At 43.1% G+C, this 121,896-nt stretch overlaps 4 protein-coding genes across 13 annotated transcripts in view; all 4 read right to left on the bottom strand.

Moving 5' to 3' along the window:
- Nucleotides 1-359: 359 nt before the first annotated feature.
- On the bottom strand, nucleotides 360-20,086 carry cfap57 (cilia and flagella associated protein 57). 3 transcript variants are annotated; one of them, XM_015976830.3, is made up of 21 exons: nucleotides 18,039-20,077; nucleotides 15,919-16,232; nucleotides 15,601-15,842; nucleotides 15,231-15,405; nucleotides 15,006-15,155; nucleotides 12,413-12,552; nucleotides 12,166-12,331; nucleotides 11,969-12,082; nucleotides 11,701-11,910; nucleotides 9,031-9,204; nucleotides 8,800-8,961; nucleotides 5,372-5,527; nucleotides 4,991-5,084; nucleotides 4,036-4,226; nucleotides 3,771-3,944; nucleotides 3,518-3,676; nucleotides 2,937-3,080; nucleotides 2,646-2,762; nucleotides 2,395-2,529; nucleotides 2,171-2,314; nucleotides 360-1,917 (listed from the first exon to the last, which is right to left on the bottom strand). In XM_015976830.3, the coding sequence occupies exons 1-21, from the start codon at nucleotides 18,193-18,195 to the stop codon at nucleotides 1,771-1,773; spliced, it is 3,465 nt and encodes a 1,154-aa protein (XP_015832316.3). In that variant the 5' UTR covers nucleotides 18,196-20,077; the 3' UTR covers nucleotides 360-1,770. The 3 variants fall into 3 exon arrangements, with proteins under 3 accessions (XP_015832316.3, XP_054590740.2, XP_054590741.2); XM_054734765.2 differs by lacking the exon at nucleotides 2,646-2,762 and having other exon boundaries at nucleotides 18,039-20,086; XM_054734766.2 differs by lacking the exon at nucleotides 18,039-20,077 and having other exon boundaries at nucleotides 15,601-15,837; nucleotides 15,919-16,068.
- A 509-nt stretch (nucleotides 20,087-20,595) lies between these two features.
- acad9 (acyl-CoA dehydrogenase family, member 9) lies at nucleotides 20,596-60,176 on the bottom strand. The gene is made up of 18 exons (XM_015976828.3): nucleotides 59,665-60,176; nucleotides 55,536-55,629; nucleotides 55,353-55,454; nucleotides 53,222-53,328; nucleotides 52,267-52,367; nucleotides 40,442-40,520; nucleotides 40,194-40,365; nucleotides 32,229-32,302; nucleotides 32,081-32,156; nucleotides 29,295-29,365; nucleotides 29,093-29,212; nucleotides 28,882-29,010; nucleotides 27,535-27,614; nucleotides 23,394-23,520; nucleotides 23,233-23,310; nucleotides 21,332-21,460; nucleotides 21,170-21,242; nucleotides 20,596-21,011 (listed from the first exon to the last, which is right to left on the bottom strand). Exons 1-18 carry the CDS (start codon nucleotides 59,833-59,835, stop codon nucleotides 20,911-20,913), a joined length of 1,884 nt encoding a protein of 627 aa, XP_015832314.1. The 5' UTR covers nucleotides 59,836-60,176; the 3' UTR covers nucleotides 20,596-20,910.
- A 14,931-nt stretch (nucleotides 60,177-75,107) lies between these two features.
- Nucleotides 75,108-121,896, bottom strand: part of ptpdc1a (protein tyrosine phosphatase domain containing 1a) — a 101,287-nt gene continuing 54,498 nt past the window's right edge. For 3 of the 6 annotated variants that reach the window (XM_070549140.1, XM_070549141.1, XM_070549139.1), the window contains exons 6-10: nucleotides 121,118-121,255; nucleotides 119,974-121,043; nucleotides 102,474-102,659; nucleotides 102,013-102,123; nucleotides 101,197-101,940 (exon numbers count right to left, since the gene is read on the bottom strand). In XM_070549140.1, coding sequence (XP_070405241.1) covers nucleotides 101,824-101,940; nucleotides 102,013-102,123; nucleotides 102,474-102,659; nucleotides 119,974-121,043; nucleotides 121,118-121,255 — 1,622 coding nt within the window. In that variant the 3' untranslated portion in view covers nucleotides 101,197-101,823. Of the gene's footprint in view, nucleotides 75,240-101,196; nucleotides 101,941-102,012; nucleotides 102,124-102,473; nucleotides 102,660-115,498; nucleotides 117,549-119,973; nucleotides 121,044-121,117; nucleotides 121,256-121,896 lie in introns of those variants that run through there. The other 3 variants (XM_070549142.1, XM_070549143.1, XM_054738161.2) reach the window with 3 other exon arrangements.
- On the bottom strand, nucleotides 107,264-112,564 carry LOC129161124 (uncharacterized). Of its 3 annotated transcripts, XM_070549145.1 has the most exons (7): nucleotides 110,522-112,564; nucleotides 109,527-109,655; nucleotides 109,321-109,389; nucleotides 108,969-109,043; nucleotides 108,279-108,383; nucleotides 107,930-108,126; nucleotides 107,264-107,688 (listed from the first exon to the last, which is right to left on the bottom strand). In XM_070549145.1, the coding sequence occupies exons 1-5, from the start codon at nucleotides 110,932-110,934 to the stop codon at nucleotides 108,371-108,373; spliced, it is 699 nt and encodes a 232-aa protein (XP_070405246.1). In that variant the 5' UTR covers nucleotides 110,935-112,564; the 3' UTR covers nucleotides 107,264-107,688; nucleotides 107,930-108,126; nucleotides 108,279-108,370. The 3 variants fall into 3 exon arrangements, with proteins under 3 accessions (XP_070405246.1, XP_070405245.1, XP_070405247.1); XM_070549144.1 differs by having other exon boundaries at nucleotides 107,264-108,126; XM_070549146.1 differs by lacking the exon at nucleotides 108,969-109,043 and having other exon boundaries at nucleotides 107,264-108,126.

The following is a 121,896-nucleotide window of genomic DNA, read 5'->3' as shown; positions in this document are numbered from 1 at the left end:
AAAAAAACGGCCACTATGACATTTATACCCCATTGTCTTTTTTGTAACTATTCAGAAAAGCTTGCACAGTCAAAAAAGTAACTAAGTAACTTTTACTCTGACTACATTTGAAATAAGCTACTTTTTACTTTTACTTGAGTACATTCTGAGGCAGGTAATTTTACTTGTAATTGAGTAAAATTTCATGAAAGTAATTATACTTGTACTTAAGTACAACATTTTAGTACTCTTTCCACCTCTGGCCTTATCTTCAGAGAGTCACTAAAAGCTGTCCTGAGCTCCAGAACCTTCTTCAAATGAAGCCATTTTCATGCTAAGGCCCATGATTTCAAGTGTGAGGCAAAGATTTGACTTTGACATAGAATAATAATAATAATAATACATTTTATTTCAACAGCGCCTTTCTGAACACTCAAGGACACTTTACAGAGATAAAATACACAACAATAAAAGATAAAACAGCATAAAACAAACAGACAGATTGGAGCAACGAGAGTAATTATTGGAATGCTAGACGGAACAGGTGAGTTTTGAGACAGAATCACCTTTTTGGACAACTTGGATGGCAACACGAGCAGCTTTGACTCATTGTGTGTGTGTGTGTGTGTGTGTGTTCGTTCGTTCGTTCGTTATCAGGAGGGAACTGGTTTGATGCTGGGGGAGGAGGTAGAGCAGTGTAATGCCTTTCTCTCAATGATTGCTGTTATCATAAAGCATATGTCCAAAGCAGGTGAGAGGGCCAAGTACTGCTCTTGTATTGAAAATATGTAACCGTTACGGAAACATTACTCATTCCTTTCTTTTTTGGGGACGGACAGACATGCTGACTCATGACCATGCGTTGGAATCAAAGTTGGACAACCTGGCCACCTCTCTGACCAACCCATATCAGAAGGTAGTAGGGATTTATTTTTCGACGGCTACACCTCTGTATTCTAAACATTTTGAGCTGTAGTTTAAACATGTTTTATTATGTATTATTTTAAATTGGCAACGTAGGTCACAAAACACTTCTAAGCCAGCTTCAGAACCTGGAGTCCATGAAAGTGGAGTTGTCAGTGACTGACTCAACTGGATGACTGGGTCAGTGATGTAAAGGAGTGGGCAGAAGGTGAGCTTATATGTTCTGAAAAGAGTTTGAAATAGCACAAAACCTTCAGGTTAACTGCATTCATCTTCTTTTTTCTAAGCAGTAGCATCCAGCCCAGCTGATGCTGACGGCTTGGCAGGCAGAATGGAAGTTCTGGTTGCGAGTATAAAGCGTCGATCCCAGCGCGGAGGGATCCTGACCAAGCGTCGATATGGGGCGAGTTGGGAGTGAGAATATGTTGCCCGCTCAGGAAAGTGGGCACACCTTGGACATAGTGCTGTTGTTTGACTTACCCATCTTTGACCTAACCATCGAAGATGCTATTTTATCTGATCATTTGCATGTTTTATCTCATTTTGAAGCACTGTGGCCACCTGTAAAGACACACTCCTGCAATCCGGCGACGGGTTATTAACCCATCTACAGCAACAGAGTTCTCAGATGTGTCCTCTGCCAGTCCTCTGTGCCTCTCAGCACAGACAATCTCATCCTCCAGTTTGATACCACGTGCAAGACTTCTTTGGACATAGTTGCACCTGGAGTGTTGTTAACATACATGAATGCTGCAGCATGAATGTCTGCAGTCCATGCTTCGGTCCCCACAACTGCTACTCCCAATAAAATGTGTCAACAAAACAGCAGTTCCTGCAAGCTCAGGACGCCTCTGCAGACAGGTGAGGTCAGCGGACTTCTTGGTGCTTGACCTCCTCTCTGGGTGTGTCCTGGTCTGGACGTGTCCTGGACCTCTTCATGTGGACCAGCTGGGTCCTGACCACATGCAGCTCCTTCCTCAGCGCATTGATTTCAGTGATGAGCATCTCGTTTTCCTGCAGGTTAGGATGAACACCAGCAGGTCACTGTTTAACACAGCTCCATACCTTCTGCTGGTCCCTGGACCAGATTACAATCAAAGCTTACTGCCTGTGTACTTTCTTCTTCTCTAAGTGTTTGTACGGCTGCTTTATTGAATTTCATCACTGTGGGATTAATAGTCTACTCTAACCATCTCTGATGTTCATTTGAACTAAAAAAAATGACACTTGGCGTTTTAAAGACCTCAGTAATCTATGTTTATCTCACCTTTGTCATCTGGGCAGAGACTTTCTCTCGCTCCTTTGCAGATTTTTCCAGTTTCTGCTTCAGACTGGAAATGGTTTTCTCCTGGAGGTCCTGGTGGTGGAGAAACACCTCTGGAACATGTTGCGCAGCACCGCTCTTCTCCACCTTAGAAAAACCCTACAATGTCAGGTCACCTCGGCCTGTACAGACCCTAGCGGTCATGTTGCGTGAGCAGAGTCACTCACGTGGTCCAGCTGTGGGCCGTAGTGGGAGTACATCTTCAGGATGCTGTCTCTCAGTTGTTTTGGGTCCTGGATAAAGCCGACACAGCCATGGAGGTCTGACTTGAGTCGTTCTAGAAAAGTCTCCAAATTTTTCCCCTGGTCACAGAAAGGTGAAAAAGGATAGTTTAAGGGTTTCTCTGATCTCCACGGGCACAAAGCTGTTTTACAGAAGCTGAAGATGAAAGTTGTTAGATGACTGGACCATGCTGGACCTTCTGCATTTCCCTGCGCATTTCCTTATCCTTGGTCTTCAGTTTAAGCCTCAGGTCAGAGACGCTGAGCTTCAGCTGAGAGTTACTCTTGTCCTTCTGCAGCAGGATGTCCTCCAGCTTTAAACACACACGTGTATTACATCAAAAGCTTCTACGGGACGTTAAATCTTTCTGCATCCTTGTGGCATGAGAAGAGTCTAAAATATTGTGACCACATCATGCAGCCAGTAAGCTGGTGATGAAGCAGCATGGGCGGTTAGGTGAAGGTCTATGTTGAATGTTTTTACACACCTGTTGGATCTTCTCTCTTGTCTTATTGATCTCATCCTGTTGAGACTCCATCTGCTTCTGGAAGTCGTTCACCTGAAATTCCAGGAGGAACTTGAGCGTTTCCAGTTCCTGGTTCTTCTTCACGAGGCTGGAGATGGTGTTATCCTGCAGGAACACGAGCGGGAGGGTAATGAGTTCACAGATCCTGGTCGACTCGGGGTTTATTGCTCTTATGGAATTTGAGATAATGTTTTTAGGCCTAACCCTTGAATGGGGAGCAGAGTCTAGCTACGAGGCCTACCAGATCTGTCACCAGGTCCCAGAAACCCAGGGTTACACCGCTCCAGACCAGGGATTGGTCTACCTTTGGCCTTTTGATCATTCAGTGAGGAAATAGTTTTATTATTTCCAAGAACCAATTCTCCCAGTTACACATTCCAACTGGTGCCTTTTTTACAGCCAACCTGACCTGACCCAGTGCTAAAGCCCTGAGGCAGTCATGACCCCTGACCTTTTCTCATGAGGGGTTTCTAAGGACTTAGGCTGGTTGTGTTTCAGGAACGTTCAGGCTCAGCATACTGGAAACAGCAACCGTACCACACCTTGTCAAGGCCCGCCTTCTCGTGCCCAGAGAGCTGCCTCTTCTGTTCGGTGATGTCCCCCTCCAGGGAGCGGATCAGCCCCAGCAGCCTCTGCTGCTCCTGCTTCAGCTTGGTTACATCATCACACCAGCCATCCGCCTGTCGCTGTGCACCGTGCAGCTGTGACATCACAAACGTGATCACTAAACAGCATCACCACCCTGACGTGACCCAGAAGGAACTAGTCTATACTAGGTAACCCTGCCTTAATCACCTTCTGTGCCATGACTGCAGCTCTTTTCTTCAAGTCCTCGTTGGTCTCCTTCTCCGAGTGGAGTTGCTGCTCAAACTGGGCTTGGATGAGACGTATCTTCTCCTTCTCGTCCTCCTTTGCCTGCTTCAGGATCTTTTCAAACTCATGGACTTTCTGCTCCGCCTCCTTCTGATGCTGTTTCATTTAAGAGCATGACACAATCAAACGGGGCTCTCAGGTGCCGGAGCTTCACCATCTCCTCTTCTTCATGTTCTCTGTGACTGACCTGAACCAGAAGCTGCGTCTTCTCCTGCAGCTTGACCTTGTACACCTGAGTGAGATCCTCCAGAGCCAGGGTGTGGCTCTCCTCTGCAGATGTCAGCTGTTTCTTATATTCGTCCTGCATCTGTTCATGCTTCTGCAGAAGATCCTGGTACTTCTGGTGGTTCACCATCAGCTTTGAAGTGTAAGATTGCTCTGTGCATGATGGAAAACAGATCTGGAATTGCTTACATTTATTTTATTTATTTATTAACTTATATTTTAGGAGGATAAAACCACTTGAGATGAAACATCACGTTTACGAGTGGGTCCCCCTACCGTAGACAAAAGATATTACAAGACAGAGGCTATATAGAACGAAACAAAGTCAATCAAAAAACAAGCAACAAATGGTAATTGAGAAAATTAATGAATAGATAATTAAAGAAAAACGGGACAAAAAGAGATAAAAAAAACAATTAGTATTATTATTATTATTATAAATCATAAATCCTGCTTTGGTACAGCAAAAAGAATGTCAGAAAGCAGCTTCAAAACAATTACAGATCGGTTTCACACACTCAGAGAGAGAGTTTTTAAAGAGGCGAGGGGAGGAAACGGATCTTATACGAGCAGGTAACTTATTCCAGTCCCGAGGAGTTGGCTGAAGCCTTCAGCAGCTACAGCTGGGTTGTAGGTGGTTTCATCATTAAACCTCTAAGTAGTTGTTTTAGTAGTTGCCTTTCCTCGTAAATCATTCATTTTCTTCCAGAACTGTTTTGGATTGTTAAAGTCGTTGACCAAACTGTTCCTAAAGAAGTTGGTTTTAGCATTTTGTGTTTGTGTGGTGCAGAAACGACGTAATTTTCTTTACTCCTTCCAGTGAGTTGGATGTTTTCCATGCTTTATCACGTTGCTTATAGCGTGAGTGAAGAAGCAGTGTTTGTGTTATGTGGACACTGATACTGTCCTCTTCTTACCTAAATCCTGAAGTTGTTTTGAATGTTTCACTGCAGCTTCGACAGAGTCCTTCTGATGCTCACATTCTTGCTCCTCTATCTTTGTTTTCATGATCTGCAGCAGAAAGTTTAAGTTAGATGGCTCTTCAGAAGACATTAGGATTTTTATTTTGAGCATCACAGACATGTAACAGTCTAGGAGGGATTTGCATAAGAGCTGAATTTTACTGAGTGGCTGGACTCAGGACATGAAGGGTAACGGAGGACTTCAGAAGCTTCCAGCCCATAGACCAGAGGGCTCTGGTCCTAGCTCTCTCCCTCTGAGTGGGAGGGTTTGAACCCAGTGGATGTGTGCGATCACTTTAAACCTTTAACTGGTTGCTGTAGCTTCATCAGACGCACCTTTTTAGCTGCTTTCAGAGATTCTACTTCTAGGGTAAACTTCTCCATCAGCTCTCTGAACTTCTCCGTGTGACTCATGTCCTTCAGCCGGAGCTGGTACTCATTCTCCATCTGCAGCTCCTCCAAATGCATCTTGAGCTCCAGCATGTGTTGGGCCTGAAACACACACAGTGAGCTGCCTCATTAGGCAACGCCGGTGTTTGGATGAACCACTGAGACAAATCAGATTCAGCTGCAGAAAAACACACTAGACTGGACCCAATGTCCCCAGCTGTTTGTCCAATCAGACAGACTTGCCCTACATTTGGACCAGATGAGAAAAGAATCTGAACATAGGTGTTTTATCCTGGGCCAAACTAGTTCAGCAAGGCTAATTCAATTCAGTTTTATTTATAAAGCATCAAATCGCGACAAGAGTCGTCTCAAGGCACTTCACATAATAAACATTCCAATTCAGGTCAGTTCATTAGGCCAATCAGAAAAAGTTTCCTCTATAAGGAACCCAGCGGGTTGCATCGAGACTAGTGTCAGAATCTTTACAGCAATCCTCATACCAAGCAAGCATGCAGCGACAGTGGAGAGGAAAACTCCCTTTTAACAGGAAGAAACCTCCAGAGAATCCTGGCTCAGTATAAGCAGCCATCCTCCACGACTCACTGGGGATTGTTTCATAATCTGTGACCAATGACTGGGCGGTGTGCCTTGATCCCAACTGAAGCTTGTGAAAAGCCTGTTCATGGACAGTACCGCTAATAAGTAAGTAATGGGGCTTCCACACTATAGCGTCAGTCCTACTCTGCCTGGACTTGGCATGGAGTGTTCCCATTTGGGTAGCCAGGGATTTTCCCACACGCAACTGCTTGTTTTTCCAGCCCTCTTCCCAAGGTGACCTGCCTGGAGCCAACTTGTTGTAACACACCCACTGCAGACTGACTGGCCGGCTCAAATTCACACCTACCATCAGGAGGAGCCTCTGATTGGTGGATAGGGATGGGTACCGAATTCGGTACTTTTTAAGGTACCGACCGAATTCCATAGTACCGACCGAGCACCGATTCACGTAATTTGAAACGGTGCTTCGTTTCGGTACCCGTCCTTCATAACGAGAACTTGCCTAGACAGCTGCGCAAGAGCGTTATGTCATCGGTCGCTGTGAGCCAGTTGTAAACAGAGCAGCATGGTAGAAAGAACCAAAGCTAAAGCTTGGGTCCACTTCACTAAATGTGATGGGTAACTGGATGATGATGAAACCAGCGACAACGATCTAAGTGAGACATCCTCATCTTAATCTGCTCCAGTAGGTAAATAAAATGTTTAAGATGACGTTAGCTTGATATGTTAGCTTCTGTTTCGCTATTGGTGCGTTCGCTTTCTCCTCGGAACTCCGAATTTTCGACTGGAAGAACATGAACGCGCTCTAAAGTTTGGCTTCACTTTACTAAATGCGACGGGTGATTGGGTGAAGACGAAACCAGCGACAACGATCTAAGTGTGAGGCATCATCGTTTTAATCTGCTCCAGCAGCTAAATAAACTGTTTAAGATAGCTTGATATGTTAGCTTCCATTGCTACCATTGTTATCAGCTAATGGTGCGTTCACTTTCTCCTTGGAAATTCTAACTTCCCAGTATGAAAAATCAATTGAAAAAGGACGGCAAAAGGAATGAAGATACACAGTAAATTTAGTTCACAGTAAAGATGTTTGCTTCAGTTTAATTATCAGCTTATAAAACTACAAGAACGATGTTAAAATACAAACAGTTGTATGTTATTTATCGTGATATTTATCAAATATGGTTATATATTGAGAAAAATATATATTTAATTATAAAAGAGAATTAAAATATTAAACATTAAAAAGTATCAAAAATTGGTACCGTTAAGTACCGGTATCGATTCCCAGGTACCGGGAATTAGTACCGGATCGATTCAAATGTCAAAGGTACCCATCCCTATTGGTGGATAGAATCAGCCCACGGGGGCTTCCCGCATTCACGATTCACTATTATGCCGTCTGTCTGAAGAGTGCGCACGCACACACTCAGGCACAGTAGCCTCTTTTATAAGACACCATGCCGGCAAATCGGCATAATGTTACCGCAATGGTTTGTCTATAAACACGCCATGCCGGCATGGCGTTGCGCGAATTTTGCGGCATTCGTTCCGCCTCGCTTGGCAGTAATATTGCAGTAATGATCTGTCGTATGCGTCCTGGCGCAACAGAGGCAGATGTCATGATGACGTGGGGAGTTATTGCTGAGCTCCGGCTGGCAAATTTGTTGAAAATGAAAGTAAACACGGGCAATGAGGTTTGCTTTTTGAACATAATCATCTGAGATGGCAGACTGGAGCGCCGCAGCGCTCCACGAGCCTCTCTGTTAGAGCTGAAGCTCAGACCACCAGAGACTGCACAGGGACTGATGGGGACAGACACCTTTAGGAGCTGCTTGTTAAAAAAACTTAATGATCACGGCTTCAATCACAATAAAAAGCAAGTTATGTCCAAGATAAACGGAAGTCTGCGGCAGCGCAGAGACCGCCCCCATACCCCCTTTATGCCGCCATCGCCTAATCTTTTATAAAATTGCCACGATTGCGCCACATTACCGCCACGGTCTGATCTACCACCTTTATCCTCCCCAGGGAGCCGCGACGAATCCTGTTCTGCTACCGCTATGGTCCTGTAAAAATAGCTACACACACACACACACACACACACACAAAGGACATCTCCCTCCCTCTGCTGTGAGCTCACACACACAGGGAGTAATTTATCTTCCTCTGCTGTTAAGTACACACAGACACCAGCCTGTGGGGCTTGAGCTGTGAGGACAGCATTGCTGAGGAGTGTGTGTGAACAAACCCTACTGGTGGGGGACCCCACGCTATCCAGCCTGGACCGGGCCAATGTGGACGCGGCATAAACGTGTTGCAGAGAAATCATCTGCTATCTGTGGTTGGCACTAAATGCACTGTGATTTATTATTGTGATTGTTCAGTAGAACGATGTTGATTTTATATTTCCTCATCAGGTTTACGCAGTGATAGCTTGCTCCTGTTGTATTGTTGTTTGTTTGTTATTCTCCTTCTGCAGGTCTAGAAGCAGACTCTTGTTCATCATTGATTGTTTATTTTTGTGACACCCCCCCCGGCCACCCGTCCTTCCAACCATCACCAGCAGGGAGGAGGGTGAAGTGTTTTGCCCAAGGACACCACTGGCAGCAATGGAGCCTGAATTCAAACCATGTCATGTGTCTCTCCAAAGTCTCAGCTTAGACAGACAGACAGACACACACACACACACACACACACGCATGCACGCACACACACACACACACACACACACACACACACCTCCTGCTGCCCTGATGCACGCTCAGGCACACGTGGGAACATAAACACACACACAGGACTTGAGTGAAACGAACTTTCTCCTCCAGGTCTGCCTTCGTCACCAGGATCTCCTCAGTGTGGACAACCTGCCGGTTGCTCTTCAGTCCGCGACCGTCCTTGTCAACGATCTTAGAAATCAGCAGACAGCCATCTTCAGACACAGTCAGCAAGAACTGGTCATCATATGTAATCGCCATCTGAGGAAACATGATGTTTAAAGCATGTTTTGTTTCAGCACAGAATACTAAAGTAGGGTTTGGCGCCACCTTGTTCACAGGGCCGCCATGGGGCTGCTGTATGACCCACTCGCTCTGGATGGGGAGTGGGTACTTAATGGCTCTGATGGTTCCACTGGAAGTTCCAGTGAAGATGACACGGCCAGAGTGAGACACGGCAAGAGCAGTGAGACTTCCTTCATCAGCAGGAACCTCCCTGAGGACCTGTGAAACCAACACTTTTTAAAAACTCAGGATTTTTGTTTTTGTTTGTTTCCCTTTTTTTCATTCAAATTAAAACCTTTAGGGAAGAAAGAAGTGCTTTGTAACATTTTTAACAGCTGGGCAATGATAATAGACATGAGAACTGGTAAACAGATAAATAGCCAATGGTAACAGGAGTTTCTCCATGTTGGACCAATCACGTGGCTGGAATAGAGCCACACAGACGGCACAGTAGCAGTCAGATAATTAGAGTACATTTTATTTGGAGTACCTTTCTAAAAACTCCCTGTACAGAAAGGGGAAATAAAACATTCAAAACGAACACAACTAAACAATGTAGTTGCAGTAAATGACTATAGTCAAGCTAAAACACAAAGCAGAGTTATGGTGAAGGGTAGTGGTGTTCCTGAGTTCAGCTTCAAAGGGAGGGGGCTGATCTGCTGGATACTCAACCTCCCATGGTGACAAGACGAGCAGGCGGACTGTGCAGGTTGAAGGAAACTGAGGACCTGAGCATCCAGAAGGGTGTAGATACTTGTAAGAGCTGTGAGAGATATGAGGGGGTCCTCACAATAAGGTTGTGAATGGCCTTACATGTGAGGAATACGATTTTGTAGTCAACCCTGAATGTTACTGCTAGCCAGTGAAGCTGCTGGATAATGGAGGTGACATGAGAAGGGGAGGGTGTTTTCGTGATGACACGAGGAGCAGAGTTTTGGATCAGTTTACGTTTATTCAGACTTCTGTGGCTGACCAAAAAAGGAGTGAGTTACAATGATCTAGGTGAGTAGTGTTTACTAAAATTGCAGACGAGTGATTAGACAGAGATGGATGTAGGTGGTGGTTAGCTGACCGAGTAACAGAAATGATATGAGAATATTAGGACAAGGTGCTGTCCAGAGTTACACCAAGGCTCTTAATCTGACCTAGGCATGTGACAGTAGCGTTTTCTATTGATACTGAGAACTTTCTGGCCTTCCCTACTGCTGACTGTGCGCACTTCGGTTTTGTCAGAGTTCAGCTTCAGGAAGCTGGAAGAGAACCAGGACCTAATCTGTAAGGAAGGGGTGCCCAATCCTGGTCCCGCAGGGCCGGGATCCAGCAGGTGTTGTGGTTTCTCTGCTCCAGCAGACTTGATTCAGAGGTTGAGTCACCTGTTCAGCAGCTCATCAAGCTCTGTAGAAGCCTGTTAATCACCTGCTGAAATCAGGTGTGTTGAAACAGGGTTACGACTGAAACCTGCTGGATACCCCTGCTGTATGGCATTCAGTGAGTGAGGATGGTGGAAGCATTGTAGATGGTGCAGTTAAAATATATAACTGAGTATCATCAGCATAACGGTGAAAATTGACGTTGAATATCTAAAAATTGGACCCAAAGGAAGCTGATAAATTATGAGTAGCATGGGGATGAGGACAGAACCTTGAGGAACTCCAGATACTACGAGCAGGAGTGAAAGTGAATGTGTTCAGCTGAATAACTTGAGTTCTGTTTGTCAGATATGACTTGAACCAGTTAAAGAGCAAGTCACCCCCTACAAGACACTTACTCCACTCCCACTTCATGTTTGAAAAATGCAACAAATGCTGTTGCCTGGCAGACTGAGAGGGCGGAGCCGCTAACAAATACACACAGGCTCGCAACGGCATTGTGACATCATAATGTACTAGTTTACATCATAGCATACCTCTTAGCCAATAGCGGTGGCAGATTTAAATTCAAATACAGTGCAGAGTTTTACCTGGCGACGGCGCAACACTGCCAGTTTTAGGCAGAATATTTAAATTTTAACTAAGATGCACTGAAGTGCCAAATTATTGACGACACGTGTCTGCAGCACGATTAGACACTCGTTTATTTAGTTTATCAGCAAAAAAAAGTTGAGTTGGGGGTGACTTGCTCTTTAAATGAAATGTGAGAGATACCTATAGCCGATAAAGTATTCAGAAGTGTGGAATGACAGATGGTGTCACTGAGGTCAAGGAAAACGAGGACAGAGTTTAAACCAGAGTCAGCTGCCATTAGAGGATCAGTGGTGATCTGTTTCAGTGATGCGGAGACGGCGGAAATCGGACTGGAACGGTTAGTATAAAATATCTGCAGAAAAATGCTGATGGAGTTGTGAACCTAATGTTTGAGCAGCTGTAGCAGGCAACATCATTGCAAAAAGGAGGAAATATCGAGTGCATTGTCACAATGAAGGACAGTGACTTGTTGCTCTTACTCCCTGGCCAGATTACAGTGTAAAAAACTCCAACAACCAAGCTATTCTCAGTTTTAGTTTAAAATAATGAGTGGCAGCTAGCTGATGTGACTCAACATGAAGAAAACAGCAGATGTTTAGTCATAAAGCTGATCTAGACCTGAATCAACTGGGAATAAAATGTCTCTCCACACATGGATGGAAGAGGAGAGTTGCACACAAACATGCAGCTGGATCTCAGGGATGGTGTTTCTATGACTGTCCGTGATGTGGACAGCTCTTTGGCTTCTCACCTGGCAGCTCTGTATCTCCCTCACAATGTCTGACCCCACAGCTAGGATGGTCTTGTAGTCCCAGGAGAAGGCAACATCTGTGTAGCTGCAGGACTTGACCACACTCTCGGACTCTCGCTTTCCAGTGTGTGTGTTCCACTCATAAACTGCACCGTCCATCCCACACGACACCAGGCGGCTGTCATCCAGGCTCCAGCCGACGCTCCGCACCTGCAGGCAGAAGGGCATCCAATCAGGATATTGGGGGAGGGGGTCATGCCCTACTCACCTTTCCATTGTGGGCCTTCAAAGTGAGAGTATTCTCAAAAGTGGTGAAAGTGTAGACATAAATGACGTTTCCATTAACAGCCGCAAACATGTGACCTCCATGGCTGAAAGCGCACTAAGCATGGAGGGAAAGAGGGACGTCAGTGCTGGCTGCAGAGAACGACAGATTCCAGTTTACTGTGAAGTACATGAACACACCTCTCTACAGCTACGCAGCGTAAACTCTTTTAAAGTACGGATGTCATCCAGAACCAGATTCATCAGCCTGAGTTTGTCTGAGAAGCCCACAAGGACGAAGAGGCCAGTGGGATGCAGCGCTACGCTGTACGCCTCCTCCTGGAACTCCCTGTACAGCTCCAACTCCCTGGAGAACACAAGACAAAGGTTGTGTTAGCGTCTAAAGGAAGTTCATGCTTCATGTGAATGAAAAACGTGTGATTTTCACTTTGTCTCGTAGTTCCAGATACGGACAGATCGGTCCAAAGAGCAAGTGGCTACGAGGGGCTTGAGGATGCAGGTGGACAGACCCGTGATAGCGCTGGAGTGGAAGGGCTGGGACAAGGACTCGAAACATTGATGTCTTTCCTGATGGACAGAGGTAACATTCATATCAGCTAAAGGATTTTTATTTATTTGGTCATTTTTGAAAGTAGGAAAAAGATATTAATAATAATAATCATCGAACTCATATAGCTCTTTATTAGGACACTCAAAGACGCTTGCGTGAACTCTCACATTCACACACTGCCAGTGATGGTGGGCTGCTATGTAGCCACAGCCGCCCTGGGGCAGTCTGACGGATGCGAGGCTGCCATTTGGAGCCGTCGGCCCCTCTGACCACCACCAACACAGGCAAGTTGGGGGAAGTGTCTTGCCCAAGGACACAACAGCAGAATGCCTCTGGTGGGAGCTGGGGTCATGAGACAACCTGCTCTACCTCCTGAGCTACTGCTGCCCTGCAGCAACTGTACAAAACATGCTAAAAGAAACCAAAAGGTGTAGTATGAAACCTAGCTTTTGTGTGCCTACCTTTTACACAATCAGATTTCCACTAATAAACAATAACAATACTAATAATAATAACAATAGGATAGACTATCGATCCCACAGTGGGGAAATTCACTCATAGTACACAACAAAAATAAAAATTGTACAGCAACAAATGAAACTACCAGCGCACTTTACAAATAAATAGTATTAACGTGAAAAGATATTTCCCATTCTTGTAATCTGACATCATCCTATGGATGTACATTTTTTAAGAGTGGTGGTACATACTCTTGTTTCGATATTCATGTTGTTCCACAGTGCTACTCCTACTGAAAACCTCCTTACAGCGGTTCACCGGAACAATCTTACCATGTACTTTTAAAAGTACTGTGGCAAGGTGGAGAAACGAGGGCCCGGGCGGGATTCGATGCCCAGACTCCCGGGTGAGAGTCATACGCACTAACCTGTCAGCCAAACACATCCCCTTGTCCAAGTAGCCAGGGCGCATGATCATTCGGGACACGGTGACAGGACGCTCACACTGCCACAGTGCTAATGCTGTCTGTTAATGGACCAGGTCAGTAAATTTGAGTATATTTAATTTTCTGAACATAAATACATGCCTGGTGCATGGTAAAGTGAATCGGTTATTATTAATGGGCCAGCAGGGCCCTTATTTAATGTGGCTCGAACTGCAGCATGCACTGCTCAACATCTACAAAGGCATCCATGCAGAGGAACAGCTACAACGTTCTGGGATGTTCATCTCAGGCCCTGTCCACACGTAGCCGGGATCTGCCAAAACGTAGATATTTTTCTACGTTTTGGCCTGTCGTCCACACGAAAACGGAGTTTTTTCACACGAAAACGGAGCTTTTTAAAAACTCCGGCCAAAGTGAAGATCTGCGTTTTCTCCGTTTTGGGTGTCTGCGTGTGGACAGACAAAACCGGAGTTTTAAGGTCCGCAACGTCACTTTCTGCGACAAAAAATGCTGACATCACGTGTGCGACCTGTGTTTACACTAGCTGACAGCATGGATGCCCTCAGAGCTGCGCTCTGTCACTACCCGATCCATCAATTGTCCAAGCGCTTTTTGCTTGTTTGTTTTTGCAAGCGGAATTACTGCTCCTTGCGGAAGACCACAGACGAAGGACGAGGTTAAGAACGGGGGAAGTACTGCCGCCTACAGGTCTGGCATGTCCTTAACAACGTATTTATCCGGGTACGTGTGGACAGAGTTTTTGTTTTTAAAACGCGGTGGTGTGGATGCAAGTTTTTGGAGGGGCGGATATTCGTTTTTTAAAAACCCGGCTACGTGTGGACTAGGCCTCAGTCTCCAGACCTGAACATTATTGAAAATCTGTGGTGAGTTAAAGAGAGCTGTCGGTGCTCAGAAGCATCAGACCTTAAGGGACTCACTGGGGATGGAGAAGACAGAGTAGACACACACACACACATGCACACGCACACACACACACACACACCAAGCAATGTGTCTATAGTTTTATTGTGATTTCTTAGTAAATATTATATTTGGTGAGAGATAAACTTTATTGTATTCATCCTAATGGCTCTATAATTAAACGGGTAAACTAGTAGTAGCACATTCAATGTCAAGGAAAGCAAAAAGTTATTATCAGGAGAGGGAGAATGTTTAAGTGGTTAGCAGCAGTGTGCTAGACGACAGCCTCCTCCATGAGGCCACCACAGCTCAGCAGAACATCGTTGTAGCTTCTTCTGGGGAGAAAAACACTTGGAGAAAAAATGAAGGTAACAGCTGAAATAGCAGGAAATAATACAGTTAAAGAGCAGATTGTAGAAGAAAGTAGTCGAGTGTGGAAAGTGGTCAGTGTGTCCTCCAGCAGTCTAAGCCTATAGCAGCATAACTACAGAGATAACTGGATAACCTAAGATTTCTGTTCCTTTTCTTGCTCCACATATTTAAAGAGAAAAACTGAAATATCATTTTGATGTTTTCTGATTTCCAACACAGCCAGTCAAGAGTTGGACTCACTGGTCGGTGGTAGTGCAGGTAAACGTGACTCACCAGCAGCCTGCTGATGTCGGTGGATGAAAGGCTGGCGCTGTACAGCTGTCCCCGGTCGGTGCTGACAGCTAGAGTCTCCTCTGCTGGACTCATGCAGACGGTGTGGATCTCTGCTGGGTTTAGGTCATTACTGCGTGGATCTGAAGGAATCTGACACCAACAGATAGATGAAAATATAAAGCTCACAGTCTAACTTATTTTGTCAAAGTCAGCTTGGATATTTACCCGTATTTCCCTGTATTTCCTATAAACGTTGTCCTCTGTCCTCTCAAACAAACAGACAGTTCCAGGACCTGTAGAGCACACAAAGCCCTTGGAGTAGGACAGGATGGCCGTGATACCAGAAGCCGCCAAACCTCCATTCACATCAATTTCTTTGATCCATTTCATCTCCACTTGCCTGTTCCATAAGATAACAGCTTTATTCAACTTCAAGCGATTAGGAGGTGATCCGCTCTGGGAAATGTATCCCAGCTCAGCCAATTGTACCGTGTGATGTGAAAAAACAGTCCAGAAACACAGGACTGGTGTTCTTTTTACTTGCACACAATCTGATGTTCCTATTTATTAACAAATATCACGTCTAATATCTGACCTGTCAGAGTGAGACGACATCCTGAGCTCTCTTCTCATATCTCCAGACTCAAACACGAGCAGCCTGCCCGTGTCAGTTCCAGCAAACACCTTCTCCGACACCCAGGCATGGCACAGGATGTTGATGGACTCCACCTTTGCAATGCTGCTCTGTTTCAGAGCTCCCTCGTAGTAGCGGAAGACCTTGAACACTCCGGATCCACTTACGCACAGCTGCATGTTGTTGTGAGGGTTGAAACTAATCTGACGGGACATTAAATATATTTCAGTTTGCATATATTTATAAACTAGAGCCTGGGCTGCACAGACGGGTGCTCACCTGTGTGATGGGATCATTAAAGGAAGTTGACTTTACTGTTGCTAGAACTTTGTTCTTCTCCCAAAACCAGAGGACAAGTGTCCACTCCGGCCCCCCAGACTGACCTATCAGGTACTTGGAGTCAGGTGAGAAAGCCACGCATAGGAACTCTGAAACAAGCATGTCTCCTGCAGTCAGAGGTTTCCTCCTCCTGCCTCGTTCATGCTGCAGGTCAAACACAGTGATGGTGGCCTTCTCAGCCCGCTCCGACACAGCCAGGTAGCAACGATTGGGGCTGATGGCCAGAGCACGAATGCCCTGGCTTTTGTCTGAACCTGTGAGGATGAAAGACACAACGTAATCCGGAAACAGCAGCTAACACAACGAGCTGAGGAGGCTTAAGAGTGTGTTATTACAAAGAGTGTGTTATTACAACAGCAGCCTGGTTGGGTGCTAACCATAGAGTACCGTGTGTGTGTGCGTGTGTGCCTGCTCTGTCTTCTCGATCCCCAGTGAGTCGTGGAGGATGGCTGCTTATACTGAGCCAGGATTCTCTGGAGGTTTCTTCCTGTTAAAAGGGAGTTTTCCTCTCCACTGTTGCTACATGCTTGCTTAGTATGAGGATTGCTGTAAAGTCACTGACACTAGTCAGTGACTTGATGCAATTTGCTGGGTTCCTTATATACAGTGGCGGAGCTTGATATGTGCAACATGTGCGGCCGAACAGGGCGGCAGTCTGCAAGGGGCGGCATTTAATTTCCTTTTTTTTTTTTTCCTAAAAAAAATTTTTTTAGCATCAACCAATACATAAACAAAACATAGAAATCGCAAGTTCTTAATAATAATAGTGATGATGATAATAATATTTCTGTAATAAAAGCACAACAAAGTGTAACCCATATCAACTACTCCCTGTCACATGACCCACGTCAGCTGATGTGAGGTCCCTCTCCTGATTGGTTCCTTCCAAGTTGCGGCAACCATGAACGCTGCTCCTGCCGTAAGCTTGTTGCTTGTAGAACGGTGTTGGAAAACAAAGCGTTTTTTCCCCCTCAATTCATTTATACTCTCATTTTACCTCAGCGGTAAGTGTTCTTAACATCTACCAATAACACCCTTTTACTTGTCAGTGACCAGTCGATCGTTTTCGCTATAAAAAAATGACCTTGTTCGGCGGAGTTCCCACCGCGAGCAGAACTCCGGTTCGAAAACGCTGTTTTTGAAACACTTTTATTTACTTAAGCACTTTAATGGGCTTAACTTGAAACCAAGAGCAATCGAATGATTATTGTTATGTGTTGCCTTGAATTCGGCTATGCTGTCTGTCAGACAGTTGTTTTCCTTTATTGTTGTTTTTGTATTTGTTTGTAGCAAACGCTACTGGAATGCATAGATTGAGCTACATAGCCAAGATGATTAATAATTGACCTGTTGTACATACGTGATATGTTTACCGGTAAACTGAATCGAACTTGATGTGCTAATGAACGTTTCTCTGGCCTACAGGTCAGGTTTTTTCCCCATGTTGAACTGATCTTCTTTATATTGAAGTGGCAAGCTGGTAGGACCATTCTTTCTTCTTGGAATCGGGAAATTAGCTATTATTTACCCCATGAAAAACGGAGCGGCAGCGGGCCGCTGGAGGTGCCCTGCTAGTATGATCCCGTTTAAACTGTAAACTGCCATAAAATAAAAACTATAATAGCTAGAGCGGTCTTTTTTTAGCTGAAAGTTGAGACTCTCGCCTTTCAGCACGTCTGTACTGTACAAGTCGATGATGCCGACATGTTGCGTTAAGTGTGTCTATTTCAGTAGAACTTTGACAAGTGGTGAGAAGGTGGCCAGGAGCTGGATGTTGTATTCAGTTAGCAAACGTTGTTATATATACACTCCACACAATCTGAAACAAAGTTGTAGGTGTACTGTTTTTTCGTGTGTGTGTGTGTGTGGGGGGGGGTCACAGGAGGATCTCGCACAGGGCGCCATTTAGGCCAGCTCCGCCTCTGCTGATATAGGAAACTTTATTTCTGATTGGCTTACTGAACTGACCTGAATTGGAATGTTTATTATGTGAAGTGCCTTGAAACGACTCTTGTCGTGATTTGGCGCTTTATAAATAAACTTGAATTGAATTGAATTACCGTAAATGAAGCGCTGGCGTCGGACAGCCGTGTTGTGGCACACGCAGCAGTTTCCGCTCGGGTACGCCACCGTCTGCTCGTCAACAAAACACAAGTTGTTGGTCACGCGGGTTCGGACACCGAAAATAAAGTGTGGCTGAGACCTAACGGAGGCCATGTCGCTGGTTCAGCTCCCACACCCACGACCGCTGTCCGAACGGAGGCGAGGAGCACCAACACACCGATAGAATCCCGTTGCTAGGCAACGTCAGAAACCCTACGAGCATAAAAAGTGGCCTCTAATTTCCTGTTTTGCTTACACTCCACTTCTTTCTATCGTCATTTTGAAATTCTCTAATCAACCCGTCCTACGTTTTCGGGAAGTCGTAAAAGTGGAAAATATTGAAATATGTATGTGGAAAAGGTTATAATACGCGAGATTTCAATGGTTGCTAAGCAACTCGTCAGCAAAACTTCAAAGCTGCGTGTTGTATTCATGTCTGTGGCCTTGTGAATAACACATCTGCTCTACATACATTTACTTTTTGGACAAAACAGTGCCGACTTTTAATGAATTTTATAAACTTTGTAATTTCAGTAGCTCCTACACTGCAAACTCTAGTGATGCAAAAGCTGCTGACCAGCACGCAAGCACTGAGTGACTTTATTAACCCGGCTGTAAGGGTCAGTTTAGAACATGCTGGCTAAAGAAAATTATTTTAATATGTGTTTTATGTTGCAAAACTATGTTTAAAAGTTGCATACTCTCCCTTTAAAAGCATTCTAACACATGAACATGAAAGAGTGCAACAAAATTTGAATAACCAAAATAAACTCAATAAAATATTTGTAGACTTAACCATTTACAGCGTAGAAAATCTAAGATAATTACACAGTAAAATTTGTAGAGCCTGCTCGAAAAGATATATTTGCTTTCCAAAGTCCACTCTTCTTTTAATTTGTCAATATTGTTAAAATGTGTCCAATCTGGTGGCGTTTCTTGATTTCGCTCATGTCCTCCCCTTTCTGTAGCCTGTTTTTCTCCCCCCTTTCACACCCTCCTCCTCCCACTGCTCTAAGCGTTTACGCCAGTGCCTGTGTCCCCCCCCCTGCATGCTGCTGTAACGTTGGGAAAGGCCAAAAAGTTTACTTGTCCACCGTAATGTCAGAGGTTAACAAAGTGCCCAGCAGCTTCCTCTGCTAGGAACGTTGTGCCCTTCCCTGTACCAAAACAATTCCATGCTTAACCATCCCTATCGGCCCCACCTGGAAACTAAGTCTAAAGAATCTCTCATGTTTACAAGAAGCTGCAACTCCAAGGATGCAGAAACTTTTCCTCTTTTGAATAAAATTGTTCTTTTTGGTCTCATAAAATGATTTTCTACAGGTTTACAACCATATTCTGTGTTATTTACAATGAATGTTCCATCTAAATTGATTTAATTAACTGGTTTACATCACATAAGTGTTTATTTGATGACTTATTTCAGATTTTAAATACACTAAATGAGTCTACTTGAGAATTTAAAAAGGTATTTATTATCAGTGTTCAACAGATTTACTTCATGGTAAATGTTTTCATTATTTTCATCAGAGTTCATTCATTGTCTCATTTAATGTCACTTTGAATCACCATTTACAATCATTTACCTTTCATCATCATTAATATAGTAATAAGCAGACTTATCAACTATATTTATGTCTCTGCATCAAATTATTATAAAGTGTTCTTTCACTGGCATTATCAAGGTACCCAGTTTCGTCATCAATCGAATATTAAAGGCTCAATAATATTGATAATCCATATTTATATGGAAGTTACATTTTATCGAATACCTGTATACTCTATTACAATATACTAACAGTACCAACTCGTTACACTGCAAACACACAGAGGAGAAAAGGGCTCATCGAGGAGTTACTGGAGTCAATTATGAATGGCTGAAAGGAGAGAGAGAGAGAGAGAGAGAGAGAGAGAGAGAGAGAGAGAGAGAGAGAGAGAGAGAGAGAGAGAGAGAGAGAGAGAGAGAGAGAGAGAGAGAGAGAGAGAGAGAGAGAGAGAGAGAGAGAGAGAGAGAGAGAGAGAGAGAGAGAGAGAGAGAGAGAGAGAGAGAGAGAGAGAGAGAGAGAGAGAGAGAGAGAGAGAGAGAGAGAGAGAGAGAGAGAGAGAGAGAGAGAGAGAGAGAGAGAGAGAGAGAGAGAGAGAGAGAGAGAGAGAGAGAGAGAGAGAGAGAGAGAGAGAGAGAGAGAGAGAGAGAGAGAGAGAGAGAGAGAGAGAGAGAGAGAGAGAGAGAGAGAGAGAGAGAGAGAGAGAGAGAGAGAGAGAGAGAGAGAGAGAGAGAGAGAGAGAGAGAGAGAGAGAGAGAGAGAGAGAGAGAGAGAGAGAGAGAGAGAGAGAGAGAGAGAGAAAATGAAAAAATAAAAACTGATTTGGCTCCTCCGAAATGGAGCCTTCAAAGAGCACGCTCTAAGAGCTGTTTTGTTTGTGAACGACACATCATCACTTCCATCCAGAGAAGCTCTGGTTCTGAGTGGACTTAGCAGTAACAGCAGCATGTATTCAGCCAGCAAACACTCATTTGGTGTGTTAAAGTAAAGAATTTATTCTGATGAGGTCAAATTTCAGACAAACCTGAGGAAATAAAAGACTTGTTCTTTGGGTGTGAGTGTCTGACCGACGAAGAAAGCATGGTTTTCACTTTAAAAACCGCAGAAACATATTTACATGTCTAGATCTATGCATGTGGTCTGAAACTCCCAGCATCTGGATGAAAGAGCACTTAGTAAAGTTTTATCAGAAACATGTTATTACTCCGTCTGTGACTGACAACCATGAATCATTAAGCCTAAATAAGTTAAACGCGACTAAAGACAGGCTGTTTTCATGCAGAGCTCAGAAAGTTCTTTCCAGAGGGTGAGAGCAGGTGTAGGCCCTGTTCGCTAAGACGGCTGTAGCAATCTTCTTGATGTTGGCATCGTTGTTTTCAGGAGAGTCTGGAACAAATCGGCACAAGAACAATAAACAAGCCAGAGTTAGATGTTAAACTGTCATCCATCTGGATTGGACTGAGTGTGAGATTTCCTCTGAATCATGAAACCTAAACCCTGTAGTGGGTGGAGCTGGTCTCAATCCGCACGCAGGTTTCACTTACGCTTCTGCAGCTGAACCATAAGGAAGTTGTTCTTGAAGAAGGTGTCATTGCAGAACGTATTGGTAAGCAGAACCTGGAAGAGCCAGCAACAGCTGAGTGAGGAATACTATGATGTGTGTGTGTGTGTGTGTGTGTGTGTGTGTGTGTGTGTGTAAAACACACCTCCTGGTCATGGTTCCTCAGCCCGATACAGATGGAGCGACTGGCTCTAGACAGGACGGCCGTCATGGCGTACAGGTTGATCACTACGTCTGCCACTTTCTTTAGGGCCAGCTGCTCATCCACTATGGTCTGACATCATTAGGAGGGAAACTAGCATTACTCATTTGACTGAAGCAATGCCTCATCTCTGCTGAACAGGAATCCCCTCAAAGCAAGTCTGATTTAGTCATGCAGGACTTCAGTGTGTGACAGAGAAAACAAAGAAAACTGAATCAAAGAAAAAAAACTTGTTTATTTTAAAACCATGATAGTTGGACAGACTAGCTGCTCGTAAACGTAGACGCCTGAGCGTGAGATCAGAGGTTGCTACTGCAGGGACCAGCATCACTTATCTAGGTTTAGTATTTCTGTGATAATTCTACAGGATCAAAGGGAAAGTCTGACTTGCGTTCAAACTGAATAAACAATATGAGATGCCCAAGTTATTCTGAGATGACACGAGCACTGGAGCAGCTGTTAGCAGATACCATTTCACTTTATCAAGCACATTTACAAACATCATGGGAGCTGACCAAAGTGCTTTACATATGTTACAGGAAAAGGAGTGATAAAAAAGACAACCATCTATGGCAGAAAGTGGGCGTGTTGAAGGCGGGATGTGACTAAAAAGCAGCTGAAAACATTTCTAGATAGTTTCTGATTAATGAAGCGGAGATTGCGTGCAGCTGTGCGTACTCCATGTTTGATAGATCACAAACCTACTTGGCGTAAGTACTTTTTTTTTTGCTGAGCAAACTACGCAATGTTTGATAAATGAGACCCCTGGAGCCAATGCTCATGCGCCAGTATCGGGGTAAACATGACTCCGCTGGTTTGTATTGATCAAGAACCTTGCTGCAGCATTTTGGACCATCTGCAGTCTGTTCACGGCCAAGGCAGGAACACCAACAAGTAAATAATTTGCATAATCTAATTGAAAAGTGATGAAGGCAAGAATTGCAGACTCTAGAAGCCACTGTTTCTACAAAGATTTCTGACCTGTTAGACATTGCAATTGGAAAAAACTTGCCCTCACCACTACATATATCTGTGGCACCGTCGTAAATTCAGCATCCAGTCTGACACCAAGACTGGTAACACTGCTGGAGGTCAAAAGCTGGACAATTCTGAGCCAATAGATTTCTTGGGTCACAAAGAATTGCTTGTTTTTGCCTCATTTAGTTTCAAAGTTAGCAGATAGTCACCCCTTCACTACAGCAAGACAACCAGTTAACCGCTGAAAGGTGTCCACTCCATCAATTGCCACATAGATCTGGCAGTTGTCTGCACAGATATGGTAGCCAATGTTAAAATACTCTAAGATCTTCCCCAACAGTAATAAATATGGTGAACAAGAGTGGCCCCAGGATAAAGCCCTATGACACCCCAAAAATCAGGAGAAGACAGGGTGATGCACAGGCACCCAGTGGCACACTAAATACTCTGCCAATCAAGAGTGAAACCAGTTCAATGCAGTTCCTGACAGACAAACCCAAGAATGAAGGCAGTCTAACTGTACCCGATGGTCCACGGCATCAAAAGCTGCTGAAAGATCCGTCAACAGCAACACATAGGACCCTGAATCAGACACCACCAAAATGTCATTCTGCACACTAATCAAGGCTGCCTCACTGCTATAGTTTGGTCTAAAAGCTGAATGGCACACGTCAATCAGTGAGTTAGTTTCCATGTGAGCCATAACTTGCAAGTGGACGATTATCTCAAGAACCTTTGAACGGAATGGGAGCTTTGCAATTGGGCAGAGATTAACAAAGTCTGCTTGGTTACCGCACACTGTCATTGTGACATCAGATGGATGAGAAATCAGATGAGAGGAACCTCTGAGCAGAACCAAAGCTTACCTTTCCATATCTGTGCAGCAGCATTTCCACGGTTGATCCAAAGAAGCTGACATTCTCCTCCAGTTTCTTCGCGCTTTCCTTTGAACATAAAGAGGAAGTTTTCAAAAATAACTGATTCCAAATAAATTCTTGCAGAAAAAAAGATTATGTAAGGTTCCTACTTCCAAGCTAGGATGGACCACCCAGTCATTCCCTGTCAGACCGAGGTCTACGGAGCCACCTAGTGAAGTCCTTATACTCTTGCCAACCATGCCTATAGCCAAGAAGATGTTTCCTTTCTTCAATTCTCTGGAGGTAGAGCAAAAGACACATCTTCATGAACTCTACCACAAAAGGTGGTTTTCAAGGAACGCTACTCAGCCTAAAACTGTAAAGCGTGGTTTGAATCAGCTTGTCTTAGTGTAGTTTTGTTCCCATGCCAGCTCCATGACAGAAAGTGGGTGCACCCCTCATAGGTGTGGGGGGAGTGGGGATGTGCGGCAGTCCCGATGGAGGTGGGTGTGCAATTCTTACTCCTGAGAAAATAACATGAGGTGACCAGAAAACAGTGTAAGGTAACCTGTATGTTCCACAGAAATATAACTCAACTGAACAATGGTGGTGTTGCTGGACATTTTGGTCAGTTTTATGGCTGCAAAGCAAAAAACTCCAAAGCAACCAGTGACTCCGCCCCCTAGCCAATCAGTGGCTAGAATCACGTTGCCAGCCTGGCTCAGCCTTGTACCTCAATGGAGCAGGGACTAAAAATAGCGGAGAAAGTAGAACACAAAATCACTTAAAGGTGTAGTTCACTGAAATACCTATTTTATGATCATCTCTGATTATAATCAGTCACTCTGAGTTTTTCATCCAGGCTGAACATGTAAATAGTCTCCTACACCTGTCTCCTGTATTAGCTTTGGACAGAACATAGACGGAGAAACTCTAGGATTAGAAAAGATGGCAGTCTGTCAGTTACCACTTCATACCAGAAGATAGTGGAGATGTGTAACCTCAATTCAATTCAATTCAATTCAAAAATACTTTATTAATCCCAGAGGGAAATGGATTAACTTCAGGCTGAGCAACACTTATGGGTGTGTTTATATTTAAAGTTCATGAGTTTTTAGTGTTTGAAAACTGCCTCCCATTGAGAGGTTCCTGGTCGGGGAGAGGACGAGAGGGGGAGACGAGTGCAGCACGAAGAAGCCGAATAGATGGATAAAACTTACAATTCCTGTCAGGTCTGGTCTTTGTCAACTGATCTCTTTCTTTGGTCATGACTGACTGATTATGAAGCAGAACACTGACTCTCTGATGAAGAAATTCACTCAATCCAGCCAGAAAGATTCATGCTGCAGCAGTGCGCAGCAACAGACAGCTGGTGCACACTAGCATCTGCTCCCCTCCTTTCCGCCAGCCCCAGCCTGGCCGCGTTTGTTCCACACTGCTATAGGAGTATAGACGTGATTAAGCACGTGGGTGGTCTGTGATGTCATGAGCGCAACTTTGAGCACGTGGGTGGGGCAAAAGAGCTCACAGAAGTCCGCGATTCCAGGGTGTCTCCATTATTAAACAAAAGTGGCCTGAGCAGTCTTGACTTTGGAGATTCTCTAACTCAGGGTGATAAAACCTCACATGCAGGCTTAAGGGAGCCAAATTTAAGACTTTTTAAGACCTTTTTTAAGGCCAATTTGACCAAATTTAAGCTATTTTTTAAAATGAAATTTAAACTATAATTTCCAGCTATTGCGAATGTGGGATTAGCCATCCAGTTACCATAAAAGTTGCACGTCCCCATGGTGCAATCTCCCACTAGCTTAACCAGCTAATGTGCTCATCTAAAAAAGCCCCCTTTCACAACTAACTGAATGTGTACGGTTTTGCTTACGCCAATATCATACACAAAAAATGCTGAACACTAACTAGAAATTCATGAAAATTGAAATAAAATAATCTTATTTATTGGGTCTTTGGTAATTTTAGACCTTTGGAAATTGTATTTAAGGATTATTTGTCATTTTTAAGGATTTTTAAGGCCTTAAATTTGGAAAAGCTAATTTAAGACTTTTTAAGGACCCGCGGATACCCTGCTAACTCTTAAGATTATAAATTCTGCTTTGCTGTTGTCTAGCAGTACTGTGTGTGTGTGTGTGTGTGTGTGTGTGTGTGTGTGTGTGTGTGTGTGTGTGCATGCGTGCATGTGCGCTCCTCACAGCAGTGAGAGACAGAGAAAAACAGCTTCAGTCAGAGGGTCGCTAGCTCCATGCATCCAGAATGATAATGAATCGCACATGCAGGAAGCCCCGGCAGACTGATCCTATTTACCAATCCGAGGCTCCCGTATTGCTACGCATGATTTTGAGCCAGACAATCAGTCAGCAGCATGCGTGCTGGACCAGTTTAGCTCCAGGCAGACTGCCTCAGGAAGAGGGCTGAAAAGACATCCGGTTGCGTGCGGGAAAATCCAAGGCTATCTAAATGAGAACACTTCCAAACTGGTCCAGGCGGAGGTGAGGTGATCCTCTCTTTCCAGTCAGTTCACGAGTCTCCAGAAGAACAAAAACATGAATGCAAGTCAACGGGGCTAAAAGAGCTATTTTTAAATCTGCTTTCCCTTAAGCCCTGAATCGCACATATGTTGTACTTAAATTTAAATGAAAAGTAATGTGTATTTCAACCACGCCAGTCACGTACTTTGAGATTTATCGGCTTGTAAAAATTCATAATTAGCATGTCTACAAATCAATCGTTGGTACGTCGCATATATGAAGTCACCACAAAATCTCCTCTCCCCTAGCGTAGCTGCCACATGACCAGATTTATGATGGTTATTTCTCCCCGAAAGCAGGGTTTGAATTTCGCTGAACTTACAACCATAATGGACATTCATGTCAACCAGGTAGTTAAGACCTGTTATTACCACCTGAGGCGTCTCTCTAAAGTTAAGCCCATTTTAAAAAGGCGTCATCTTCATTCAGTTGTCCATGCATTTATTGCTTCCCGTCTCGACTACTCTAACTCAGTGCTGTACGGTATCTCCTCCTCCACTCTCGCTCGACTTCAGCTTGTGCAGAACGCAGCAGCTCGTTTCTTGACTGGCACCAGGCAGCGGGAACACATCACTCCGGTTTTAGCAAATCTCCATTGGCTCCCCATCCATCTCCGGATAGAGTTTAAGATCCTGGTTTTTGTGTTTAAATCCCTAAATAACTTAGCACCTGGCTACTTGTCTGAGCTCATTCACCCATATGTCCCTACAAGATCTCTCCGCTCAGCTGACCAACACCTCCTACATGTCCCTAGCTCTCGCTGTAAGTCCCGCGGGGAGCGCGCCTTTTCAGTTTGTGCACCGAAGCTCTGGAACCACTTGCCCCTCCCGATCAGACTCTCTTCCTCTCTTTCCCTTTTTAAGTCTCGTTTAAAAACTCACTTTTATTCTCTGGCTTTTAATTCTGTCTAACTTATTCCCTTTCTACCTTTCCTTTTAGGGTTGGATTACTTGATTTTAATGGATTTAGTTTTTATTTTTGATTGTTTTTATTGTGTGTTTTGTTCAGCACTTTGGTCGGCTCTCATGCCGTGTTTAAATGTGCTATATAAATAAAATTGGTATGGTATGGTATAATGACCTTCTTTGTGTCTGGTTCGATGACGTCATATTGGTGATGCGCATTTGTAGTCCTGGTTGCATTTTCACAGAAAACCTAAAATAATGTTTCCCCTTGTTCGAAAATAAGCAATAATTTTTAATTCTTCTGGTGACCCATGTTCCGGAAGTAGACAGGCGTGACTTAGGCTCCCTATAAGACTCCAAATCATGCCGTCTGAAGCTTACCTCTGAGGTGGCTTACTTCTAGTTCCTGAAACAGGCACATCTGAGCTTATTTCCCCCCAAAGTACAACTTATAAGGCATTCATTCCTACTAGAGACCACTGCACGTGTATTTAAACATGAGTACAGTTGACCTTGAAAGAGTAAGTCATCCCCAAATGAACTTTTCTTTGCTGATAAACTGTATAAATAAGTCAATGTCTAATAGAGCTGTAGACACTTGTAGTCATTATTTTTGTGTTTTAGTTAATCTTAAGAATTTAGATTTTCTGCCTAAAACCGTCAAGAGTGACTTGTTACTCCAGAGTTTTTCAGCTGGCATCTGACAAAACTACCACTACATATCCCTGTGACTGTAATGTGCCAACCCGCTACAACGAGTTCTCCCACTAGAAAAGTTGTAAAAGAAAACCACCCAAACTGTGCAGAATAGAGCCGAGCCAAGTCAAGCCACAATGAGTAGTGGAAAAGGCCTTATAGACACATACTTTACTTTCCTAGTGAGGACATTCCCAGCATGCTGCATTCCAGTCAGAGCAATGTACATCCTCAGGATCTCATTGGTTCCCTGGACACAAACAATACATTCAGAACAATTTTTTCTCTCAAGGATGGGCTCAACAAAACTTTTATCAGCACATTTGGTAGGATAGTTTTAGGGGTAATTTCATTCAAAGGTTGTGCTTCACTGAGAAAAACTATCACAGACTAACTTTTGAAGTTATAGTCCTGCTAAAGGGTACAGTGTTTTCCTTCTATTGGCTTTACCCTGGCGCTGTGTAACAGATATAATGGGTTTGTGTCACTTTAAGACTTTGTTGGTTGCAAAGGAATGATGTCATAATCCAGCAACAACCTTTTATCCTGGGTGTTTCTCAATGCCTTGCCTTGATATCTTGGCCCCGCCCCAGTTGCCTAGGAGATACGTCATCGGGAGCCGCCAACACGTGTTCCAATTTTCATGTTCTACTGAGGGGTGTGTTCTCCGTTTGTTAGCCGTTTAGCTAGCTGAGCGAGGATACACGGGAGGTGTCTTCTTGTAGCCTAGCCTTGGTCAAAAATCACCCATAACACACCGCAGTATTTTCAAAAGGACGGCGGATCAGAAGCCGGCAGCGACTTTGGGGGCAAATTTCAAGTTTAAAAGTAACGGTTGGATCTAAAATGACGACTTTAGTCGTCATTGGCAGTGAGTGAGTTAATTGTTGGCGTGGACTTTATGACTCTCAATTCATTGACAACACATGTACCCTCCAGAACTGTTATCATGGGCGACAATCCCTCATGTTCCTTCTTTACAATGTAAGTTTGCGTCTTATGTGCATTGCAGCCCCCCCCCACCCCCCACCCCCGTTTCTCACAACTCTGGACCTCGCTCGAGGTTACTGGCAGGTGCCCATTGCCAGTGATGCTAAATCAAAAACAATTCCCCATGCCGCTGCCTTTTTTGTGAAGATCTCTATGTTCTTTTGTAGAAGTTTTCTAATGCTCTGGGATATGATGCTGCAAGTATGAACTTTTCCTTCTCGTTTGCTCGACAATGTACTGGGAAGCATCCTGTCTGCTCATTGGTCAATCAATGAAACCTTCACTGATTGGTCCTTGTCCGAGCGACAGCAACGAAAAGTTGTCATTTTTCTTCATTCTGGGATCACGTCGCTGGCTCGCCTATGCACGACACATGCACAAGTGCAAAAGAAAATCTGAGTGGTGGCTGCAACTCAGTTTCCATATAATTTCTGTTGAAAACATTTAAGTTTCACCAGTACATTAGAAAAAAATGTCTTTTAGCTGCTAGAACATTCCAATGTGGATCTCACTAGTTTATCCAGTACCTCAAAGATGGGCAGGATGCGACAGTCCCTGAGGTAGCGCTCAAATGGATAGTTCTTGGTATAACCCAGCCCTCCCAGAACCTGCAGAGCTTCACTGCAGCAGACCCAGCCTCCCTCGGAGCTGAACACCTGCAGAGGACAGACAAGACACTGTAAGAACAGTTGTCTCACACTAGTTTCATATGAAGATAAAATATCAAAGCAATCTAACCTTCACCATGGCAGCCTCGAGGGAACACTCTGGTACTCCTGGTCTGTCCATCATCCCAGCTGTCAGGTATGCCATGCTTTCCATCACAAAGGCATTAATGGCCATCAGTGCAAACTTCTCCTACAGGATCAAAACAAACTCTTCACACATTTCTAACACAACCATTCACTGAACACATTCCACTCAGAGGTAACTCCCCTACCTGGATCAAACCAAACTCACTCAGACTTCTATTAAACTGTTTCCTGGTTGCAGCGTATTCTGAAGTCAGCTCTGTGGAAAAACAGTTGTTACTAGCCTGCAGCCATGATCATTCACTAAGTTATCAAAGTCAACATTCAGCAAGTCCTACCAATCTTGAGAGATTAAAGATCAACATCACTCAAATTTTAACACATTTGCAGAGGTCTCTAGTAGGAATGAATGCCTTACAAGTCCTACTCTGAAGAAAAGACTCAGGTGCCCTGTTTGAGGTAGGGGTGGGTGATATGGGAAAAAAATCATATCACAATTTTGTTTTAGAAAAATCATTATCACGATTTTATCACGATGCATTTTCTGAAAATTCAGATGTTTAAAACATACCTCTTCACAGAAAACAGGATAAAAGATTTGATAATCCTAAAAAACATTAAAATTCCAACATCTACTCATCCATCCATCTAAACACAGTTGAGAGCAAGAGATATATGTCTCAAATTCCCCACAGGCACTTTTATTTAATTACATATTTTTAATTAATGTAAAATAACTTAAATTGTAACTAGAGGTGGCTCATATCCTATCATCCACAATATTACCAGTAATTATGTCTTGTCCAGAGAACAAATCTATCATGTTAAGTTTAATGGGCTCGACACACGGGAGGCGACATCGCCTCTCCTCCATTCATTTTCAATGAGACATGCGTGACAAAGCGATAATCGCGGGTCTCCCTCCTACCAAGCGAAACGCAAAAAACGTGCGTGTGAAATTTTGCGCTCGTGCACGTGTCGTGCACAGGCGACCCAGCGACGCGATCCCAGAAAGTTGAAACATTTTCAACTTTTCATCGCTGTCGCTCGGACGAGGACCAATCAACGGGGGTTTCATTCACTGACCAATGAGCGGACAGGATGCTCCGTACATCTCCGAGCAAACAGGGAGGAGAAGTTGCTTATTATTATGTTTTATATAGTAAAATCACAAGTAAGATTTCACATAACTCTAGCAGCACCTTGTGAAACATCATATCTACCATTTTATTAACTCTGAACCGCTTAAATAACCTTAATTCCCTCCAACCTGACACAGCCAAACAAAACAACGGAAGTTTCGATTTCGCCATGGAACAGAACGCGTAGACGGCTTTGCCGCTGGCCGCAGATCGCCTCCCATGTGTCCGGTAATAAAAGCGACGGCGACAAATTTCCCTGATCGCGGTTGTTTGTCGCCTCCCGTGTGTCGAGCCCATAACTCATGACGCATCCTTATCTCATGTCTCTAAGTGGTCATTACATGTTTTCTCATGAGTCTGTTCCATCAGGAAACCTCTGGGTCAATGTTTTGATCTAAACTTTGCATTAACTGTGTGACTTTTATAATTCGTGGAGGTTCGTGTGTGTTTTAACAAGCCTTATCACTGTGGCTGCCGACTGGAGCTTTGTTTATGCCAAACCCCTCCGCCGCGCAATCAGGAAACTGCCACGGAGAGCCGTGAGGCACAAATAGCGGGAGTGTAATCCTGTCCTAACTAGCTGTGGTCAGGATTACAGTCCCGCTATTTGTGCCTCACGGCTCCTTATAACACAAACGAATGTCCCCAAATAATGAGAGCCACTAAGGTAAATGCAAAGTTTAGAGCAAAACATCGACCCAGAGGTTTCCTGAGACTTGTGAGAATACATGTAATGACCACTAAAGACGGAGCAAGTTAATGCTAGTGCCTTGCCGCTATAATCGAGTACGGTGTGCTTCTTCAAAGATTCATTATTGTTTGTCTGCATCTTAATGCATCGATTTAGATTATTTTCTTCAGCTCTACCATGCACCCCAGCTAAACAAACCAACACGCTGCCTTAAACTTGCTCGGATTGGTTCATCGGTGTGTCTGTCCTGCCGACAGAAGCAGACTAGCCAATAGCGTGACTCTGGAAAATGAGTGCCTGCCGACGCATCAAGAAATAACGCCACAGGTGATAGAACGCAAATAATAAGATCTCTGCAATTTGGTAGATCGATATTACTTTATTATCCGTAATGATATATATATATATATATATATATATATATATATATATATCTTATTTCCTGTAGCCAAAGCTAACAGCAACATGACTCTACCACTGAATCTGTTTGCTCTGCAAAGTTTATGTTTTTCTCCACAACAAACACAAGCCTCGAGGAGTTCTGTTATTTGGTGGAGTTGCTAATGCTAATTGTTAGCTTTGACTAGCTGAGACGTTCTCTGCAGTTTCCTGGACACTAAACCAACAACAGCCTTCCTTGTTGGGAGTCAAGATGGGTGAGTCCATGATTGTTACAAGACAGTGTGACGTAGATCTATCAGGCTTTTCTAATCCTAGAGTCTATTTTCTCAGAAGCCAATGCAGAAATTGCAGGGAAACTCAGAGTGACCGATTATAATCAGGTATAATCATTAAAGAATAGTTTTCAGTGAAGTTGACCTTTAATAGAAAACAACTGGACTCTGATCATTTTGATCCTGTTAGGACCTGGGATATGGTCAGGATGATCCGCACCAACCACACAAACAGGAATTTGAATAGAAGGGCCAGAAAATCATGTGACCATGATGACCACTACTGTCCCATCAGCAGGTTTGTTTAGGACTACTATGTATATGCCTGCTAATCCCAACCCAAGTTTCAGAACTGAAGAAGCTTCTTGAATGAGAGACTAAATCAGAAAGTCTAGTGGTTTTTTATTAAAACTGTCAAGATGACCAGGTCCTGGACGACTGTGAATCTACACTATCATTGTTCCTACCTATCAGTTTTTTGATCATTCCAGCACACGAGCTGCCCATACTGAACCTCCCTGAGTTCAAGATGTTCATGGCAATCTGTTACAACAGAAATAAACTTTAGTTACATTGTAGAGAGGCTCAGGAAAAGCAGCTGCTTCTGATGTTTACCTTAAATCCACCTCCGATTTCTCCGATTACATTTTCCACTGGTACTGGAACATTGTCAAACGACACCTCACAAGCTACAAAACACAAATGTTAATAAAATGTAACAATTACTTTCACTTTTTTTTCCCAGAGACACAACTTCGCCCCCTTGCCTGTTGGGGGATGGTGGTTTGAGTGGCGCCTGTGTACAGCAGCCTGGCCTCTGTCAGTGTGACCCGGGGTAGCTGTGGCTACAATGTAGCTTATCATCATGTGTGTGAATTGGTGACTGACAGTTGTGTAAAGTGCTGTGGAGTTATCTGACTCAGAAAGGTGCTATACAAGTGCCAAGGGGCCTTATAAAACTTTTCATAGAAACTACTTAAGCTCAGAAAACACTGAGGATTTCACCTGCGCAAGCCAGATGGCTGTAATGGGGATGGTGGTGGGCTGAGCCTGGGAATGAAAGTTTTGTTGAATGTGCATTTAATGCACACTATACCAACTGACATAACTAGTTGTTTTATCCACAAACTTGAATATTCAACTAAAGCTTAATTCATGCTTCTTGGCGGTCTGATGCTCACCTGCAGAAGCTGGCTCTTGGTACATAATGTCACCTCTCTGGAGGAGAAAGAGTCTGAGTGTGTGTGCGACATTGAGAGGTTTCAACTAGATATAGTCAGATTCACCTTGACGCATTGCTCTGGCTCCAGGACCCGTTTCCTAGACTAGGGCTGGAAACTCAATTTACTCTGAAATGGAGTTGCAGCTGCAGGCAATATCCCGTGGACATTGGGGGAAGTTCCACTGGATTGGCAGACTGGGTTGGTGGTCCCCTTGATTAAAAAAGGGGACCACAGGATGTGTTCCAACTACAGAAGTATCACACTCCTGAGCCTCTCTGGTAAAGTCTATTCATGGGTTCTGGAGAGGAAGGCTCAACAAATTATCGAACTTCGGATTCAGGAGGTGCAATGTAATTTTTGTCCTGGCCGTGGAATACTGGACCAGCTCTATACTCTTAGGGGGGTCCTGGAGGGTGCGTGGGAGTTTGCCCAACCAATCTACATGTGTTTTGTAGATTTGGAGAAGGTGTTTGACTGCTTCCCTCGGGAGGCCCTTTCCAGGGGTACTTCGGGAGCATGGGGTACCAGGCCCTCTGATATGGGTTTTTAGGTCCCTATATGACCGGTGTCAGAGCTTGGTTCGCATCGCCAGGAGTAAGGTGGGGTCTTTTACAGTGAGAGTTTGACATTGCCAAAGCAGTCCTTTGTCACAGATTCTGTTTATAAATTTTATGAACAGGGTTTCTAGGCGCAGCCAAGGTGTTGAGGGGATCCATTTTGATGGCCTAAGGATTTAGTCTTTGCTTTTTGCAGATGATGTGACAGTGGAGGATGATTTGTAGGTGACAGCAGTGATGTACAGGTTGCCAAAAGAGGAATCGGGTATGCTTCTCCTCCCGCTGATGACAGGCGAGGCACAGGCAGCGGCAATGAGACTCCTGAAACTACCGATGGGGAGTTGGACATGCTGGAGCTGGTGGTTCTGGAACAGTTCCAGGATGGATTACTGATGGGAACATGAGAATGGGTCCGGTGCCTTTGGCCAGACAAACTCCAGACGGCCATCAACTTGGCAGAGGATCTTCTGGTGGCGCAACCACAGTGTGTCCAGACAGAGCAGTTGGCCCACACCAGGATCATGGCTCGAGACCAGTCCTGACACCCAGAGGATGCAACCAAATCCCGGAACCAGGTCTCTGGCACCAGCGTCGTCTGGCCCAGGATCAGAGGCAGTCCCTAACCCAAGTCCCGCTGACAGAGCCAAGAAGTGACGCACTGACCCTTTGCTGGAACTGCGGTCAGCCGGGACACCTGCAATGAGACTGTCCAAGAATGGAGGTCGACAGAGGATCCAGAATGGTGCAGCCGGTCCGAACCGGACTCAAGGACCCCTTACTGGTGCTGGTAATGTTGGGGGGAGTCCAGGGGAGGATTACGGTTTACAGGGGCCCATAGGCTATACTTGTTAGGTACCAAAAATGCTTGGTTGAAGCGAAATATTCTTTCCTATATTTTTATCTGCAGATATTTATTTTAATTAGGGCTGTCAAACAGCTAAAAATGTTAATCTAATTAATCATAGGGTATTTGTGAATTAACCATAATTTACCAATATTTTCTGGCATTTTCATCCATTTCACCTCAGCAGCCAGGATCCGGGTTTAAGTTATCATCCGCCATCAGCCTCACCTGGCTAGGACCTTCTGCCGGGCTCCCATCAGAAACTACTTGAAGCAGGTCTGCATCTGCCCCCAAGTGGACAATATCAGCTTCTCTGACTGCTTGTTCCCTCCTTTGAGCTAGCATCATGAACCTCTGCCGCTCCAGCTAGCATAGCTCTGTTGCCTTCTTCGTGAACGTGTTGCTTTTCTATAACCTGCTGTTGGGTCCAGTAGCAGGTTTAAAATAACCTGACAATTTTGGGATTTTCTGCAGAAGATTGTTGTGCTTTTGTTCTTTGATTCTCTCCATTTTTCTTTTCTGACTGCCGCTCTTATATTTTCTTTCTGATATTTTTTTTTCATTTTCCCTCGTTAAGTGCACGTGTCACGTGACACGTTACTTAACTCAAGACCGCCACAATGTTTACCCAATCAGGGTCGCTTATGATTTTGTCGGCCAATACAGTTGAAGAATATTGTTGCATGTAAATTTAAATATATTTTTAGCTGGCCAATGGGGGCCCCAGAACACACGTGTGGCCCTAGGCTTAAGCCATATCAAGCCTGTGCATTAATCCGTGCCTGATGGAGTCACACACTAGGTGTTAGCGAACCCTCTGTGAGGGGTTGTTTTAATTAACTATATCCCTAGTGATGTGGACTAATACCCCACTGTTCCACTTGAATTAGCCTTTAAGGGAAAAAATACATAGTATACAGGCTGCAGTTAGCCAAGGTCTGTCGCAACCCCTGATCATGGGCACTCATTTGTCGGGGTTCAATATTTTAGTGGGGCTGTGTGAGGGGGTGCGGTCAAGACAGGAAGTCACTGGTAGCATATGCCTGATGTTCAGTGGTGATGCAAAGTCATGCGACTCTGCCCAAGCGGGGAGCAACTAGGACCTCCACCGGAGGCCCCGGCTTTTCCAATATTCTACCTCACGGAGGATTTTCCACTTTAGAGAGGGGACAAAACACAGATTTGGTGAAATATCTTGATATCTGTCAAATTTTCCATGCCTTTGCTTCAGCACACCTGATTTACATTGGCTCCTCAGGAGGACATCAAGTGCTGCAGATACTGGTTAATCACTCAATCATTTAAGTCAGGCATGTGGCAGCCGAGACACACTGGTGTTTGAAAGGGCAACATGGAAAACATGCAGGACAGTGGTCCCTGTGGACCAGGGTTGGGAAACACTGCTGTAAGGCACTTAAACTTTTGTATACATGGACTTTACTATAAGATTAACTGTAAGGCATTTAAAATTGTTTTTACATTGACTCTGACTTTTAGACATTTAAAAGCAGTTGATAATCACTTTATTTTAATAATTTCAGGGCAAACTAAAATTAAATGGTTATACATATTGCAGGCTAACTTGTGCAGTATCGCCATATTGTGATATTGTATCCTGACGTACCCTGAGGTTCCCTGCCCTTCTCGTAATGATACTCTATGCTCAGCCTTTGACCAAGTGGCTAAAATTGATGGTCATCTGGTATGCACTGACATGGTTCTCCCCTACCTCTATTTAGCTTTGGTCAGGGATAGGCTATACCGGATGAGTTGTGACACTCAGACTCAAACAGAAACCACCCAATTGCTGGTACCTAAGAGCCGTAGGGAACTATTGTTCCAGACGGCTCACAGTAACCCCATGGCGGGACATATGGGGCGTGGAAAACTCTCCGGCGTGTTGCAAACTGATTCTAATGGCCGGGCATTCGGGAAGATGTGTGCAGTTGGTGCGCGGCCTGCCCGGAATGTCGGTTGGTAAATTCACCGGCCATCTCAAGAGCGCCGCTACATGGTAAATGGCCTGTATTTGATATAGCGCCTTCTAGAGTCCTGGAACTCCTCAAGGCGCTTTACAACACAATCAGTCATTCACCCATTCACACACAAATTCACACACTGGTGGGGATGAGCTACAATGTAGCCACAGCTGCCCTGGGGACCACTGACAGAGGCGAGGCTGCCGAGCACTGGCGCCACCGGTCCCTCCGACCACCACCAGCAGGCAACGTGGGTTAAGTGTCTTGCCCAAGGACAAAACGACAGGGACAGACTGAGCGGGGCTCGAACCTGCAACCTTCCGATTACGGGGCGAGCACTTAACTCCTGTGCCACCGTCGCCCCTTCCTTTGGCGGGGAAGCCATTTGAACACCTTGGTATGGATCTGATCGGTCTGCTGCTCCAGAGTGCACGCAAGTTCCGGTTTGCTTTAATCCTGGTGGATTACACAACTACGTCAATTCTCACTGGGAGACAAGGTATTGATGTTACTACCCACATCCAGCTCCAAACTCCTTGCCAAGTGGCTTGGACCCTTTGTGGTCACACGGCGAGTGGGGGAGGTGGATTATGAGGTGACGCGGTCCGACAGGGATGCAGCAACACAGACCTACCCCCTCAACCTCCTGAAAGCCTGGAGGGAGGCCACACCCATCTCTTTGGTGAGTGCCATTCCGGAGAGACAGGAGTTGGGGCCAGAGGTAGCCAACTGTACCAATCTCAACCGAGCCCATTGCACTAACCATCAATCCTCTCCTCAAAGTGCGGATGTGGCATTACTGCAGCAGCAGTTTGCCGAGGTTTTCTCCCGTCTGTCGGGCCATATGGATCTTGTTGTACACTACTTAGTCACCTCTAAGTCACCTCCCCACCTATTCCACCTTCCTCAGGATCCACTGATTTCCCTCTTTCCTATTCACGCTCTCTATTTCTTAACATTTTTTAAATCACAATTGCCTATTTTTGCTCATTTTAAATATATTTTTAAACATTTTCTAAATGCTTTTTTATATTTTTACATTTTTTGTTTTTGTGAAGCGCCTCATGATTTTTATCTTGAGAGGCGCTATAGAAATGATATTTTCTACTTCTTCTTCTCTAGGGTTGGGCATCGTTTGATTTTGAACGATTCCTATTCCGATTCCAATTCCTCGTTTTGATTCCGGTTCCTATAGAGTCCCGATTCCGATTCTTTCAAGACATGACATGTTTTACATGAGCCAGCTAACCACAGGTCCTACTTGATGAAATAATCTTAACTTCAACATGAATTTTAATTCTATGAACAATAACATCACCTTCATTCAGACAAAAACACGTTTTGGACAAGAAAGAAAAAGACTTGCAGCACGACCAGTGTGTTTGTTTCTGACCACAACCAAAGTCTGGAAAAAGCCTCTGGGATGAGAGGCTAATGGATAAATGTCTCCAACATATCCAGAAACGTGCAGCTGTTTTCAGCTAAAACTCTCAGGATGATCATGTCCAGGATGACTGAGAACTACACCTCCATGCTGCTGCAGCATTCAGTCAGAACAGGAAGTGAAACTTAAACGTAGCTGCTGTTCATAACAATCTAACAGATTTTAAACATTAAAACTCTCAACAGAAATAGTTCAGAAAGGAAATAAAAAATGTTATTTATTATAATTATTTATAGTGGCAGAAGCTGGTGTGGTCCACCACAGAGAAAGCTGCTCTAGCATGATGACTTTAATTATTCTACATGTTATTGTTCAGCCTTCTGATGCTCACGCGGCTGTGTCTGACTGCTGACGCTCCGTGTGTGTTTTTATTTCTGCAGTGAGACAAACTCACCTCACACCGTCCAGAATTTGTTCTTTAAAGCTTCTATTAAATCCACCGCGTTGACGTATTTTAACAAGTTTCCTCTACATTGCAGGAGTTAAAGTTTACATTACGGAGTAAAAGTTCGGCAGACACGTTTGTTTATATTTGGACCCTGCACACGGGTGGGGGGAGGGGGGACTCGGTGCTGCACACAGACAGCTGGTGTGAACAGCTCTGAAAAGTGCTGATCACAATTTGCAGATCACGTTTATTTTTCACGGAGATCAGCCGCTGATTCCTCTTCCGTCGGCATTCTAGGAATCGAAACTAGGAATCGAAAAAAAAAACTTCGAACGATTCAAGGGAAAAACTAACAGTTGGAACCGGTTCCAATCGATGCTCGATGCCAAACCCTAGACACCTCCTTGGGTTTCGGTTAAAGTCTGGCCTTGCCGCCTGTCCGAGCAAAAACGGCAGGTATTCGAACAAGAACTGAAAGCCATGCTGGAAATGGCGGTGATTGAAAAGTCCCACAGTGCTTGCTGCAGTCCCACTGTGCTGGTGACCAAAAAGAACGGGGGCACCCGGTTGTGTGTTGACTACTGCCAGGTGAACCAGGTGTCACAATTATACGTGTAACCCATGCCTCAGATGGAGGAAATCTTCAACTGAATGGGCTCTGCCCAGTTCTTCACAACACTGAATCTGACAAAGGGGTATTGGCAGATACCGTTGGCACCAGAAGCTAAGGAAAAGACTGCATTCTTCATCCCGTTCGGCCTTTACCAATTATGCATGATGCCTTTTGGGTTGTTTGGGGCCCCAGCCACCTTCCAGCACCTCATGTTGCATATGCTGCCGCCTACCAGGATGACATAATCATCCATAGCAACACCTGGGTGGAGCATGTGCAGCGGGTTGCTGCCATGCTGGGGACGCTGTGGCGGGCTGGGTTGACCGCCAACCCAAAAAAAGTGCGCAGTCGAACGGTGGGAGGTGCGATACCTGGAGTTGCTGTTGGGGGGCAAGTGCAGTCACAGGTGGTCAAGGCGACAGCTGTTGCAGCCTGCCTTCCTCGCCAGAACAAAAGGGGCATCTGGCAGATCCTGGGACTGGCGCGTTTTGTCCGCCGGTTTATCTCGGACTTGGCAGCCGTGACTAGCGCCGTAACTGACCTGACCCAAAAGGGTGCCCCAGACCCAGGTATCTGGACCACTGCATATCAGAAGTCCTTTCACCGGGTCAAAAGGGGCCCTCTGAAGAGCCTGTATTATTCTCACCTGTCTTCTCTCTCCCCTTTACCATGCAGACCGACAACCTTGGACAGAGGGCTGGGTGCTGTGCTGTCTCTGTAGGTTGTTTCAGCAGGTGCGGGGAACTGACAGCAGGTGCAGGTGTTCAGTCGTTGTTGTACATCAATAGAAAGCTGACTTAAGAATCAAGGTACAGGAAGATCGAGAAGGTGTGCCTAGCTATCCAATGGGTGGTCAACGCCCTCCGGTTCTACCTACTGGGGAGGAACTTCCTCTGTTCAGATCATGCCCCACTATAGTGGCTCCATCAAATGAAGGACACCAACACCTGGATTACCCTTTGGAACCTTGCGCTTCAGTCCTTCAATTTCAGAAAGATCCACAGGCTGGGGGCCCAGATGGTAATGGTGGATTTCCTTGCTCCATGCAGTTGCAGTTGGTCAGGCCAGTGGAGGCCCCAGGCCTGAGAATGGCAGTGGGGGTGTGTGGCGGAGCGTGGAAGAGGGCAAAGCTGCGAAGGAGGAGAAGGCACTGAGAGCAGAAGCAGCTGCGGCACATCAGCAATTAGCCCTGCTTTCTAATACACAGGACTTGGAGGTGTTATGGACAAAATCAGTGACAAATGGCAGCCTTGGTGGTGTCAAACCAGGAATGAGCCCGACTTACCACCGGCAATCCAGTACAAGCCCTGACACCAGTCATACTGGGACCTAAAAGCCCGGTCCCCCGTGCCCTTTCTCTCTGAGGTCTCCCAACAGGGATTCACAAAGAACATGGTTGAACTTGCTGACTTCACTTGTTTAAAATGTCTGAGTAAAATGACTTGACTGCACTGAATCTTTTTTAATTAATGAAACCATAACGTTTCATCATGTTGGATAAAACCACACCCCTGCATGCATGAAATCCTTACTGTAGGAACCCCTGATGCCCAGTTTGTCTTCTGGTTTTCCGCTCGTGACGCCACCAAAGGCCCTCTCAACAACAAAAGCAGAAATCTTATCTTTCTTCACGCCATCTACTTCCACTTCAGTTCTGGCAAACACAGTCATAATATCAGCCATTCCCCCGTTTGAGATCCAAATCTGACAAGATAAGCAAAAATTAAACGATTGAATTACAAATTTTAGAGGTAGAGTAGTATATTTGTGAGTGACTTACCTTAGAACCATTGATTAGGTAATGTTTTCCATCTTCAGACAATGTTGCACGGGTCTGAATAGATGCAGCATCACTTCCACTGAAAGGAATTTATTACATTAAAGGGGACAAACCTTTTTGAAACAAGTTTTAACAATTCAATGGTATCATATAAAGCAATCTCACCTGCTTTGTTACGGACATTTTTTGACAGGTTGGCACTATAATTTCAGTGCTCCATCGATTTAAAGACCTGGGCCCTCATTTATCAACCGTGATTATGAACAGATCTGTGCATATTTCGTGCTCAGGAATGATTTTACGCATTGTGTAGTATTTACCAATTTGTACTTGTGCCTGAAAATGTTCCAAATATAAGAACAGCTCTGACCATGCATAGGAACAGCATCTAGTGTTAAAATGGGGGAGCAATTCTGAAGGTCTCAGTAATCTATGTGTGTTCCTCATCCAGTACCCAGTATGCAATTATGTCAGTGGAAAAATGACGTATTCACATAATTGGTGCTAAAACTAATAAAAGACATGCGACTGACGGGAATCTGATTTTATATCATGACAGTCCATCCATCCATCCATTGTCTTTGTCTTATCTGGAGTCGAGTCACGGGGGTAACAGCCTAAGTCAGGGGAGTCAAACTCAAATTCACATTGGGCCGAAATGAAAATCTGGGACGAGGTCGCGGACCAAACTTAATATTTTTTTTAAAAGTGACGGCAAATTTGCACATTTTCTTTATCAACATATATGCAATTTTGAACCTTTTAATTCGGAAACAAACTTCTTTTTGCATTAATACTGAATGTGGAATAACCAAATTACACACGAACAAGTCAATTTCAATTTTTAATCAAACACATCAGTGGTATTCATTACTTGTGGCATATTGAGTATTTTTAAAATCTATTCAGGATTTATGTTTTCTTGTTGTTTACTTTTTATTCTCCTTTTTTCCCCTGTAATAAGTGTCATCGCTGTTGTGACATCTAGCTTTCCCCACTGAGGAACAATAAAGGGATTTTCTATACTATTCATCTATCTGCAGCCTTTCCACTTGCTGTTTTACTGAAGGTTAAATCTTTTCTCACGGGCGAACAACAGGGCCGCATTATCATTGCAGGGGCCCCTGGGCACAATGCGCTTAGCCCCCCCCCCCCCCCCCCCCCCCCCCCGCCTAGCCTCCCCCAAGATTACTGCCACCCAGAAGCACTTTTAGACATTTCAGAATCAGAATCAGAAAGAATTTTATTGTCAGCGCTCCAGCGATCCAGAGCATAGGAACTTGACTCCACAGTACAGCCTGACCAAGATTACACACACACATATAGACAGGACAGATACAGGCAGACCGCGAGAGCAGCCATAGTCTCCTGTCTCCCTCCTCCTCATTGCTCACTTCAGTAGATGAAGAGGGGATTACATGAGGAGAGTTCGGGGAGGGAGAAAAAGGCATTAACAGAGCTACACCGGCAGGGTGTAGCTCTACTATGCCAAAAAACACCCAATATATAAGCACGAACGTCACAGTTCACAACATGAGACCCGGTAGGTAGGGGGGAGGGGCTGGGACCCTGGTTTCCTCAGCGGGAGCAGCCTGTGTGGCGCTCGGCCAACTGAATCCACAGGTGGGAGGGAGGTCACGGGAAAGCACAGAGTACAGTGAGTGCCTCCAACTTGATGACCTCAGTGCGGAGACCACAATCTGAAGGTGGGGGGGGGGTTCCACAGCATTTGTCTGCATTCCTTCCATCGTGGGGGTTTTTGCACACAACTCCAAGGCTGCTTATGGCGTCAGATTGGATAACAAGACTTTGTTTGGGTCAGGCAGAGATAATTTTCCTCTGTGCCTTAAAGTCTGTATTGATCATTCAAATCCTCCAGTGAAGCCAATTCGGTGATTAAACATCTCCACACCGTCCGGTGACCCTCTCCAAGATGACATCCAATTTGCGCACTAACACCGGTAACGCAGCTAAGACATTGTCCAGCTTGCGATTCAACTCGAGTAACGTCCCAGTCTGTGAGGTCTCCGCCCGGACGGTGCCGTCCATGGATGCGGGTCGCCCTCCAATCGCTCCCGTCATCCCAACTTTACGGAAAACCAGATATCCTCCCACTCAAATCAGAAGAAATCCAGTGATCATCAGGCCAAATATCCACACATCTTCGACGTCCTCAATGGACAGCTGAGAGAGACAGATGACATTCCACTTCTCCCAGGAATCGAGCATAAATCCCGTTGCATGTGTCCCGTGAGGACAAGCGCGAGCCCCCTCCTCCGTTCTCATCGTAGAAAAAATCTTATCAATCGCGTTGAATGACCAATTAATTAAATCCATTTCTGAAAAATAGTGATTTCATAACATTGTCAATGTTAAAACTCACTTACTTAAGTTTATGCAAGGGTTAAATATCTGCATGTTTTTGTTTGTCTTCTGTCTCCTTCCTCCTCTTGTCTCCTGTCTCCCTCCTCCTCTTGTCTCGTTTCCATCCTCCTCTTTTCTTGTCTCCTTCCTCCTCTTGTCTCCTGTCTCCCTCCTCCTCTTGTCTCCTTCCTCATCTTGTCTCCTGTCTCCTTCCTCTTGTCTCCTGTCTCCTTCCTCCTCTGGTCTTTTGTCTCCTTCCTCCTCTTGTCTCCTGTTTCCTTCGTCCTCTTATTTTCTGTCTCCTTCATCCTCTTGACTCCTGTCTCCTTCCTCCTCTTGACTCCTGTCTCCTTCTTCCTCTTGATTCTTGGCTCCTTCCTCCTCTTTTTGTTTCCTGTTGTTGGTCTCCTCTCTTGCCTTCAAATAAACTGCTTTCTGGCCTTTGTATTAGTAAATTCATTTACAATGTCATCAAAGTCCAGATTCCTGACAAGCTGAGACTCAATAGCCATCAGTGACAGTGCACTGAGGCGCTGTTGAGTTTGTGTTGTTCTCAGTTCATTTTTTATTCTTGCCATTTGTGAAAATCGTTCCCCTTCACAATTTGTAACTAGTAGCAGGCACGTTGCAAGCTTTTCAAGTGTGGGGGATGTTGTCTGTGCCTAAAATAATTATTTGGAAGGAGAGGAAGGAGACAGGAGACAAGAGGAGGAAGGAGACAGGAGACAAGAGGAGGAAAGAAACAGGAGACAAGGAGAGGAAGGAGACAGAAAACAAGAGGAGGAAGGAAACAGGAGACAAGAGGAGGAAGGAGACAGAAGACAAGAGGAGGAAGGAAACAGGAGACAAGAGGACCTGCTAGATCCTCTCAGTTCCACCCTTGGCTAAATGATACCCTCCGGTTTCTACGCACCAATCTTAGAGCTGCGGAACGGAAATGGTGCAAAACAAAAGATCCTGGTGGTCAACTGAAATTTCATGAATTACTGTCCTCATTCTCGGCCAGCATCATTGATGCAAAGAAAACTTTCTACACTGACAAAATTCTCAGCTCTACTGACTCTCAGAAACTATTTTCGACATTCAAAACTCTGCTCAACCCTCCGTCTCCACCTACTACCAACAATCAGCTGACACCTTTGCCTCATTCTTCACTGACAAAGTGGCAGCTATAAGCAAACAGTTTACTCAACTGGCCACTCCTGAACATTCATTACCACAAACTCCTAGCCCAACCATCTCAGGCCCTACTGCTTCACTTTCCTCTTTTCCCCCTCTCACTGAGAACTGTGTGTCCAAGCTTCTCACGTGCAGCCGCCCTACTACATGCCCACTTGACCCCATTCCGACTAAGCTGCTCCAAGCTATTGCTCCTACAGTAGCCACAGCAGTCACACATGAGATCAATGCTTCACTGACATTCGGTACATTTCCCACCTCTCTCAAGCATGCTCAGGTTAAACTGCTGCTAAAAAAACATCTCTTCCTCCAAATCATGTGGAGAACTACTAACTTATCTCTCTCCTCCCTTTTCTGTACAAAATCATTGAAAGGGTGGCTTTCAGGCAGATCACAGAATACCTCTCACAAAACAATCTGCTTGACCCTAACCAATCTGGGTTCAAAAAGGGCCACTCCACTGAAACTGCTCTGTTAGCAGTGACGGAATCCTTAAAAGAAGCTAGAGCGACTGCCAAATCCTCAGTGCTTATCCTGCTCGACTTATCGGCTGCATTTGACACTGTCATCCATGGCTCCCTTTTGTCCACACTCTCTAGCATGGGCATAACAGAGAAAGTGCACGCCTGGTTTGAATCGTAACTCACAGGACGATCATTCAGTGTATCTTGGCTTGGACAATCCTCTACCATGCACCATCTTGCCACAGGAGTCCCCCAGGGCTCTGCACTAGGAACTCTTCTCTTTGCCATATACATCACCTCACTGGGTGAGATCATTCGATCACATGGCTTCCCCTATCACTGCTATGCAGACGACACCCGGCTCTATCTCTCATTTCCACCGGACGACCAAACTGTCTCTGCACGAATATCAAACCGTCTCTCTGACATATCAAAATGGATGAAATCTCACCATCTCCAACTTAACCTCTCTAAAACTGAACTAGTTGTCATCCCAGCAAAACCATCCATACAGCACAATATCTCAATCCAAAATGACTTCCTATCTCTGGCTCCTTCAAAGGCAGTTCGAAATCTGGGTGTTGTGATTGATGAACACCTGACCTTTAAAGATCATGTTGCTTCTGTTGCTCGTTCATGCTGCTTTGCACTGTATAACATATGAAAGATCAGACCATACCTAACACAACATGCCACCCAGCTCCTGGTGCAATCTACTGTCATCTCCCTCCTCGATTACTGCAATGCCCTTCTAACTGGTCTTCCAGGCTGTACTGTGAGACCTCTTCAAATGGTCCAGAACACAGCGGTGCGTCTGGTCTTCAATCAGCCAAAAAGAGCACACGACACCCCTATGTTCATTGAGCTCCACTGGCTACCGCTAGCTGCAAGCATCAAATTCAAATTGCTAACACTAGCATACAAAGTCCGAGATGGTACGGCTCCCACCTGGATCCTTACGTCATGGCCCGGCCGCTCTGGTCATCACAGGATTGTCGGCTAGCAGTGCCTACACCACGCTCAGGACAATCCAGACTCTTCTCGTGCATCGTTCCACACATGTGGAATGATCTACCAAGCACTACCAGAACAGGGGCTTCCTTTTCAATTTTCAAGAAACTCCTGAAGACCCTACTCTTCAGAGAGCGTCTTCTAAACTAGCACCCTCCCTGCACCCATCCCCTCTCTCTACTGTCCACTCCTTGTTCCCTACTCTCCATGACTGATGTCAAGTTGTTGTTAGCCTCAAGGGCAACATGCCAATTATCACTTGTAAGTTGCTTTGGACAAAAGCGTCTGCTAAATACATAAACATAAACATATGTTATTCATCTTGTTAGTTTAATTTCCATAATAGCTGAGCAGGTGCGAACTTTAGACGCGTCACACATGTCTCCGTTTTAAACATGTTTAAACTGTTCAGAATACAAATCCAGGCTCTGTCTCATTAGATTGGTGTAACTAAAGTTTGTACTGAATGAAATTTTTACATTAGACCATGTTGAAAAGAAAAGGATCAGATTAAATTGTTTCCCCCTCATTTACAGTCAGTACAGCGCAGTGCGCATGGCTCTGGGGTTAATCAAGTTTAATTGTTTCTCTTTGCAACAATCTTCACAAGAAGGCAAAACAGTTAAATGGCAGGTTACAGATATTTCCATTTGACTGTTTATTTTGACGGATAAACTCAAGGATGCTGGTTCTTTTGAAAGAATTACCCCGACGCACACTGATGCGCACACAGATGAGGTGACATTTTAATCTTTACACACACCGCGGAGGTAACTAAATCAATCAAGAAATGATTCCCATCAGAACATCAGAGCTTTATACTGGACACTGTGTTCAGGGCGGCTCGGAGCGCACACGATGGACAGTGAGCTGAAGATCTAGAGGGGAGCGCAGAGCAGAACCACGGCGCATGCTGTAAGATTTCCTCCCACTGAAACGGTCTCTCTGAGGGATGTCACTTGGGAAAAATGTTCTCTGATTATGAAACTTTGGCTGAATAGCGCTTGTTCCCGTCTCTAATATGGAGACGCATCCAGTCTGAGGCAGAATAGCCTCTTCAGCTCAGAAAGCACCTGTAGAGAAATTTTATCACGCACAAAGTTTATGTGGAGCAGAAGCGGTCGGGCCACGGCAGGTGAAATGTTCCTAGCCTACATGAAGTGAAATTGTTTAATTGTAACATTAATATGTTACTGGACACGCTGGTCTGGTTGGTTAGACCAGTGTTTGAAGTGGAAAACACACACACACACACACACACACACACACACACACAAATGCTCACACACCAATTAAAATAATGCTGATAGCGTGGACTAGAAGCCAGATGATGGTTTACGTATTTAAATGATGATCAGGCTGCTGTAAAATGTAATCTCCATCCACATCCAGACAGAATCATCCTCTAATCTGTCTCTATTTTCTCTGCCCTTGTCTGGGCTGAAGTAGCTGATGGTGCGGTACCCTTATGAAAGAGTCCTACGGTGAGAGGTACATATAAGAAGTGCAGGAAGAGTTAGAAAAATCTGCAGGGCCACAAACACATTAGGGAAGATGGACTGTAGACTATTTTTTAGACCGAAAACTATCCTGGTTCTATTTATATTACATTATTCATGTGGACTCTCCGGGCATTATTCTGAGCTGAGAGGCGCAGAGCTCTGATGGTTGATGCGCTCCAGACAGATGCATCCTGAGAATGGCCACAGTAACATTCTCAAAGTGTCGCCACGTCAAAAACAAATTTAACATGCGATCGTTTATGTCGGCTCATTTCCTTTGATGTTTTCCGTCTTTAATTTGTGCCTGATGCATTTCGCTGCTGCGGAGCGGATAACCTGTTTCGTCCTCTGGTGATTTCACCTCACCGGTGCGGCCGGCGCCCGGTGCACACTACACTGTTTTTGCGGTTGGTAGATATTTTAGAACTGCAGTTCAAAGGTAACTCATAAGGTGAATATGTATGAACCCAGGTAGCAGTTTTTCTTTAGGATTGAGAGGAAATGCCGGAAGATAATAAACAGACAGGACAGAAAAATAGTCAAATGAAAACAAGTTAGTTTTTGTACCTGGTGGTTGCAACAAACAGACACCATTGAAGGTAATCAGAAGTGAGGAACAGAAAATGAAATAATTATTTTAATGTTTAGAGTAGCAGGAACTCCGAGAGGCTGCAGGCGCATCAATGAGTTTGTGACCGCGGCACAGGGGGAGGGGGAGGGCTGAAGCAGGAACAGTAAAGATGCAAAAACTACCATTGTTAAAAGAGATGCGTGTTAACATAAAAAATGTGGGTGCAATTTTTATTACTTCTCAACATTTTTCTCCAACTTTAAGACTGCTGCACAAAAAAAAAAAGAAGACTGCTGCTTGCGTGTGCCCCCTAGCTTTGCTCCTGTCATCATCCTAGATAGCTTTGCTCCTGTTTCTTTGCCTGAGTTAACCAAACTAGTTAACTCTATGAAGACCTCTGCATGCCCCCTCCACATCTTACCCTCATCTTTGTTTAAACGTGCTTTTCAGTCCATCGGTCCCAGCGTGCTCTCTATAATTAATGCTTCTCTGGTTTCTGGTGAGGTCCCTGCTTACTTTAAGAATGCTGTAATCCACCCGCTTCTTAAAAACCCGAGTCTCGACCCCTCTCTCCATAGCAGCTTCAGACCCATCTCTAAACTTCCGTTCATCTCCAAGATCTTGGAAAAGGTTGTGGCTAAACAACTCACAGCTGCTCTTGATGAACATAACATCTATGAAAGCTTCCAGTCAGGTTTTCGTAGAGCTCATTCTACTGAAACAGCTCTTCTTAGGGTCTCTAATGACCTTCTGACTCACAGTGATGCAGGGGACTGTTCTGTTCTGGTCCTGCTGGACCTGACTGCAGCCTTTGACACTGTTGACCATCACCTGCTCCTGGAGAGGCTGAGAGACTGGGTAGGCCTATCAGGATCTGCTCTGGAGTGGTTCTCCTCTTATCTCTCTGTGCGCTCCTTTTCTGTGGCCGTCTCCAAGTTTAGGTCCTCCACCTCCCTTACCCATGGTGTCCCACAAGGTTCTGTGCTGGGGCCTCTGCTCTTCCTCCTCTATCTGCTTCCTCTTTAGCACATCCTGAACTCCTTCAAAGGAATCTCCTACCATCTTTATGCAGATGACATCCAACTGTACATCTCCTTTAAGCCCCATGAGATGTCTAAGCTGCAGCTGTTACACACCTGCTTAGACTCTATCAAAACCTGGATGGCTGGGAGCTTTCTTCAGCTGAATGAAGATAAGACTGGGATCCTCATCTGTGCCCCAGACAAGCTTGTTCCCAAAGTCAGAGACTCTCTTGGTCAGCTTGCTTCTCACACCAAACCTTCTGTCAGGAATATTGGCGTGACCTTTGACCCAGCTCTCACCCTGGATTCTCAGGTCAGTTCTCTTGTTCGCTCTTCCTTCTTCCATCTCAGGAACATTGCTAAGCTGAATCTCATTCTGTCTCGTTCTGAACTTGAGACAGTTCTCCACACCTTCATCTCCTCACGCTTAGACTACTGTAACTCTCACGTGTCTGAGTAGAACTTAACCGTCTACAGGTGGTTCTGAATGTCTGTGCTCGGCTTCTGACCAAGTCCTCCAAACACACCCACATCACCCCGCTTCTCCTCCAGCTTCATTGGCTGCCAGTCAACTTCAGGGTTCATTTCAAGATCCTGGTTCTGGTCTATAGGGCCTTACATGGACAAGCACCATCTTATATTGGTGATCTTCTTAGTCCCTACACCCCCAGCAGGTCCCTGAGGTCCAGTGATCAAAGCCTACTGGTTGTGCAGCACCAGGCTAAAGACCAAAGGTGACAGATCATTTGCTGCTGTGGCCCCCAGACTCTGGAACTCTCTCTCCCTGAGCCTGAGATCAGTGGACTCGGTGGTCTCCTTTAAAAAGCAGCTGAAGACTCACTTGTTCAAGCTGACTTTTGTATGACCTTCTTCACCTCTCTCTCTTTATTCTGCTCTCCCCACCTATTCCACCTTCCTCAGGATCCACTGAGTTCCCACTTTCCAATTGACTCTCTTTCTTAACATATTTTCTTTTAAATCCCAATCGTCCATTTTTGCTCATTCTAAATATATTTTTAAACATTTTCTAAATACTTTTTTATATTTTTTGTTTTTGTGAAGCGCCTCGTGATTTTTATCTTGAGAGGCGCTATAGAAATTATATTTTCTTCATCTTCTTCTTGCGGCTGTGGGCCCCTGGGCCTGTGCCCAGTTTGCCCATATTATAATCCGGCCTTGGCAAACAACAAAATAAAAATATAATTTTGTCTTAAATGAAAATGTAATATCTCACCTGTTAACTTTCATGTTTTGGAGCAGAATAAGAGCATAAAACCAAAATACTTGCTCAGTTTGCTCCTCTGATTTACTGTGATGCTCACCTGTTCCAGCCAGATACCTGCATCATGGGGTTGATCTGAGCTGAGGAGGAGACTCCTGTTGTTTTGTTCATCTTCATCATAATAATGACAACATTAGATGACAACAGGTGCTCACATAGGTTTGTGCTGCTGAACATGTCTGAGCAGCTTGACCACGTTGTTGTGTGTCGGGGAGGAAAAATAAAAACTACAGCAGCCACAGAGCCATGCTGGTTTGAGCGTGTCGCTGCTCGCTGGAGTTATATCAGCTCTGTCTGGAAGTTAGTTGGAAAACTTTCTCTTTCAGCCGTGAACACATTCCTGAGCGGTTAAAATCTCTGTTTCTGGGCTTCAACGTCGGCAAATAGCTGAGTGAACTCGGCACTGAGTGAGAGGAGTGTTTAGTTTGTCCGAGACAGCGGAGCTGCAGACACCGGCAGCAGATGCTGGAAAAAACACAATGGAGGGGGCGCTTCGGCTCCACGCTAACGCCGCAATGCATCATGGGAGTTGTAGTCTGCGGTAAAATCGGCCAGTGGGTCAGTTTTAATATATTTTTGATATTTATCTTGCGGGCCGCATCAGGCCTTGTGTCTGACACATGTGGCCTAAGTTGAGAGGCCCAGACTTCCCTCTCCCCAGCTACTTGGGCCAGCTCTTCCGGGGGAATCCCAAGGCATTCCCTGGCCAGGTGAGAGGCATAGTCCCTTCAACATGTCATGGGTCTCCTTTTAGGTCTCCTCCCAGTTGGACGTGCCCGGAAAACCTCACCAGGCAAGCGTCCTGGAGGCATCCTGACCAGATGCTCAAGCCACCTCAACTGGTTCCTCTTGAAGAATAATCCGTGTTATTTGAGGATTTAACATAGCGTGCACACTGGAGGGAACGTGTTCTCTGTGAGCGCACCGATCTCAAAGAAAATCCTTCTGCTATGCTGTGATTTAGGACCCTAACCAAATACTTAGTCTGTATGTAAATGACTGAGAACGGAAACAATGGACAGAGGAACATGCATACGAGAGGCCACCACATGTTTCATAAATCAATCTTTTGACTTTTTGTACACACATTCTAAATTTCAGTCAAAGGAGGGAATATAGGACAGTTTCTATGAACGTTTAGATAAATGAGGGCCTAGGTTCCAACATTCATATTTCTGTTTTATTTACAAACACTGAAAGAAACTTCTCCAACATTATAGTTGCTGTTTGAATGTTTGCCTGCCATAAACTTTGTTTAATTCCATTTATTTCAATTCAGTTCATTTGTAAAGCACCAAATCAGAAGAGTCGTCTCAAAGCACTTTACAAAGTAAACATTTCAACTGAACCTACTTATCAGTGCATTGAGTTAGGATATTCAGTTTTAAAGAGACAATCAGCAGTTTTTACCTTTAGTCTCTGGAAATATCCATCAAAACATATTTGAAAATGAATAAAATCCAGTTGTTGAAAAATATTGGTGGCTTCTTCCCATATAACCATCAAAATCAGGTCTAAAGTACATAAGGTGCGGGTCTAGCCTCTATAGGGGACGCCATGTTTCCTTCTGGCCAACTTAGGGTCCTGCGCCTGTAGATGTCACACCAGATCACTGGCTGAACATACAACTTTTGGAAGTAACGTTACCTCGTTCAAAAACATTTATGCAGTAAGAAACAAATTTAATAACAAAATTGCTAAACTCTTTCCAAAACATACATAAAAGAACAGATTTGAAAAAGAGACGCAATATATTTTGGCTGAGCAATATTGTCGTAGTATGATGACGATCGGCAGGCGCAACCCCCCCCCCCCCCAACTACGAACTGCATTTCATTCTCTTATGGAATTACCAGAAGAACCATCAAAGTCTGAACACACCAAGGTTGCATTCTTTCTGCTCCACAGGTAACATTTACTGTAATGTTTTTTAAACTAGTGACTGTCAGGAAGAAGTGGGGGTTAAACTACCCTGAAATGTATGTATGTACTGCCCTCTAGAGGCTGGAAACTACAGATTGCAACTTTAAATGTGTAGTTTCGTAATATATTTAAAAAGTGTCATCAACAGAGTAATAATTAAAATCGTGTGTTTCTTCATGTTCATCTGTTTATCTAGGTCACACAGTTGAATCGGACCTAACACTGACACCAACTGTGACTGGTTTTGTAAAAACACTGAGCCTGAAAAGAAATCCAACATTTCTATATTTTCTATATTTGTATATTACTAATTGTGTCTTTTGAATGTTTTACAAGTAAATTCTACGTTTTTTTGTCCAACTGTTCAATTTTATCCAGGTTTACTGCATCGTGGACATCAAGCCCCTGTACTGGAACAGTTTGTTTTGTGTAAAAATATGAAAAGTTCAGTCAGAGGTTCGGGCATCCATAACGCTGCAGGTAAGATATTCAGTATGGGGCTTTTACCTTCCAGATTCTGTGAGACAGAAAGCTGCGATGTGCTCTCCTGAGGCAAGTTTGGGCAGGTACTTCTTCTTCTGAGCTTCATTCCCAGCCAACAGAATCCCCTGAAAAAATCCACATAGCTTTTTATCGCTTGTTCTTGAAAAGCTATGCTTTCAACATGCAGAGAGACTTTGATATATATTTTAATGCTCATTTTAGTAATTTGACAACAAAATTATTTCTCCATTTTTGTTCAGTTATCTTCTAATACTTGAAAGATTTGTCTAAAATAAACCTCTTGTTTATCCACATCAGTTGTAGAATGTTTACATGTACAGTAATCCCTCGCTACTTCGCGGTTCGTTTATCGCGGATTCACGACTTTGCGGATTTTTTCTTTGGAGCCTTATTCAAGGGAAATTCGCCGATTCGCGGTATTTTTCATCGATTCACGGCATTTTTCTATGCGGAATATCAAGAAATTCCTGTTTTTTTCATCAATTTCATCATAAAATGCACTTTTTGTAATAAAACTATAAAAAACCAAGTAAAAATACAGTACTGTGTAAAGGGAGGGTTTTAAAAGTCTGAATACTGAATACGTACCCGTTAAATAAATACTGTAAATATGGTGTCCCTACTTCGCGGATTTTCACCTATCGCGGCCAGGTCTGGAACGCATCTACCGCGATAAACGAGAGATCACTGTACAGCTTTTGAGAACAAATCAAAAATAAACTTCTGATATCTTCAAATCTCACCTTAAAAGCACAAGAGACAATTAAAGATGGAGCAAAATAGGGATTTGTTTTCTGTAATGATATATGTCGATAGATATGAAAATAATCTTTGCATAGGAATGATTACATCATCAAGCTCTACACAAAACTATGACAGTTGTGTCCCCTGAGTTTTTATCTGGACAGTGTTGGACCGTGTCTTGAATGCTTGGATAGTCCTGCTTTAGGACTCCTACCTTCAGTCCAATGGCTTGATGGGCCGCCAGAGTTACAGCTATAGAGCCATCTAGAGCTATGATCTCATTCAGCCGTGCATACATGGTGTTGGACAATCCCAGACCCCCTTAGATTAAAAAACAAGAGTGAGACAAAAACACAACAAACATTTAATTCTCAGAATTTTAATGGCTGGTTTTTTTTATTCAGAACTCTGGAGCTTCCTCTGTGGGTAATACAGGGTAGGCCATTTATATGGATACACCTTTATAAAATGGGAATGGTTGGTGATATTAACATCCTGTTTGTGGCACATTAGTATATGTGAGGGGGCAATCTTTTCTAGATGGGTGTTGACCATGGTGGCCATTTTGAAGTCGGCCATCTTGGATCCAACTTTTGTTTTTTTCAATAGGAAGAGGGTCACGTGACACATCAAACTTTTTGGGAATTTCACAAGAAAAAGAATGGTGTGCTTGGTTTGAACGTAACTTTATTCTTTCATGACTTATTTACAAGTTTCTCTTTGTTCACAGCCGAAGAGGTTAACACGTGAGAAGCAGATTGAAATTGTGTTCGACATCTGGTGAACGCAGTAACTGGGTCATTGCAGCAGATTTCAATGCAAGACACCCTACGAGACCACCCATCTCCCATTCTACAGTTAGCAAACTGCTTATTAAGTTTCGTGAAACTGGTTCAGTGTTGTCTAATGAGCTTTGAAAGAAAAGCGTCTGGACTTCTTTGAGTTGCTTGAAGACGTTTCACCTCTCATCTGAGAGGCTTCTTCAGTTCTAAGGTCAAATGGTGGAGAGTCCCGGATTTAAACCCAGTGGGAGTTTCCCCCCGAAGAGGGGTTCAGTGTTGGATTTGCCAAAATGTGGATGCATTAAAACTGTCACTAATGAAGAAACATCAGTGGTTGTCCTAGCTTCATTCAGCAAGATCTCACAGTGTAGCACTCACCGCATGTCACTGGAGAGTGGCATTAGTCGAACATCCCTTCGGTGGATATTAGCTACTCACAAATGGCACCCTTACAAACTTCAGCCACTGCAACATCTCAATGAGGATGACCCAGATCGGTACACAGAATTTGCAGAATGAGCCATAACAAAAATTGGAACAGGACCCTCAGTTTACGCAGAAGATTTTGTTCAGCGATGAGGCAAACTTTTATGCGAATGCAGAAATGAAGCAAACAGACTGCTGTCACATCAGGGGAATGACTGAGCTGGTTACAAAATGGTTTTCTCACTTATCTAACCCAGAGGAATAGGACAACTGACAAAATTTTACTTAGGGGTGGAATATCCCTTTAACATCAGAAATAGCAGGGAATATTGCAATTGGAGAGTAGTGGTAGAAGAAAGTTATAAAGGATGGAAAGTAGTCGGTGTATCCTCCAGCAGTCTAAGCCTACAGCAGCATAACTACAGATATAACTTTGGATAACCTAGCCTTTTAGATGGAGCCATGTGAGAGGTAGGACAAGGGAAAGCCATCTTTACCGAACGTATTCCCCGCTGTACACTCCACCTCCCTCTACTCCCCTACTCATCCAAATCAAGGCTAACAGAATTTAACTTGGGCAGCAGTAGCTCAGGAGGTAGAGCGGGTTGCCTCATGATCGGAGGGTCATGGGATCAATTCCAGCTCCTGCCAGGGGTATTCTGCTGTTGTGTCCTTGGGCAAGACACTTCACCCAACTTGCCTATGTTGTTGGTGGTCAGAGGGGCCGACGGCACCAAATGGCAGCCTCCCCTCTTTCAGACCGTCCCAGGGCGGCTGTGGCTACAAAGTAGCTTACCATCACTAGCAGTGTGTGAATGTGAGAGTGCATGAAAGTATCTCTGAGTGCCCTAAAAAACGCTATAGAAGTTTGATGTATTATTATTATTTTTGTTATTATTAACCATGACCCTTACCAAATAAAAATGCTTTAAGCCTAGTCTTACAAGTAGATGTGTCTGCCTCATGGAATAAAGCTGGAAGCTGGTTTCATTAGAAAGGAGCCTGATAACTAAAAGATCTGTCTCCCATCCTATTTTGATCAAATATCTTCCAACAGCCAATCAGCTGGTTATCACTGGATCAGGAACCATTGCTAAGACTCACTGGTCTAAGATCTGTTTTATCATCTAATCTCACCATATTCCTCAGGAATCATGATTCCAAACAGCCCAAGATCCTTTAGGCCTCGAAGAGTCTCTGCAGGGATTTTAGCTTCATGGTCAATTGTTGCTGAATCAACTAGAACAAGAAAACAATATTTTATGAATTTTTAACGGTGAGGTTACAGATTCCAAAAAAACGTACTAACATCTCTCTCACCTTCCTCACTGAAAAACTTCTCCACTGGTGCTACAAACTGCTTGAGCTCCTCCAGCTCTTCATTTCCAATTTCTGGATAAGGGAAGACTTCAGCCTGGAGGACAAGCAGAATAATGTTTATGTCAAGTGGCATTGTTTCAAGATTTAGAACATTTGGATCTAAAAAAGAAGTCTGTTGTACGTATTTATTTGATAGGAACAAGTACAGTATGTATGTGTGGACAGGCTTTTAATAGACATTTACATCAGAGTATTGTGAACAACATTTACATCAACATATATATATACATACATATATATATATACATACATATATATATATATATATATATATATATATATATATATATATATATATATATATATATATATATATATATATATATATATATATACAGGTCCTTCTAAAAAACTTAGCATATTGTGATAAAGTTCATTATTTTCTGTAATGTACTGATAAACATTACTTTCATATATATTAGATTCATTACACAACTGAGGTAGTTCAAGCCTTTTATTGTTTCTAATATTGATGATTTTGGCGTACAGCTCATGAAAACCCAAAATTCCTATCACAAAATATTAGCATATTTCATCTGACCAGTGAAAGAAAAGTGTGTTTAATACAAAAAAGTCAACCTTCATCCAGAGTGTTGGGTCTTGCGTCTCAACTTTCTCTTCACAATATCCCACAGATTCTCTACGGGGTTCAGGTCAGGAGAGTTGGCAGGTCAATTAAGCACAGTAATACCATGGTCAGTAAACCATTTACCAGTGGTTTTGGCACTGTGAGCAGGTGCCAGGCCATGCTGAAAAATGAAATCTTCATCTCCATAAAGCTTTTCAGCAGATGGAAGCATGAAGTGCTCCAAAATCTCCTGATAGCTAGCTGCATTGACCCTGCCCTTGATAAAACACAGTGGACCTACACCAGCAGCTGACATGGCACCCCAGACCATCACTGACTGCGGGTACTTGACACTGGACTTCAGGCATTTTGGCATTTCCCTCTGCCCAGTCTTCCTCCAGACTCTGACACCTTGATTGCAGAATGACATACAAAAGTTGCTTTCATCCGACAAAAGTGCTTTGGACCACTGAGCAACAGTCCAGTGCTGCTTCTCTGTAACCCAGGTCAGGCACTTCTGCCGCTGTTTCTGGTTCAAAAGTGGCTTGACCTGGGGAATGCAGCACCTGTAGCCCATTTCCTGCACACGCCTGTGCGCGGTGGCTCTGGATGTTTCTACTCCAGAATCAGTCCACTGCTTCCGCAGGTCCCCCAAGGTCTGGAATTGGTCCTTCTCCACAATCTTCCTCAGGGTCCAGTCACCTCTTCTGGTTGTGCAGCGTTTTCTGCCACACTTTCCTTCCCACAGACTTCCCACTGAGATGCCTTGATACAGCACTCTGGGAAGAGCCTATTCGTTCAGAAATTTCGTTCTGTGTCTAACCCTCTTGCTTGAGGGTGTCAGTGATGGCCTTCTGGACAGCAGCCAGGTCGGCAGTTTTACCCTTGATTGAAGTTTTGAGTAATGAACCAGGCTGGGAGTTTTTTAAAAGCCTCAGGAATAGGGCTGGGCGATATATCAATATTCTTTAAATATCGGTATAATTTCTAAACAAGATATAAGATGACTTTATATCTTTATATCGATATAACTGGCCAAACTGCTATGCTAGCGATTAGCCGCTATGCTAGCGACATGTTGCTCCGTCTCTAAGCGGCTATTACGTGTATTCTCACAAGTTTGCTCAGTCTGAGAACCTCTGGGTAAATGTGCTGCTCTAAACTTTGCATTTGGTGTCCTGGTTTTTAATTATTTGGGGACGTTCAATGCCAACAGAGTTCTGTTTTCCATCCTGCTTGTGCGGAGAGACGAGCCAAACCCCTCCCTCCCCTGTGTAATGAGGAAACGGCTACGGAAAGCCGGAGTGGCCAAATGACCTGAAACATCGTAAGGGTTTGAATAGTAAACTATAGGGTTACCGTTTTATTTTGAAGGCGAACTCAACGGGTGAGAAATGTTGTTCCGGTTCCGTTTTTTTCCGCTCTGGTTTGCTATGCTAGTAAATACTCCGTTACGAGTGATTCTGATGAAAAAGTTGAGTTTGTAAGGTGTGGGTTATGGCGACAGTAGCCCGAAAATAACACTCATAAAAGAGCAACCAGAGACTCTGAATCATTACAGTATAATCGCTGATATGAGCCAACACTGCTAACTAATAACTAACAACTAGTTAATAACTAGTTTTTCTAATAACTAATAACTCCATGGTGCACGACCCATGTGATCTTCAGTAGATGCAATTACATCATCGTACATTTAGCTTAACATGATGGATTTTTTTTCTCTGGACAAGACCTATACAATATGGGCCACCTCTAGATGAAATTTAAATAGTTTTACATTAATTCTAAATATATAATTAAAAAGTGCCTGTGGGACATTTGATACACCTCTGGCTCTCAACTGTGTGTGTGTGTGTGTGTGTGTGTGTGTGTGTGTGTGTGTGTGTGTGTGTGTGTGTGTGTGTGTTAGCAGACAGCTGTACCTGTGTTTCTAAAGCTCAGACCGGTAGAGAATAGGCACTACGGTTAAAGTTGGACAAGAATCAATACATTTTTATGCATTTAACCTACTGATTTATGTATATAATTTCTCAAGAGCTTGAAGTGAGTTAACTTGTCAACAGTTTACAGGAGGAAAAATATCGAGATATATATCGCATATCGGAATTCAGCTTAAAGATATCGAGATATAAGTTTTGGTCCATATCGCCCAGCCCTACTCAGGAATATTTTGCAGGTGTTTGGAGTTAATTAGTTGATTCAGATGAGTAGGTTAATCGCTCGTTTAGAGAGCATTTTCATGATTTGCTAATATTTTGTGATAGGAATTTTGGGTTTTCATGAGCTGTATGCCAAAATCATCAATATTAGAAACAATAAAAGGCTTGAACTACTTCTGTTGTGTGTAATGAATCTGATATATATGAAAGTCTAATGTTTATCAGTACATTACAGACAATAATGAACTTTATCACAATATGCAAATTTTTAGAAGGACCTGTATATATATATAGATAGATATATATAGATATATATGTATATATAAATGTGTGTGTGTGGTACAGTGAACTCATTGTCATGTTCAAGAAACCAATTTGAAACCAATATTTTTGTAGCAACACACAATTATCTGCAGTACAACAGATGCTCACGAGGGTATGGTACTACAGTTTGTTCCAACACTGCTTTAATGCAGACAGAGGGGGTTGTAAGTTATCCAGAAAACACCTGCAGGAATTAGTAGCACCAGCTTTCAAGGCTTGATCAACCTCCATTGCTGACTAACAGCTGTGTTCCCTGAAAAAGGCCTTTTTGTATAATTCTGTAATGTACATTATTTTTCAGTTTTGAATAAACTTACCTTTTTTAAACCTCTGGCAGTTCACCGCTTAACTTTGTACCGTTTCAAGCTATTCATTTGACTAGAATGAATTACACTGCAATAAATAACTGGAAAAATTGGGGCGTTCTAAAACTAAACAAGGAGATTTTTTTAAATATTTATTCAAAGTAGAGGAATGAATGATTTATAACCATTTTCAAAGGTCTGTTATTTTGAAATTCCACATCAGATATTGATGACCCTTCCAGTGGTGTCAACTCTTATCTCTTTCACATCAGAAGATAAAAGAGATTATTAAGGTATTCTGGAAACAGTGTTTGTGTGTAATATGTATAGGCTTTTGGATGCATAATTCATAAATGAAAATAAGCTGTTGAATGAAGTTTCACGGGAATAACGAGAGGTCGTCGATTTGTAATATAGCATTAAGTCACTATGGACTCATGGAGTAACATATTTTAAAAAGATTGTCAAAACTGTTTTAGTCATTTCCACCACTTGCAATATATAAGCTAACTATAATTTGATCATTTTTTAAAGATTTTTTTAAATAATCAGTCAGAAAATGGGCTTTTATTTTGAAAAACAGTGCCCCGACCTTTTACTGTAAAGCTGCGAACACGTGCGCCTAGCAAAATCGAGTGAGGGCCGTTAATCGGCGAGTAGAGGCTGGCTTTACCGCAGTCAAATACTGGTGGGGTTGTGTCTCCAGTTACCTTATTAATCTGGCCGAGGAACAAGTCCTTGGCATAGGCGAGATTCCTTGAGTGCGTTCTGAAGCACCTCCGCTGCTGAAGGTGGAACGCTTCTCTTCCGACTGCGGAATGAAAGACTCGCTCCGGCACCAGGAGACGAGTAACTCTGGTCAAGACGAATACCTTCCTCATGTTGACCTTTCTTGATGCTTGTGCTTTCTTTTGATAAAACTACCCACCCTGAGCTAAACCAGACCTTTCACCCGTATCTAGCGCCCGCTGATGACGTACACCCCGAGAGGCTTTCGCTTCCCCTCGTAAATTGTACGATTCACCGATTTAAACAGCAGAGCAGTTATTTTTTTTTTCGTTTTTTTTATTTCTGCTTTTAAGATCTTACATTCATGAACATTTAGATGAACTTGCATTTTTATTGACTAACAAAACCTATTCACCAAAGAACACAAATAAAAAGAAAACAGAACATGTGAGATTACATATTACACAAGCACTTGTAATGCTTCAAATACACATTTGTCTTCATCGCCTTTTTGTTATTTGAAGAATAGATTGTATCTGGTCTTATTCTTAAACGTTAAATGTAACAAGGAAGTTAACGATGTAATAAAATTGCTGTGTCTGTTGGGCAAATTTCAAATTTATAAAGTCAGATTTATCCATGCTATACCAAATGTAACTTTATTTTATATTGATCTTAATTTTTTTATGACTCTGTAGAATTAGTAAAAACAAGAAAGCTTTGAAAATATCCAATTTGATTAATTCTATTATGCACCATATTACAAGGTAACGTATTAGTGGAATTGAATTGAATTTTATTTATTTGTGTATAATTGTTTATGTTTATTTTTATTCATAAATTTTTTCTCTTTCTTCTCTGTTTACCAATGTATATCTAATGCATCACACCCTGTACATCGATGTTGTTTTGTCAATATGTTATGTCTTGTATGTTGAATATGTGTCAATAAAGATTGTTAAAAAAATAGGGGTGTGTCCAAATCCACGGGTAGGATGTAGAGCCCTGTGCGGGATTGTTTTCTTCATCCAGCTCCTGCCCGCTCCCGCTGAATTTCTGACCATTACCGCCCGCAACCGCAAAGTGTGTGTTACACTCCCGCCCGCACCCGCAGTGTGCATGTCTATGTCAGACGCTTGCCGGTGAGTGAAGCGGAGGCAAGGATCCAAACGCGGGTGAAGAAGGCAGGTAGGCAGAAACGGTTTACAAAGGCTTTAATATCGAACACGCTAGACATAGAAACAGTGATCCAACACGAGACACAACACGGGGTTTAAATACAGGAGGGCTGGGAGCTTGGGTGATTGGGAAACGAGAGGCAGGTGGGAGCAATTAACAGAGACACAGGACTAAACTAAAAGGGGAGACAGGACAAGGTGTGACAGTACCCCCCCCCCCCCCCCCCCCCCAATCAAAGGGTGGATTCCAGATGTCCACAGGAACAAAGAGCAGGGTGGGAGGAGGGGGGCCCGGAGGGAGGGCCGAGAGGGACCGAGGGCCCGACGAAAAGGAGGCAGGGACCAGTAGAGTCCGGGGGCCTGCGCCTGGGGCAGAGGAGGCGACAACGGGCTCTTGGGGGCCTGCATCTGTGGCAGAGGAGGCGGTGACGACGGGCTCTTGGAGGCCTGCGTCTGGGGCAGAGGAGGAGGTGACGATGAGCTCTAGGAGGCCTGCGTCTGTGGCAGAGGAGGCGACGACGGGCTCTTGGGGGCCTGCGTCTGTGGCAGAGGAAGCGGTGACGACGGGCTCTTGGAGGCCTGCATTTGTGGCAGAGGAGGCAACGACGGGCTCTTGGGGGCCTGCGTCTGGGGCAGAGGAGGAGGCGACGACGAGCTCTAGGAGGCCTGCGTCTGGGACAGAGGAGGAGACGACGACGGGCTCTTGGGGGCCTGTGTCTGGGGCAGAGAAGGAGGCGATGACGAGCTCTAGGAGGCCTGCGTCTGGGACAGAGGAGGAGACGAGGATGGACTCTTGGGGGCCCGCGCCTGATGAGGGCAGGACTGCCGGTGACCAGAGGCAGAGATGCCGGAGGAGAAGTCCTTGACTTCTGGACTGGAGGCGGCGGTGTCGAATTCCGGACTGGAGGCGGCGGCGGCGGCTTCCGGACTAGAGGCGGCGGCCTCTGGACAGGAAGAGGCGGCGTCGGCCTCTGGGCTGGAAGCGGCATCGTCAGCCTCTGGGCTTTAAGGCGGAGAAGTCGGCCTCTGGGCTGGAGGTGGCGGCGTCGGCCTCTGGGATGGAGGCGGCGTCGTCGGCCTCTGGGCTGGAGGCAGCGTCAACCACTGGGCTGGGGACGGCGTCGACCACTGGACCGGAGACGGCGGAGATGCTGGATTGGAGGGAGCGTCGACCTCTGGACATGAGGGAGCGTCGACCTCTGGACACAAGGGAGCGTCGATCTCTGGAGTGGATGAGGCGTCGCCCTCTGGAGTGGATGAGGTGTCGACCTCTGGAGTGGATGAGGCGTCGACCTCTGGAGTGGATGAGGCATCGACCTCTGGAGTAGATGAGGCATCGACTTCAGAACACGAGGAGGCGTCAACTTCAGAACACGAGGAGGCGTCGACTTCAGAACACGAGGAGGTGTCAACTTCAGAACACGAGGAGGCGTCGACTTCAGAACACGAGCACGCTTCGACCACAGGACTGGAGGAGGCGTCGGCCACCGGACTGGAAGAGGCGTCGACCACAGGACGGGAAGAGGTGCCGACCACAGGACTGGAAGAGGCACCGACCACAGGACTGGAAGGGGCGTCGACCACAGGACTGGAAGGGGCGTCGGCCACAGGACTGGAAGGGGCGTCGACCACAGGACTGGAAGGGGCGTCGGCCACAGGACTGGAAGGGGCGTCGACCACAGGACTGGAAGGGGCGTCGGCCACAGGACTGGACGAGGCGTTGACCACAGGACTGGATGAGGCGTCGACCACAGGACTGGAAGAGGCGTCGGCCACAGGACTGGAAGGGCGGAAGGGGCGTCGACCACAGGACTGGACGAGGCGTCGACCACAGGACTGGACGAGGCGTCGGCCACAGGACTGGACGAGGCGTCGACCACAGGACTGGACGAGGCGTCGACGACTGGACTGGAAGAGGCGTCGACCACAGGACTGGAAGAGGCGCCGACCACAGGACTGGAAGGGGCGTCGACTTCAGGACTGGGGGTGTCCACTTCCATCGACTTCTGGTCCGGGGGCATCGATTCCTGGTCCGGAGGCGTCGACTTCTGGTCCATCGACTTCTGGACCGTCGACTTCTGGACCGGGGGCGTCGACTTCTGGACCGGGGGCATCGACTTCTGGTCCGGGAGCGTCGGCTTCTGGACCATCGACTTCTGGTCCGGGGGCGTCGACTTCTGGCCGGGGGCGTCGACTTCTGGTCCGGGAGCGTCGACTTCTGGTCCGGGAGCGTCGACTTCTGGTCCGGGAGCGTCAACTTCTGGATCGTCGGCTTCTGGACACCCGGCTTCTGGACCGCCGGTCTCTGGACACCCGGCTTCTGGAGTGGAGGAGGAGTTGCTGCAGACGGGACCGCTTGGACAGGCTGGACCGGATGCGGTGCGACCTCTGGGACCGCCACGGGAACAGGATGTGGTGCATCCACCGGGACCACCGCTGGAACAGGATACGACTGAACTGGTGGTGCTGGAAACTGGGAGAGGAGGGAGGATAGAATGTCCAGTTGGAGCTCCTGGAGACTGAGGCTCTGATGGAGTTGGGCCAGCTCAGCTCGGAGACCGGCGAGCTCTGCTGGGTGGACTGCAGGCTTGCTCCTCTGGCTCTGAGACTAGGGAGTTGCTGGCTGGACTGAAAACCTCTCCTGGTGATTCGGGGAGGACAGGGTGTCCAGGTGGGACTCCTTGAGACTGACGAGCTGACGGATCCGGCCAAGCTCCGCCTGGAGACCTGCAAGCTCTGTCAGCTGGGCTGTGGTTCCTCCGCCTGCAGATGACGGAGGCACAGATTGGACTGAAGACGGGACTGTTGGTCTGACTGGGGGCAGGTCCAAGCAGGTGCGAGCTCGCGACTCCTTCCTGGGACACAGGATTGCGTTGGAGCCTGGCATCCTTCCCCACGCTATGGGCCATTTCCGGGGAAGCACACAGCCAGTCTGGTGCCCATGAAGCTGGAGCGATCCGGAAGCGTCTCCCGGTCCAACCTCTCATCTGGCTGCAGGAGGGTGGAGAGGAACGCCGAGGCTGAGGGTCGGTGACGGCGTCTGCGGTGAGGCAAAGGCGAAGCCGGAGGAGGAGAAGCCGGCCGCTGGTCCGAGGAGAGGAACTGGAGCAGGCACTCCCAGGGGAGAATCTCCCCGCTGGATCCTTTACAGGGTTGGATCATTCTGTCAGACGCGTGCTGGTGAGTGAAGCGGAGGCAAGGATCCAAACGCGGGTGAAGAAGGCAGGTAGGCAGAAACGGTTTACAAAGGCTTTAATATCGAACACGCTAGACATAGAAACAGTGATCCAACACGAGACACAACACAGAAGGGGTTTAAATACAGGAGGGCTGGGAGCTTGGGGGATTGGGAAACGAGAGGCAGATGGGAGCAGTTAACAGAGACACAGGACTAAACCAAAAGGGGAGACAGGACAAGGCGTGACAGTCTACTCCCGCCTGCAACCGCAAAACTCAGAGATATTATTACCTCACAATAAAAGAGATGTACTGAGTTTGTGTCCTCTCTGGCCATTTTATAGGCTATACCAGGGGTCGGCAACCCGCGGCTCTTCCATTCATCTGATGCGGCTCTCTGTGCTTGTAAAATCATGAATGGATATTTAAATAAAATGCTTTATACTTTAATTAATTTTACATCTGTATGTCAATTCTAAATGTAAAGATTGTTTGCGTAAACCTGAACAGTTCCAACCCGGTCTTACTGTGAGACTGGGTTGACGGGTCACGCTTGTGCGTAATCATAGGCGCTTCCTGAGCTGAAGATGATGTGAGATTCTGGGCTTCTCCTCAGACGGCTCCTGGATGCGTCGCCACATTGGAGACAGGAACAGGAACTATTCAGCCAAAGTTTCATAATCAGGGAACATTTTCTAAGTGACAAGTCTCTCTGAGAGACAGGGTTTGGAAAACGCTCGCTTCAGTGGGAGGAACCTTCCCGCATGCGCTCTGGTTCTGCAACGCGCTCCAAGCCCCTCTGCACTTCTTCAGCTCGCTGTGGACCTTGCGTAAGCACTGACAGTGAGCTGCGCTGAGCAGTGTCCAGCTCAGATGTTCAGATGGGAATCTTTTCTTGGGTGATTTAGCTACATCTGCGATGTGCGTAGAATAAAATGTCAGTTCGTCTGCATGCGTCGGGGTAATTCTTTCTATTCTTTCTCCATCAAAATAAACGGTCAAATACGGGAACTGTTCGGTCAACACAACACAAGCCCTGCTTTTGACTGTTCTGTTTTCTTGTGAAAATTGTTCGAAAGAGATAATTAAACTTGATTACCACCAGAGCTGCGCACTGCGCCGTTATCTCCGTGACTGTAAATGAGGGAAAAACAAATTGGTCGGATCCTGCACGTCTTTTAACACATTGGTCAGGATTGACGCACTTTGTTTTCATTTAGTTTTTAACCCTTAAACTCCGATGCGTCACCAGGATCACCGGTGACGCATCGGCACATGCGATTTTAAATAACTTCTCGCAACTTAAACTATAAAATTCTTAAAACAAAACATAAAGGAGCTACTGTGTGGTGCTTAAAGGGTTAATGAAATCAAGGCCGTTTCATATTCTATTCTCCTCTCTAATCAGGCAGTCATCAAGGTCGCTTTTCTAAGAGAGACCTGAATGAAAAATATTAACACAATTGGAGAAACTCCTCCAAATGTCTGACTTGCCTTGCTTTGGTTTTTGTGTCATAAAGACCTTGTTTCAGCTTCTTTTCGACATCAGTTTATCATGTTCTGTGTCCCTTTGTTCCCCAGCCCATCCAGTTCCCACTCCAGGTTTTCCTCTTGTGTCCCATTATTATCCCCAGCCCTCTGTAGACTTCCCTCAGGTGTCCTTCTAATCATTCCCCATTCCTAATCAATCTCTGTTTAGTCCTCCTCATCTGTCTAGTTATTAGTTGTTTATTTTTGGCCCTCAGTCTTTAGGTTTAGTTTATTCCTTGTGTTATAGTTTTAGGTTTATCTGCCCTCCTCTGGTTCTGTTCCCCATTTAGATAATTGTATGCACCTGCTTTCCCTCCAGCCCTCATGCCACGCACCTGCTGCCTGTTTCCCTAATTGCTCCTCTCTGTGTTTAAAACCCCTGTCTTGTCCTTCAGTGTTTGTCGGTCCATTGTATGTGTCTGATGTCAGCGTTGTTTTGTCCCTCCGTACTAGTCTCTGGATTTCGGCTCAGCAAGTGAGCTTTTGGTTTTGTCTTGGTTAAGTGGTTAGGTTTTTGCCTCCTCTCCTTTGGGTTTGTTTGATCACCTTCCAAAATAAAGGATTTTACTTTTTTCAACCGCTCCTCCCTGTGTGTTCTGGATTTCTGCACTTTGGGTCCAAACCTCCCGTCCGCATCGTGACACAGTTGCCGACTCCATCATACTCATCCCGATCCCGCACTGTTTCTTTTAGCCGACCGTTCCCACCCGCAGCAAAATTCACACCACCCGCCCCCGCAAGATTTGTGTTGGGTCCCGCTGGACCCAATCCCGATGCAGCCCTCTAGTAGGATGCTTACGAGTATGGGTCCTCGCTGGTCTTGCAAGGCCGGGTCCTTGCTAGACCGCTAAGACCGGTGTCAGTACAGGATCTGCTCGGGTGCAAGATCGGCTTGGGGTCCTTCGACTGCTGATGACGTCAAAGAATGGCAAACCCACTTGGACAAAATACACCAGACATCTTTATACTGTTGGAAAGAATTTAGCAGTTTCGTTATTAAAATAATGTTTCTTACGACGTAAGTTTGTGTTTATAATGGTATTCGTAAAATAAAACACTATTTTATTCATAATGTTGAACTCCTCTTTGAGCACATCCCTTGAAGGATCATAGGTATTAGCAACACCTGTGAAATTGTATTTGCAGGAAACAAGTGTGTCCCGTTTATTGAAGTATTTTGTGTTTAGAGTTTTTGACGTCTTGTCCATGCGTAGTTCAGTTACGCTCATAGCTGCTAGCCAAAACTCTGGAGTTAAAAGTTTTCTGGCTTTACTAAAATACCTGTCTGTACTTATTTGATTGATGGTAGTGTTACTTTCTATTAGACTCTAAATGTAATCATTTGGCACGTTTCTAATTCATACTTTACAAGAATGTAATCGGTGATATTAGCATTAGCATTCCTACGGGTTTTTCCATATATATTAGCATTGCGCTAACCACTCGCTGCCAAATTGCAGCCTTTGCGATTAGAAAATCTCCTTTCGTCACATCACAATTTAATTGCACATGCAGTTAATCGTTCAGCCCTAATATACTTGCAGCTCTATGCTAAACGTGTATTTTCAAAGAGGTAATGATGGATTTCTTTGTAAAAGTTGTCCATCTTTCCAACAGAAAAATTTGCCTGGACCAACGTAACGTGATAACAACGTAATGTGATTACGTAACTTCCGTAAGGTTCATGTTCAGCCAATCAACTACTTTGATGTCATCAGCAGTCGAAGGACCCCGAGCCGATCTTGCACCCGAGCAGATCTTGTACTGACACCGGAACCTAGTGGCTCAGATTTTTTTTTTTTAGTAAATTTACAAACAAACATGGCACCTTGACAATGTTAAAGAGCAGGTCAATTGTGCCTCGGAGTCCTTCTCCACCCACGTATCAATTTTAAAAAAAATGCAACATTAGTACACCCACGTATCAATTTTAAAAAATGCAACATTAGTAGGCGTTGCCTGGAGGACCGAGAGGGCGGAGCCGCGGCAGTGACGAAGACGATGGCTAGACGAAGCTAGCTCCCTTTACTCTGAGCAGTTATTAGAAGTGGAGGACGTTTCTCCCCCTCCTTACCCAGACACTCGAGAAGAAAGGGACCAAGTCTATTTGGAGGAGACAAGCGGACCTGAGCCTTATTGTTTTGAGCTTGTGAGTTGCCTGAAACTAGCGGAACCGACCCAACAGAACCATCTTTGAATGGTAAGTAGCCGTTAGCCATAGCATTGGATTAGCTGCAGTGTTTGGCTCCACGGCCCTAAAAAGCTAGTATTCAGCATGTTTTAGAGGTTTATCTGCTTCAGCACACCTGGTTTTAATCAGCAACAAATAGCTGAGCTGCTTAACAGCTAATCTAACCTGTTAAAGCAGGAAAATCCACTGAAACGTGCTGGATAGCAGCTCTCCGGTAGCCCTGGGCTCAAGTTACAGTCTGCTGCATATAAAGTTATGAAAATACCCCATGAGAAAATTATTCTGTAATGTGTTCAGCCCACTAAAACTGCCCTGATTTATTTATTTACTGATAACAGCTGCTCTCTTGGTTCCAGGTCCTCTGGTGTCTGCAGCTGGTCTGGTGTCGTCAAGATCAGGAGCTTCCAGAAGAATGTGCCTTTCAATGACTCTTTCCCCCTTGTTTGTTATATTAATTAAATAAATCTCAATTTATATATTTACTGTTTTTGTTCATGTCCATAAATACTTAAACATGCTTGAAATTAAAACAAGCTTTTAACAGTGAGGTGCTAGTTTAATTCATCACAATAGAGCTAGTTAAGCATGCAACAAAAATGTGATAATCAATGTAATTTATAAATATCCATTAAAATATCAAAACTGGAATCTATATGAGATATTTGGCAGCACAAAAAACTTGTCAAACACAATATTTATTATTATAATTGTAGGCAGACAGGAGACAGAGCTGATGGAGGTTCTCAGTCATCGAAGGATGGCTGAAGGCTTTCCAGGAACAGGAGATGTGGTGTTGTCTCTTCTCTCTCTATTCTGCCAGATGAGCTGATAGGTTACAGGTGTGAGGACATCCTCATGCTGTCATAACCAGATGACAGGAGTTATCAGGTGATCAGCCAGGCTAATGAGATGCAGAAAGAAAACAAATCCAGGACAGTGTACAATATGTGGTGTTGCTCACCTCATGTGCTCTTATAGAATATTAACGTGTGCCTGCCTCATGGTGTAGAGTCTATATTTTGCTGAGTGTCCTGCAATAATGCAGGTTATTAGTTAATTTACTTTTGATAGCAAAAACAAAATATTTAATGTAAAAGTTATTTTCCAGGTGAATCAGCTCACACGTCACCACCAAGTGTCATGGGGGTAGAATCAGTAGCCTCCGTCATGATGTAATCACATACTTATTTAATTGTTAATATCTTAAAAATTCTGAAATGTTTTAATTTTTTTTTTACCTTAAACAGTTCACTGAGCTTGCACTGTCACTGAGGTGGAAGCTGGAATCAACAGCAGACACCTTACATCTTGGTCTTTTCAGGGGGTGTGGACGCTGCTCTGGGACCTTCTGGAAGATTAATTTTCATCATGGTCCCCGTGGGTCACCAGACACACTGCGGCTGTGAACTCCATTCTGGCTGGCTATGTAAAAACAAAGAAGCAGCACATTTATAGATGTTTAAAAGAGCATAAAATCACGTGTAACAATAATCTGTAAAACAAATTAAAACTAGAAGGTAATAATAAAATGTTTACATAGAAGATTATTAAAAATAATTCACCTTTGCTACAGGGAAGGTTTCACGTCAGCCTGGACAAGTGCATTCTTGCAGCTAAATCAGCCTGACAGCCAGTGTCTTGGGTAGATTTAGCCTGAAAAAAAAATAGAAGCACATTGTTGTTGGGAGTTTATAAAGTCAGATAATATACAAAAGAATCTCCTATATAGGCACTTTATAACATTCCTAGTGTGTGATCATTGTTATAACGTAAAAGTCAGTCACACATGATGTGGAGAGCCTGAAATGTGACCTCCTGAACAGAATTCCTTACAGAACCGGGTCACAAGCTGGATTTCACGCTGTAATGCTGTCTGTCAACTAGTGCTGCGTCAGTTAGAGCCACTGTTGCAGAATTACCGACTGACTAGCTAAAGGAAGTGAACCACGTCTCTCAGACTTTGCATTTAGGTAGGGCATTGTCTTTAGAAGATGTTAAAACTTTATTTAGCTGACTCACCTCAGACTGGAGCCCGCCGTGGTGGGGGAGCAGAGTCGGTGGGCTGCATCTAAATCGCGGAAGAGCCACGGTGGGCAGCCTCCCTCTTCAAACGGAGACGTGCAGAATCGCGGGTAAAATGCCCACAGAGTCACCACAACCATACTACACTACTACACTACACCTACTCACCAATACTAAGACGATATGGAACACTAAACCCAAACTACTTTCCCAATTACGCTAACAGCCAAACACTAACTAAACTACAATATCCAACAACCAAGCTAACACTAAATAAGTATTTATAACACTAAAAGATATGCTAAAGACTAGGATATGCTAATGCTATATACTAATGCTGAACTACCGCTGACCTCCTACGCTCGCTTGCAAATCCAACTCCCACTCGCCACAGGGCGTGGCCGAGACGCTCGTTGCTTTTATAACTTTGGCACGGAGCTGCTACGTAGTACTCTACTGGTTTACGTAGTATTTTACTCTTTAGCCATTGGCTAAAATTTATTCAAAATGACTCAAATTGTATGTTTTCAGCTGAAGGTGGCGCATTACTGTGGTTTTTAGACAGAATTTTTAATTTTTAAAGAAAATGCACCAAAATGCTAAAATAAAGAATGCACACATTTAAAACACTATTAGACACTCATTTATACAGTTCATCAGCAAAAAAAAAGTTAATTTAGACGTTACTTGCTCTTTAAGTTCAAAACTTAAATTCAAAAGGAGCAGTTAATATAACATTTGTAAATATCCAGTAAAAGAGAACAAGAGACAAAAGTACATGCAGAACAAGTACAGCTTTCAATGAGGGTACAGCATATATCATATAGAATTAGGAAATCACTTTGGAAGTTCAGTTAACATGTTATATAGATTTTCACTATATTTGTTGAGTTGTTTCAGGGATTTTAAATATAATTGAAATTCTATTAAAAAAACATTGAAGACAGGGGATGATTGCAAAATTTGTTGTTTATGGATAAAAAATTTGGCTAAACAGAGGATGCTATTATAGCAGAGTTCTTTATCTTTATTATTGAATATAATCCCAAATATTATCATATCTTTAGTGATGTGAACTGGGAGTGGTATTTTAGTTTTGATCCACATCTCTAGCTTTTTCCAGAACAATTGTGTTTTCTGACATTCATAAAATATATGATCTATAGTTTCTATGTGATTTTCGCAAAAAGAGCAGTTGTTGCTATCAATATTAAAACGAGCTCTTAACAACTCTTTTGAAGGATAGATTGCATTCATTATTTTAAAGTGGGTTTCTTTAGCTTTTGGTGGTATAGGTAATTTTAGGTAGATAGTTCTTATTTTCTCAACAGATATTTTATCAAATTTGTAAATTATGTTATTTTTGTTTGTTTTTCCAGGAAAAAGAGATTCATTTAAGGCTGATCTTATTGTAAGATTGTTGCATTTTATGTCAGTTAACAGAAGACCTTTAATAGATAAGATAGGAAGGATTGGAATAGAACATTGATGTTTTAGATATTTCCGGGCTTGGATGATAAATTGTTTTGGAAGTGCATTATGTAACCTGTTAAAGTCGAGTTCAGAAGCCTTAAAATTGTATCTTCTGCAGAAATTGTCACAATTCAGGAGCTGACCATCTACATCCATTAAGTGTATAATAGACCATATATTGTTATCTAACCAATCTTTATAGAATAGTGATTTGTTTTGGTGCAATATAAATTGATTGTTCCAAATGATTATAGAGTGTGGTGAGTAGTTATGTACATATATCATTTTCCAATACAATAAAATTTGTTTATGGAACTCTGAAAGTTTAATGGGGAGTTTGTTTATGTTGTAGTCAGTGAGGAGAAGAATTTTTAAGCCACCAATTTTGTGAAAGATGTAATTGGGGATATTATACCAAAAGGCGTGTGGGTGATTTAACCAACTAATCTTTGGGGTGCCATTAAGACATTCAAAGTCAATGACCTTTAAACCTCCATCTTTTATTTCTTTAGTCATGTGAGCCTTTTTAAGGTAGTGTGGTTTGTTTCTCCAAATAAAGTTAAAGTTTGTTTGATTTATTTATTTTAATTAGGTAGTTTGGTAAGACAAGGTTACTGGTTGGGTAAACTAATCTTGATAAACATTCCATTTTGGTGAGATAGATACGACCTAGAATAGAAAGGTCACGTTGGAGCCACAGGTTAAGTTTAGAATTTCCTTCTTTAAGTTTATTTTCAAAGTTTAAGACTGAATTAAGTTTAGGGTTTTTGTTAATGGTCACTCCTAGATATTTAACCTCAGATTTTATAGGGATATTATCTATTTCTTTTAACATTGCGTCGTGAATTGCTAGAAGTTCACATTTTTTTAGATTTAGGTTTAGACCTGAGGCCTCAGAGAAGAGTTGAATCTTTTGGATGGCTATAGAAATTTGTTTAGAATCCTTAAAAAAAGAGTGGTGCCATCTGCAAGTTGACTTATAATTAGATCAGTGCCTAGAACATTTAATTTTGCAATGTTATCTTAGTTTTTTAAATACAATGCCAACATTTCGGTAACCAGAATGAAGAGATATGGTGAGATTGGGCAACTTGTGGGATTCCAACATTAATATAAATCTAGGGGTGGTGTTTTTTGGTAGGATGACACAGCTGTTTATGTTGTCATATAGGCCTTTAATTAAGTTGATAAAGTTGGTACCAAACCCCAGGCGTTCTAAGACTGAGAAGATGAACTGATGTTCTACAGAGTCAAAGGCTTTGTAAAAGTCCAAGAAAAGTATGAATCTGTTGTCAGTAATCAGATCTTTGTATTCAGTTATGTCCATTACCAATCTAATGTTATTATGGATCGATCTGCCTTTTAGAAAACCGGATTGTGATTCACTGACAATATCTGAAATTCCTAACTGGAGGCGTAAGGTAATATGTAAGTAAGCAATTTATAGTCCGAATTTCTAAGTGTGATGGGTCGTCTGTTTTCAATAATTCTTGGGTTTTTGCCTGGTTTGGGGATGGATATGATGTTGCCTTGTCTCATCGTGGGCGGAAGAGTAGAATTATTAAAGATTTCCGAAAAAACTTCAAAGAGTAAAGGTTTTATGTCCTCCCAGAAGTGACGGTAGAAGTTACCTGTAAGGCTGTCTGGGCCGGGTGCTTTATTAATCGCTAATCTTTTGATTGCCTTATCTAGTTCGCTCATCGTAATTTCCTTTTCACAGGTATTTTGGAAGAAGTCATCTATTTTAGGGATGAAGGAATCAACATGGTTTAGAAAAGCATGAGAATTAGGGGCTGAAAATTTAGAAGTATATAAATTTTGGTAAAAGTTGAATATTTCTTGTCCTATTAATTTTTCATCCGTGGATTCAACATTATTTATTAGTAAAGAGTTTATAGAATTTCTTTGTTGGCTTCTTTTTTCTAGGCTACAGAAATAAGCAGTTTTTTTCTCACCTTCCTCAATCCATTTGGCTCTCGATCTAATGAAGGCTCCTTTAGTTTTTTGTATGTACATGTTATCCAACTTTATTTGAAGGGTTAGGACATTTTGCTTGTCTATTTCAATCAGATGGGTTAGGTTTACTGCAATATAAGTTTAATTTTTGTATAATGTCTAATTCTAAAACCTGAAGTTCGTTTTTAAGTTGCTCACTAAATGAAATGGAAAGTTGTCTGATTTTGTATTTTAAAAATTCCCATTTAGTGGTTGGACTGTTTAACTCTTTTGAGTTTACAATATCTGTAATAAGTGACTTTATTTTTTTACAGTAATGGTCATTTTGGAGAAGGCAAGAGTTAAATTTCGAATATTTGTTTATTCTATAAGTGTTGTTTTTCGGTTTAATTTTAAGTGGTATAAGGTAATGCCCCTCCGTTAGTGGGGCAGCAGATATATCAGAGATGAAGTCATATAATAAAAGTAAGTCATTAGTAATAAGCCAATGGTCGATCCTTGATTTATTAGTTGAATTAAACCATGAGAATTTCTGAGTGACTGGGTTAAGGTGTCTCCATATATCCATAAAATTATGTTCAAAACAGAAGTTGGTAAATAATGGATTTGGGTAGCTTATCTCATATTTAGATGGCCATCTATCCAGAAATTCATCCTGAATAGTGGCTCTGAATTCGGACAGTCTAGCCTTCACCTCTACGGTGGTCCGTAGGTCCCGTCACAGCCGTGGCAGCAGCTACACGTAAAGGAAAAATGCTAAAGCTAGCGAAAATGGAGCAGGAATATTAAGGAGCTACAGCAGCTTCACGTCCATCAGCAGCGTTTGTTCACAACCCTTTTCAGGTAAAGTAATTTTGTTTATTCTAGAAGCTTTCAGGACTTACATGTTAACTTTAGATGGTTTCATGTATGTTTTAAGCTACAGAATGAACTTGTTAAATGTACACAACACATTTCTACAGAGTATTATCATGTAGGTAATTATTATAAACCAAATGCATTATAAATGTTGAATGCAGTAGGATGTTTTCTAATGTAAATTGGACCTTAGAACTTATTTTGCATCAAATGGGTGTAAAACATTTTTTAAAAAACAGGCTTTTTAATAAAATAGCATTGAAGTGTTTTCAATGTGCATTTGTTTATTCAACTTAAGCCTAAAAATGATTAGAACTGTCTTAAAAATGTAAATTCTCTGTAGTTTTCCCTGCTGCTTTTCTTTAAACTGAACAGAACCAGTGTACTGCAGGTTATATGTTTTGTTTTACATTTTTCTATTTAAAAAAAACGGAATCTATTACAGGTCAGCATGCACTGTGCTGCACATCTGCCTCTGTGCTGGTGAAGTTGTGGGTCTGGAGGATGAGCCTGAGGAAGATGTGTGTGGAGGAGGTCAGTGGTGCTCTGTCCTGGGGGAGGTACCAGCAGACCACCACTATTTTTAACAGGCAAGTCATTCACAGAGATGTAACAGCCGTCGTCTGAGCCAGCCCAGCAGGCCCTGTAGATGGACGATGGAGAAGACAGTGAGAGGAAGCGTCCCAAAGCTCTCTCTGCAGACCGTCCTGTATGATGGTTCCTCTGGCCAGAAACGTCCAGCCACGGGTCTGCTCCAGCCCTCCATCCATGTCTGGATCCTCCTGCAGCAGATCCAGCTGCACTGTTAAAGACTTCCTGCTCACTCAGTTTAAATAAATGATCCAGGAAGTCACTCAGGTTAATCCTGCTTTAACCGTACATAACTGGTTCATACTGGTTTTGATCTGTAAATAAGTGTCATGTATTATAAATAATCTTGTCCCTTTTACCTCCTTTCATTTTCTGTTCACGTAACATGTTCAAAAACATCTGTAATAATGAAAAACTGGTGATAAACTCAATGATCAAAAGAGTTATCAGTTAGTATTTGTTTTAATAAATGTGTTCAAATATCAAACAGCTAAATAACATTAGCATGATGACAGCAGAAGGCCTTTCTCCCAGGAGGACCACCAGGTAAAGACTCTCCTGACCCTGGACACCTGCAGTCCTACAGAGAAAATCAGAGACCACAGGTGACAAAAAGGCAAAAAACACATTTTTACATTTGTCCACATTAGACGATAAAACTTTTATTCTTCACACAAACACGCTTTACTTCATTAAAACGTGTCAGCTGTGTAAATCCCTGAATGTAAAACTACTTTTCACAGAAGAACTTCTGTGGTTGTGTGTAAACAGCTTCACTCTTCACCTCGGAGCTTAATAAAAACGCTTCTTTGCTCCGTTGTCCTTAAAACAAATGACAAGTTTAATTTGCTACATGCACACATATACACACACACACACACGGGAATAACTGGGACCTGCAAAACAAACTCGTGCTGGCTGATTTCTGCCTAAAATGTAATTTAAAAAACAAATATACAAATGAAAAATGTCTCTAAACTGAACCGCTTTAAGCTTTTTATGTTTCTACGGCTAGTCTTTACCTAACTTACGTTTAAAACCAGGTGTGGGGTGTGTGTGTGTGTGTGGGGGGGGGGGGGGGGGGTGTGCTTGAGCACCTTCCCCTTTTGTCGAAGTGCCCAAAGTGCCCTTTTTCCGGTCGTTCGTCAGATTTTACTTTACAAAACTGTTATACTGTGATCCATTGGGCACTAGGACCATGCGGAGGCGGCAGCCTCAAGCTGAAGCCTATTTTCCCTTAGACCCGCCTACAATCTCACTGATTGGCTCTGCCGCATAATACTAACACGTGATTGGTTGTCTCTGCTGTAGCTCTACCTTGTAGCCATGGAGACGACAGACCGATGTTTTGCCTGCAGGCAGGAGTCTGCGTTCATCTACGTTTTTTTCTGCCTGCTTCACATCAGCTGGATGGATTTTAATATCAGAGCTTTTGTTTACGTGCGTTTGAGTCCGTGGTTAGTGTGTGTGGAGCAGAGTCAGGTAGCTGCATGTCTGGGACAGAAAATGAGACATGAGAGAGGCTTCTCCTGAAGAGTTGCAGAAACTCAAAGAATCACGGATGTGTCTCACTCTAGATTCTCCGGGTCATAACTTCTGACTCACTAATCGAATAAAACTAATTCCCACGGTTTCTAAAAGTACATAAAACGAGCTTTCAAACGAGGTATTACATGATGTAATTCATGTTACTCCAAAAATCGCTATTAGCGTGAAACCAGCTTTGCAGCGTCACTGAAAGAAACGGAGCGAACCGCGACGGGCGAGCAGAGAACCGAAAGGAGACCGTCTGATCATCTTAATCAGCAGCTTTTATAAAGTTATGGAAACGTCACAAATAAAATCCACCTGGTTGGTCAGGTGTCCCAGAAGGCTGTTTCTGTAGATGGTGACATGAGGAGGGACAGATTAAAGTCACTCTGGTTTTTATTTGAACACTCAACTGTTTACTAAATGATTCAGCTTCATTCCAGCATTATTTATACTTACAATAAATATTTATTTAGCTGAAAATATAATGTTATCAGTGCAGAATTTTATTAGTTGACTTTTTGTAATGAAATGTTTACATTTAACCTTTTATCTGCTTATTGATCTTCATAATGCTGGTAGAAATGTAGCTACAGCTGTGAAGTAGCCCATGAGTGTTATTTTATGATACCTAGTATTTATTTTACTGTATCCCGTTCTCTGGACCAGAGCGTAGACCTGTGGTCACAGACAGGCTGCAGTCATTAAACTGGTAATCGTGAGGTCAGGAGTCACACTGTGTTCTGAGTGTTTGCAAAACAGTTCTGAGTTTAAATTGTTCTTTTGACATAGTTTGCTCAAGTCATTTTGAATTTCCTGTTTAGTAATGTAGCATCATGAATGTTACAAATCTCTAATTTGTGACAAAGGTCACATTTTCCCAGCTGGGTCAAGCTGGGTCGACTGTAACTTTGCCCCACAGATTAACCAGGCCAGGAGCCATGATGTCTGCTGACTATCATCTTTATCTGCTGCTGTTCCGTCCCAAGATGAAGGACACTTCAAGGAGGGACGGCCGTCCAAATCTCTACTAAGCATTCTGTCACGCTGATAGAATTGCTCCGAATAAACGCACCTGTAACCAGCTGACGCAAAACTCCTTCAGAGCTAAGCCAAAAGCTCGACACCGTGTACTCGCGACATCTCTGGAACAGAGGATGGGTTCTACCCAGATCTTTTCTACTGGACCGAGTACCCTGAGGCTGACAACATCCTCCTTGACCTCCGGATCCACACAGAGGGTCGTCTCAAGGTCAAGGTAACTTTATTAATACCCGCAGGTAAATTTCATTTGCCATGTGACATGAGAATTAGCGCCCACACACAGTCACAAAACACACACATCAATAAAAACTATAAAGATGTGAATAAAAATAAAATAAAATAAAATAGCCACGCCAGACTCAATTCTTATTGAGTAATGTTACTGCCTCGGGAATAAAGCTTGTTTTGTACCTCTTGGTCCTGCACTTTGGCACAATAAATCTCCGTCCAGATGGCAGGAGAGTAAACTGGCCATGCAGTGGGTGGCCCGTGTCCCTAACAATAGCTTAGGCAATCCTCTCTACCTGTCCACAGTACAGCTATGCCACACTTTTCCCTGGTTTTCCAAGCAGACGACCCGACCACTTTACAATCCTGTTTAGTGTTTCCCTTTGTTTAAGATTTGCCTGACCAATCTGTATAAAAGGTTCAGAATTTCATATATTACCTTTATTAAATTTGTTGGTTTTATTTTGGTGGGAATTCAGGAAGTGACATGCCTTTATTTTGAAGAGCCTTTCACAGTGAGCTCACTTCCACGCTTGTCGAACGCTCCGACTTTCCCTTTTCTTTCCTTTTTTACCTGCGTGTGAGACAAGCGTTCCTTCTCCTGCAAGTCATGTTGATGTTGACAGCATTATGTTAATGCAAGAAAACTGTTGTCAATGCGGTTAATGATTACCATCAACCAAGATTAAAGATTTGGATCTACAGCAAAGGATGCATCTAGCCTCTACCTGTATTCTAACAGATACACCATATTGATAACCACCTCACCTGGAAAGAGCTAGCTTTAACCAAACCCTCCTTTACATTGGTCCTTCGAGCCGGATAAGGGCTATCAATATGGATCCAGATAAAGAGTTGCATCCTACTGTGAGAACTAAATGGCAGATTAGCCGACCCAGCAGATTTGAGGGGTTTGAAGTAAGTTACGCTGGAGCTTCTCCTGGAAACAGACTTCAGTGGAATCTCCCGCCACCCCTAAGCAGAAGACTAGATCCTGAACTTCAGCACAGCCAAAGCCAGCCTGCTTCATTCACTCCCCCCTCTAGCTATAAGAGAGATATCCCCCACGGTACTCCCTTCCTGTCGAGACCAATAAGAAGAGATCCCTGCACTGAACCTATAACTCCCTATTTTCAGGAATCCCCATCAGCCTTGTCTCTGCATGCAGAACTTAGAGCAACCCATGAAGAGAGAAGACAGCTGCTTCAAGCACAGAGGGAGTTGAAAGATGGTTTGAAGGAGCTGAATGAAGCGAGGACTGAAATTAAAGCTCTAATTGAAGCCACAAACGCTTTGCGAATGGACATGAATCAGTTAGCTGCACCACAACATTCCTCTCATACCCCCTCACAAGATAGCATAGACAGACCTAGAAGCCATTTTCCTACCATCGATTTGAAAGAAGAAGAAGAAGAGTGGCCTGACCCTCCACCATGGCCAGAACCTGAGGACCAAAACAGTGGCTTATATGACCTCAAACCCATGGATCAAGATTTTCAACCAGTACAGCGATCTTCCCCTTTCAAACGTGCATCCCCTTCACACTACAAGCCTGCCCAGCTTACCCAGAATACGGCCCAGTTTGAGGCTCCTGCTAAGGAGAGCGAGGTAATGCATCCTACATTTGCACCTTACCTGGCATCCTCTTCCCACCCAGCTCCAACCAATTTAGACTTCTTTTCTGGAAAGCCCTCAGCTACCAAACATTCATTTACAGCTACAGGTGCCAGTCATACACAGCAACCCCCCTGCAGAGATGACATTACTCCTACAGTTGAGGTAGTGTATAGAGGACCTAAACCTACCATACCAAAGTTTATTCATTCAGACCCCTGCGAGTTTGCAAGACTTCGCATTGCACTAGAAAACTTGCTGCCCTCTAACGCTACAGAGCTGTTCAAATATCAAATTCTTGTGGACCATTTGAAACTAGATGAAGCTAAGCTTATTGCTGACGCTTATCTTAACTCACCCAACCCTTACACTGACACCATGACTGCTCTTCATGACAAATTTGGACAACCACATCAGCTTGCCCTAAAAAAGATAGCAAGTGTTCTTGACGGCCCTGAAATAAGGCGAGGCGATCTAATAGCTTTCCAGAAGTTCTCCCTCCAGGTGCAGTCCCTAGTAGGCCTGTTACAAACCTTAGGCCTGGAAGGACAAGTAGAACTTAACTGTGGGTCACATGTAGCTCGACTCTTAGGTAAGCTACCTCCAGAGCAACGGGCTGACTTTCGACGGCACCAGTTCAAACAGCCTGGGAAATCCTACACCCTACATGACCTCTCTGACTGGCTCCATTATGAATCATGGTGTCAGGGCTTTGACAGCCAGACCACAGGAAAGGGTGGTAGAGAGAGAAACAGCTCAAAGTATGAAGGGCGAACTGGTAAACAAACAGTTACAGTGCTCCATAACATTAAAGGATCTGCGAGAACTAGTTCGCTGACATCTAAGGAAAGTGCAACAAATGGAGCAAACAAAAGAAAAGCTTTCTGTGCTTATTGTGACAGCACTGAACACTATTTCAGTCAGTGCAGTGATGTTGCAAAGCTCTCTAAGGAACAAATAAAGAACTGGATTCAGGAAAACAAAAGATGCTGGCGATGTGCACGATCTCACTTAGCTGCACAGTGCACGCTAAAGAAACCTTGTAGCCTCTGTCAAGGAAAACACCTACTGGCACTCCACGAGGTTAACACAAGAACCCAAAAGGCCAGTCAAGACGTAGCTGTGAGTGAGGAGAGCTGCCTAACCAGTTCAGCCACGGATTCCTTCTACATTGACAGACCAAGCATTGGGAACCGTGTCATGCTGAAGGTGGTACCTGTGTCCCTTAGCTCTGGAAGACGAGCCCTAAATACCTTTGCAATACTTGATGACGGATCAGAGAGGACAATGCTACTTCCTGGTGCAGCCAAAGCTCTTGGTCTGAGAGGCACCCCAGAGAACCTTCCTCTCCGTACAGTATGTCAGGACATTCAGTTATTGCAAGGTCACACTGTGTCCTTCAGACTCTCTTCAGCTTCTGAACCTAGTTGCAGCTTCCAGATTGATGGGGCGTTTACCTCTAATCGACTGACCTTAGCGCACCACACGTATCCTGTTGAACAACTTCAAAGGAAGTTTGGACACTTGCGTGGGATTCCAGTACCTGCTCTAAAGGATGCTAAGCCACTGCTCCTCATTGGTTCAGACCAGCCTCATTTGATAACCCCTACTGAACCAGTCAGACTCGGCCCACCTGGCAGCCCAGCAGCAGTTCACACTGTTGAGGGTCTGACCTCATGAGGAAATTACTATGCAGTGATTTTCTCCAACATGACTGTGCTTAAATTGCTCTGAAAAGCAAATAATCACATCAGCGCCAAGAAACTTCATTTCCCATGATGCTTTGCACACGGAAGCATTGTGATGACGTCACCGCCTAATACCAGAAACACATTCTGTGCATGTGCGGGAGTCACGGAGCTTTCCCGCGAACTCAGACTATAAATCATCAGGAAAGACAAAGGAACCTCGTTCTTTTGCCCAGGATACCTGGCGGTCAGGACACGCTTGTCGAACGCTCCGACTCCCTTGAGCACGCGGAAGCTCTAAGTGCCCAAGTTGAGCCACGGAACCGCTGGAAAGCCACTCCAACTCCATCAGGACCTGACTGGGAACGAGCAGAGCTCCATCCAGCTCTCAGAGACGCTGTAAGTTGTCAAACTCAGCACAAAAGAAACTTCGTTCTCTTTGTGTCCAGCCCGTGGAGAAACACTCACGGAGAACGCCAAACAACGGAGAAAGCATCAAACCGACGGACGACGCCGAAAGCTGCGGAGAAACACGGAGAACCGTCAAATCAAAGAGGGAGGGACGCCTCGCTCTTCTGGTGATCAGAAACTCATCTCTTTCTCTCTCTCCTTCTTCTTCCGTTTCCTCTATAGTCCAGAATAAGCAATAAAACCGCGCTATTGCTTAAAAAGTAGCTTTGTGTTTTCCTCTTTCGTCCCAAACACGTCCGTCGGATCATTTTGAAAGAATAAACTGCTTATTCATCATTGTTTGAATATCTTTAAATGTTTCCTACTGTGGCCAAGTGGTGAAACTAAAAGATATTAACTTGTGATTAATCTTTTGTGTTGTTTCATGATCCTTTGAAATGTTTTGAGTGATTTAAGGTTAAGTTACTACTGATTCTAAGTGCTTTGGAAGTTAAAGTGCAAGTTGCCACCCCCACTTTAGCCAGACAAAGGGGTCAGCCATCTTGTATTCAAGACTCCATTTTGAATCCATACACACGCACACACACACACACACACACACACTCTACTCCTTTGTGAGAACAAAGGACCCCATTCATACATCCTCCATCACACGCAAACACATCCATCTTTTATTATATCACATGGTTATTATTCATTTATGCCACTGTTTATTCATTTGACAAATTGTTCAATTAAATGTTATAAAATTCAGATTTTCGTCTCCAGTAGCGTTGTTGTGTCGAAGAGAAGTCTCTGCTCCAAGGATTCTACGAACTTCAAGAAAGACTGATAAGAGTTTTGGATTCAATTTTTCCCCGGTAGAACGGGGTGGTGCCCCGGAGATGTCTAAAAATATCTTAATTAATTAATAAATCAGTAAATATTCTCATATTTACAGAATTTATTGAAGAATCCAAAAGTAAGTTGAAGCTTACTAATTGTGCGCTACCGAATAACCCCAACAACACCAAACTCGGGTGGACACTCCAAGGCCCTAATACTTCCATGGGGCGGCTCTCAGTCACCTGCCTCCCTTTGTCTGTACACCTCTACCAGAGCCGAAGAATTATTTACACATGTGGAGAGACTTTGGCAAGTGGATATTGTACCATACAGATCTGAGAAATCTGTAACACGATCAAAGCAGGACCATCAGGCTATAGCACTGCTCGAGAATAAGACAGTTTGTACTATGGTGGATGGAGTTCTCAGGTACGCTACACCCCTCCTCCGTCATGACCACATGCCACTCCTGCAGGCGCCAAAGGAATCTGTCATGCCTTTGCTTCGAAGTACCGAGAGACGGCTCTTGAAAGAGAATAGTCGAGCAGAGGCATATAAGACTGAAATGCAGAAACTAATTGATGCAGGAGCTGTAAAGGAGGTTTCTGAGGAGAAACCATCAAAGGAGAGCTGGTACATCCCCCACCATCTCGTCACCCACAATGGGAAGAATCGCATCGTTTTCAACTGCTCACACAAATACCTTGGACAATCTCTTAACCAGTTCCTACTACCTGGCCCAACACTTGGAGCTTCTTTGTTGGGAGTCTTATTGAGATTCCGAGAACGTCCAATAGCTGTCAGTGGAGACATTAAGGGAATGTTTCATCAGGTCCGTCTTATACCTGAAGATCGTCCCTTACTGAGATTCCTGTGGCGAGGTCTGAAGGTAGATGAGCCCCCAAAGACCTTCGAGTGGCAAGTCCTACCTTTTGGGACAACCTCTAGCCCATGTTGCGCTACGTACGCTTTGCAGCGTCATGTAACAGACCATACTCAGCCAGGGGAAGACCTACGTGATTCCATTGAGAAATGTTTTTATGTTGACAACTGCTTACAGAGTGTTGGCTCATCCGAAGAAGCAAAGTCCCTTGTGGATAGGTTGAGGAGCATCCTGGCAACTGGAGGTTTTGAACTGCGACAGTGGGTTTGCAATCTTCCAGAAGTTCTCAGTCACCTGCCTCCTGAAGCTAGATCAGAAAGCTTGGACTTGTGGCTAGCAGAGGATAAATCCAGTCCAATGGAAACCACACTTGGCCTCAGCTGGGATTGGAAGTCAGACTCACTGGGTTATAAACACAGGCCAGTGTCCTACGACAAGCCCACCCTGAGAAACATTTACAGAGTCTTGGCTTCACAGTATGATCCTCTGGGTTATCTGTTGCCTTTCACTACTCAAGCTAAACTCATCCTCAGACAGTTGTGGGATCAGCAACACGGCTGGGATGATACAAACCTACCTTCTGAACTCCTTCAAGCTTGGACTGAATGGGAAGAAGAGCTTAAGTTCTTATCCCACGTAACCTTCCCACGCGCCTATGCATCGTGCAATGTCCATCCAGCAGAGGTCAGCCAAGAGGTGCACATTTTTGCAGATGCATCAGAGCAGGCTTATGGCGCAGTGGCGTACATGAGGACTGAGGATGCCCATGGACAGGTACAACTTACATTCACCATGGCTCGTTCGAGAGTAGCCCCCAAACGACCCCTGTCCATTCCATGGCTAGAGCTCTGTGCAGCTTTGGTGGCAGCCCAACTGGCAAGTGTCCTGAATAAGGAGCTTACAGTAGTGGTTAAGCGAACTGTTCTATGGTCAGACTCTACCACTGTTCTTATCTGGTTGAACTCCCAGTCATGCCGCTATAAGATCTTCATTGGGGCTAGAGTTGCAGAAATCCAGGAACTGACAGAGAACTGTACCTGGCGCTATGTGAATACTGCAAGTAACCCAGCTGATGATCTAACGAGAGGAAAACCTATCAGAGAACTTACAGAACCAAACCGGTGGTCCGACGGACCCTCCTTCCTCCTTCAGAGTCCTGACCAGTGGCCAACAAAGCCCAGCCCTGCACCAAATGAAGACAAATCTGAGCTCCGGAAGTCTGTCTTCTGTGGCACATTGAAGACTTCATCGACCCCTACATGTGCAGAAGACAAAGTTTACAAAACTTGGCAAGAACTCTTGGAGGAAACAGCACATGAACTTCACGGACTACCGCCTTCCATTACTCCCCTGACTGCTGAGGAGTATCGACAAGCCGAAACCATAGTTTTACGGCAAGCTCAGCAACAGTCTTTCCCGTAAGAATGCAGACTCCTAGCAGCTGGGAAGCCTGTTCCTTCCAGAAGTCGTTTACTTACTTTGGCTCCCGAACTGGATGTGTCTACCGGCCTCATTAGAGTGGGTGGCCGTTTACGACGTTCAGAGGATCTGGACAGCTCTACACTACATACTATTGTCTTAGATGCCTTACACCCTTTTACCCAGTTACTCATCCAAAGATACGACCATGATCTACACCATCCAGGTCCAGAGCGAGTCTTGGCAGAGATAAGGAGGTCATTCTGGATTCTCAGAGGAAGAGAGGCAATCCGCAAACACCAGCGGACATGCCCTGACTGTCAACGTTGGAGGGGACAACCATCTGTCCCAAAGATGTCAGATCTACCTCTTGCTCGGCTAAGATTGTTTAAACCAGCCTTTTATTCGACCGGGGTGGACTGTTTTGGGCCGATGCAAGTTAAGATAGGAAGAAGACATGAGAAGAGATGGGGAATCATTTTTAAATGTATGACCATGAGGGCAGTGCATCTAGAGCTCCTGAGTAGCCTAGACACTGATGCATTCCTCATGGCTCTAAGGAGGTTCATTGCCAGAAGAGGAACACCTGCTGAACTGTGGTCGGATCAAGGAACCAACTTCAGAGGAGGAGAAAGAGAACTTAAAGAGGCTTTCTCAAACATGGCTGATGACCTGCGGCAACACCTTGCCAAGCGACAGATAAAATTTCAGTTTAATCCCCCAGGATCCCCTCACTTTGGCGGTGTGTGGGAAAGAGAAATACGCTCTGTGAAATCAGCCCTGCGAGTTTGTGTGAGCTCTCAACCTATCCATGAAGAGGTCCTTCTCACCATCCTTCTCGAGGTGGAATCCATCCTAAACTCTAAACCATTAGGGTATGTTTCCACAGATATCGCTGATGTAGACCCAGTAACTCCCAATAGTCTCCTGATGGGGCGGCCTGATGGGTCATTGCCTCAAGTAGTCTACCCGAAGTCTGAGAACCTCAGCCGTAAACGCTGGCGACACTCCCAGATCCTGGCTGACCAGTTCTGGGTTAGGTTCATCAAAGAGTACCTTCCTAACTTGCAGACAAGACTAAAATGGCAATCTTCTTCTCCTGAGCTCCTGAAGGAGACAGTTGTCATGTTGGTGGACCCACAGATGCCACGAGCTTTATGGCCAGTTGGATATGTCGTTAAGACCCACCGTAGTGAAGATGGCTGCATAAGATCTGCAGATGTGAATATCAAAGGACATTTGTACACCAGACCGGTTGCTAGAATGGTAGTTCTTCCATCGCTACCTTCAGGAGAAGACCAACCAACAACCAAACAGACCCCATCTAATAATTAACATGTTTATTATAGCAAATGTGTGAACACATTTGGGGGCGGCTGTATAAAAGGTTCAGAATTTCATATATTACCTTTATTAAATTTGTTGGTTTTATTTTGGTGGGAATTCAGGAAGTGACATGCCTTTATTTTGAAGAGCCTTTCACAGTGAGCTCACTTCCAGCGCTAGAACTTTCCCTTTTCTTTCCTTTTTTACCTGCGTGTGAGACAAGCGTTCCTTCTCCTGCAAGTCATGTTGATGTTGACAGCATTATGTTAATGCAAGAAAACTGTTGTCAATGCGGTTAATGATTACCATCAACCAAGATTAAAGATTTGGATCTACAGCAAAGGATGCATCTAGCCTCTACCTGTATTCTAACAGATACACCATATTGATAACCACCTCACCTGGAAAGAGCTAGCTTTAACCAAACCCTCCTTTACACAAACCATGAGGCTAAGGAAAAGGATAAAACACTTTCAATAAAAGAACAATAAAACATGGACATTATAGTCCTGTCCACATGGAATGAGGACAATTTTCTAAGGCAGTACAAACGCTGCTGGCCGTTCTCACCCACAGCATCACAGTTTTCCTCAAAATTCAGCTCCCTATCAATAATTGTCACCAAATATTTATATGATTTCACCTGCTCAATAGTTTGACCTTTAATTACGGAAAGATCATGCTGTTGTTGTGGCTTCTTTCTAAAATCGATGATCATATCTTTTGTTTTAATTACATTAAGTTGTAGATATGATTCATCACACCAAGAGATAAAATCATCAAGAACAGGTCCATGGCTGTATTTCCCTTCTCTTAGGAGACTTACAAGTACAGAATCATCAGCATATTTAATAATTGTCCTTCTTTCATGTTTGCTTTGGCACATGTTAGTGTATAAAATATACAACAAGGGGGACAAAATACAGCCCTGAGGAGATCCGGTAGACACATTTTTCTTATCCGACAGGGTACTATTCACTCTGACCTTCTGTGTTCTGTTGCTCATAAAATCTAGTATCCACCCAAGCATGCTTTTACTCAGGTGAAACTGTTCCTCTAGCCTATTAACCAAAACATGAGGCTGGATTGTATTGAAAGCGGACGAAAAGTCCACAAAGAGGAGTCTAGCATGAGTTCCTACTAGGTCCAGATGATGAAAAAGCATATCCAACAGAGTGACCATTGCATTCTCCACACTCCTCCTAGCCTGATATGCAAACTGTAGAGGATCCAGCAGTCACTGAGTCTGCTTTAAAAGCTCGCATCTAACCAGCTTTTCAAAGATTTTCATTAAAATTGAAGTTAGAGCAACAGGGCGGAAATCGTTTAAAATACCTGGATGTCTCACCTTAGGAATCGGTACAATTTCTGCATCCTTCCATAGTTTAGGGTCTTGCTGGGTGAGGTAGCACACAGACGGTGTTTGGTGCTGTTCTTTCTAAGAAACGACTCAGTTAGCTACAAAACAACTTTCCACCCAGAAACGCTTCTCTCGCTGAAAGAAACCTTCTGATGTTCATTCACACATCCAAAAACTCTCATTTCCATTTTAGCTTTCATTCAGTCACAGGTTTGTCTTTAAAACGAGTTTTAATATCAAAGCTGTTAAAATTGTCATTTCTAAATTGTCATTTTTAAAAGTGTTAGTAATAAATTCTTAACTTTAAAAAAACTTTGACTCTCCTTTGAAATGAAACACAGAATGGTGTGTATTTTTAGTTTTTGAAAAAGCAAAGATTCCTTTAAACTTCTAATTCAATAAATAAACTTTTGCTATTAAATTTAATTATCTTAAATTAAACATTAAACTTTGGATTAAAATTAGACCAAGCTCGTTGGCATATGAACTTCTATCCAATATATAATATCCTAGATATTTATATATGATAGAAGCTTCATTGTTAACTCGTTTGGATCTTTTCTCAGAATCTAACAAAGCTGATAGCAAACAGTGTTGATTCTAGTATGTAGTTAATCACGCTACAGTAATAAATGTAAAGAAAATTCAAATCTGGTTTTAGTTTTTCATTTAAGCTGCAGTTTTACCGACTTTAATAAACATAAATACTAAATACTAACCAGACACTGAAAGCTGAGGTTGTTCTGAAAAAAGGAGCAGAGTTACAAACATTTTACACTTTTATTACAATTTTAAAGCCATAAAACAAAACAAAAATACCTGTTATATTTATGGTCATAACAGGGTTAAACGTGATAAATGTTCCGCCTCCCACAAAGAGATGGTAAAAGTGAATGTGAGCATAATTATATACGTTTTATTACTTTATTATGTGTTTTTTATTATTGACTATTACTCCATAGAGTTCAGATGAAGGCAACTGGACTTCTTTGGTTTCTTTAAAACGTTTCACTTCTCCTCTGAGGAGCTTTGTCAGTTCTAACTGGAATATGGGAGAGTCAAGCTCATAAGCTGTAGCTGTCTGTTGTTATTTAAAGAGCAGAAACTACTCTGAGTACCCCGCCTCTCCATCTCCTGATGAGTCGTTAGCCTCTACTGATGGTGAGTCATCGTGTTGATTAGATGCAGGAAGGTGTGACCTAGACAGAAACTGAATGAGATCCAAAGCTGCATCATAGGTACTGGAAAGGTGAAATCTAAGCCCCGCCCCTATTTAAAGTGGGGTTTTCACATTTTGACATGGATAGATTATTTTACTCCTCTCTCAAATCATCTATCTTCTCTGTCCAGAATGTGGACTTTGTCATCTTCAAAGGTGTGTACCTTGTCCTTCAGGTGGAGGTGGACTGCAGAGTTTTGACCTGAAGAGGTGGCTCTCCAGTGTTGTGTTATGTTCTTGTGTACTTGTTGTCTAGTTTCTCTAATGTAAACATCTCGACAGTCCTCACTACACTGGACTGCATAAACGACCCCACTGAGCTTCTGTTTGGGTGTTTTGTCTTCTGGATGGACCAGGTTCTGTCTGAGGGTGTTGTTGGGTTAAAGTTTACCGGGATGTCGTGTTTGGAGAAGATTCTTCTAAGTTTCTCTGAGACTCCTGCCACGTACGTGATGATGGTGCCTTTGTGTAAAGGGTGTTGTTGTTGGGTTGGTAGCAGAGCTCTCATGTTTAGGGTTAAGTTCAGTGAGATCATGGAATGGGATCAAGAATTTTCTACTGACAGGACAAAGATCTCAGCTAACATAGCTGTAGATCACACTGGATATCTCTGTGGTTGCATTTATTTTACATTTATTTTACTACCTCTTACTAGGGCTGTCTTTAGTAGGCGCAAAATATCTTTGGTTGTACACGTGTGCAATAGCAATAAAATATCTTGATTCCTGTTAAATGTACTTCCTGAGTGAGTCAAGTGGTACTCGCTGCAGAACCACAAAGGCGGAGCTGCACCAGAGTCAGCCCCGCCCATTCCATCAGAGTCAGTCCAATTCCTTCCAGCTGTCAGACTTGATAGCATTCTGGAACCAAAGAGGGTGTTATATCTAATATCATCTAAAATGCAAGATTGAGGACTGAGTTGAGAGGTTAACTGAACCGTTTTGGTAAAGGTTTAATATAATTAAAAATCTAACTTTTGGAAGTTTGTATCATGTTATATTGTCATTTCCTCATAAGAAACACGCCAAAGCCATTTTTGGCCTCATTCACACATTTTCCTCCCATCTCAGCTTCAATTTGGTCTCCTCCCCCGAAGCGGGTCTGGTCTTGGTTCTCAAATCTATTGTGAATTTTCTGACTAATTATTTCTGAAATGACTTCTACTGAGACACCGCCGAAAAAACCCATACATCCTACAAAGACACACTGAATGGCACAATTGCATGTGACGCCACCAGCTTGTTATCAGATGTAGTGGTGAATTGGTTGTGGCGTCAGCCTGACATGTAGTTTTGCGCAGGTTCGCCTCCCGGTAGTGGCACAAACTTTTTTCTTCTTTTCTAGCTACACTTGCCAGTACTATGTTTGTAGCCATTTATTAGTATACCGTTTACAATATAATGACTAATGTGTTTGTTTTTCTATTTATTCGTTTATTTAGCCAGTGTGAGTCCATTTGTGAGCAGAGTTTCAACTAAAATGCTGTTTAAGAACGACCAAATTCAAAGAACTTTTAGAGACATAAATATTTTGCGGAAAATAAACATTACAACTAAAATATAAACAAATTAAATGTTTTAGCTGGCTAAATAGATTGCTGCCGACCCCACCGAGAGTCGAACCAGCATCAGCTGAGGGGAAAGCAAAACTTAAGTTTGACTATCTTTCAACTAGACTATGCTGTCATAGGCCGCTTTCATTGGAGCGTCTGTGGCCAAATATTTTCTAAAAGAAACCTTTTCATTTCGGGATATATTCAGGCTTTGTCATGTAGCAAGTTATATTTATCTTGTTTAGCATAGATCATAGTGTTAACGTTTGTAAAGTAGTAACAGCCATAATTCATGTGGGTCAGGTTAGTTTGCGATAAAATAAAAAAAAAAAAAAAACAGAAGAAGACAGTGGGCTAGGCTGTTTGCGTGAGTGGGCGGGGCTGACTCTGGTGCAGCTCCACCTTATGGTGCAGCTCCGCCTTTGTGGTTCTGCAGCGAGCACCCTCTCGAATTTTCTATAGAATCCTTTGTCGATTAATCAAATATTTTATTTGACAATGTTTCAAGTGAAACAAGACTGTGGTCTGCTGCTAAAAATATGAAAATAAAACATATCATTCCCCTCAGATGTCCAGCTCTCCATCTGAAAATGCAGTGTGTGCAGCCAGACTTCACCTCTGCCACTGAGGGAGATGTTCATTCTGTAGCGGTGCGGATTAGCTACATTTGTTAAATGACCAATAAGATGCGATATTCCATATAAATATGAATACCAATCTGATTGGTCTTTGAATATTTGATTTTATATTACCTTTAGGTTCTTTGACTATTCAGGGAGCACACGCTTCATATTAATTCAGAAAGAATCAAGTATATATTTCACAAAAATGTATTTAATTATTTTTTTCCAAAACTAACGATTATACATGACAAAGTATGAAGGAAATGATGGTTGTACAGGATAACAGACAATGAATGAAATGGTGGAGTGCAAGATAGATGTTAATAGCAAACCTGGTTAAGTATCTGAGGGTTCTTGTGATGTCTGGGTAATAAAATCAGTTTGGCTGTATGGTTTGATAAGCTAGAGATTATTCATAAGACCATCCAATGCCATTTGTGCCAAGTCTACACACCATTTGTGTTGAAGGTCCTCGTGCAATCCAGGCGTCAGTACGGACATTGCTGGTGCCGGGACCTCTGGGCAACGAAACCCGTAGCTCAGTTCCGAGCACAACCCGTCAAGTCTGAAATACCCCCCAGGTGATGGCAGAAAGCTGGCGGCGTATCTATTTTGCATCTAATACACTCGCAAGCGCTGCAGAGTTTTTGTGTTTGAGTCCAAAGAGACTTTGAGTTAAAAGAAAGGATGTTTCCAAAGTACTTGGCTCACGCGGTTAGCCAAACCAGGAGACAGCTGGAGAACTCGCTAGATCAGGAAGGACTGACAAATTTAGGCAAATCAGAATTTGACAAGTTTAAAGGCGTTACCAAAATATCTCAGAAGATCCCTGCTTGCCTCAGATACTCAGAGGTTATTTCTTAGTGTGAAGTGAAAATGTTTAACAGATTATTTGAAGCTAAAATGTTTTAACATTAATAATATTATTATGAGGTGTGAATATACTGATAGATTTAACAGTAAAATCAACAAATACTGATCTGGTGTAATTTAAGATCTGAAATGAATCATTAAAAAATATCCATTTTAACCCACAATGCACGAAGTATTGGACACATTAATCAAATGCTTTGGATTTAAATAAATTGTTCATTGAACAGAATATGAGGTTTTTAAAAAGTCATTTATGACAAGAAAGACAAGCTTTATTCAGAGAGTAAAAATCTCGTCTTCTGCATGAGAACTTGGGTTTCCAGCTAAGTTAAGGGAGCTAGGAGAAGGACATATTATGGCTCCCTTATTTGGTAACAAGGTCGTTGAGCAGTGTTTTTCTGGTTTGGAAACCAGACAGATATGATGTGGCACACCAGTTAATCTCGTGTATCTGCACCACGGTGTCAGATTGACACGTATGAAGAAGTAGTTTGGGCCTAAAAGTTCAAAGTGAACTTCTGGTCATTTTGATGAAATACTTGGCCTTTTTGGTACGCTACATTCCCAAACTAACTGACTGTATAATCCCCGTTTCGGGTAGCCCCAGTCGGCCCCAGCCTGGCCCGGTTGATTCCACACATCCTTGTCTTAAGCCCATGTGGGCTGATTCTACCCACCAATCAGAGGCTTGCTCTAATGGAAGGTGTGAATTTGCTGTCAGCAGTGGGTGTGTTGGCCCTGGTCGGCCTGAAGCAGACCCCCTCGAGAAGAGGGCTGAGAATGAGCCTTGGTTGGCCCGGAAAAATACCAGGCCACCCAGATATGTAAACAACCTACGCTACCCGGCCCGGGCCAGATGGGCAACGCCGACGCTCCGCACACGCACAGCGCGTAGGGCACCACGCCGGGGGAGGGGCACCAAACGCAAGCTTATGAAAAAAATAATATGTATATGATACAGACAGATTTCAATTAGAAGATGTGCAAAGCAAGTTAACAGCATGTTTACAGAGAGAAAACAACACAAAACGGAAAGGAGATGGACCGTGTCGCACCGTCAACCCCCCCCCCCCCGCACGCGGAGGATGCAGTGCAGCGGGCACAGTCATGGCTCCGAAAAGGCTGCAGGAGTCCGGGGCAGTAAATAGACAAAAGAAGAAACAGCGGGATGATGCTGTTGCTTCGATTGCAGGTAAGACAAGTATTTAAATGGAAATTCTTAATTTTTTTTATCTATTCCTAATTCTAAACACGTGTGGTCAAGTTCAGAGGGTCGTTTGACCTAGCTTAAATTCAGACTTGTTACTGCTGTTGATTAATCTGTTTATGGTCAAATTTTGCAGAGTTTGGTATAAGCATGCTACTTTTCAGGACTTTTATTTGGTGTTTTTCGCACTCTGCTTCTGTACATTTAACATTTTGACTCTATCTGCGTGGTTTGGGCAGATTTCGTTCTCTGCTTCTCCAGTATGTTAAAAGTATAACGCGCCACTCTGTCCCGCAGCCTCCCGTCCGCCTACCGGGCGTTCGTTAGTAGCTGAGTGAGAGGCTGAGAGGGAGCGAAACTCATACAAGCTTTTTTTTACTGCTGGAGAAAAAACGTAGCAAGTCATCATCTTCCTAAATGCAGTTATTCTCTTCTGAATCAGCACTTCTTTAAAGAAGAAGAAATAGTTAAATGCAACAAAGGGAAATATCCTTTTATTCAGCCTGTTCATGTGACTTGTATCAACAAATAAGTCTGAACAGTGTTAAAGGTTGTTCATCTAAAAAATAGACCCTTAAGAGTTTGAAGATTTTTTTGTTTTAATAAGTTCATCTTAAAACATCTTTCTCAAGTAAAATAAAGTTTCCTCTGTGAGGTCAGACAGGCCCATCTGTGCTGTTTTGAAACAGAAATAAACAAATGAATCATATTTGTCCACCCAAATACTTAAATATCACAACAACAGGAAGGACAAAAACACCGTCAAGGTAAAGTAAGACATTTTATTTTAAATAAATAAATAAATAAATAAATAAGCGGCTGTTTGTGATTAATCATGAGTTAACTATAGACATGATTTATATCATTATTAAATAGCCCATGTGGCCTATAGGCTATGTAACTGAGATTTAATATGAAAAATTAGACAAACCTATTTTCAAACTAGGTATTTGCTCTATGTTGATATATATTTCATAAACATTTACGGGCCAAGGGGAATATCAGCTGCTGATGGTATAATTTGAAGAAAAAAGTCCATTATGCTAACCTCCTCCCTTCATATTCAGAATTTTCTAGTTGTGTATAAAATGTGTATATTGTGCCTCTCTAGTCCTTAATAAAGGTTAAATAGTTTTGAATTTAGTCATATCACATGCCAGTGATTTATAATACAAACCTATAAATAATCTATTGCAGTTTTTTTACCATGGTTTAAAACTTTAATCTTATTATAGAATGAATATGACAAATTATGTTTTTGTGTTTGAATGCAGGCTCAATGAACAAGTACATTCAAGGAGGAGCTCACGCCAAAAGTTCAGATCAGCCACCCACCAGCAGTTCAAGAGCTCAAGATCAGTTGTCAGCCATCACGTCTGAACCTGCTACAACATCACCCAGCCCTGACCAGGTACTGGTAAAGTACACCTACAGACCGAGCACAGCCCACAGCCAGCACTTCTGAAGGCAGAGTGAGTCCTGGATCTGAAAATTACATTGGAGAAACACGTGTGCCACAACCGGTGCTTGTGTTGTGTGGATCTGTTACATAGTTCTAAATAATAACAATATGAAGTTCCTGTGTTGAGTATGTTATATTATGTAAATATCAGTCCTACTTTTTGTAAATAACGAGCAGTTTGTGCATACAATAGAATTAAAGATAATTTAAGGCGAAGCGCTTGCACATACTGTGTTATTGTGTTGTTTTTTCTGTGGTGGGGGTGTGTGGGGGGTGGGGGGGCACCACGAAGCCTTTGTGCTTAGGGCACCAAAATACCTAGCAACGGCCCTGCAGATGGGAATGGCCCATTAGAGGAAAAGATGAAGAATGAGTTGATGAACTTGATTCAAGCATACCCTAGTTTGTTTTCTGATGTGCCTTCTTGATAGCTCATGATGTGGTTATACATACAGCCTATTATGTCCAAGCCTATTAAGAAGCATCGAGCCGATGCTAACAAGCGTGACCTTTTGAAACAAGAAATCAACTATTTAGTGGAACATGCTTTAGCTTTTCCCAGCTAGAGCCGTTGAAGTTTACCCTGTGTTGCTGGTGAGAAGCCAGATGGTACTCCTCATTTTATAACAAATTATAAAAAGTAAATGCAGATACAGTGCCTGATTCTTACCCTCTGCCACGAGTTGATGGTTGTGTTGACAGTATATAGGAGATGTCTTTTATCACAAAAATTTACTTATTGAAAGGAAGGTACCAGGTACCAATGACGTCCACTGCATCAGAAATATTTGCTTTGGTTACACCTGATACATGTCTTCAGTATACTGTAATGCCTTTCGGAATGAGAAATGCTCCAGCCACATTCCAGAGATGAATGACTGTGACTGGGTCTTTACCCCACTGCAGCACTCATCTCGATGACATTGTGATCCATACTTCTACCTGGCATGAACAGATTAACACCTTGCATGATCTTTTTCAGCAGATCTCTGACGCATCAACCTGGCCAAGAGTGAGTTTGTGAAAGCCACTGTCTCATATCTTCGAATGGGGGGTGGGCATAGTTGTGTTCACGTGTTGCAGGATAAGGTACAGGCAATATCTGTTTTTCCCTGCCCGAAAACGTGCAGGCAACTGAGAAGATTTTTAGGAATGACTGGATATTATAGGCGTTTTTGTAAGAACTTTGCCATTGTTGCCTGTCTTCTTACTAACCTGTTGAGTCCAAAGGTTCCTTTCGTCTGGTGTGATGCAGCTCAAACAGCCCTTGAAGTCTGTAGGCCCTAGTTTTGTCTAGGACATTCAAGCTGGAAACAGACGCAAGCGACGTAGGTGTTGACGCTGTGCTTCTTCAAGAGGATGAGGCCGGAGTCGACCATCCCATCGCCTATTTTTCGAAGAAATTAACCAGTTGAAATATTCAACTATTGAAAAGGAGACCTTAGCACTGTTGCTTTCACTTCAGCATTTTGATGTATATGTTGGTTCAGAGAAGGACCCTTTCATCTTTTACACTGATCATTGCGTTGCGCTAAAAAGTTGGCTCATCAAGGCATGGCTGGGCATGTGTAAAATGGCCGACTTGACAAGTCAAGCAATTGATTCTGAGCCCAGAAGATGTTCCAACAGTAAAAATTGTTGCAAGATAAACTTATTAGTAGAAATTATTCCTTATCCTGTATGATTTGTCTCTGAACATGGTGCTGGAACTGGAACGTGTCAGCTGTGAACCAACATCCCAGCGGCTGGAAAATGAGTCATGTTGTTGCAGTACCAACTTTGAACACTAGATGTCGCCAGATTACCCGTGTTCAATAAACAACCTTCAATCAGATTTTTTTCAGAATTCTAGTTTTAATAATCCTGAGAAAGACGGAAGAATTCTGAGATTAAAGTCCAACATCGGAGATTAAAGTCCAAAATCTGAGATTAAAGTGAGAATTATTTTCTTTACTTATTTTTTTTTCAATGGCCCTAATCCTCTTCCATAGAGTTTAATCTAAGAATTCTCAATATTTTTCTCAGAATTCTGACTTTTTTCAGAATTCTGACTTTAATAATCATGAGAAGAAGGCCAGAATTCTGAGATTAAAGTCAGAATTCTCTTTCTTTACTTATTTTTCAATGGCTGTATCTAGGGGCGCAGATAGGATTTTCAAACTGGGGGGGACAAAGTTCCAATGTACCCTCCCCCAAACACACACACACACACACACACACACACAATTGCAAGAGCCTTAAATAGAGCTCAGTGAGTTTTGTAATTTCCTCCAATGGTTTACGTAAAAACAAACACTTTTATATACGTGTTTGAAGCCATTATGCAACAAAGCTCTGCCTGATCAACACTATAAATGATAAATGATTCAATTCAATTCAATTCAAAAATACTTTATTAATCCCAGAGGGAAATTGATTCACACTTGTATAGCATCTCTCAGAGTAAGGACTCCAAAGCACTTTACACTACAGTGTATCATTCATCCATTCACACACACATTCACACACTGATGGTGATGAGCTACGATGTAGCCACAGCTGCCCTGGGGCGCACTGACAGAGGCGCCCCACTATTTAATTCAATCATTTGTTATTCTAATTACTAACCAAAACCTCATGCTTTATGCAAAACATGAAATGATTTTCAGCACACCGATCTTTACAGAAAACCAACACGTTCTCACTCCCAGCGCGTCAAAAACAAAGCTTGGTCAGCCACCCTCCACGTCAGACCCCCTGACGCCAAAAGTGCCCTTTTTCGTTACTTATGTGCGAAAAGGGGTTTTCCCTTATTTGACTGCAGATCCCAATGCAGCGTAAAAACTGAAGCGATGGGATGTCCGCAGCCAGGCCACCAAACAAGCTCATTGTACCTCAACTTAAACTTATCCTCTTATTTAACCTTCCCCTCACCCCTATCCTAACCTTAACCATCTTGCCAGCGAACACGTTAAGTCAGGCGTACACTGCGCGACTTTTTCACTCGCAGCACTCAGCTTCAGCTCAAACTGTACGACTTCCTCGCAGAGCAGATCTCACGAGTCATGTGCTCACACTGTACGACCCAGTTCTCGCATGCGACCTGACTGCTCACACTGTACGTCTGGTAGCAACACGTCGGCCCTAAAAATGTGCTAAAAATAGCAGTTTTTACTCAACACGTCAGACTTTTTTTGTCTTGCCTGTTGTTCTTCGGGAGTGCTGCAGGAGGACACACAGGGATTTATGGGGGTTGGATGAGGAAAACGAAATAAAGAAAGTGAATCTGTGTTTTGTGATCAGTTTAATTTGACATGAACTGGGACGTAATTTTGGGGGGGGACGGGTGGGACATGTCCCCCCCACTTTTTCAAAAGGCAGTTTTGGTCCCCTGCACTTTTTTCCGTCCAAAAACAATGTTACGCTCCATTAAATGGATTTGGTTGAGCACTAGGACCGAAACGGAAACCGGTTTACTATTAGACCCGCCCAAAAGCTAATCTATTGGCTCTGCTGATACTTGCTAACGTATTATTGGCTGTTGCTGCTGTCACTCAAGTTGTAAACAGTCAGAACATGCTCACGTTGTTTTGCTAGTTTGGAGCCGCTAGGGAACACCGGTACTGAGTCACATTGTCAACTAGACGCTGTGTAATATCAGAGCTCAGCTCAGCTTCCATTACATAACATTTGAATAAGTGTTCATTTGTGAGTCTTTGGTAGTTAGGCACATCCAGGAGGCAGCATGTCAAGAAAACGAAAAGTGGATATAAGAGACTTCTTTCAAAGTCAAAACGTAAGTTGGAACATGTGACACCCCTGCATTAAGCTCAGACTCACCTCCTCCTTCACACACAAACTCAAAACTAACTTTTACAAACTAATCTCCTCCACATAACTGACTCCTCAGACACAATTTATTCGTATTATTATAATTATTTTTATTATTATTATTACTATTATCATCATAATTATTATTACTGGTAGTAGTAGTAGTAGAAGTGTAACTTCAAAACTTTTATCATTTAACTTTATTGTAAACTTATCTATTGCAATGTATATTTTCACATTAAAAAGCTCTGAAAAATGAACAGTATCATCATCGTCAACAGATTTTTTAAGCTTAATGTCAAAGATGGACACTTTTCATTAGATTTATCTTATTTTTTCCATTTATTTTTTGTGTGTTGAAATGCAACAACTGTTTAAACACTTTTAAGGGAAAAAAAACATTTAATATGTTTTTATACACTCAAATGTTAGGGTGATGATCATGTGTAAAACATTAGTTCAGCATGTCCTCTAACACAGCAAATGAACTAACGGCCAGATCTCAGGAGGGACCGTTTATGTATAAATAATTTTTATACTTTTGACTAGGCCTGGGAATGTAACACATTTTGCTGGACGATATTTTGTCCAACAAATTGTTGATGATAAACGATATCATTGTCAACATTATCTAGACCAAAATAACCACTAATATAATGTTAATATATCATAATAATGCAAGTACACCCTTTAAAATGCAACAAATAAACCTTCATTTAACATTGAAATGTCCAGAACCAGAACTTCTAAATGAATAAAAATAACAAACAAAAATTAAATAAAAAAGGAATCTCACTCCCTGTTAGAAAATGTTGCACCAAAAACAATAAAAAAAGACCCAAAACAATAAATACAATAGCCTATCCATTGTCAACAGCCAAAACTGCACTTCAATAATGATAATAGATAAAAATAATAATAGAGTTGTACATTTTTTAACTTTGATATATATATATATATATATATATATATATATATATATATATATATATATAGAGGATGGAAAAATTATTGAGATGGGCACATGACGTGTCAAGGGGTCTTTACATAACACCCCCCACCCCAAATCCGCACAAGCCTGCTGTGTCCCCCCCACTTCTGAAATCAAAATTTCGTCCCTGGACATGAACACGACAAACACGCTTTCTTGACAATCTTTGTGAGTAAAAAAAACGTGTAGAAACAAAAACGAACAGCGTGTGTTATTAGGGAAATAGCGAGCGACCGGCCGGCGTTGATGCAGGATTGCGCGCGCATGCGCCGTGAGCGGTTCTGATACTTTTTGGGTCGCAGCTGCTCGCAGCGCCGCTTCAACAGTGCGATACCCTCACGAGGGACGAGCGAAATATTAAACACACCAGAAGTCCCTGCGACCTCACGACTGCTGATCGGCGGCTGGTCACGTGGTGTTAATCGCCTCTCGTAACCCCCTGTACACTACACAACCGCTCGGCGCAAAACTCTCCCCGATGTCGTGGCTTCTCGCACGACTGGAAAATCGGCTCAAAAAAGTGAAAAAGTCGCACAGTGTACGCCCGGCTTTAGTGATGTGTCGATCGCTCTAAAAGCCGGCTCTATGAAGTGAACGGCGGGAGCTGCCTCGTGATTGGTCGGGTTTGGACCGAGCCAACGCGAGGGGGAGGTTTCAACTACCAAGGTGGAGGTTAAAAGTAGAGGGTATGTGTAACCTCCCCCTCGCCAGATGGTATGTTCTAACGTTCCCCTTGGGCGGCAAATACGAAAATTCACAGTCAGACTCTGACTGTCAGAGTCAGAATGCATGGGAAACAAACGCTTGATCGCAGTGAGAGTAACGTTTTAGGTAGCAAGAGGGTTAAGGTTAGGATGAGGGAGAGGGGAAGGTTATAAATAGTGAAACGTTAAGGTTTAGGTGCGGTTAAATGAGCTGGTTCGGTGCCGCATCAGCGGATATCTAATCATGTCAGTTTTACGCTGCATTGGGATCTGCAGTTACAAAAGGGAAAACCCTTTTCGCACATAAGTAACGAAAAAGGGCACTTTTGGCGTCTGGGGTCTGACGTGGAGGGTGGCTGACCAAGCGTTTGTTTCCGACGCTTAGGGTGTGAGAATGAGAAAACATAAAAGCCCTAAAAAACTGCACATAAAATATAAGAAACAATATTCACTTATCACTTAGAGCAGTGGTTCCCAAACTTTTCAGCCTGACCAACAGATGTTCCTTCGTATTTTTACGTTATTTATAAATTTTCATTATATTTGGAAAGTTTTTATTTATATATAAATATATAAATCTCTTTTAAAATGTTATATTTTACTTTTTTATGATTATGTGGCACACTTGACTTCCATACTTAACGCATCGACATCTGCCTCTTTTTACGGCTTTTTTTTACATTGTCGCTACGTCTGTCACGTTAGCGGTGTTTACCATCATTTCTACATCCAACACGTCCCAGAGAAGGTGAAACCAACATCAAACCCAACGTTTGGAGCTTGTAAACTCCACACACCTCTCGTGCAGCACCAGCTGTCTGATGCTGCAGCAGCGTCAACCTTCCCGGCTGGATGAGTGAATTTCTTCATCAGAGTCAATATTCTGCTTCATAATCAGAGTCAGTCATTACCAGACAAAGTGATCAGTCAACAAAGACCAGGCCTGCCAGCAATTATATGTTTTATCTAATATTTGCGCTCTTAATGCTGCGCGCATCTCCTCCTCTCCCCGACTGGGAGCCTCTCGGCGGGAGGCGGTTTTCAAACTCTAAAAACTCCCAAACTTTGCTCAGCCTGAAGGTTCCACATCTCCACTATCAATTTGTGTGTTTTTTCTCATTTACAGTGATGGAGGTAATGATGCAGTGTGCATGTCTCTGGTGTTAAACAAGTTTGTTTCTCTTTGCAACAATCTTCAAAAAAGGCAAACTAGTTAAAAGGCAGGGTTCGCAGAATTTCCTGTATTTGACCGTTTATTTTGACGGAGAAACATCAAGGCTGCAGATGCGCGGAGGTAACTAAATCCATTAAGGAAATATTCCCATCAGAACATCTGAGCATTTTACTGGACACTGAACTCAGCGCAGCTCGCTGTCAGTGCACACATCAGGTGGACAGTGAGCTGAAGATGTGGAGAGGGTCTTAGAGCGCGTCGGTCACCGGAAGCAGCAGCAGAACCAGAGCACATGCGGGAAGATTCCTCTCACTGGAGTGTTTTCCAAACCCTGTTTCTCAGAGAGACTTGTCACTTAGAAAATGTTCCCTAATTATGAAACTTTGGCTGAATAGCGCTTGTTCCTGTCTCCAATGTGGCGACACATCCATGAGCCGTCTGAGGCAAAGTCCAGAATTTCATATCCTCTTCAGCTCAGAAAGCGCCTATAGAGCAGGCGGATTGTCATTTCAGGTCTTAATCATTTTTGTTTCGATTTTAAAAGATGACAATCTTTATATTTAGAATTGACATACAGAGAAAAAATGAATGCAGTCAAATAAAATACATTTTAATTAAATATTCATTCATAATTTTACAAGCACAGAGAGCCGCATCGGATGGATGAAAGAGCCGCATGTGGCTCCAGAGCCGCGGGTTGCCGGCCCCTGCCCTAATCCTATTCCATACTACACAGTGTTCAGACAGGATGGACACCAAGTCCCAACATGAGACAGCCAGTTGACAGACCCGTCCCACTGCCCTCCATTTAAAACAAATTTCACACACATGCAATGCAGGCAGAGGAATTAGAAGAGGTCGTAAAACAGCCTGACTGTAGGAAAAGTACCTTCTCCAGCAGAGCCAATTAAACAGATTCTGCCAATAAATTGATTTAATAGTAAGACTGCAGCAGCTGTGTCATGTAAAAACATCTCTGGGTTTTACTTAAAGCTACTTTTGGAGATGTGAAAGCTGAGTTACAGGATGAAAGCTTCCCTTAGTTGTCTAATCTGGGAGAGAGATTATAAAACCTTAAACATTCAAGTTAATCAAGAGACACAAGAAGAGACATTTCAAATGGAGCACAGGGGCACATTAACTGAAAGCTAAACCATTAGTAACTTATGTATCACCTAGCATCAGAAAACACAGGTTGGCAGAGGCAGAAGAATCCTGTTGTCAGACAAAGCTCCACAGAGACTGGTCAGCTTTGTCCCACAGCTCATAGAGAACAGGAGCCAGGACTGCTTTCAGTGACGCGTACATCGACGGGCTCTCCTCTGAGGCTGGGTCTGACTGAGGAGCAGAGGGAATGGTTCAGCGTTCACACACAAACATGTCCGACGGACACACAGCGGTCTCACTTACCCTAGTGCACGCTTTGATTGTTTGGTGAAGAAAGCTAGTCACCACTTCATCAGGCACTGGCAGGAGATGAGCAGCACAGTTGAGGATACACAACAATGTGAGCCTGTGTCCCTGGGGGGGGGGGGGGGGGGGGGGTTACACCACAGACCATGAGGTTATGGTCACCTTTATTTCTACAGCAATGAAGTACCAACCAGCGCTGTACACACAATGACCACGGGAAACAACAGAGAGTCAACATTCTCCATAATCAGAAAATATAAATTTAAAATAAGAACATAAAACTGAATAAAATTAGGTTTTTCTCCTAAATTTAAAAACAGATGAATATTCCATCAATTGGAATATTCCATACTCAGATTAGATAGTTGCTGTTGTGAAATGTCACTTGAGAAGAACACATTAAAAACCTGACACATCTCTTACAGATGTTACTCCTGACAGACGTTTAAAACAGCTACCTTTTCCAGGGAGTTGAGTGCATTTAGAGGGTGAACGTTCTCCTGGCAGAGAGCCTTGACATCCGCCTGGCTGATGAGGGGATCCCTGAGCTGCTCCAGCCACGACCACATCAGACTGGAGAGGACCAGAGGGTCCTGCTCTGCACACAGCTTCTGCCACGCCCCCTCCCTGGTGTTCAGTTCCATCTGCACAACAAAATCACCAACGTTAGGTCTGAGGTCAAAATTCACCCTGTAGATCCATCCATCCACTTTCTTCTGCTTTATTTTGAAATGCCACATCAGAACTTTATGCACTCTGGTGAGGATGTAGTACTCGTTGTGTACTTTAAGAAAAAAGTGGAATGATGTTGCAGAATCAGTTATTGAGAAAGAAACCATTGAATATGATGAAAATTGTTTTTGAAGCCAAATTTGATTGCACTTTGTTTTGAAATGCCACATCAGATCTATATGAACGTTGGGGAGGATATAGTACTCGATGTGTACTTTAGGACTGATGTGGAATGATGTTGCAGAATCAGACAGTTTCTGAGAAATTAACCATTGAATATAGTCAGAATAGTTTTTAGAGCCAACTTTCATATAACACTATTTTGAAATACCACGTCAGATCTTTATGAACTTTGGGGAGGATATAGTACTTGATCTGTTTTATGTTGCCCACAATTTTACAAAAAAAAAACGTTTAAATTGTGTTCATGCTTTTAATTTAAAGTATTTTTAAAATAAATAAAATGATTAAAAACACAGTTTTATATTGCACACAAATTTACACACAAAAAACATTTAAATTGTGTTCATTATTTTCATTAAAAGTATTTTTAAATAGATAAAATCATTAAAAACACAGTTTTATCTTAGACAAAATTTAACACATACAGAAAAAAGTGTTCATTAGCACATTCAGACCAAGCCCCCACAACGGAGCTCTAAAATTGAGTCAAACCCGGAAGTACCAAAAATTGCAGTTCCACCCTCATCCACTAGGGGCTGGTGTGAGAAGCGAGCAAATCCTCATTGACTTCCATGTTAAAAATGCCCATTTCACAGCAGAAATAAACATGTTTACAGCCTGGTATCAGAACATGTTTTTGGTTTAAATTATCTAGTTTACACTCATGACAACTCTGAGGGGGGCAAATTTTTTTCTCACTCTTCTGTTTAAGTGTATTAAAAGCCTAAAATTCTGTATAATTAATGAGCATCAGACCCACGTGACCACAGAGCTAGCTCCGTGGAAAGGCCTCAGTAGAGCCTCGGTCTGGCCTGGAAACTGTTTTGGGATTTTGAGTCTCTGTGTTTGTGTATTCTGTTTTGGATATTATTTGTGCAATTGTTGGACAAATTGACTTGCTGTGGCATTAATTGCACTAATAGAGCGTCCAAGGCGTCTCCACTTCATTTTTTTCAGTAAGTAAAATTATATTTATGTATTTTAGGTCAATGCCGCCTTTAAACTAGCTGAGTTTATCGAAGTAGCTAGCTAACTACCATTTTAACATGTAGCATGTACTGTTTAACCATGAAATTTAGACGTAAAATACGGTAAAATAATTAATAGGGCATATGTCGATGGGTACAAGGATAAAACCCAGTGCATTTAACATAAAAATGGGTTGAAATATGACGGAGCTCTTGGAGGGACACTTCTGTGTTCCATTCTTCCACCCGGTTCTCCCCGGCGGTCAGCCCGGTGCATGTCTGACTGATGCGGCGCCTACTAGCTGCTGCGCGGGCTGACCGCTCGTGGAGCTCTCGGACGGGGCTGACCGCTCGTGGAGCTCTCGGACGGGGCTGACCGCTCGTGGAGCTCTCGGACGGGGCTGACCGCTCGTGGAGCTCTTGGACGGGGCTGACCGCTCGTGGAGCTCTTGGACGGGGCTGACCGCTCGTTGAGCTCTCGGACGGGGCTGACCGCTCGTGGAGCTCTCGGACGGGGCTGACCGCTCGTGGAGCTCTCGGACTCGTAGAGAGACCTGACCGCAGAAATACTGCAGCTCAGTTCCCTACCTAAATGCAAAGTTTGAGAGACGTGGTTCACTTAGGTCTGCACTGCCTTCGGGCTAATTTGTCAAGTTCACTAAATGTGGAACGGGATGTAAGGTTAGAATTAGCGGTGAATCGGAACATATCTCGAAGCCCTGGCCGACGAAATGGTCCACATGACTATTACTGTCAGGCTCGGAGAAAATTCGGGTTGTTTTTGTGTCAGTCGGTAATTCTGCAACAGTGACTCTAACTAACGCAGCACTAGTTGACAGACATCATTAGAGCATGAAATCCAGCACAGGGTGACCCGGTTCTGTACGTAATTCTGTTCAGGAGGTCGCATTTCAGGCTCTCCACATCATATGTGACTGACTTTTACGTTATAATAACGATCACACACTAGGAATGTTATAAAGCGCCTATATCTGACAGTTTCTTTTGTATTTTATCTATGCCTGTATAAACTCCAACAACAATGTGCTTCTATTTTTTTTTCAGGCTAAATCTACTCAAGACATTGGCTGTCAGACTGATTTAGTAGTCTGCAAGAATGCACTTGTCCAGGCTGACGTGAAGCCTTACCGACGTAGCGAAGGTGAATTATTTTTAATAATCTTCTATGTAAACATTTTATTATCACCTTCTAGTTTTAATTTGTTTTGCACATTATTGTTACACATGATTTTATGCTCTTTTAAACATTTATAAATGTGCTGTTTCTTTGTTTTTTATATAGCCACCCAGTTTAGAGCTCCCAGCTGCTGTGTGTCTTGTGACACAGGGACCATGACGAAAATTCATCTTCCAGAAAGTCTGGTTCATCATTTAGCCAGATTTCTAAGGTATAGTCCAAAAATGTTTATGTTAGTTTTGATAAGGTCCGTGCATCTCTCATTTCATGACGTAACTTTTCATATTTTAGTTCCTGGGTGCCTTCAATGTGCAGGGACTGTCCAAGCAGACATTCTATCGACATCAGGCAAAGCTGTTAATTCCAACAGTGAGCTGGCAGTGGCAGCTACAGCAAGCTGATATCATCCAGGAGGCTACTGAATCTGGACCTGTGACTCTTGGTGGTGACATGCGAGCTGATTGACCTGGTGAATACGTTTAAATTTATTTATTTTATTCCTTTGCTATCAAATGTAAATTAAGTAATAACTTGCATTTCTGAAGGACACTCAGCCAAATATGGCAGCTACACCATGATGGATCTCAAAAGAAACAAAGTTATTGATATCCAACTCGTACAGGTACAACATTACCTGATGATTATAATACATTTCATGGTTAATTATTCACAGATCAATGGAGAATTATGTTTATTTTCAGAGCAATGAAGTTGGAAATAGTGTGCGAATGGAGAAGGAGGGATTTGTGCGAAGTCTGAGCACACTTTTGGAGAGGGGGGTCGATGTGCAGCAAGTTGTGACTGACCGCCACACAGGGGTGCAGAAGTATTTGCGGGAGGAAAAAAAGGAAATCAGTCACTACCTTGACCCCTGGCACATGGGAAAAGGTAATCTTTGGGGATGTATATAGTGAATATTAAAAGGTTATTTTTTTTCTATTGTAAATGTGGGTCTATTTGGCTCTCCATGAATTGGTAAGAAAATCGAAGAGCTGGAGAAGAGAAAGACGACCCAGGATGTGAGACTGTGGAAGCAAAGTGTGGTGAACCACCTCTACTGGTCAGCATCCCTCTTTATTCCAGATTGGTTCAGCATTTACATGCTAATGTGGCGATATGTCACAGAGTGGTAATGTTGTTCTTATGTTTAAAGGAGCATGGGGCAGGATGAAGAAACTAAACTCATTAGCGACGCACTCGGCGCTGTGAGTAACTGCAGCCCGGCACGAGAGCGCGCACAAACTCTTCACTAGAAAAAAAAAAGTTACAGTGATGTACGGCCAGAGCGCGGCTCGAACAAGGCACCGTGTCGAGCGATGAAGTAAGTAACATTGTTACTTTAGTCTAATATTTGTAAAACTCCATGACATTAGCATTTTAATTTAGCCATGACACTCGTGATGTAAAGCAAGTGCTCCTTCCTATGAAATATTCATAAGTCAGTTTTGTGACTGGCGAGCAAGACAGTAACATGATGCTACTTTATTAGCATAAGGCTTTGTGGCTGCAGGTGATTTCTGATGTTTTTAGACCAATTACAGTTATTATTTTGCACTAAGCTTACTAACAAGCTAATGTTATTGTTTATACATCATGTAAGAACATCCAATTTCACGTCACTGACATCATTTGTGAAACTATTACAGGACAGGCATCACAACAATGTAAATAAGAACATAAATATCAATGTTTAGTTCAAAAATGCATCAAAATAAAATCATAATATCAACAAGACCTACAGGGTAATACAGTCATTTTTATCATTACTGTCATTGATTTTCAGGAATTCACATTGGAAGCAGTGATGGAAGACAGTTCAGATGGAGTGTGCCCGAGCCTGCCACAGACTTTGATGTGTCGTGGGAAAGTCTGAGACCAGGGGCTAAAGGAAAGGGGAGAGGAAAAGGTCGCTCAGAGGGTCGGGGAAGGACACGCTCAAGGGGTGAGGGCAGCAGGATGAGGTCCAGAGCTCCTTCAAGAAGACCAGGGCGCCGGGGTAGGCAGCGAACAGCTTTCAGAGAAGAGGACCGAGACCGGCTTGCACAGCTGAGAGCTGCCAGTATAGCTGAGATGCAGGTTGGTTGTAGCCATTTGTGTAAAAAAATAAAATAAAATAATAGAGAGATGCCAAAAACTATAACATCACTCACTGGAGATATGAATCTAGTCATGTAAACATATGCTCTTTAATTTCTAGACAGCTTTACAACACCTGAGCCAGGAGGAGAGAGATTATATTCTCGAGAGAGTGGTGACCCGTCTTCCAGGGGTGATGCTGGATATCCTGGAGTTTCAGCAAGAGACGCCAGGACACCGTCTTCCTGACTGAGGGCACCCTCACCCAAAAATCCAAACTGTTTGTCTACAACTACAGTAGTTCCAAAACAGCACAATACCTCAAAATAACTTTAGCTGAAGACAGCATTTTCACCCAAAAATAAACAAACAGTTTGTGCAATATATTTATTTTTATTTATGTACAAAAAAGTTCTGTTATTTGCATTTGTACATAGTATTTTTTCTTAATTTCTAATAAATCTGTGTGCATGAAAGAAGTCATTCCTGTCTTTTGATGCTTCACGTAGCTGGGGCCTTTATGGAGGGAGGAGAACAGCAGCATTAGATCATACATAGATTACATGAGAACGCAATTCTGGAAACTCTCCAGTTCTGAAGTTGACCTGTAAAAAAAACAAAAGCTACAACTTTATAGATTATTAGGAATCACACTTTTGATTGCCTTTTCACCCACAATTGTCATTTCTATATGTAAATTTTCAGCTTTGATATTGACAATTTAGCTTTTTTGCTTATGAAAATGTTATTAATATACCTAAAGGTCAGATACTTGGTGACTTCCTTCAACCAGCATCTGTTGAACATGATTCGTTGAAGAGCCTCGTGTGGTGGAGATCATGGTACCATGAGCTCTTTATCACTGGTCGTTGCATCAAGTGGTCCATGGTCACATTTGCCACGGGTCCATTCGTGCTTCCCTGTGACATGGTGAAGCACACCCACCCACATGTCCTAACAGAAAAAATAAGTTTTATTTGAAAACTTTAAATGTGACAGAAGCGCTCACCAACAGAAACACGAGAGCTGGCACTATTATGAAAAGAAAGGTAATTATGTCAATGTGCATTGTTGTCTTGTTGTCCAAAAGATGTCACAATACTTACATTAAACATATCACGATGTTGTGCTTTCTGGCAAATGTACCAAAATTGGTTGAAGATGTCATTCAGCCACACAAGTAGGATGGAAATTCCCTTTAGGATCCCAGCCTGTGAGCAAGGATAAAACAACAATTCCATCTTTTAGTTCTTTTTAAAACATAGAAGGGTTTTATTTACCTGCAACGTTTAGTTTGCGGCTGCAAACTTCGTCAGCCTGACAAAGTTTTCATAACAGTTCTATTCTGTTATGAAAACAATAAATAACAGTAGAATTAATATATTGTTTTAAGACTTTGGAGTTTAAAAAAAAGAGTGTAGATAAGAATAGGGCTGGGCAATATGGCCTCAAATCTATATTGCGATATAATCTGAAGCATGTGCAGTAACGATATATATTGCGATATATTTTTTCATCTGTTTATAGATGTCAAATTGACATGCTTTTAGATATCCTCATGTGGCAAATATATGCCACTTGAGGCATATAGGCCTCCTCCTCCGCCCACTCCATGCTTGCAGTCACCGCCATTCTGTTGTCCCATTGTCAGCAGGGTGCACATCTTAGTGACGTCATGTGTTATCACAATATCGCCGTATTGCGAATTAGCCAAAAACTATCATTACCCAATTTTATATCATTTCTACCTTATATCGTTTATATTGCCCACCCCTAGATAAGACATTGCAACTCACACAATGTTGAGTAAGTTGTTTGCTTGGTCCTCATCAATTTGGACTGCATCCGTAGCTAGATCCATGGATTTGAAACTACAGACAACACAGTAATATTTGTTGTACGTAAAGATAAATACTGGAACTCACCTGAAATGGTACTGATTCTAAAGAGATAAATGTGGAGCCTAATACATCTGTCATTAATTCTTTCTGCAAATAACAACAATCTGCTGTGAATTGACACTTCACTACATAAATAAATATATATAATGACCTATATTTGCTTATCTATTGTGTTTTTATCTTTTTTGCACATAGTACAGCAGTAATTTCCTGCATATATGGCAAGACTTCTCATGAACATATTTACCTTTCTTCAAAAGGATCCAATCCTTGGTCATCAGCTAAGGCCTCAACACCAGCCATTAGAAAATCTTCCCTGTAAAGATAATGTCAGAAGTGTTTGGTGGTGTGATGTTAGTTCTGAACCAAGTGTGGATATGCAAGGTCTAATTTAATGTATGAAATATCATAGCACAAAAACGTGAATATTTGTTTTACAGAAAAGATACTAACCCCTCAGACACTGGTTCAGTTGGAGATAATCGATGCGACATTTTAGCTGCTGTTCTCTTACTGGGTGTCGAGGTTGACTGCACATAACCTCCCTGAATTGCAGTTTCAGGAGCCTGCTTCTTCCGGTAGCTGGAAAACACATTTTTAAACAAAAATGTCAACAAGTTGGTTGAGACTCTACACCTTCTGTTTACATAGATCAATAATGGCTAAGCTTCTTTACCTGTGGCACAACTAGTAATATGAAAATGCATGTCAGTCATAAAAAAAATTATCATTTTCACAAACATATTTTATTCTGACCTACATTCAACAGGACAAATTTAGAAAAATAAACACAAACTTCTGCACAACTTTACTTTTAGTCAAACATGTAGTAATGGCTGACTAGTTATTTACTCTTTTGTAGCACAGCAATAACGTTAGGAAAATATATTCCGATGGGGTTCTGTTACACAAACCCCACGAATAACATTATCTACTGAAGTAACAGTCCTGCTTAGAGGTTGGACTGTAGATCAAATATGACATAATTCTAAAGACTCATCTTTGGTTTGGAAAATGTCCGTTCTCTTCTGTGGTACATACAAACTGAAGCGTGATCACAGCTAACATGCTACCGCACGCTAGCTCTCTCCGACTGAGCGGTGACGTCATATAATCAAATCAAGCTCTGTTTACTTTTCTCGTCAGAATAAACGGAGCATCCATTTATCTCCAAACACAAGCGGTGTGTCATCCACAAAACGTAGAAGTGATCCGGTTACTCCTTAGTTGCTTTTAGCTTTTTCAAACTGATTAGGAAGCCATATGCTAAACACCGTTAGCTTAGATAAGTTTCTTGTTCTGCACAAAGATTTGTTAGATTACCTAAATCAGCATTATCTAAATCCATAAGTTTTATTTTATTTTCTCAAATTGTGCAGATACAGCTCTGATATGTTTACCTACTCGTTACTGAAACCTACAGCAGAAATAAGGAGACCAACACTTACTTGGTCACTAGAAAATGAGCCATGTCCGCATCCTTTTTCAGGCCCAAATCCAGTTGAAGCAGCCTCCATTCTTCCAGAGCGTACCCAATACATATTCGGGTCCCTGACCGACTTTTATCATATTTTCTTTTTGACTCTCGAGATGCCGCTGATAAAACCTTCTTCTTTGTGCCACTCTTTAGTGGGCTTTGAGTTGCGCTTGGTCGTTTGCTAGTTGTAGAATCCATTTCCAGGGTTCTTCCTCTTCTGTTTGGGGTTTTAACGTGGCTAGTAGTGAAAGACGCATTACCGCCACCTAGCAAGCTTCCAAATGTTTTTCCGGGTTTGAACCTTGTCGAGAACGCGCTTGAAGCGTCAATTAACGTCACATCCGTAAAACAGCGCGGGAAATTCGGATCAGGAATGTTTTGCATTTTGCAGCACACAGCCTGATTAACAAAATGGAATGATAAACTGGTTTCATCATTCTTTTTAGTTTAAAATGCTTCATCGCCCATAAGCTTCACAAGAATGAACATGTACTTTTTGTTTTTGGACAATTCCTGCCCCATGCTCCTTTAATGTTCTTATATTACGTTTTATATTGCATGTTTTCTAATTGATTAGGTGCTTTTAGGTTGATTTTTAACTGTTTGGGTGTTTTTAGTGATTGCTGCAACATTGCATCCCATCTGTGTTAATCCTCCCCAATTACCCACACCTGGGAGCGGGGTGTGGACTGGACTGGCAAACAATGAACAGAGGCAGGGCGGGAGGTGAGCGGGCAGAGGGTTTTGTTTATTTAAGGGAGCGGACGTGGAGACGCGGAAATGTGAGGGGAAAGGAAAATACTCGGCTGGAGCCAGACGGACACCGCGAGCTCAGCAAGGACTGGAAGGAGATCCACCGGCGGCACGGACAGCAGAAGCAGCAGCAACAGTGGAGAGAGAGATCCGCGGCCGGAGACGCCAGGGCACAGAGCGCAACACGGCAGGCGGGCAGAGTTACTCTGCCCCCGCGCGTAAGTAATTGATCAGTGCCTGGCAGTGTTAGAGTTGCTCTCTCTCTGTGATTGGTCTGGTGCCGGGGACCTATTTACTGCCGGAGTTGTTGTGTGCCACAGGGGCCGGGCCGAGGAGGAGGCGGATTAGATCCACCGTGTGGCGATCCTGTGGTTCCCAGACGACGACGCCGGCCTTGGAGATTCCTTGGTCGAGAGCTCAGCAGGGCCGGACTGGACTGCCTTGTCCCTTGGGGCCCTGCGCACACTCGATTGAACGCTTTTTTTTCCCCTTGGCATCATCATCAGGGTTTTGTAATACATGTCCCTTTTTAATTTGCTTTGGCTGTCGCACTGCTTGCCTTGTTTTTTTAGAACCTATTTTAATCCTTTTAATATTAGTGGCACCTTCCATTCCACCTGGATCGTGTCACAGATGCATAACCCAAACCAATATTACAATAACATAAACTCGTACACAAAACGCTCCTCTTGATACAGCAAATCTGTTCAGCACATTCTGACAGACAGACCACCTTTCTTCTGTCATGTTGCTGTACAGTACATTTTAGAGTTTTTCTTTTTAAAGATAAATAGTATTACATTTAAAGAGCAATACTTTCACATTATCAATTTTCCCACACTTTCTGTATACCTGTTGTTGGGTATTTTTATAATTGTACCTTTTTGAGGCCTAAAAGATGCCCATTTTGTGTTATTAACACTTCATGAATCTCTTGTGTTTGCCAACTGTGGCTGTTTATGAAAGGTTGAGCAGAGAAGCTTGTTTGCAGTCAAGGATGTTGATTGTGGATTTCCAGGATGTTGATTGTAGATTTCCAAGGAAACCTCTGTACCTCTGTAACCTGAGAAGGCCTGCCTTCTCCTCCATCCTTTGTGAATAAAGCCCCTGACAAACTGGGAGCACAGGGGAGTGACGGGGGGAAAAGCCTCGGAGGAGGTTTTTCCCTGCGTTAACTCTCCATTTATTTTGGGGACTCATGGTAAAATGTCTTCCTTGTTGTCATGTGTGTTGATTTTAGGTTTCAGGGTTATGGAGATTAAATATCACTTAACATTTAATTACCTAACATTTGGTGGAGATGCCGGGGAATGCAGAGCTGGTGACCTGAAGGCTTTCCCCAGGAACAGAGGGGGGCTGGTTAGCACCATGGAGGGGTTTCTGCGCCCAGCTCTCGCATGACGATTCATGGACATTACAAATAATCTCTCTCTCTCTGTGTCGTCCTTTAAGGTAATATGGGATAAATCTAATTACCTATCACCTGTATTTTATTGTTTTTCAATAAAGAATGACAAATTATTTAAGTTCATGGTTTTTTAGCACACAAATATCTATCTGTAAAAAATATCTACAAAGCTAATATTTACAATAACAAGTATGATTGGGTTTTGAAATACAGCACTCTGTTTATTTTAGCAACATTTTTAAACCAAGTGAAGTTAGTAAAGAACACATTTCTATTGGCTGCTAAGAAACTGTTGGACTTAAAACAGGCCTGTTGTAGAAACAACTTGGCATAAATGATTCTTCCTTCCTTTTTTGTCTTAACCAAAGAAATTCCAGTAATTGAGCAAAAACATTTATTTTTTTACGTCACATTTTATAAAATAACAGGACACAAAGTGTCGGGACATTTAAAAAATACTTAAAATAATAAAAGGGGCCCAGAGAGCTGCAGAGTGAGTGGAACATTGGGTTGTGAAGGAAGAACAGTTCTCAACAGTGTGATATGAGGGTGTAGAAGGTGAAGCCGGTGCAGGTTCTCCTTCATGTTCACCAGATTCACACTGCAGATCAGGAGCTGCTCTTCCATGCATGGAGTTGAAAAAGAAGGGGAGAAGGTCTTTCCACCTCAGTCCGCCCCAACTGAACCAGGAGACACGGACGTCAGGGAGGCCAAGGTTGTCCCAGAGGGTCTCTGCAGCTCTCTGGGCACCACGCCTCACTCAGCTGTCACCGATGATCCAAATGACTATGGAGGAAAAAATAACAGGTTTGGCCTAGCTGTTTAAAGTACAAAACCATACATGAAGTGGTCAAGACAGGTATTTGGTACTTACACTTGCTGCGTTGTGTAGCTGATGTTGGAGACACAGGTTGCCATGGTGACCCTTTAATAGATCTAAGAAAAAAAATGTAATAAAAGAATGGAACTTAAAAACTCCCAGACCTCATTTCATATTTACTAATCAGCTATGGCTGATTTATTGTTTGGATCACAGCGAGTTACACTAATTCTAATATATTTTTATTTCTATTATACATACATACTTTTTAACTGTTATTTTCACATGACTGTTATCAGGCTCTCTTGTTCTGGTTCTCATAACTCTGTGTCTTCCAGTAAGTTATCTTGTGCTTACTTCATCTGTATAATGTCTCTTTACTTTTGGTGAATTGTACTGAGTCCAGAATAAAGGCTAGTTGGCTGTACAAGATACAAACAAGGATTACGTTTTGGAAATATATGAAATGTATTTAGCTTGTTAATTTATCTCAAATACTAATAACTACCGTATTTTCCGGACTATAAATCGCACTTTTTTACATAGTCTGGCCGGTCCTGCTACTCCGGAGCGACTTATATAACAAAACATGTAGGCTACACCGTGCTGCTGCGGGCCGACTCCGACCCAAGAATGAGTTCCCCTGTCCCGCTGGGAAGGTTTCAAACACCGCCTTCCTCTGCTGGAGACCGTGGCGCGCTGCTGCGGTGCATTATTCGGTTATTGTTTTCGGTACTTGTCTTGCAATGTGAAACGCTTTGTCTCAGATTTTGTAAGAAAAATAAAATTTCCCCCCCAAAATACGACATATGTTTTTTCTTCTTCATTATACATTTAATGGCTGGTGCGACTCAGGAGCGACTTAATAGTCCTGAAAATACGGTACGTGATAGTGAAAACTTGCTCAAAGCAAAATATATTTTCATTATGGAAATAACTTATAAACTTACCGATTTCATATTTTTTATTCACAGAAAGGTACTTCTCATGAAAAAGCGCCGCAAACCTCCACCTGAACTCCATGCGGTCGATGGGTGTTCCACAGAGTTAGCTATGGTTGTAGCTAGGTGGCTACATCCGTTAGCTCGGCTCCCACCTCCGCGTTAGCTTTGGGTTAGCCAGGGTTAGCTTCAGATTAACTTGTAGCTAGTTCGACCGGGTGTCGTCAGTTGATCCCAGCCTTACAGCCTCACCCTCAGCTCCTCCTTTCTTCCCTTTTTTGGAATTGTCTGGGCTTGACGGAACCTGTGACACGGTCAAAATGGCAGTGGTGGCCACCTCCCATTTGGCCTCAAAAAAGTGATATTGGAGCCTATGGAAAGTAGATGTCCATAATATTAATGTTGATGGTTCAGACACACATCCTAGAAGTGTGCTTTTATTTTGAAAGACACTCTCGAATGAGGACACCGTAATTTCTCTTGTAGTTGCGCCCGTAAAAATCGAAAGAGGGTTGGCTTGACGGCAGTCCATAATGTCCTCTTTCACCTGGACATGTCCACTTTTCACTCTCTGTCCAGGGCGTCCGGGGGGGGGGGGGGGTTCCTACATTGATCAAAATGTCCGGTTTTTCATCCAGGCGCAGGGATCGAGTTATGGGGGCTAGATATCTTCCAGGAAAAGATCCAGTTTCTACCTATATTACAATATTTATGGACTCTCAGCGTAGCGGGGTTCTGTTGAGGGGAGAGGACGCAGAGTGCTGATAGTTGGTGCGCCCGCTGCGTCCGGCGCACGATACATTCTCAAGGTGGCGCAACAAAACCTAATTAACACAAGATTGTTCATATCTGATTATATCCTCTGGTACTCTGACTTTTAATCATTCCTGACGTGCTCAGCTATTCGTGTGCTGCGTTGATTTCATCTCACTGGCACAGCATCGAAATGCTGATCCCTTTGATCAGCGTAGTTCAAAATTGGTGAAAAAGTAAGAATCCAGGCAGCAGTTTTTCTGGAGAGTTTAGAGGAGATGCAGGAAGATGAGAGACAGACAGGACAGGAAAATAGTTAAATAAAAACAAAACAAAGTGTTGAAAAGTAAAATGTAGGTAGATTTATCTCCACTACACGTTTTTACCTGCATAAAACAACAAGCTACACACATGTGATATTTATACATCTGATACAATTCAGATCACCTTCAAAGCTCAGTCACACACCCAGGGCCGTTTCAAGACATTTTGGGGGCCAAGGCAAAACTGAACCCACCCAACCCTAACCCGTACATAATCGACATGCCACCATTACATTGTTAGCAGCAGAAATTAAATGTTATTACCATTTCCAATGCAAATGCATGTTAATGAAATGCATTATATTTTACTGGATATATTTATGTTTTATTGTGACTAAGATGAGTGTTATTAATACAAACCTAAAATGTTACTGAAATGTAGGTCAAATATTTAAAACTATTTGTAACTATAAATATCAGATGGGAAAAGGGAACTAAACACTAATCTAATGCATATTATTGAGCCTTTTAGAATATTTAGCCTTTAAAAAAAGTGAGGCAGTTGAATGCACAGACCGCTGGCTCACTGTCGGGATGGTACCACCTCTGCCTCAATTTGAGCCAGGAAAAACCCTGATTAGCCCCAAATGAATGAGTAAAAAAACAATACAAATAAATTAATAGATTACCGATGCCACTCGTGTTTTGAAATGAGTCTGGAAATTCCAACTTTTGAGTAGAAATAATGAATTTGAACACCAATCAATCAAAGCTTTATTTTATAAATTGATTGATTTGAGATAAACTTGTAAGGGTGCATATAAAATCAATGTTGTGTGCAGTTGTATATTTTTCTGCTCATCCGTGCTGTGTGGAGGACGTTCGTCCTCCACACAGCACAGGCATAGAAAAGTAGACGCCACACCGACCAGTACTGCATAGGCTGTAGCCATAGGGCGGCCGTGCTTTCGGGGTCTACATTTTATAAAGTCTATGGTTAACAGGATGTTCCAACTAGGACTTTAGCTCCGTGGAGATCTGGAGCTCGAACGGGGAGACAACGTCGTTCATAAACCCATTCACACACACACCAGAATGAGCGTGGTCACTTTAACGTTCGTCAGGTAAAATACGAGCAAGAGTGCCTTTACACCCAAGGTCCCTAACTAGATGGTCCTCTTGCAAAGTTTACAGCGAGCTTCATATCGATTGCCAGGGACAGCCAGCTCTCGTTGAACGCACACTTCCGTGATACAGTCGACTTAACTCATCAGATTTTAGCTAGCAGCAAACAAGCTACAAACTCTTCGCGCTCCGCGTGAACTGAGCATTTATAGTCTACAGTTATTGCAAGACTTGTATTCACAATGTACCAACACAGTCCCTCAGAAAAAGGCAGACACTAGATAACCGAGTTTTACTATATGGTGAAAGCATCCCGGGACTAAACAACTTAAAAATTAAGACTTGACCTAATAAAATTTAAGATGTTTGGACAAAAAATGTGGGCATTTTTAAGACTTTTTAAGGCCTTAAATTAAATTTATGAATTTTAGACTTTTTAAGACCCCGCGGGAACCCTGTAGGATGACTCCTAGTGAAGTTTTCTGGACATGTCCAGCTGGGAGAAGACCTAAAAGAAGACCCAGGACACGCTGGACACACAATGTCTCTTGGCTGGCCAGGGAACGCCTTGGGATTCCCCCGATGAAACTGGTCCAAGTGGCTGGGGAGAGGGAAATCTGGCCCCCCTGGCTGAGGCTACTGCCCCCATCAGAATCAGAATCTGAAGGGTTTTATTGCCATATTTGCAAGAATCACATTAGGAAATTGCTGTGGTACTTGGTGCAAGAAAAGATAAATGATAAGCAAAATTAGAATTGGGAAATAAACACAATGAAATGATAATAATATAGAGAATCAGTACATACCATTGCAAGTAAGATTTATTTTTGTGTCCCAGTAAAACCTTACTCAAGGATGAACATTAGGGTAAAACAAAAATCCCTGGGATCACAACCTCCAGCAAAATGACAAGCACGTCAGATTCCCTTTCGTCACTGGCAACGAGTGAAAAGGTAAATATGTAAAACAATTTTATGAATGACGACATTTTTCTACCCATAGTAAATTAATTTTGTCTTCACAGGCTCCCATACAATGAAATATGGCATTGTAATGTTTTGTAAGTGCTTACTTTAATAAATTGTCAATAAAAAAATAGGTATTCAATAAACTGTAATATTCCATAAAAATAAGGATTATCAACATCAGTGAACCTTTATTAATATCCAACTGACTTGGTAAATAGGTCAGTTGGGTATGCCAGGGAACTAGGGTTGTCACGATACTAAACTTTCAAACTCGATTCGATACTTGAAAAAAAACTCGATACTCGATTTCGATACTATTTAAAAACTCCCATTTAGCGAACAAGTTTATTCAAAAAATAACATTCCTCGGTTTATATTGCAAAAATTAAATGTTAAGAATTAAGTGTATTAAGTGCTTAAACCTTTCAAGTATCAGCATTTTTTAAAACGTGCATACAAAAACTGGTGAAAGTTAACACTTTAAATCATGAATTGTCTCACTATATATACACTATTAGCAGAGTGATGTTTTGCTGCTTAAACTCTGCTTAAGGTGCATTTTTGTCATAAGATGTAATGCCATATGTTTTGTTCTGTACTTTTGAACAACTCTGTTGGTCAATAAAGAGAGAAAACTAATTTCTCCACAGTAGGACAAAGGTACATCTACCGGTAATCTTAATAAAAACAGACTGGCGCACGGCAGTGACGTCATTAAAAGCGCCGGTTAGATTAGCCGCAGCTAGTCTGTTTACGCCTAGAAATCCCAGACCAGACCCGCTCCAAACGAACAGGGGAATCACGTTAATGATTCCTAACAAAACCTTTCGACATGAAGATGTTTTGGTGCAGATAATGTCTTATTTCGAGGCTGCACCATGGGCGCCCGTCCGCACCCGTTATATGGATATACGCTGACGGCGATTCGCCGATGGATCTAAATACCCCGGGGAATCCAAGTAGCACCAAAGTTGTCAGCGTGAGTAAACAAACGTACTGCATGCTAGAAATTAAGTCCGGGTTGCAATAAACGGGAGTTTCCTTTAAGCACATAAGCGTGAATATACAACTACGTGTCGGACTTGGTATGCTAATTAAGTTGGGCTGTGAAGCGCCTCCCAAATTCGCTGTTTATGTTTTTGTTTATTTATTTGGCAGACAAAACTTGGATCGGAGACAACTCGCGTGGGAAATTGCTATGTAGCCATGCGGCGTCTTCTTCTGTTTGTCTGGGAGGCGGAGGCTGCTTTACGGCATCTGGCTGTCGTGCGTGTCGGTGTACTTGAAGAAGGCTGTGTATAATAGTCCATAATATCGATACCACAGGGATGGAATATCTCATTTAGATACCACTTTTAGTATCGATTTATATCTGGGTATCGATTTTTTTGACAACACTACAGGGAACCAACACAAAATATAGTTTATAAAAGTCAATTTATTACTATATTTCTACGACTAATGATACAGGAAAAATTATTCTAAATGATTATTTCTAATAAGACAATAACAGAAATGTATTGAAACATTATCTAAGAGGTTATTAAAAGCCTAGTTAAGTGTCTTAGAATGTGATGTCTGGGTTTATAAAATCATCTGGCTGAATGTAGTGAGGTTTAATTAGGTATTAAGTTAATAATAAACCATCTAACACCAGTGTGTGTACAGCTACGGTACCCGTATGGCACGGCCATGTTAGACGCCATGACTTAGATTCCCTCCCATGTATTTTAGACCTGATTTTAATAGCTGCCAATATTTTTCAACAACTGGGCATCCTTTAATTCATTTTCAACAGTAAATGGATACTTCCAGAAGACACAAGTCAGTAAATATGTCAGACGATTTTAAGTTTTTCATCTGACAATATTAAGACATGCCAGTAATGTCCGACTGTTCGACATGATTTTTGCAAACACTGCCATCCGCAGGTGACTGAAAGTAATCCCACTCGGCAATGGCTGAGTGGACATTTTGGTGTTAATCTGCAGGCTCTGGGCCGTATACTATTGTGGAATTCACAAGGGAGGAGGCGGGGTTTGATTGAATTCAAGCTTCTTATCTACAGATTGAAGAAATGCATCACAAAAATAACATATTTCATAAAAAATGAGATCTCAATAGTGCCAACGGTAATATTTTATCATATATCGTGCCTTTCGTTGCACTCGAAAGTGTACTAATACCACGGTACCGGTCCTTAAAAAAAGATGCACTAAAATAACATAATATTGACCACAGCACTATTGGACACTCATTTATACAATTGATCAGCCTTAAAAAATTGATTTGGGTGTGACTTGCTCTTTAAACAGCTAATGTGTACAAACATTTTGCATCTCAAGGCTCGATAGTATTAAAAGTTAAACTGAATAAGTTCTGAGGTAAATACCTGCCACACTGAGACCTTAGAAGAAAGCTGGCTGTCATTCAGGTCCATGGCGAGAGCTCGGGCCACCAGGAGCCGTCGGTTCTCTGGAGAGGGCTCAGACTGGAGGCTGATGTAAGGAACATCTGTGGCAGATCCACTGTCAGTTCCTCCATCCACACACCCCTTATTGGTGGAAACCAGTTTGTTCTGGAGCAGCACAGAAGGCAGGGTGGCATTAAAAAGGGCTTTCCTTCCACACTCAGACTGATCTAGATTCAGAACATCATGCTGCTTTTGTGAGATGAAGGATATGTTGTCTTGCTGTTGACCTGCTTTCAGATTCCGGGTGTCCCGTGGATGGAGATAACAGCAGGGAGTGTCAGAGGCTGTAAGACTGCTGTCAGACAAAGAATGACTGAATAGGCAATGAATTAGTTTGCTGTTCTTTAGCAGTACTCCATTGTGCGGCCATGGACTAGATTTGTAAAGCCAAGAGTCACTGAAGCTCCTTTTGTTGAACAGAGAAGTTCTTTGAGAGCTTTCTGAATGCTGCTGCCTCCACACAGGCTCGAGCTCATTGTCGCTGGCAAGAGGACCATCACAAGTATGTGGAGACTGTAGTGCTGGTGGGCTGGGAAAATACAACGATAGGTCAGGGATCCCTTTTCCTATCATCTCCTTCCCAAGCTGTTGAAGGGCCTGCTGGGACACGGTCTTCTCCACCTCTGCTGTGAAGTCGGGGTTCTCCAGCCACTGCTTCTCCATCACCACTTGTCTGTTGGCAGCGATGCTGACGAGGAGCCTGCACACTAGTTGAACAATTTTTGGCACATTCTTCATCTGGCGGGCCTCGTAGCCATGCAGCAGGTGGTGTTGCCGGGTGAGGTACTGAGACAAGGTGACGGCACTTGTTTTGGGTTCTGCAGATGAAAACACACTTCGCAGAGGAACCAGGAACTGAGCAAACTCCCGAACACACAACAGCTGCCCTCTGGTTTGGATGGAGTTGGGTCTTTTACTCCGTACAAACAGGATAGCCTGGTCTGCATTCATCCGGGTGGTGAAGACCAGGTAACAAGCCAACAGAACACCTGAATGAACAGGACTGGCATTTGTAAAAACAAAACCTTCTACGGACCAAATCACAGGCAGTGGTGTTACTAACCTGTTCTCCCAAGACCAGCGTGGCAGTGGACAGCCATCTTCCCCTCTTGAACAGCAAACGACATGACTTTCACCATATCGAGGATTGTGGTTAGAGAGGCTACGCCGTAGTCTTTCCATCCAAAGTTGTAGTAATAGACTAAAATAAAGAAGACCAGACAACAAAGTAAGAGTTGTTGAAAGTCTCCCTGTGGTTGGTCATTTGGAGACAAACCGGACAATGACTCAATGACGTAGGACCTAAGTGCCTTGAGACGACTCTTGTCGTGATTTGGCGCTATATAAATAAACTTGAACTTGAATTGAATGAGCAAACAGATGTACCTGTTCATGGGTTTGACAATACATGACGGCACAATTTTTCGAGTAAAAAGTGGCTTTTTAAAAAGCTTCTTTTTTTCCCAAAATCGTAAGCCTCTGATGTAAAGGAGTGAGCTATAAACTAGCCCTGCCTGAAGCTCAGTGTGGCGAGTAGGTAGTTTTCGAGCAGATAGGTCGTGCTATCGAACCAGTGTGTGTTCACTAGTTTTGAATTGCATTCATTTTTCTTCAAAATGGTAAACTATTGTGTTTGTGGAGGCTATACAAACTCCAGCGGATATCGAGTCTACAGGTTTACATCTAAGAAAAAAATTAACACTATCTTCGGTTCTCACATACAGCTGAAAAGACGGGGCTTAACTTCTGCTTTAGATACAAAATCAAAGTCGTTTGTGGTGCCAGTTCAGACTGGAGGATTTCAATCCCAGTGATGTGAGTGAGTTCAACAAGCCTCCCATC

The sequence above is a fragment of the Nothobranchius furzeri genome, chromosome 3 (assembly GCF_043380555.1).
Source record: "Nothobranchius furzeri strain GRZ-AD chromosome 3, NfurGRZ-RIMD1, whole genome shotgun sequence".
In the NCBI taxonomy this organism is placed as follows: domain Eukaryota; kingdom Metazoa; phylum Chordata; class Actinopteri; order Cyprinodontiformes; family Nothobranchiidae; genus Nothobranchius; species Nothobranchius furzeri.
The sequence above is the reverse complement of the archived record's forward strand: the minus strand, read 5'-3'. Positions and strand labels throughout refer to the sequence as shown.

Bases quoted from the DNA above. Each gene is read 5' to 3' on its own strand.
- cfap57 (XM_015976830.3), bottom strand. From the start codon at position 18,195: ATGGCCTCCGTTAGGTCTCAGCCACACTTTATTTTCGGTGTCCGAACC. The intron at 15,843-15,918 runs GTGAGCACCCGT...ATGTCCCGTCAG, and splicing joins TTAATGATCCCATCACACAG to ATTAGTTTCAACCCTCACAA. The intron at 12,332-12,412 runs GTGAAAATCACA...TGTGTTCTCCAG, and splicing joins ATCTGGAACTACGAGACAAA to GGAGTTGGAGCTGTACAGGG.
- acad9 (XM_015976828.3), bottom strand. From the start codon at position 59,835: ATGAGGAAGGTATTCGTCTTGACCAGAGTTACTCGTCTCCTGGTGCCG. The intron at 40,366-40,441 runs GTAAGTCACTCA...TTATCTTGTCAG, and splicing joins ACCTAATCAATGGTTCTAAG to ATTTGGATCTCAAACGGGGG. The intron at 32,303-40,193 runs GTAAGGATTTCA...TGTGTTTTGTAG, and splicing joins GGGCATCAGGGGTTCCTACA to CTTGTGAGGTGTCGTTTGAC.
- LOC129161124 (XM_070549144.1), bottom strand. From the start codon at position 110,934: ATGCAAAACATTCCTGATCCGAATTTCCCGCGCTGTTTTACGGATGTG. The intron at 109,390-109,526 runs GTTAGTATCTTT...TTATCTTTACAG, and splicing joins ACTGAACCAGTGTCTGAGGG to GGAAGATTTTCTAATGGCTG. The intron at 109,044-109,320 runs GTAAATATGTTC...TGTTGTCTGTAG, and splicing joins TTGGATCCTTTTGAAGAAAG to TTTCAAATCCATGGATCTAG.